Source organism: Haliotis rubra, unplaced genomic scaffold (assembly GCF_003918875.1).
Source record: "Haliotis rubra isolate DU_JTF1 unplaced genomic scaffold, ASM391887v1 Scf291, whole genome shotgun sequence".
In the NCBI taxonomy this organism is placed as follows: Eukaryota; Metazoa; Mollusca; class Gastropoda; order Lepetellida; family Haliotidae; genus Haliotis; species Haliotis rubra.
In genome coordinates this window covers 1-144,179 of record NW_025766959.1, presented here as the reverse complement: position 1 = coordinate 144,179, position 144,179 = coordinate 1, and the positions used below count along the sequence as shown (strand labels likewise).

Here is a 144,179-nt window from a genome sequence, read left to right as displayed (position 1 = left end):
TTGAGATACGAAACTGTTTTGTCCTCAATACAAGATATTTGTAGTTCATAACTTAATGAAACAGAGATACATCCATAGTTGTAATATTGTTCAACCATGTAGTAACTTCTTTGACGTATAGGAGTTAGTGCGATGAACAACGGGGAAAGTTTTACGGATATCAAATATGAATAAAGATATGCCCGTATATCCATAAAGCCTTCACCCTGGTTCAACCATATTACAGTATATAACCGGTGAGAACGAGACTAATTACTTTCCACGTTTACTGACTTCCTACATGAAACTGTTCGAGATGGCAAAAATACAATCGCTCATCAGACAATAAGAATAACAAGCAATAATATACTGCATATAAATTATTTCGTTTATAAACCAGGTTACCTTCGAGGATATCTTGGCTGAGCCAGAGGGCATCCACAGCTTAGACTGTGTGTGGGTCAACTCCTTCAGGTGTTTCAACTGCTGGAAGAGCTGCGTCTACAACCTTCTCACGTTTTTCTACGGAATCTACATAGCTGCTCGATGGGGTTGTGAATTTGCTGTGGTCGCATTCGCCCACATCTGGATCGTCACGCCAATGTACAAGTTCCTGGAACTGAACTGTGGCTGCATCAAGAAGTTCTACGGAATGTGTGTCCACTGTCTGTTGGATCCCTGCTGTGAAGGTTGTGGCCTGCTCTTCCAAGCATTTCAGAAACATTAGACCATAGGGGAAACCTCACATAGATCCTTTATACATGATCGTCTCTGCTGTGGTTAGATGGTATTTGAACATTGTCAGAATTCATGTGGAACACGTACACTTCCTATAGTTTCGAAACCACGAATTACACAGAGAAACGTTATCGTTTTCTGCTCTGAGGTGGGCTATTAATGAATTTTAAGAGAACTGAAGACAGTTATGATTACTGAAAACGGCATTAGTAATCCACACACTTTTCTACAATATATATTCATAAAGGTAATTTCAGTTGCCATGATAATAAAACGTGAAGACAAATCTTGAAAACGTACCTTTTATGTTTGTTTTCTATTTAAAGAATTTCTCAAAGTGAATTTGAGAAGTGAGTTGTGTGGGTTTTCATCTGTGTTGACCATTACTTCAGGTATATGACGGGGTGTCAGTAGTTTGAGCGACATACAATTAACCAGTTCTGGGTAACCAGTCCTTGATATATTGCTTCCTCAGGTGAACAATTCACTGGTTAATGTCCATAATGACAGTTTTGCAGCACAGTTTTGTTACGAAAATCTTTAAGCTCACTCTAGATGAGGATGCGTTACCTTCTTGCAGTACCAACAAATCCGAATTAAACATTAATAGTCACCAAATATAAGTGATACGTAGATAGGGTACTGTAGCTCAGTGGTTAAATCAAGCCGAACACCGTTTCGTTTCGTTTCACCGTTTCGGAAATCTGTTTTTTTGTATGCTTTGATATTACTGTAGGAAAGTATGCTCACTGCCTTGCCCAAAGATATGAGTGAGTGAGTGTTACATAAACAATGCTTCTTTAGTCAGCAGCAGCAGCAGTGAAGTATTGTGAAGCTAAGATTCACGCATGACAATATAAAAAAAAAGAAAGGAAAAGAAAAACGATCGTGACACGTTTCACGGCTGACAGTTAGAGAAGGACTCAGACGACACAGCTGATGGATTACGTTACTACCACCTAGGTAGAAGGGCCATGGACACTGCCAACTTGGAATCATTTTGAAAATGATGGACACAGAACTAACAATAATTTGGAAGGTTGGCACAACAAAATCAACAATTCTGCCATGAAGACACATCCGAATGTATTTTAGGTTGTGCGAATGGTACAAAAAGAACAGTCATCTACTGAAGTAAAAATTCAGCAGATCCAAGGACAGCAGAGAGATCGACGCTAGGATTCGATCCTTGAAGGCCGACCTTCTTGTAGACAGACTTACTGACTTGCATTACACAGACCATGTGTCAGAGTTGCTTCATCTTGGCTGAACATTTATATTACTTTAGAGCAGATATAAAGGAGTTTTGGCAAGAAGAAATAGCTGGACTCATCTTTTATATATTTATTACTTACACACCTGCAGAAATCACTTATTTATATAAAACACACACACAAATATATTGTGTGAGCTTTATGAAATATATATACAAATATGTTATATTGTGTGACATATGATACATGCATGATACATGCATGTTGTTATATTGACTGAATAAATATATTGTCTACTATATATATCACACTCTGTTTTAATTGGTTTGTTAATTTCGATGACACTGGGAGTGAAGTCACTCATGTAGAACATCACCTCCCTTTTCCCGGACTGTCGACAAGTAATTTGGACGGATTATTTCTTGTTGTCGACAGTCCGGGCATAAACCCACCCGGACATCGGACAGCTTGTTAGTCGACAAAAAGTGTGGACCCTACCGTGGAATGTCAACTCAACACCAGCGTGTAAAATTGATTGAGATTGAGATGGGACAGCATGATGAGCAGTTGGCAAATTTGGAGGATGAGATGCAATCACTGATCAGAGCGGGGTTGGCTGCTGGTAGCTGATATAAAGTTGGCATCGTATGTGAACACGAAGGTGAAAGTTCAAGCGTATGAAAGAGGAACTGTCAGTGTAGTGGGGGTGGTGTGATGACCATCAGGATTCAAATTAGACAATCAAACGCATGACACCTTCGATGCAGCAATGTTTTGTTGGCGTATCCGGTATTTGTCGCTGGACAGATGCGTTGACAGCAAAAATGTGCATTTTTACATTGTGACATCATCTGCCTTTGTATCACTGCTACGCGAACGGTTTCTGCTTTCACTGAATAGATGTAATGATTTTTGAAAATCGATCTCTCTTAACCGGGTTCTCGGAGGATTGGTTTACTTTATAGTCATAGAAATAAGGTTGACTTTGTGTCTTCAAAATGGTTTGTAAGGCAGTAACAAAGCTTTTAGATTTAGGAAACATCCCAAGTGATGACTGATCTACCCTGATATATGGCTGAATGAGATGCCTGAAATACAACACAACAATGGACAGGGTTTCCGTATTACCATGATATTGCAGTAGTAACCAACAAGGCAACATCGATATCCATGCAGTCCAGCACGAATAAAACCAATATCGTTTCAACGCAGAGCTTTGAGAAAAAATAATAAAATCTGTTTGAAATTTTGTTACAACAATGAATGGGATACCCTATATATTCAACAGCGCTAATTCCACGGGGCCCAAAGGTGTAAATGAGTAGGGACGGTAACCGATTGTGGCCGGAATTCGCTACTACCCTCCTACTTTTGTCTTTTGTTGTTAAACGCACTCACCCGTTGTCGCCTCCATCCTCCTCGACCATCTTAGTGAATCGGCGGATATATATTTAGTTTCCATAGAAATGTCCAAAGTTAATCGGAAAACTTCAGATATTTAGGCACCTCAAGTTTTGTTCGTCTGCAGATGTGCAGTACATAAAGAATGAAGTACTATTTTCAGTGTTTTCCTTTAAGGAATGAGTATAGCCAACAATGGAAGCAAGCAGACATTGTTTTGAAATATTGAACCCACTATATGCACGTCTTGGTTTTATCTGATCAATATTGACTCATAATACACATAATATGTCGCAAAGAATACGGTAGCACAATCAAACAAAAATGTAAGTATTGAATATTTTCAACAATCAAACGAAAGTCCGTATTTCCAGACAGTATTCCCCAACTTCATGGCTAAGAGCAAACAAGGGAGATAATCTAGATTTGTCTTCACATATAAGCAGACACATGCATATACTTTCATCCAGTCCATCTGGACCCCTCTTCATCAACATTTAAATTAAAACATCAAATTAAAGCACCCAGGTTCCTGCCTTACATTCGATCATGTTTGTTTGTTGCTTAACGGCACACTTGGTCACAACCAAGCAATACGATGGCGGTTTACATATAATCGATACCTGTGAAAATCCGGGTTAACCTGTGCTTGACGGAACAGACGACTAACAGGATCGGGAGTTCAGGCTCGCTGAGTTGGTTGAAACATGTCATCGTATCTCAGTTGGGTAGATCGATCCTCATGCTGTTGATCACTTGATTGGTCTGGTCCAGGCTGGACTATTTACAGACTGCCGCGATATAGCTGGAATACTGCTGTGTGCGGCGTTAAAGAACAAACAACAATCAAACAATACAATCGAGTATGGACCAGACAACCCAGTGAATTACCTCATGAGCATTGATCTACGTATGACATACACCAGTCAGTTAGGCTGACTCCATGCGTGCATGAAATCGTGTAGACATGCTCGACTTCCAGTTATGAAACATTATGAAATACTGTAATCCAAGAGCCACAAGTAGGTAAGTAAAACTAGCTCAGCTTGTCCCCATTACTCGTCTAATTCCCAAGAAGAGACATAAATGCAATTTTACTGGAGAATTTGTGTGATGTTAACACAATATGTGACTCGTGCATAACTAATGGTGGATGTTTATTATTTATGGCATTTGAATAAATTCCTTGATCGACCAAATTTTGTATTTTGGTTACAATTTATAATGAATGATTACCAATATAAGCGATATAGCCTATTTGCATTCAGGCATTCTCGTGAAGATCCGATTTAGAAATGGTCTTCAGCAACCCATGCTTGTTGTAAGAGGCGACAAATTCTCATTATTGGGTGGGCAGGCTCGGTGCCTTGGGTTTCTCAAGGATTCAGTAATTACCATGGATTTATAGCAGAATTTAAACAGCGTATCTATAACATTTACTCTCAGATGTGCAAAAAGGATTTAAATTCCTTGAGTGAAACTAGATTATATTTGCAAATTAAAGATCGTTTAAATTTTGAAAAGTATCTAGTACATATTGATTTAAGGAAATATAGAATTGCTCTTACACGGTTCAGATTGAGTTCACATACACTGATGATTGAAAAGGGCAGATGGACTACGCCTTAAAACACCATTACAGGACCGACTGTGTCCTATTTGTGTGAACGATCTTGAAGATGAATACCATATCCTGCTCATTTGTCCAAAATATTTAAGTATAAGGAATCGTTATCTACCAAAGCATGCTATTGCCAGACCTAGTATGGTAAAGTTTGTGAACATGGTACAAACTACTAAATGTGTTTATCATATCTTTAAAATGAAAAGTATGATGAACATGTTATACTTATTTACTCTTGGGTTACCATCCATCGTTTCTCTGTTAAATTATTGTATATCAAACTGTGCAACTATCGACTGTGCAATTATGAATTGTGTAACCGTTGTTTTTGGTCCATGGCCTGAATAAACCTGTCTGTCTGTCTGTAATCATATCCCGAATGTATACATTGAGGCTCATGTCAATCACTGGATTGCCTGGTTCAGACGCGACTGTTTACAGACCGCCGTCATATAGCTGGACAATGCGGCGTTAAACAACGGGCAAACAAAACAAATATCGGCATTAAACGCTCCCCCAAGAGCACAATGCTCGGATTATCTGTTATGAAATGTTCCTTTGTTCATTTACAAAGTGTTATTTGTAACTGGGCAGGGATTTCAGTTGTGTATGTAGATACAGTAACTAACATGGACGTATATAAAGTCTGTGGTCACAAATGAAGGACATCAGCTGACCATACACCTTCGGAGTTGATCACATACCTAGCTCAGCCATGGACATTGATTTGACCAACAGGGATCCCAACAACATCAACGACCACATCCAGGTGAATAACTATAAACGTATCAATAACCTAGTCAACAGATTTAACTCGTGGGAATGCAAAAGAATTAATAGGTGATGATTGAAGCTGTTTTTGTGTAAAACACAAATAAGAAAAAGAGGTACTTTGATTGAGGTATAATTTATGACGATAGGATAGCTAGGGTAATCACCATTGCCATCGCTCTTTGTGTTTCTTGGTTGTTATGTATATGGGCGAGTATACTTGAACAATAATTATAGTGCTATACCATACATGCATGACACGTGATTGACAACCGTAGAGTTTGAATTGATGAAGTTAATTACGTAGTAATGTACAGTTAGCAATACGATACATTATCCATACCCAGTTAAGGACAATTTCCTTAATCATGTAGACCTCATGACTATGTGTTTATTCATTGTTGGTAGCTTGTGTCAAAAGCAGGTTTGAATAAATAGAGGATATTTATAATTTATTCTATTAATTATATTCTGACCATAGTCTGCATTTTATTACGCAACCCAACTACAGTAGTTGGGTTCCAGTAGTTCCAGGCAAAAATGATATTCTACTCAGTAAAATAACATGCTATTCTACTCAGTGAAAATACCATTTTTATTTTCACCAATATTTACAGTGTTTCACCCTGAAGAATATAATTCTTATGACCATAATGTGTATAAATGCTGATAAAATATGTGTACTTTGTTGTATTTTTATGGGACAGATGTAGAGATGTTAATGTATATGAACTGCTTGTAAATGAAATATGTGAAAGACATACCTGGTATGTCCATTACTAATAGCTAGGGATTTGCCACAAGACGAAAAGAACTCAGACAAGAGATGTTTGTTAAATACTTTTTATCTCACGACAGGTCACCTTCGAGGATATCTTGGCTGAGCCAGAGGGCATCCACAGCTTGGACTGTGTGTGGGTCAACTCCTTCAGGTGTTTCAACTGCTGGAAGAGCTGCGTCTACAACCTTCTCACGTTTTTCTACGGAATCTACATAGCTGCTCGATGGGGTTGTGAATTTGCTGTGGTCGCATTCGCCCACATCTGGATCGTCACGCCAATGTACAAGTTCCTAGAACTGAACTGTGGCTGCATCAAGAAGTTCTACGGAATGTGTGTCCACTGTCTGTTGGACCCCTGCTGTGAAGGTTGTGGTCTGCTCTTCCAAGCATTTCAGAAACATTAGACCATAGGGGAAACCTTAAAAAGAACCAGATCCTATGCGCACGATCGTCTCGGCTGTTCGAATGTGGTTAGATGGTATTTTTGACATGGTCAGAATTAGGCATATGGAACACGTAGAATTACAACATGTATATTTTCGAAATCATGAATTAACCAGAGAATCGTTGTAGTTTTCTGTTGTCACGGGATGCTATCCATGGATTTTATAAAGAACTGAAGATTTGAAATGACTGACAATTCTGAACACTGAACGGTATCAGTAATCATCACTTTTTTTAACTAATATACATATTCATAAAGATAATTACAGTTGACATGATACTAAAACTTGAAAATAAATCCTCAAAACGCATCTGTGTCTGTTATGTTTGCATTCTATTTAAAGAGTGAGTGAGTTGGGGTTTTCGATGCTTTTAGCAATGGTCCAGCAATATCACGGCAGGGGCCACCAGAAATGGGCTTCGGTTTGACGATTTCTTGACAGGGTAAAAACAGAAAAATTTGAGAAAGTGAGTTACGTGGGTTTTCATCTGTGTTGACCATTATTTCAGTTATGTCACGGCCGGGCACCTGTTTGAATGACTTACAGTAAATCAGGTCTGGGCACACAGTCCATGACAGATACTTTCTTCAGGTGGACAAATCACTCTCTGATGTCCACAATGACAGTTGAGCAGGCTAACCTTGTTGGGTCAATCTGTAATCCACGTGCACGTTGTTCATCTCAGTTACAGCATCATCCAGGCCACGACATTTGCATCGACGGCACTAGGAAACGGTGTAGGTCGACAAACAGTGTCCATTGCGGGGACATACTAGTTTCAACTCAACACCGGGGTGAAAGGTTGACTGAGGATGGACAGCAGGATTAGCAGTTAACACGTTTGGGGATGAGGTGTAATCTCCGATAGCAGCAGGTTTGTCTGCTTGTAGCTGATATATAGTCAACGTCTGTGATCAGTTGTTGGACAGATGTTTTGATATAGAAATGGTGCATTTTCACATTGTGACACCATATGCCTTTGGATCACTGTTACTCTAACGTTTTCTTATATCATGGAGTAGATTTCTTAGTGTATTATTTGATCTTTCGTAACCGGGTTCTCGGAGGATTGGTGTAGTTTATAGTCATATACATAATGTTGACTTCGTACATATCTTCAAAATCGTTTGTTAGGAAGTAAGATTCGATTTATGAAATATACAAAGCTATGAATGATCTAACCTGCTATGGCAACCAATGTTTTCAGTACAACTTGAACAAGATCATCAAAAGGAGCTTTGAGAAAATTTACAAAATCCTTTACAACAATGAATGGGAGACCCTATAAAATCTACTGCACTAATTCCACAGGGTTACAAAGATGTAAATGAACTCATTAGGGGAGATAACCGAATGTGGCCTGAATTGTCTACTCCCCTCATTTACTTTAGTTTCTTTGTTTGTGAGCATGAGCAACAATCTACTCAATGGACACACGATGGCATGTGTTAACCAAGTCAGCGAGCCTGACAACCCGATCCCGTTAGTCGCCTCTTACGGCAAGCAAGGGTTGATTACGACCACTTCTAATCCGCATCTTCACAGGTAAACATCATTTCCTGTAGAGATCGATGTAGAGTTGCCTGCAGAGTTTTTCAAATTCATTATGTAAAAGGGTATAATTGCTTAGTTGTCAAAAAAACCCCAAAAAACCAAACCAAACAAAACAAAACAAAAAATAAACCAGGGTGTAAAACATGTTCATATTGTATCACAAATATTACATATTGCACATTGAATGTGTTTGCTGTTGTAATGAAGACCGCCTTGTTGTTTTCTCGCCTTCTTGTTTTTCTTATGTTGAGCATATACTCTGTCTGTGGCGACCTTCTGTGTTCTCGGGAGTTGGTTTCCTTGAATGGGACCCTTGGCCAGAGGTTTCAACTGGGACACGTTGTCGTGTGTCTCTGCTGCGCCTACCGCCTCATCCTCCTCATCTTGAGTATTGTCAACATACATGTATAGAACCAACGTCGTAGACGTGCTCGCTAGCTGGTTCGGGGCGATGGGGTAGCCTAGTGGTTAAAGCGTTATGCTAAACACCCAGGTTCGATTCCCCACATGAATGCAATGTGTGTAGCCCATATCTGGTGTCCCCCATTTCTGCTGGAATATTGCAAAAAGTGGCATAAAACCACACTCACTCACCCGTTAACGAATCCATCCTCCATCTTAGTGATTCGGCTAAGATAGTTTCCATTAGAAATGTCCATTTAATGATAAAAACACCAAAGTTGGTCGTCATATGTAAGAACATGTGTGAAATAATATGTTCGTAGCTGGACGGACCTTAATTTGTGTTCGTCTGCAGATGTGCAGTACTTGGAGAATGACGTATTAGTTTCACTTAAGGAATCAGTATAACCGTCCATTACACACCAGTAGTTTCACAATTAACCATTTACATGTACATGCAGAGAGAGGAAATATATAACTTGACATAATAGATTTCAAAATAATAATGGCTCCCTCTATCCAAAATGGCGGTTAGCAGACAGCGTTTTGGAACATGGAACTCTCTGTATGCACGTCTTGGTTTTATGTAAGAAATATTAACTGAACACGTGCATAACATGTGGCAAAGAATACTGTAACACAATCAAAATCAAAGTCATTATTCCCCTACTTCATGGCGGCAAAGCAAGCAAGGGAGATAATCCAGATTTGTCTTCACGACAGTTTATTTGATCCCTTCTATTAAAACATTTTAATCACTGATAAATATAGAAAAGTATCTTACTCCCTGTCACTGAACACCTAAGACTATGCATGAGTCGTTTCAGATGTGGTAGATTTAAACCTGCAGTCGATGTTTGGAGATACAGAAGTGTCCCATACACTGAAGGACTTTGTAAATATTGTATAGGAAGGGGAAGATCTTTTGTTGAAGATAAATTTCATATATTGCTTGTATGTGAGCATCATTCAGCCCTAAGAAATATGTATCTTCAACAATTATACATCACGTTCCACACTGTAACATCTTTTATCGTATCGATGCTCATGCTGTTGATCCCCGGATTTTCCTGGTCCAGACTCGATTATTTACAGACCTCCGCATATAGCTGGTATAATGCTGAGTGCAGCGTTAGACAACAAACTCACCTACCAACCAAAATCTTTTAACGAAATTCTTTCATTTGAAAACTTTGATGCTGTATAGAACTCATGTCTACATTTGTATGAAGTAAGACAGCTAAGGGAAACTTAATTAATTACTTCACTGGCACGTGTGTTCCGTGCAATCAAACATTGTCTTTATTATGGGCCTATGTCCTTTTTACTGAAAAAAACTGGCTGACTGTCTCTTGTGATTTTAATGCCAACAGGTCCCACACCCCACTCCAAACACAGATATAGCTACATTTTTTTATGTCATAGGAAAACGGACACATTATGAAATATTAATAACTGTGTTCTACTAAACATTTCTTACCAAACTTAAGCATTATCAATAGTTCATAATGTGTGCGTTTTCCAATTACATAAAAAAAACTGGAGCTGTATCTGAGGTTGGAGTGGGGTAGGGAATATTCATTATATGGTCTCAGATCATAGTCATGTGATTTTTCCATATCCAGTAGATAACAGGCCAATAACACTTCTCGGTAGCATCACGCACATGTTGCCATGGATGTTGTTGTACTTTTTAAGATCAATGGCTATTGCATCACCATGATCAATCCGACGCAAAATGGAAGAAGAGACATGGATATTATATTGAAATGATATACATGTATGCCAAATGAATAAAACTAATAAATAAATTCTTCTTTATCATCATTCCATTTCTGAAAACATACGTTGTTAAAAATAGATAGTTGAATTAATCAGTTATGTGTTTCAAATGTATCAGATCTATTCATAATTATATATATATATATATATATATATATATATATATATATATATATATATATATATATATATATGAATACTGAACGCACGTGTAAGGAATTGATATTTTTTATATTTTTTGAGTGGATAATAACAGATGGACGACTGACAAAAACATAGAAAAGACGCTCATTCATTGAAATGTTCCACAGTCAGAAAGGATCAAACACACGTGGGGTCAATCAAAAAGTCAATATCGCGTGTGACCGCCATTTGCATTGACACATGCAGTTCAACGTCTCCTCATTGAGTCAATAAGCGTCCGAATAGAGTTCTTGAGGATGGCATTCCACTTCTGCAGTAGTGCAGCCTCGAGTTCCCGGATGTTTCGCATCTGTTGTCGCCGCGAATGAATTTGACCAATTTCGTCCCACAAGTGCTCCATGGGGGATACATCTGGCGACTGTGCTGGCCAATGAATAACCTGGATGTGTTGCTGGGCCATATACTGCATGGGAAGTCTTGTTGTGTGTGCCCGTGCGTTGTCCTGTTGAAAAGTATTGACATCTTGGTGGTGATTGAAGACAGATACGATGTGATTCTGAAGAATCTGCTTAGGGTAATAAAGGGCATAAACTCTCCATTGACAGACACGAAGGCAGTCCTGTGATTGTAATTTATTCCACCCCAGACCATGACACTCCCACCACCCAAAGGTCTGTCTGAACCACACACTCATCAGCATAACGTTCACCAGGTCTACGCCAAACACGTAATCGGCAGTCAGCGATACGTAGATGAAGACGTAACTCGTCAGTGACTACCACACCATGCCACGTCGAGCATGGAGCCCTGTAGCGTGTAGACGGCGTCGCATGGAGTCAGCGCTGATGACCCCCACGTCAACCTTGAACTAGTGCAGCAGTGCTGGCAGTCGGCAATGTTCAATCACTGAAATGGACAAGGTCAATTTAGCGATCCTGATGGAGCGTCGTAACACGTTGTTGCCAAGGTCATTGAAGGTCACGGGTGCTGCCTGTCTACTGATGTCGTCTATGAAGCCTAACGGTGGTGGAGTGGCCAAGTCCAAGTTGTCGAGCAATATCCCTGCTGCTGGTGCCAACCTGAATCATGCCTAGTGCACGTTCTCTTTCGTGAGCTGTTAACCTCGCAATTTCTGTCCTCGTTTCACAATCGTTAGTGAAGCAATGAGAATCGGTTCTCAGACACCTGCTTTTAATGTCACAGTCAGTATGATTTCAGAATGAAATTCGTGCTTTATTTATGGCGTGGCTGCTTGTTGATGCATTTTGGAATTAAGAGTCATACTGTCGACAGGAATTTGTTTCTAAAGCCTTTTTTTCAACTGGACATGCCCTTCGACTTCATGTTAGTTATATTCATTGATCATCGTCATGCTGAAATCCATCTTGATGAAAATATGGACAATTTTACACTGGTGCGTTTTCAATTAGGTTCAGTATATATATATATGGTAAGAACCATTTTCTAGTTCGGATTATTTCCAGCACACAAGAGGGGTAAATGGGTCCAAATCATCGAAATATATGTCATCAAATTTGTTAAAATAAAGATGCCAACTATATTCAATGAGTGTGGTCGTTCATGTTTTATGTGTACGATTTCGTGACAAAAGCGAGCTGACACGAAATATCAACGCATATGTCGGTGCTGAAAATGAGGTGTGTGTTATTGTTTACATTTCGCCCTTGTCACGACGATTTTCGTGTTTCGAAACTACTTAAATAACGTTTTCGTGGGCTAAAGGTAACGATGGGCGTTGTTCTGGTGACGTATAATTTGCCATAGTATCGATGAAGATGCTATGAAAAAATTCTAACCTCCCGTTCTCGAATTATTCCAGTAAATGTATCAAGTGTTGCCCAACACATAAGTGGCCGCCTTGCAGTAATGGTTGCCGGGGTCAGTGTCTGAGCATTAGCGCAACAGACACTGGGAACCAGGCTGGTGGTCAGACTGACTTGGTTGACACATGTCATCGTATCACAATTGCATAGACCGGTGCCCATGATGTTGATCACTGGATTGTTTGGTCCAGACTCGACTATTTACAGATCGCCGCCATGTTGCTGGAATATTAAACCACAAACACCAATCAGACAATCCAGTGAATGCCCTCATGAGGATCGATCTACGATATCACATGCATCAACCAGTCAGTGAGGCTGACACCCCATACTGGATCTTCACGTGTATGAAATGGTGTAGAAATGCTCTACTTCCAGATATGAAACACTATGAAAGACAGCTTTAATACAAGATCCATAATTAGGTTATTAGTATAACTAGCTCTGCTTGTTACCAGATTCCCCGTTACTCGTCTAATTCTCAATAAAACACATGCATACACTTTTACTGGAGAATCTGTGTGATCTAATTACAATATGTGACTTGTTCTTCCTTAAGAACGCCAACCCAACTCGACCTAATGTATAGCATTTGAACACATTCCTTGATCAATCAAAATATACTTTTGTATTGTGGTTACAATTCAACAAATTCAACCGTAAGTGATATCGCATGTTTGCAATCAGGCTTTCCCGAGATGTGGTCTTCAGCAACCCCTGCTTGTTGTAAGAGGCTAGTAATTAACGTTATCGGGTGGGCCCTCTTGGCTGACTGGGTTAAAACATCTAACTGTATCCCAAATCACTGGATCATTAGATTGCCTGGTTCAGACTCGTTTATTTACAGGCTGGCATATAGTTGAAAATTGCCGAGTGGGGCGTTGAACAACAGGCAAACAGACATTAAACGCTCCGCCGAGAACACAATACTCGGATTATCTGTTATGAAATGGTCCTTTGTTCATTTACAAGGTCTTCATTTGTAACTGGGCAGGGATTACAGTTGCGTCCATGGATACAATCACTAACATGGACGTATATAAAGTCTGTGGTCACAAATGAAGGACATCAGCTGACCATACACCTTCGGAGTTGATCACATACCTAGCTCAGCCATGGACATTGATTTGACCAACAGGGATCCCAACAACATCAACGACCACATCCAGGTAAATAACTATAAACGTATCATTAACCTTGTCAACAGATTTAACTCGGTGATGATTGAAGCCGTTTTTGAGTACGGACTGCAAAACGCATCTAAGAAAAGGATCACTTTGCTTGAGTTATATTTAATGGTGATACAACAGCTAGGGTGGTCACCATTGAAGGCTGGTACTTAATGACTAGCGCTCTTTGTGTTACTTGGTTGAAACATACGGGCAAGTACACTTGAACAATAATGTATGTGATGTATCATATACATGACAACTGATTGACATTTGAATTCCATAAAGAAATCACCTGCAACATGTACAGTTAGCAATAGGATACATTGTCCTTAGCACGTTAAGGACAGTTTCAATACGAAACACTTACATTCAAGAAGATCAGGTATATCTGATGGTACAAGTTAGGTGTTTATTCATTGTTGGAAGCTTGCGTCAAAACAGGTTTGAATAAACAGAGTTCGTTTGACCATGATATTAAATGCTTACAATAATATTTGTGATTTGCTGCATTTTTATGGTACAGATTTAAAGTTGTTAATACACATGCAACTGTTTGTAAGTGATCGTTGAAACGTATTGTGAAAGAAATATCCTATATGTCTGCTAATAGCCATGGTTACAAGGTGATTTGCCACAAGACGAAATGAAAACAGAGAAGAGATGTTTGTTAAATATTCTTATCTCACTACAGGTCACCTTCGAGGATATCTTGGCTGAGCCAGAGGGCATCCACAGCTTGGACTGTGTGTGGGTCAACTCCTTCAGGTGTTTCAACTGCTGGAAGAGCTGTGTCTACAACCTTCTCACGTTTTTCTACGGAATCTACATAGCTGCTCGATGGGGTTGTGAATTTGCTGTGGTCGCATTCGCCCACATCTGGATCATCACGCCAATGTACAAGTTCTTGGAACTGAACTGTGGCTGCATCAAGAAGTTCTACGGGATGTGTGTCCACTGTCTGTTGGACCCCTGCTGTGAAGGTTGTGGCCTGCTCTTCCAAGCCTTTCAAAAACATTAAACTAGAGTAGGTGCCTCGAAAACAGTGGTATCCTTCAACCATCATGATCTCTGACATTCCAATATGACTACGAGCTGATCTTTCCACCTTGCTGGACTACACTTGAAATTATTCCACTGTTTTCGAATACATCTAGTACATAAAGAAACATAATAGTTTTCTTCTCTGTGTATTGATGCATGCTGTTCAATGCATTTACAAAGACAACTGAAGACAAGATATTGTCAAACAAATTACTGATTACTGAGCAACATCAGTAATTATCACATTTCCTACCGGCCTTTCTCAAAATTTGTTCGTACATAACGTATTCTAACAACCGGTAACATGACACCAATACTGATAAATGAAAATAAATCATGAAAACGTACTCTTTTTCTCTGTTATATTTTGTTTGAATACGGTAATAAAGAAGACATTTCCTATAAGTGCCAAGTGTGGTACGTTCAAAGATTTGGGGGGCGGTGGGGTAGCCTAGTGGTTAAAGCGTTCGCTCGTCACGCCCACATGGGTACAATGTGTGAAGCCCATTTCTGGTGTCCCCCGCCGTGATATTGCTGGAATATTGCTAAAAGCGGCGTTAAACTAAACTCACTCACTCACTCACTCAAAGATTTGGCTTGTTGGGTGGTTGGCGTGTGGGTGCGTGAGCGAGATGTGTTTTGATCTACATTGAATTTTTTGGGCATTATATCACAGCGCGTTTACTGTATAAGTAGACTTGGCCTGAAGTGACCACGAAGCAGTCCCTTATATAATGCATTGTTTTCTTGGACACATCATTGCCTGATACCCACAACGACAGTTAAGCAGGACAAGCCTGTCATGAAATTTAGCTTGGTTTGTGTTTTGTTGTTTAACGCTGCACTCAGCAATATTCCAGCTATAGGCGGCATTCAGTTAGCCCCAGATGAGAATGTTATATATTCTTGCAATACATACAAAACCGAATTTAACATTACTGTTTACACAACTATATACGATACATATGGCGGTTAGGAGGCCCAGTGTGTGAAAATTTACTATTCCCGTTGAAAGACGGCTTTATTTATCTGCGACGTCAACCACAAAAAATTATACTTTCACATATAAGAGAATGGAAAGAGTACGAGTGTTTGCTGCCGGGAAACAGATCTTCTGGCACCATGGGTAATACAGAAGGCTGTGGTATTTGGGAGTCTCAGTTGTATTTCCTTGAAGGTTACTGGTGGGTTCGACTTGGAATCCCCTCACTGGAGAAGTCCCGTGCATCCGGGATGCTTGTAGATATCAAAATTTGATATACCAGGTTCACAAAAATGACATTTAATGCTATATGTTTTGGAGATAAAATAGCAATGTTGTCTATGATATTTGCCGACTGATACGTTACAACGAAATGTATCACTTGACAAAAACAGCGTATGCGTGAATTACTTATAAAATCTATTACTGTATCCCCCCAGAAAATATTAATGTTGATTGATGGGGGAAAGTAGATCATGATTTGAGGCAACCTTAATACTCGGTGGTATCAAGATGCAGATTTTGCGTGCGTATGCGTGTGCATGTGCGTGTCTCTCAATAATAACTCTCTGTTTAAATATTGACAAAAATATGATATCATCGCCAGCACCCTGGAAAAATCAGATTTCAGAGAAACAACATGAAAAAAAGCAAATATCTGACATACGAAAAATGTTTATCATCGTGTTAACCATAACGAGTTGTGGCGTACATTAGTGCATGAGGCGTTCTAACACCCCCCTCCCCGAACCCTAATGCTTGTACATCCAAGTGCCAAAGACCAGGGCAGAACAGGCGCCGTGACAATTGCTCCTAATATCAACCTCTAATTTGTCTACTGAAGACATTTATTGGCCGCCGTTATAAGTAGGGAAAACACAACTAGTAAACAAACATGACCCCGGCTATTTGTATTTGTGACATAAGGGCATCATGCTCTATTGTATAGGTCTAACATAATTTCCATATAAACATCATTCTTGAGGGTTTCACCAAAGTTGTCACCATGATATCTTCATCACTAGGATTTCTTCCTATTAGCTGATATAAAGTGATGTAATTATTAAACATGTTGTTCAAAATTGCGTAAAATCAAACCAACATGACGAGATTGTAATAAAACCAAGCTATAAAAGAAATGTGATTTTTCTTTTGCATATACACCTAGGTATAAAACATATTACCAAATGAAACTTTCTAACATATATGGTAAGATATGGAAGCGTACCAGTGCCTCAGTTTATATCACCTACGTAAGCAATGCCTACATCTACTTAGAGGATACTTTTATCTACGTAAACGATACACTCAGGTATTGTAATCGTTACTGTGACGGTGATGTTATATTGTGAAGTTGACTTACACTGGTTATACACTCTGCAAATAGAACAGGAAAGGTGTTTTTCAGATGTATACTTTAAATAATTTTTAATTACAATAAATTGTTCAAATTTGTCACAAGTCGCTGCCACTGACAGAGGTAAGCGAGGACCCACGTGAAATAATCGAATGTCAAGGAGAAGGTCAGCTGTTCCCAATACCTTCTGTGGTCAAGAACTGCCTGGCATCGAAGCCCCACGGAACCAATCAGATGAAGAAGTATGGCCTGGGGAATGTTCAGCCACTCTTCCTGTGAGTTCAGTGGCTGTTGCTGATCTTGATAAAATGCACCCCACAAATGTTAGATGGGGTTTAAATTTGGAGGCCTTAAAGGCAGTACTTGGATTTTTTTAAAGGACTTGTGGCCGAAAAATTCCACCTGTGTAACGTCGTGACGTTAAAATGCCATGGACGTGTACTAAGTCTGTTCTACCGGTGTGGGAGATGGCAGCCCACACTGTGACACTTTCACTATCAAATCTGCCCACTTCCTGCATGCACGTTTCGAACGTAACGTTCCCCATGACGTATGTATACATGTCTTTTGTACTCGTCACTAAACCAAATTGTCCTGACACCATTGATGCCGCAGCCGGCGACGCTGATCAGTCAGAATGGCCATCTTCGTCGAATACCAGTGGCGCGTAGATGGTTCATCACTGTCTGGGCTGAAATCCTAGTATTGGTGTAACTGTAGAGGTACAGTGGTGAGTCTATCGAAGGCTGTACGAAACGTATGAACCTGTCCTGTTCCATAGTAATGATTGCTTTTGTTTTGCGTTTTCACTACTTTTTCGTATTTGTCTACACGTATACACCACCCCGATGCATACAGACATGGGGAATTCATATTTAGCATTCATGTTGTATTAATGTCAGCAAAACTCCATCCGATATTTCCAAATGTTCAAACAAACAGCACATTTGGCCTTACTTACTGAGGTCATTTCAAAGTTTCATCGTTAAGTTTAAATACATCCATATAACTTCGACACATTGAACGAAGTGTTACTTTATTGACTATTTTGATCCTACCCAATAAAGACACATCAAGGCAAACAAAATAAATTATCAATCAATCGAGAGAGAGATTACATAGAACAGAGGCGGAACAACTGTCGAATATTCGAGAAAATACAGTGATACCTTCTAATAAGCTGATTATAATATTATATACGTACATATACGTATCAACTACGTAGACGAATGTGATAAAAAAATTAGAAGGTGGCACTGATAGCTTCCATATGAGGTAGTAGTTATTATGTGTGTCATTGTAGTTTTAAGATTTAGTGACAATGTTCAATTCATATCTAACTGCATATATTTACATACCTTTCGAACATATTACTGATGAAATGTAAAGTTTTTTTCACACTGTTGATACTGTTTCTTCAACGCTAACATAGCGTAAAACTCATTCCCGAAAAAGCCACGTTTTCAATATGGGGCTTATCCTCACTCTCTATAATAATTCATTACATGCTTCTGTCAGAATCCTGATTGTTGAGACCGTACCCGACCGGACCTAGGGCTGCACATATTCTATCTGTGTGAAGTTCAGTCTTCAGGGCATTGTGATCCTTAACGTCAACACTAAGGTGCCCCGAGCCAACCGTCCTCCCCGCTCCCCATATACGGCCCTCCCCGTCGGTAGGAATATTTAAAAAAGATTATACTGATAATCATGAAAATAGAAAGTCAAAGTCAGGAATAAACAACAGTCTCGAGTATTTGTCAAAACAGACGGCGCATATGTGATGAACATATTATGAATGCAAAATTAGTGGAAGTGCAACCGATACTGAGGTGACCATATGGAAGTCGTGAAGGTGTGAGTTATCTATTTCCACAAACACATACATGTTAAAACCTGCCAAATGGTGTGAAACCAGTTTCTTTGTGTAATCCTGAATTCATTCATGCCACTTAGTACCAGCATTGAAAACATCAACCGGCCTGTTACGCAAGAGCTAATCCTTTACAACAATTAGCCAACTCCAAGAGAGGTAATCACTAAGAGACGCGATTTTGTTCCTCGTATCCATGGACGCTGTTGATAAATAGGTCAGAATACATCAGTGGTCAGTTGTCAGATATCTTAGTGCACGGACTGTTTCCAGACCATTCGGACATAAAACATGGCAGATATGATAGACTTGGTAGATCGTGATCCCAATGGGATCAATAACCACATCACGGTAAGACAGGACATTCTGGCTAAATTATCATAATATTGTGATGAATTATCGTATCATCCAGTGAGGTATAGGGTATAGCGGTTGTCAGGAGCGCGTAAGGTCGTGTGTTCGATACCTTGCTGCATCATGCATCAAACGATGGTACCTTTTGTTACCTTGCCTGAAGTTCGGCATTGAGGGGTTACACGTGGATGGTCAGATCGAGCTTGGATTCAGTATACTTTTTGGTAATTATACTGCGGCATTTTATCCCAGTGTTTTCGTCGAAATCATACAATCGATTCTGGTCTTGGAAAAGATTCTTATGGATCTGGAAAGGGTTCGTCGCTTATATTTATCAGGACGTCATAATCAAATGCCACCACTAGGATTTTGGACGGTTGATTTTTGGGTGATGAATGAGGTGTAACCCTCGCGGTTATGAAATATATAAAACCTCATTGATAAGGGTTATTAAACTTTCACCTACTCCAGCTGATAGATGCTATATCGAAGACAGAAAGGTCTCTTTACACAGTTTGATATTTGCTTTTTTTCAAAACTTTTGATAGGTTGTCAAAATTGCGGGCGAATTAAAAGCTGCACGTGGATTGAACAGTAATACCCGATATACAGAGTTTCTTACTTAAAACAACAACATTTTCATACTTTTATCAACAAAACACGTTGTGAGTGAGTGAGTGAGTTATTATTTAACGTCAGATCGGCAATATTGCAGCCATATCGTGACGAAAACACGTTGTGAGTGAGAGACACTATATAAAAATACCATGTAAGAAAATATGGACTATAGTAAAGGTTGGATCAGTAAATGTGTGAAAACTTCTACATCGACTGCTGTATGATAAATACTCCAACTTGGGGCGGTGGGGGTAGCCTAGTGGTTAAATCCTTCGCCTGTAACGCCAAAGACCCGGGTTCCATTCACCGCATGGGTACAATGTGTAAAGACTGTTTCTGGGGGGACCCCGCTGAAATATCTTAAGTTTAATTTTTTCTTATTTTAATGTTTTTAATTTCCCGCTGAAATATTGTTGAAATAGGTGTACCTACATACTGACTCACATGTTGTTTTCAGGTCACCTTCGAGGATATCTTGGCTGAGCCAGAGGGCATCCACAGCTTGGACTGTGTGTGGGTCAACTCCTTCAGGTGTTTCAACTGCTGGAAGAGCTGTGTCTACAACTTTCTCACGTTTTTCTACGGAATCTACATAGCTGCTCGATGGGGTTGTGAATTTGCTGTGGTTGCATTCGCCCACGTCTGGATCATCACGCCAATGTACAAGTTCCTGGAACTGAACTGTGGCTGCATCAAGAAGTTCTACGGGTTGTGTGTCCACTGTTTGTTGGACCCCTGCTGTGAAGGTTGTGGTCTGCTCTTCCATGCATTTCAGAAACATTAGACCCAGTCGGTAACATTAGTGAGTGAGTGAGTTTAGTTTTACGCCGCACTCAGCAATATTCCAGCTATATGGCGGCGGTCTGTAAATAATCGAGTCTGGACCAGACAATCCAGTGATCAACAGCATGAGCATCGATCTGCGCAATTGGGAACCGATGACATTTGTCAACCAAGTCAGCGAAACTGACCACCCGATCCCGTTAGTCGCCTCTTACGACAAGATAGTCGCCTTGTTATGGCAAGCACATGGGTTGCTGAAGACCTATTCTACCCCGGATCTTCACGGGTCCGGTAACATTAAAACAACGAGATCCTATATACAGGACTCAGCTACTTGAACTCGACAAGGTAATGTTGTGTCCGACATGGTCACTCTGATGCATGCAATATGTTCACCACTCTGATGCAGGCAATATGTTCACCACTCTGATGCAGGCAATATGTTCACCACTCTGATGCAGGCAATATGTTCACCACTCCATGTCATCTTCGGCTACAGCAATAATTTCATGTCAGGCATACAGTCCAGCTCACTGGAATTTACACGTTAACGTAAAACATTTTTTATATCAATGCATGTTAGTGTCACCTGTTTCTTACTGCGTCTATTGTTATATTTATGTTTATTTTACACGCCCAAATGTGAAATAAAGTTATATTAAACAAACAGTAATTGCTATTTTCTGTTGGTATTCTGTTTGTCGGAGTTTCGAAAGGTAGCATTTGAAACTACTATTGATATTGGAACAAAATCTGAACTGATTATAGATGATGTTTGATCACGTATTGGTAATGAACAGACACATACACAGACTGAGATAGACGGGGTTTGTTCAGGAGGACTTGGCCAATCAGTTCCTCGTACTAATAGAGCATAATACTAAGTGGTTTTAGCAGTCACACTTTAGTCTTTTTGCTTTAACTTTGTTGTTTAACGCCACACTCAGCAATACTCCAGCTATATGATTACGGCCTGTGAAGAGTCGAGCCTGGCTCAGACAAACCATTATTTGTTATGATTATCATCAGTCTACAGAAATCGGATACTATGACATGCATCAACTACGTCATCGAGCCTGACCGCCCAATCTCGTTAGTGGCTTATTACAGATTGTATAATCACCTCTGAAGCACACGAACCGTAGCTGAACACCCAGCGCTTCCCAATAGCATGCAGTATTAGATGGTATGAGGGAACATGTATGTATAATAATAAACTTGCATACATCCTTAAATCTTAATACCTTCGTCTCATGTTGGAAATAAGTGGTAAGAGACGATATGCGTGAACTCCTTGTGTATTCTGTGTAATGAAGGCTCTGATGCTTTAACGACAAATATGACAACGTGTAGCATCCCTATCGTTGATTGTTTTTATGGCATGATAGATTCTAATTACCATTTTCAGCCCCCACATCGACGTATCAGTAAGTAGTGCCACCGAGCGTTCACTCTTAAAAACCCTGCACACTTGATCACTGTTCTCTGTTTTGAAAGTATATTTCTTTCAAATTTACCAAAATATCTGTATAGAATAAAACTATATAATGTTGATAATGTGATATGCAACGGGATAACATAATTTACAATTTTTCTTTTATATCTATCTATCCGATGTTTGTTAAAACATATTACTGACTTAGACATAGCCTTGCTACAAGACTGTATTGAATGCTAAGCCCATGGATGTATAGTAATTCCATCCTTTAAAGAGGCAAGTCCAGATAAGCGGACAGAACGCTATTCTGTTATTTATGGGTTTTTTTAGAAAGTGTAATCAAAACTATTAATGATTACCTTAAAGGCTTAGACATTGACAGCTATGTTTGGAAGCGCCCGTAAAATAATCACTTGTCATCTGTTAACACAAATTTCAAATTCCACGAAGTCGTGAATTCTTCCTGGAGATGGTTACAGGAGGCTAAGGTTTTTTTATCGGTCCCCGAGCATTTTGACAGTTTATTGTCAGATTTGTCTTTCTGATTTTCACTTCACAGCATTGGAACTCAGACATGTAGGTAAAGGTGGCAAGGACTTCCCTGCCATTAGTCAAGCATCGTTATGACAATATACATTTTTGGTTGTAGAATAGTCTGCACATATGTATACAGAGACTGTTATCAGTATCAATTGCATTCACTGATTGGCAAACTATTGGGAGTTCATGAACACGCGTGAGAGGAGGTTGGGTTGAATGTCGCCAATCACCTTCAGAATCCAGTCCTGATTGTAAGAGACCATTGTCCGATAGAAAGGGGGAGGATACATACTTAATACGCCTCTATGGGGTTATTTGAAATCCGTAGAAGAAGGGATCAATGATAACAAAATATAAATGATACCTTGTGTGGTTTCATTTCAATGCGGGGCGGTGGGGTTGCCTAGTGTTTAAAGCATTCGCTCGTCACACCGAAGACCCGGGTTCGATTCCCCACATAGGTACAATGTGTGGAGCCCATTTCTGGTGTCCACCGCAGAGATATGATGGAATATTGCTAAAAGCGGCGTAAAACTAAACTCACTCACACACTCACTTACGCACTTACTCATTTAAAATGCTTTAATGTTCCAATCGAACAGGCCTCTGATAGAACTGTGTCGTCATTGTTTTCACGTGCTGGACCGACGCTTAATCAATTTTGCACGTGCAAACAAAGTATATGATCGAATGCTCGCATGTGTTTCTTTTTAGCATTACGGACGACACTGCCGTCTTAGCGACGCAGTTGAATGTTCGCAGAAGATAGTGCGGTCTCGATCGTGACCGCTGGTTGATCAGCACCATTGTTTGGGGGTTTCACAGAGGCGAACGTATAGACAAGCATTAGTTCTGTGTTACCGTAAACATTGCGATCGTACACTATCACTAACAGTACACGATGCTCATGAAGTCATTCACTGGATTGTTTGGACCAGACTCGATAATTTACAAAACACCGTCACATAGCTGGAATATTGCTGAGTGCGTCGTTAAACAACAAACAAACAAATCCCCATCATGACGACTTGAATAAGAGGAACGTAATACGATGTATATTTTTGTAGCCCAATAAACAAAAACAAACAAACAACAACAAGCCGTGTTTATGGCAAATGTAGAGCCGCGCTATTGATCACACAGACAGAGGCGGGTGGGGAAGTGGGGCTGACACTCAGGCAGCTGCAGGGATGGACGGTCAAAACAACTATGGCAATCTAAGTACGGAATTCTTGGAGGGCTATAGAGGTGGAAGTTATTCATTACCTATTTTCCGGAATATTCCTGGATTGGTTAAAATATTTCCAGAGCATGACTAGACAGTATGTCATCTGTGGGACAACGTGCGCTTACCTGGTATCTTCACTATGTGTTAGTGATTCAAAACCAATCATGCTATAGACCACAGATTTCTGGTGACTATAAAATGCTTTTGTCGCTTTGTGTAAATTTCACATCGTGTGACGTATGTTTCCCTCTGGTTAACTGACAGACACCCAGTTGACAGACAGTCGATTGACAGACACTGAACTAGAAGGTTAATTAGGGAAACACCCACGGGTATAATGGAATAGTCCACTGTGTAGTGAGTAGAGCAGGGTGAGCCTGAAACAGGTTCGTTACTGAGAAGTTTGATTGTGTGTAAATTGAACTTTGTTGTGATTAAATGATAATCTGTCTTCTCTTCTCAAAATTGTTTTTACTATCAAATACTACTGAATGTAAAAACAGGTTTGTCACTGAGAGGTTTGATTGTGATAATTGATTGAAACATATTTTGATCATATACATATCTAGATATAGATATGTATATATTTGAAAACATTCGGATTTTCAGAGACCTGCATTGCCATGTAAGATAAGATTAATACAATCAGTGTCCTATTTTTTAACAATACTTTCTAAAGATTTTAACAGCTTATGTCTTTGAATAGTATACAATGGATATTCAAGGAAGTAATGAAAAATATTCTCACATCCATGGCCACATCGGAGTTTCTTATGGAATCCGGGTAGAACATGACCGAACTGTTTCCATGAAAGCTAAGCCACGTACGGCAGGAAAGGATACACATTCATTTGAGATAATTCATCAGAGGAGTCTGCGAAAAATAATTCCTTCATCGTTTATTAAACTATAAACTTTACCCAGTATTGAACCGTGAACAAAAGACTTTACCCAGTATTGAACTGTGTACTATAGACTTTACTCAGTATTGAACTGTGTACTATAGACATTACCCAGTATTGAACTGTGTACTATAGACTTTACCCAGTATTGAACTGTGTACTATAGACTTTACCCAGTATTGAACTGTGTACTATAGACTTTGCCCAGTATTGAACTGTGTACTATAGACTTTACCCAGTATTGAACTGTGTACTATAGACTTAACCCAGTATTGAACTGTGTACTATATACTTTACCCAGTATTGAACTGTGTACTATAGACTTTACCCAGTATTGAACTGTGTACTATAGACTTTACCAGTATTGAACTGTGTACTATAGACTTTACCCAGTATTGAACTGTGTACTATAGACTTTACCCAGTATTGAACTGTGTACTATAAACTTTACCCAGTATTGAACTGTGTACTATAGACTTTACCCCGTATTGAACTGTGTACTATAGACTTTACCCAGTATTGAACTGTGTACTATATACTTTACCCAGTATTGAACTGTGTACTATATACTTTACCCAGTATTGAACTTTGTACTATAGACTTTACCAGTATTGAACTGTGTACTATAGACGTTACCAGTATTGAACTGTGTACTATAGACTTTACCCAGTATTGAACTGTGTACTATAGACTTTACCAGTATTGAACTGTGTACTATAGACTTTACCCAGTATTGAACTGTGTAATATAGACTTAGAACGGTGATCTGCCTTCAGTTGTTGGCAAAATGTTTGGATTTTAATACTAGTTTTACAGTTATATCTCTGATATTCTCGATATTTTACTGTATTTTGCAGACAGGTAAGTATATTGACTAAGTTTGTTTTTATTCATTAATACATTAACATCTTTCATCGTCACGATATGGCTGAAATACTGCCAATGTGACTTAAGATTTTAACTAACTCACTCTCTCATTCAACTTACATTTTAATCAAACACAGTAGATTTATCTCATATATCAGACGCATTTAAGATGAAATCAGTTTATCGCCAAAGAGAACCACTTTGACAGCAATGATACTTTGGTGTCATAATAAGACTGTCAGTTACGTTTAAAAAATATAAGCCTGTCCTTGAGAAATATCTTCCTAAAGCAGAGTCGATTTATTTGTTTTGAATACACAATACCAATTAGAAAGTGTTTAGATATCACATTATATTTGGGATTACATTTTTTAGGAAAAGTACATATTCTAGTGCATTACGGGGGTTAAGTCCCGGAATTGAAACTTACGCTGTCTTAGTGAGGCAGCTAATCGCCAGCACACAAATTCACCGATCTAACCCACAGGGACATCAGCTTCCACAAAATGAAAGTCAGACAACTGGTAGTCTAGATTTAGTAGATTACGTACTTTGCTTACCCCTCTGCCAAGTGCAAATTGACTTGTCTCCTACAGCAGATAGCTTTGAATACACAATGACATTTAGAATGTGGCCGCTTGTAACTATCGTATGCTATTTTTGGAATTACACTTTCTGGTTAGGGACCGTTCATAATTTATGGCGAGGGGGTTGGGGTGATGATGATGATTTTAGGGGAGGAAGGGTTCCATCAATTTTGTTCTGGGGAGGTAGGGGGTCAGCAATTTTGTACACATATACTGGAGGGGGCAGCAAATTTGTACATGAGTGAAAATATGGGGAGGGGGTTATTGATTTTGTACATGACATGCAGGGAGGGAGGGTCACTTACTTTGTACATAAATTTTAGGGGGTCATTCACATTGTACATGCTGCTACATAAAAATCATCATCACCCCCACCCCCACCCCCAAAAATCAATAAAAAAAATCGAGAAAGTGGAGCGACCTCCGAAGCCGGGGAAAGCGGCCTGTGTGACCAGGGAATACGGCCTGTGTGACCAGGGAATACGGCCAACATAGTTGCACCAAGATCCAAGGAGATTATATGATATAGATTTACTTCATTGCGGATATGCTTTTAAACATTGATTGATTGTTTTGTTAGTTTCGAAATCCATAGCGATTTAACCTTTGAAGATTGAGTAGTATAAACAATCACAGAACGGGACCATTGAACATTATCAAACCCTTTCACCCCAGACTTGACAGAACGGGAACATTGAACATTATCAAACCCTTTCACCGCAGACTGGATTATTTTGTACAATTGAGTGCAGCGTTTTTTTGTACACAGGTAAGGAAACAAAATGTTACAATAGTTTCAAGGTGTCCACTACGTGTGAAGATCCGGTTGAGAATGAATCTTCAACAACCCATGCTTGTCGCAAGAGGCGACTAAAGGGATCGGATGCTGAGGCTCGCTGACTTGGTTGACACATGTATCCCAGTTCCGTAGATCGATGCTCATGCTGTTGATCACTGGGTTGTCTGGCTCGATTACTTAGAGACCGCCGCCATATAGCTGGAATATTGCTGTGTGTGGCGTAAAACTAAACTCACTCAAATCAAGGTGTCCGCTATGATACAGAAAATCGTGCATCGCACTGGACGAAAAGACATGCTTACAGAGATGACTTTACTAATGATAGATTTGATAAAACTGTTTGCTTTGTGATTACTATAGATAAGAACCGTTTGTTGAAATTCGGTGTTGCACTTCAGGTATGTCGTCAAGTGATTTGCTTTAATCCAATCAGGAAGTTCACAAAACTCAGGATAGCGTTTCTCAGGACAGATCTGATTCAACGCAATGCCAGTTACCATCCCAAGAACGAAAAGCGTCCCACGTTCATGAATAAGACATGCCGTTACTATTGATAGCATCGCACTACGTTCAATGTTAACAAGCCTGACTGTCCGGCCGTCAGGACATAGCGCTACCCACAGCACACAACACAGGTACCACTGAAGAACATTCCTCTGTCAGTGATAAATACTGATCCGTGTGTTTTTCAACAATCATACACGCGACATCCTGAACCTTGAATAGTGAAGCAGATCCTTATCTCACAATGCAATGTCGTATCTTGCAATTGCCTATGCATACATTATAAAACGTCATATCGTTGTTGATTAAGAAATATGGAAACAGGTGCGGCTTTGGGACTATTGTTTTTAAGCTTTACGGCTTTGTTGCAAATTACCCGTCATTGAGTGGGTGAGTTGGGTTTCACGCCGCTTTTGGCAATGATCCAGCCTTAACATTGCGTGCTACTCTAAGATTGTAAGTTTCAGATTTACCACCAACTTCAAAAGACGAAACAGCAATCTCCGAAGACAATATCTGTCACTAACCTCGTTCATTGTCAATGGCTGTATGGAATTAATGAAACCAGTCACCTGCAATATACTGTATTTGAACAGATCGCGTACACCATACAGTGAGACGAAATTCCAAATCCACGGGTTGTTTTCAGCGAAAAAACCCAGTTGTGATTTTAGCGAGTAGTAAATTGTGAAATCACTTAAACCGAAACCTGGTCTTATATTTAATCAAGAATAAAACCACCATTCATATTTTAAAGCTGACGTGTTTTATGTTGTCTTTATACTTACAATCACCTAGAAAAGACATAGAGCTACACGGCAGTGAACGCGAAGAAATTTCACAAAAAGGGCCATGTCTACGTACGACTCCTTGTCTTCATTAACTATAGGTCGGTGGGGTAGCCCAGTGGTTAAAGCGTTCACTCTTCACATCGAAGATCCGGGTTCGATTCCCCACATGGGTACAATGTGCGAAGCCCATTTCTGGTGTTCCCCGAAATTATATTGCTGGAATATTGGTAAAACGGCGTAAAACCGTACTCAGTCAGTCATAAGCTGTACATAAAACTACTTTCTTATCGTAAATGCAGCAAATATATCAAATACTGTTTGACAACATTCCAAGACTAACCATCTGGCAGAGGCGGACGGCATTAAAATAAGTCATAATATATTCATTGGGATAATTTCTCATCACTGTCAGACATTACGTTCATAATATACCGTTATTACAATGCTCTAGATATTATTGCTTTTAGTGGGAGAAATGTTAAAGCCGAAAGGCGTCACTAGTGTTATTATAGAATGTTAACACACCTTTGACAGCAATGACTTAGACCAAATCTTGGCTCAGCCACTTTGGTTAAATCATTTCTTTAAATCTTCATACATGATAAGAAATTGGTTTATTTGCGGTATACATACATTATGTCAGCGATATTTGTAATGAAAATGGATTTCTCAGTTTTGCAGATGTAAAACAGAGGTACAAAATAAGAGGAACCTTCTTAGATTATCATCATGTGTTAAATAACATTCCAGTGAACTGGAGACATCTTGTAGGAAACAGAGCTCTCTGCTTAAATCAATTAAACATTAATAGAGTTTACCAAGATATGATCTCAAATGTTAAAGGTTGAAAGATATTCTATGATAAATTGACTTAGAACAACAATACCCCTAAGGTACTAGAGTACTGGAATACTGTCTTTCAGCAGGATATAATGTGGAGTGATGTATTCAGATATTACAGGAAATGTACAAATGATTGTAAGCTGTTAGATTTTCAGAACAGATTTATTTACAGAATTATCTATACAAAGAAAGAACTATTGAGGATGAATCTAGTTGATAATGATACTTGTACAGTTTGTAAAAATACATCAGAAGACATATTGCATGTATTGTTTTACTGTGATTTAGTTAAAAACGTTTGGCAAAATGTAGAACAATTTCTAAATACCCACCTCCAGTGTAATGTCACATTTACAACATTCACTATCATGTTTGGAGTGTGCTCAAACAATAAAATACTAAATCATATTATACTTCTTGCCAAAAGATTCATTTATGTTTCAAGCATAAAACAAAAGCACTTTCCCTTGAGTGATTTCTTAAGTTAAAAGATATAGGTACAACTGAAAAGTATATAGCTAGAAAAAACAATAGCTTAGATCCCTTTATAAGGAAGTGGAAACATTTATATACCTTACTATGTGCTAAGCATTGAACTCTACTTATAATATAAGCTGTATTTCCAGACCCCACTCACTACAATCACCCTATTCAACCTTATCCCTCCAATTTTATATTTTATATGCCCTCTACAGAAACTTTAATGATATCTATATATTTGTTGTAACCTTACAAATCACCATTGATGTGTTATATATATATGTATATGTATATGTATGTATGTGTATATATATATATATATATATATGATATATATATATATATATATATATATATATGTTGTCTTTATGATATATAACCTATAGTATATATATACCTTTTATGTGATATGTATGATGTTATGGCTATATATATTGTCTTTTATGTGATATGTAACCTCACAAAATACCATTGATGTTATGTAACCTCACAAAATACCATTGATGTTATGGCTATATATATGTTGTCTTTTATGTCTTATGTATTTCATCCGAGACTTGAAATGGAATAAAAAAAAGAATTAAAAAATGTTAACACAAGTGAAACACCGTTTATCCCGATCCTGAGCGGATTCACAAATTTCCAGATAAACGAATAACTGAGTTTTGTCACATTTTGTACGCATTAACATTTTCAGGTGTAATCGTCCGGAATGTGGGTGTTTCCCTATCAACGGAGGTCGCATGAGCGAGGTCCCACACAATAATAAGTATTCTTCTAAATGATCAGTATGAGGGTCGTCTCTTGAAAAGCACACGTTATTTTCAGGGAAAGTCCAAAAGCAGTTTGAGAGAACTGAATTCAAGCAACGATGCAACGGGTCCATTCAGTGTCCATTATCACTTTGTCCCAACTGACAAACGTTTCATCGTCCGTGTTTGTAGGTAATAATGCATTTTATGAGAAACTCGTTCACTCGTACCTAAGTTCATGGGTGTAACTTGACACGTATGTGTAATATTCGCCCCCTGGGTATCAGCGTAGGTGTATATATGGATGTACTAATCTTCAGCGTGCTCGGCCATGTGGAAAACAGTTATCTGTGGTACATGTCAGGCACACAGCGGACAGGGCGGCTCGATTAAGAGGATAAACTTCTCAACAAGCTGTAGGTTTCCACAAAGAACGTAACATGAGTCTTCTATTAACTGCAGTAACCTGGGTCTTTGAGAGTGGCGCTGATTTTCTGGTTGTCTGGGGCAACATACTGTCATTTGAATACCTTAGCTTGCTGATTTGATGTGATCATTTATGAAATAGTTCGATGTTTTGAACGATGTCGCAAATACTTATTCATGACATTTATAACCCGTTTCATTTACGGTTTACTCATATGCATGAAATTTGTCGCTCAAATTAAACTCATTTAAATTTTTATCTCAGAAAGGCAGTTTGTTTTCATGTTCACACCTTTACATGAACTTTGTCGCTGAAAATAACCTCATATTAAATATTTATCGCAAAAAGGCAACAGTTTCGTTCAAAATACATCCATTTAAAATAGTTATCTCAGAAAGGTAGTTTCATGTTTCACACTTCCACGTTAGAGGACTTGAAACCGATTATAAGTCAGAATTGACCCGTCGTTAACAATTTGTAACGCTTATCTGTGTAAATCCATGTAAAATGTATTATTAGCTCTTTTGTTGTGGTTGCGTGGTACTAGCAGTTATTCATACCAATCAGTTAAACTCGTTAACGACACTGGCTTCATTGTACTATGTTATCATTCTGGGATCTGCTCTTTTGAAATAAAACTTAGAGTACTTTAAACAATAACTACACACTCAAATACGTTCTAAATGTTGCCGACACAATTACTTAGGTTATGTGAATATAACTTAAATGATTTATTATTCTCTGGAATGAGTTGCCACTTGTTGTAGACGAGATGAGCACGCGAGGTCGTCGCCATGGCGGCGTGTCATATCTATCCAATCAGGCAGCGTGTCATGCAAAGTTGTTTCTCTGCAGCTTAGATACCAACAAATATAAAAATTTGTACTACTGAAACAAACCTGCCATTCCGAGAACCTTCAGCCACAGTTCGGAACCTTTTTTGAGATCTCAAGGCTTCAACATGGCTGACTCACTTGATATGGACAATCGGGATCCTAACAACTTGAATGACCATGTTAAGGTAAGAAATGCTTCTGTATATGGTTATTTTCACATTTGCACGTAAGAATTTCAATATATATTTGTGTTCAGAGTAATGTGTGGTTATATTAAGCAACTGTTTTAATTTGAGGTGATGATAAATCTGACGAAACATTTATCGGCGAAGCAAGAATTCTTATCATAAACACTTTCTTTAACGATGTACACTAATTAATTTATCGTATGTTCGGTGTCATTTATCTAAAAAGAATACGATGTGAAATAATCAATAAATATGAGCGAAAATATGACAATTCATTTAATTATTATCATGAAATTTGTTTAACTAACAGCCTTCGTCTCATCGGTTAAATAAGTAATGACTGAAACATTAAGGGCATTGCGATAAAAAACGTTTTCTATGGAAATGAGTTGTGTTACAGCGCAGCAGATTCAATTGTTCACTAAAGACAAGGCAACAATCCATGTATTCATACGATTTCTCAGAGAAATTAAATAATTGTCTTTTCATACAAATTTGAAAAACTTATTAACCATATTAATACTTTTGAGACAATGTATGGTTTCCAGGATGTCCAGCAAACCTTAATTAGAAAAAACGCTTCAAGAAGTAAATAAATGATAAGGATCTTGCCGTTTGTGTGGGTAAAGCCATAGTGACGGCCCTCTGCTAAACACAAACGTTGAATCACCATGTAGATCTTGCACCTCTTGCGTGCAGGAGTGTATTAGGGTAGTTTTGCTGAATAATAAATACTGATGTTATACGTCCCCATAGAAGCCTATAAACAAAGCAGAGTCTTGGTCTGGTGACCCTGAGCTATCATAGACATGTATGTACTGTAATTTACCTCATACTGACAAAATGATAAACCTGAATACGCATTTTCTTTTTGAATACAATATTGAACCTTTTCTGAACTAATTGTTTTTAAACAAAACTTATGAATATATAAAAGGATTTATTTGAAAGTTGTATATCATTCAAAAGGCAACGATAGGTTAAGAATTAGTGAATGACTATGGCTTTGTGCCGCTTTTAGCAATATTCCAGCCATATCACGTCGGGGGGCACAAGAAATTGGTACCAAACTTTATACCAATGTGGGGAATCAAGGCCTGTACTTCGATGTGCAGAGCGAACCCTTTAACCACTAGGCTACCCCACCGCTCCCATAGATAATACAATGACAGTAGATTTGTAGACTAATGGCATGACGTATATGGTTAACGCATCTTCGTCTGTGGACATCAGAAAACACCTTGCACAAGACTTAACCTAATGATTGCATGTGTATCCTGAAGTGTATGTAAGTGTATATATATTTCAACAATTTCTAAAGCCAAATACTTACAATATTATATTATCTATTATCTGTCATCCTTGACCACATGCATACGTCAGTACCATAAACAACCACATCCTATTATGAAACTAGCTCTTATGTATATCAGCTCTGTTGATGTACAATGACATATTGGTTTGCCAGTTTAGATTCTTTGTACTTCTCACTCGCATGTTCCACGAACTCTGACACCTCTACCTGTAGGACTGTCATTAGTATGAAATCCCCAAGACATTAAGTTGGTCGTTAATTCAAGGTTTCTACGTTTCAGGTGTTGTTTGAGGATGTGATTGCCGAACCGGAAGGCGCCCATAGTATTGACTGCGTCTGGAAGTTATCCTACACATGCTTCAACATGTGGAAGGGCTGTTGCTACAACATCCTCTCAATTTTCTGTGGCTGCCCCTTGGCCATGTGTTGGGGATGCGAGTTCGCCTTCATCACGTTCCAGCATGTGTGGCAGATTACCCCCTGCATGAGGATCTGGATGATCAACCTTGGCTGTGCCCAGAAGTTCTTCGGAACATGCGTGAACTGTTGCATCTCACCTATCTGTGAGGCATGTGGCATGTTCTTCAGTAACATCCAAGTCAAAAATGGCTAAACAGACGCAGAACCACTGAAATAACTCTCTGTCTCGACATCTCTTTGGACTTTCGTAAACTCTCCTCGTCGCTGTGATCTTGACACTGTACTGTTTCGTGGATTCTGTGATAACTGTATCTGCAGTGTATATAATATATACATATTTTCTTTACCTGTTTCCTTTTGTGTTATGTAAAGATGGGGATCTGCAGGTATTTCCTGCCAAACGAAGACGAGATGAACTAAAGGAACTGGTACCCTACCTTTGTGTGATGAAAAACATCACCATCAATTATTACGTAAATTTGCAAATCTACCATTTGTTATCCACGACATCTACATAATTAAATTATATTTATATTTTCATAAGGTTCGTACTGTTGTAAAAGGTCAAAAAGGTAATCAATTGAAATGAAACAAGGACTTCATATATCATGTAATAACAACAAATAATCTATGCAAACGTGTACAGCTCATTGTATAAATACATGATACCTGAATAAAATCTGAAAATTCTTCCATGGTATTTCAACATGAGCATATGAAACTACCTTAGAGGAGAAGAGCCCGACTGTGTCAAACAAATGAGTCTAATCAGCGGGACTTATGCTTAGGAGATGGTTAACCTGATTATTCAATCATACATTTTCAATTTTCAATAACGTAGGATTTCCCGTGATGTAAGTTGGTTAATCTTATAGAATCATATGAAAAGTCTACAAACACTCGAGTAAACATGACATCACACGGCTCCTTAACAATGCATGGTTTCTAATTACACTTTAAGTGACATGGTATCACTTCTTATATTGAACTGAACATAGTCTTGAAAAACATCGGTAGTAATTAATCGAATGGTAACTGCGATTACACAGATCTTTCTCAATGGAAAAAAACAACGAATCGGACAAAGTTTGTATTCGTGTTGGTGCAGGAACATCGGTTTTATATGTTGACGTGTATGAACATACTCGTGCCTCTACAGTTACACCGTTCTTGTTTGGATCTCCTACAATATATGTTGTAAGGCCACTGAAATATGTTCCTTTCTTCCAATACAAACCCAATATGTTTGCAGATTAAAAGTCTTCTTGGGAATATATTTTGTATGCTACGGTTGTGTTCTAGGTTTGTGTTCAAGATGTTGTTGCTGAAGCAGAATGCACACAATGTAGGCTGTGGGTGGAGTCTATCCCCACAGCTGCTTCACCTGCTGAAAGAACTTCTGCTGTGGCTTATATACCTGCCTCTGTAGCTGGCCTTTAGCTATATGCTGGGGATGTGAGTTTAGGGAACTCACCTTCCAGCACGTGTGGAAGTATACTCCTTGCTTGCGAGTCTGGATGATCAACCATGGCTGTGGCCAGAAGTTCTTCGGACCATGAGTGAACTGTTGCTTCTCACCTATTTGTGAGGCTTGTGTTTCAGCAACGTCAGAGTTAAGAACATCTGAAGCAACCTACACATATCGCATCTTATGCTTGGGTTGTTGTGACACTTGTACTACACCTGTGAAGACTAGAATCAACCGTGTCTCTGAACACCTCACACAGGAAGACTAATCTACCAGAAGCATTATTTTGTGAAATAGAAATTTGTCACTGAGTTCCTCTTTCATAGTGTGTATTTACATGTTTTCAAACTAATGCAAATGGTTGGGAGTATCTGTCTCAAATGTATATATCAAACTTGCAGTGAAGGTTCATACCAGAATAAATAAAATATTCAACACTGGGACTGCTGTCTCCTCGGCTATGGGTTTCTACTACAAGTCCTCAACATGGCATACGACGATGTAACCTCAACGTAGACCTAAACATTGCGAGTCAATATAACGACACTATGGTCCTGAACATGGTTACAAAATAACGACACAGTGCTCAACATGGCACACAATGTAACGACACCATAGTCCACAACATGACATTATAATGACAAGGTTGTCCTCACTGAAAGAATGTTCATATAGCGCACATATCCACGCAACTAGTACATGCTCAAGGCGCCTGAGTGTTCCCTTGATCAACGGATGTCTTTTTTCTGGCATTCTTTTAACTCAACTCCCTGGGAAGTATTTAACCCATGCGGCCTGTTAGGTGCAGCGAGTTAGCACACAGCCTCAACCTTGCAAGGTACCCATTTGCAGCTGGGTGGCCATGGACTGGGACACATAGTCACAGTATTTTGTCCATTGATACTGCACGTTACTATACCCGCAACTAGGTGTCTGCACGTGTTCGTGTGTCCACCACCTGGTCACCTACCATCGGATGAGTGGGTTCTTTTAAGTGCACAGGGTTGTGTACTGCACACTAGGGGTAGTGGCAACACTGAAAGAGTCTGCAAGTAATGTTAGCTCCAAGGTTTCTACACCCGGTCACATGTGGGGATCGATCCCGGCATCTTTCGCTCACTAGTGAACAATGTAACGACACCGTTGTCATCAGCATTGCGTACAGTGTAACGACACCCACAGTGCGGTTACAAATGACCTGATTCAATCGAATGACAGACTACATGACATGGTCTACTACCTTTCACTATGATTACAGATGACTGTTTAGGGTCACATGACAAAGTCTAATGAAACGGCAGTACAGTCATGTAATGAAGCAGTGTCGTGATATAACTTTAGATGACAGAGAAACGCTTGATATGACATTATAATATTACATGCGACAGTGCAACGTTACGTGATTCAGTGTAACATTATTAGGCGATATAACGTTGCATGGCGTTATAACTTTAAGTGATTAAGCATAACGTTATTGGGCGGAATAGCGTTAAGTGATTCAGTGTAACGTCATATCGCGGTATAACGGTAAGTGATACAGTGTAACGTCATATCGTGCGTGTTATAACATTTCGTGACTCAGTGTAACGTCATATCGTGGTATCACGGTAAGAGATATATAGAGATTCTAAACGAGTGTCTGTCAGATACCATTTATCTTACAACGAGTTGTTTCAAAACGTTTTCGTTTGGTGGTTGTCGTCATCGGAAGATTGTTTCGGATATCTCTTCGCATTGGGGATCAGTACTTGTGTACCAGTTTACGTTCAATGTTCTCTCATATTCGACCGGAGCCAAAACTATTGTGTGTGTTTAATTAGGTGTAGAGGTTACGTTCACTATCAATGGGGGACTTTCACACCCTTCCCGGTTTCCCCGAGCCAGAAACTGCCACTTGCAATGTTACGGAATTTGGAATTTACGGAGTTGTCAGTAGGAAATGTCAGTTGATTACATTCTGTATGTTATGAAGACATGAACTTTGCATTATCATGCATCGGAGGAATATCTTAAGCAATGACTTATGTGTAGATCAACCGTTCCTGTACATGTTCGATTGAATAGAAAGGGCGTGTGTCGCCATTTGCACTCATGAACCCTAGCAAACGTTCCATGTTGTACATTGTTTCAACGGGTGTGTTTTGGTTCTGATTGTCATGAGTGAATTTGATAACATTAGAATCACATAGTAGCTCGGAGCTTGAAGTGGATCTTTATCGGAAGAATCATCATGTTTATCAGTGAAAAATGTCATCTTCATCAATTCATCAAAGAAACAACGAGGCAAATCGATCTCACAATGGACAGGCACTGGCGTTATCGTGTCAGGTATTTTTGCAAGACGATACATAACACTTGTCGCATCTCTCCAGTAAAAGTACCAATGCTGTACATTTTGAATATTCGAAGGGAATCCCAGACTTTATCTCTAACGGCGATTTTCACATAGTTGTTTACACAGGTATCACTGATTGTTCGAGCCATTTTGAATTCATGACTGGAATCATGTTTCAATAAAAGGAATTAGAAAATAAGTAGATTGGTGTTATATTTATTCTAATTGTGTTACACTGTATAATTATACCTGTTTATGTTGCACTAGCGAAAATAACAGGTAGGTATAAAGTTTTTTTTGGCACGAGTAACAGGTTTCTGTTTGATTGAAGGACGAGTAACTTATCAATGAATTTTAATCAGGAAGGTAGTCCGTCATAACCTGACCCTAGGTCATCACCATGAGTAGCCAATCACGGGATTAGAAATCGATCTCACACATATGTTTGATACCAGTTTTCTCACATGCATGGGTTTCTCACCCATGGGCGTGTAAGAAAGTCTCACATCATATCGCGGGTTAACGTTACGTGATCTAGTGTAACGTCATATCGCGGTATAACGGTAAGTGATACAATGTAACGTCATATCGGGGTATAACGTTACGGGATTCAGTGTAACGTCATATCGCGGTATAACGGTGATACAATGTAACGTCATATCGGGGTATAACTTTACGTGATTCAGTGTAACGTCATATCGGGGGATTAAGTTACGTGATTCAGTGTAACGTATTGGGGTATAACGTTATTTGAGTCAGTGTAAGGTCATATCGCGGGATTAAGTTATGTGATTTAGTGTAACGTATCGACGTATAACGTTACGTGAGTCAGTGTAACGTCATATCGCGGCATAACGGTAAGTGATATAGTGTAACGGCACGTGGCGGCATAACGTAAAGTGATACAGTGTACTGGCATGTGACAGTATAAGGTTACACGATACAGCCCAACGTTATACCGCTAAAAAACGTTACACGAGACAGTGCTGTATCAACCTAAGAAAGTAGCGTTGCATTATGTTAATAAGGTATCAAGGGGGAAAAACATGACGACATAACGTAACATTACAAAGTGCAAGGTCACCAAGCTCGTTATCGCGCAGTGAAACAAGAGTATAAATATGTCTGTATGTTGAAATAAAAAAAGCATCCAACACGGAAATTGTATGTAGGAGGCGACTGCTTGCAAACCAGTATTACAATAATAGTAATAATAAACGTGTATTGAGCTTTTCCAGTATTACAATAATAGTAATAATAAATTTGTATTGCGCTTTTCCAGTATTACAATAACAGTAATAATAAATGTGTATTGCGCTTTTCCAGTATTACAATAATAGTAATAATAAATTTGTATTGCGCTTTTCCAGTATTACAATAATAGTAATAATAAATTTGTATTGCGCTTTTCCATGCTTAGCTATCAAAGCGCCGTCAAGGGAGAAAGCCAGTCGAAAGCTTGATGGAAGAGATAGAGAAGTTCGAAAGATGAATGGGCTGGAGAGGAATGGAGTTCAAGGTGAAGTTGGTTGGTTCGCGAAACATATACTGGGACACTGAGCAAAGAGATCTGGATGGAACATAAGATTGGAGAAGATCTCACAAATATGGTAGAGCTCTTATAAGCAAAACAGAGGTGTTTTCATAGCAGATTCAATGCTGCACAGGAAGCCAGTGAAGCTCCTTCAGGATGGGAGTGATCTGTGTGAATCAGGGCTTAGAGAAACAATGTGGGCTGTTTTGTTCTGGGTGGCTTATAGTCTGTTAAGGAGCGCTTGGGGAGAACCAATGAGCAGGCCGTTACAGTAATCTATCCTCGAGATACTTAAATGCACAGTCTGGGTTGCATCCAAAAGGAGGCACGATCTGATTTTGCTGTAGATATTGTAAACACTTGGCCTATTTGGTTCTCAAGATTGACAATTATATAATTGGTATTTTATATTTGATATCTCGCCAGAGTGTTTTTTAATGGCAAATATCATACCACGGGAAAGAATATTGTACATGGCAAGACAAGTGCGAAAATTGGAGACGTTGGGATCCGAGGCGATTGAAATAGGTGGTATATCTATTTTAAAACATTTGAGAAGGGCATGGGAATTCCTCTTTTGATAACTTGTGAAGGGGTCTTTTACACAATGTGAAAGGAAACAGAACATGTTTTGCCCTCCACAGCTCCACTTTATGACCTCCAATTATGAACGCTTGAAAGGTGAGGGTTCTCCAATCTGTATCCCTTGTAATGAAATAATCACGGTCAAACATGTCCTGCTTGACTGCATTGATTTTCCATCACAAGGGATCACTATTTCAGTGTGAAAACAATGAAGGATATTTTAACCAGGTCAATTATCATTCCTTTTTAAAGAAATTGAATTGTTTCAAACGTCTTGATAAATATGTTTTGTAAATATATTAATAGCACTCCAGCGGCTGAAGTGATGATGAAAATCCAGGTAGGGTCCATGCAGGAAGCAAACGTATCTTAAAACCTCGTGGTCCTTAATATGGTAATCTAAAGTTCAGTTGTTAACGATTTGCAGCTTGTTTTATATGTTGCATTGTCTATGGTTTTAGATTTACGTGCTGGTTTTACACCTTTAAATGTGATTTTCTGGTTGTTTGTAATGTAGTTCTTCCACATGTTTTTATATTCTTGATTTATGTGTCATGAATGTTTAACTTGTTTTGGTCACTTTATGGCTGACATACTGCCGATCTGGCTAGAAATCTTCACTCACTAACGCACTCTCATTGCTGACAAGACGTTTCATCAAGACGATTACATCAATTAAATTCAGTTTTTCGTTTATTTCGTAAAGATGCTGATGATCTACACTTTGAGTTTGTGTTTTTGTTAATGCATCAACAAATGGTGTAATTAAAAGGGAAACGAGTCTGTATCTAGTGACGCAAATTCCAGTTTGAATTATATGTAATTTAACCATCATGAGGATGTTACATTGGTGCACTATCTCGAAGAGTACAACAAGTAGGACTAAATCGGTACTCTTACAGATAGTGGTATCCTAAAAGGCTTCACATTAAAAAAGTCCACTCGTAAAAGATCATATTATTTTCAAAATAAGTCAAGGTAACTGCAAATCGTTCCCACACAGTAATTGCCTTTGTGTGTATCTTGTCTTGAGGGTGTAGTTTCAATGTTTCATAGAAAATAGTAAACCTGTTCCGATGAAGATCGCGAGTACCTTTGAACTTGTATGTCTTTCATCAAACCATGACATATCCCTCAAACCCTCTTCACTCAGCGAGAGGATACCCAAGTCTGAAATACTAAGTATTATGAAATACTCAAAGTCAGAAACGCGCGAGAAGTTAACGCATGAAATCGCATATTATATATGATGAAAAACGCAATGTACAACGCATGTGACGTTAAGTGCTGACGTTGAGGAAAGCCTGCCTATGGCTGTACGGCAGACGTTGAGATGTTGTCCCCAAACACGTTCAACAGACGTTAAAATATGTACTAAATATATAGATATGCCCATTCGTGTTTGAAAGAAATTATATTTTTAGCTTTTTTTACACATCTAATAAACGTAACTGCATAACAACACATGCCTTAAATATACTCTTAAGAAAGTAGGGGATCTCCATTTTTAATTTACGCTTGAAAAAATGGGAGATATATCGCAGTCAAACAATGTTGATATAATAGTAATGAATGTTTTGAGAATGCATCACCACTTGCACTTTCCTTATGACCATAGTTGTTTGTACAGTAATCGCTCTTGAAAGATGACTGGTGTATGGCGTGAAATTTGCATGTGTACGATTTTCATTTAAATAAACAAAAAAACAAAAAAACAAAAACAAAACAAACTGGCCAGAAAAAACACTAACAACTCTGTGATGAAAAATGATTGTCAAAATTGGCTTACAGTGATTTATCGACCTTCTTGACAACCGTCAGGATCAAGAATGACACCCCATGCACGTGGATGGGACTACTGCGTTGTGTTTAGGGGAGGTGATAAAGAGAAATGGTGGTGCCATCATAAGTTGTCTGTCTTTGAAAAGTTGGTTAACGCTTATAGGTTCCCCAACTTTTTAACGAGTATATAAGAAAAGGGGGTTTCATGGCTTGACACAAAGCAGTTTGGACTTCAATCATAATTTCAATTGGATATATTTTGCAAATGACAATTCAGCGAACCCTAGGTTAAAAATGAACGAGTATTTTGTTAAAAAACTCAATTTAAGTCAAACATTCACAATTCGTCAGGTGAACTACAGTACCTAAACAAAGGTAGAATGAGATTATCGCACTGTGATCTGGGCCGTGGACTTGAAACAGAATATATGTTTTATAATAATTATACCTGAAGGTGTGTTGTGAGATATGTTTATCCGAGTTGCTATTGACAACACTGTAAACAAATGCTGCCTTGGCACCATATCGCGATGGTTTTGCTAAGGTGTCAACTTGAAACACGCAACACGGACATTTGACCTTGCGAACACTTGGGCTGAGCATTACAGGCGGTATATGCATGACGGGGTGCAATATGTCGGTCCTGTATGTCTAACATTAAGTCTCTGAAAATAAATGATTTTGGGAGAAAAAAAGCCAGTGTTGAAAAGGAGCCCCAGTGAATTTGGACATTGGCAACCTTCGGGAAATCTAGACATACATTAAATAGGTCTTTTGCATTGTAGAAATGGTCGGTATGGAAATATAGCTAGGAGATATGGTTCAGGTATCTGGAAGTAATTCAAAGTATCTCTGTCGGAAATGGTTGCCCGAAATATGTGAAAAAGCCGTTTACACTTATAAAATACAAATACAGGTGCGTTCAGTTATTACATACATTTCAATCTAAACGATCCGACTTACCTAACGTGCGTTCTGCCCACATACACTGGCAACTTTATATCAAATTCTATTTTTTGCCTATGAATTAACGAGCATCATATCATGAAGCTACAAATATTAATATCAATACTAAAGTAATCTGATAACGTTTAGTAATGTGAGAGTATGGGTTTTTACTACAGTAATATTTCAGCTTTATCACAGTGACATGTATACCTGACACACACATAGACAAACAAAACCGGACTTTCTTCGGGCACTTTAACCACTATGTACCCGATTACACCGTGAATGAAATGAGAATGGCGATGGTAGATCACCCTGACGCTCTCCCTATTCTTACTGTGTCTCCAGCCCAACCTGAGTTTTGATCCGACACGACGCGACTGTGGAAATGTATGCAATGTCGTGATAAACGAAATACTCTTGCACACGCACACAAACAGGGCAGGTAGATTTTTCTTCATCTACATTTGTTAAAAACAAGCGACTCGATCTAGTTTATAAATCAATTTAAAAACTATTTCCAAGTTACCTACATTTTAAAACTTAATAAAATAGATCTCACATATAAAACACTTAAAAAGGACAAGGCCTTAAAAGAAGAGGGAACGACGTTTGTTTGTTTTCATATAATTTAAAGAAAAATCATATTCAAGTTTATTTATTGTTATTAATCACTGTTGTTTTTACGACATTTACAGTGAAAATAGTATATGATTGTATATATTTGCAGTAGCCCGGCAACAACCTAAACAGTGCAATACCCTGGTGTATTTCTGGAAACATGTAATCCCCTGATCAGTTGACCTAATTGTTCCTGTACACCCTGTGAATAGCATGAATAGCGCCACGGTTTGTTCTTGACAACCTTGAATGGATAGATTAGTGGCGTTAATCCATGTAAGGGTGTAACAGCCCTCCCCCGTGGGAACCTAGCAACAAGAAAACATGCTGTCTACAAGCCAGGTGGGAGTAAGGGGGTCTGGGTAATCAGAAAGACAATATAATGTAAATGATGTCTGCCCTTGTATGGCTCTGATAGTATAGTCTTCTTCTGTTGAAATATAACATGTGTGTTTCGGATCCTTAAACTGTCAATAATGAGTATAATGTTAAGAAATAGTATGCGTTGTCTTCATATACATATGCAGGCCTTAGAAGTATAGTATATAATATGACAGTCGATTAAGTTAGTTCCGACATACAACGGAATATTTCTTCTTTTTGTGGTCAGACAATCGAAATCGGAGCATTGTATGACATTCATCACTGGCGTTCTTTCATTACGTTCCGTTTTGAAACGCTGTAGGTTTTTGCATTTTTTGCAGTTTCTTGTGAGTTGTTTCAGCTGATGCCAGATACAGGTACTAGATACCAGATACAGGTATGCATAATGATGAATTGTCTTACTAAGTTGGAACCTTGTTATAAATGACACCTATGCTTGTTTTAGTTTTTGGTGTGTAACACAAGGCAGTTTTTCAGACTCTAGGGTTATTATTCTTATTTAATAGGAATGTTTTACTGAAGTAGCCATTCCATGTGATACCGAAAACACATCTTTGTTTGTTACCTAGTTGTTTAACGCCACACTCATCTGTCTTCCAACCTTTTGACGGTGGTCAGTACATAATGACCAGACAACCCAGTAAATAACATCATGAGCATCGATCTACGCAACCGGGACACAATGACAACTCGGTCCTGTCAGTCGCATCTTACAACAGTTGCCGAAGAACAATTCCAAATGGTCAGTTACGTTATGAAGAAAGAGTTTACTGCTGCTGCTGCTACTACTACTACTACCACCATTACTACTACTACTACTACTACTACTACTACTACTACTACTACTACTACTACTACGTCTGTGCCTATCCACAGTCCACCTAACCCCAACCAAAATCGACATTTGTTACATGAATTCATACTGTTAAACAATATTTTAAAAAGCTCCTTGTGTTGTACTGATGGAGTCAATGGAGGTTTGTTGCACCTACTAACCCAGCTGAAAACAAGTATCTCCCGGCAACCAGACAGTGAATTATTAATATTTTAATCAGGATAAACAAATATTGCGTGTGAGACGTTGCTCTTACTTTACCTCCGTTAACATCATAGATTCTTACTGTTTTCACTTTAGAAATAATCAAAACAGAATGTTATTGTACATTACGTGAACACAACTTTTCATTGCATAAGTGGCGAGATAGATGACCAAATCACCTCGTGAGTTTGAAACCCAGATTTATTTTGATTGTAGATTTGTCATGTTCATCTCGTATTCATGGGTTACATCACAAAAGTGAATTTCTGAGACTTGCGTCACTTCGGGCCTTTCCTCAATGCATTCTCTTTCCATGGGTATATATAAATATGTTTAATTGTAATTAGAAATTCGAATAAAACAATTGTGCCCTGAAAACGCTTTGCATAATAATTCTTATTATTATTTCTACTTTTTGGTTTTTGAGAAAGCACAGAATAACATGCAACCGATTTAGATAGAACAATCGTATCCCAATTGCGTAGATCCATGCTCATGATGTTGATCACTGGATTGAATCGATTATTTACAGAGCGGCGTTAAACAACAACAACAAAAAAGATAGCGTGTGATCGGGTCAGGTTAAGGCAGAGACCAGTGTTTACAGTTCAGTGTTATGACTACCGGCCTGTAACCGTCAGTTGGGGACACACGGCAGTGTTATGTTACATACATAGGCTCAAGTTTTGTTCTACATGGCTCCTTGACTAGTCACGGGTCACTTGATGGCATACTGAGGTCCGGTATCATTGTATGTCAAAGGCTGACTATAACAACCGCTTTGGCCCCGATCTGTTACTGGAACTGTTTGGTTAAAGAATAACACTCAATGAGTTTGACCTGTCATGGCAGACTGATTACTAGTTCTTTGATTTGTGGACTTTGCGAAATCAATAAAAATTAAAACACAAAATGCGGTTGATACTTTAGTTGACTGTGAATGGCCCCTAAGAAAGTTTCACAACAAGGAAAAGAACTCAACAATTTACATATATGTTTATATGTTGCATGTGGGTTCCGATTCTCCACATGGGTACAATGGGTGAAGCCCATTTCTGGTGTCCCCCGCCGTGATATTGCTGGGATATTGCTAAAAGCGGCGTAAGACTAAACTCACTCACTCTCACTCTGAAATCTTTAGAGAACAGTGTTGGCATTCAAAATTATACTCTCTCAATAAAGAAACGCACGAGTGAATTGTAATTTGTCAACGCACTTTAATCCAAGTCAAATTAAAAATATTTGTTTTGACAGCAAACTATATTGAATGCAGGTTTAAACGCGTACACAGTCGCCAAAAAACATCACTTGATAAAAATCATAACCCTAAACACGTCATTTTCCGAAATTCATGGACCTTTCACGTGGAAATGGACCCCAATGCGTGATGCACGTGCAAATTGGTGAAACTGTGTTCTGAGGTGAGGTTTATAAAGGAATGACACAATTGTGTTTCTAGTTGCATTTTTGACTGTCGAAATGCCAAGATTGGGAGCTGCAGATCCAAATATTGCAGTTGGTCACATCCGTTGCGCGTCACTTCCATGTCCACCATAGCACTATTTGACGACTTTGGGGTCGTTAGCAACAACTGGGATCCACCCGGGACCGTCCGCGAAGCGGAAGGCCAAGGGTCACCACTGAGGCACAGGATCGTCACATCCGGTTGTTCCATCTGCGTGACAGGACAGTAGCAGCAACTGAAACCGCAAGAAATGTCCCAGGACTACAGAATGTTTCTGCGCAGACTATTAGAAATCGCCTACGACAGAGTGGACTTCGTGCAATAAGACCTTACGTTGGATGTGTACTACGACGCCATCACCGCCTTCCTCGTGTTCGTTGGTGCAGGAACGTTCAAAGATGGAATTGGAGACACTGGCAAAGAATTTGGTTCAGTGACGAGTCCCGTTTAATGCTGCAACGTCATGACGGTAGAAGCAGAGTGTACCGACGTCTAAATGAGCGTTACGACCATAACTGTGTCGCACAGGTTGACAGATTTGGAGGAGGAAGTGTGATGATATGGGCGGTGTTTCTTATAACCAAAGAACTGACTTAGTGCATGTAGAGGGGAATCTAATCGCCATTCGTTACAGAGATGAAATCCTGCAACCTCACCTCCTTCCCTTTTTCGACCCACAGAGACATGTGTTCCAGCAGGATAACGCCAGACCCCATACAGCACGAATCACAATGAACTACTTCATTAACCAGAACATTACAGTGCTTCCCCAGATTTAAACCCAATCGAACACCTAAGGGATTATCTCGATCGACGGCTCCGACGACGTCATCCACGACCCCAGACGCTTCACCAACTACGGCAAGCATTGCAGGATGAATGGGCTAGAATACCCAGGGCTTGCATCCGAACACGTATTTTGTCTATGCCCAGGAGATGCCAAGCAGTGCTCCAAGCAAACGGAGGTCACAACCGGTACTGACGTTAAAGCCGGCGTCCAGTGCAGCGTTGACGTTGTGGTGACTTAAACTTAAATTCATTTGGTGCAGCTTCCCAATGACCCTCATCATGCAAAGTTTGATATCTCTGTGGATTATATTTCCTTTGTTGTTGTCTTTCAAAATACAGAAATTTTCTTCCTAGATTTACCTCCGTGCGTTTCTTTTTTGAGAGAGTGTACATTAATTAAGCTGCAATCACCTCACAAGATTAACCACATAAATGGAGATGATTATTTTTAAACTAAAATATAGCAATATTGTAAGAAGGTAAATGAATGACCTTTACTGCAACGGACACTGCTGAGAGTTGAAGTTATTACAGGGCACATTACTAAGCATGGTAATGTTAAACGTCCAAATACACTGGGCACTGTTCCATCCAGATAAACGACAAAAATGTTTTTAAAAGATCAGGATAACTGATTTCCCAGTGAAATACTACGGAATAGCAACTTTTCGGATTAACAAAATATGCACATTTATGTCAGTGAGTGAGTATGGTTTTACGCTGCATTTAGCAATATTCCAGCAATATGACCGTAGGGGTCACCAGAAATGGGCTTCACACATTATACCCATGTGAGGAATCGAACCCGTACCTTCGGCGTGACGAGCGAACGCATTAACCACTAGGCTACCTCACCGCTCCTTATGTTTTTTTTATCTCCAGGGGCAACGGGGTAGTCTTGTGGTTAAAGTATTTGCTCGTCACGCCAAAGGCACGGGTTCGATTCCTCACATGGGTATAATGTGTGAAGCCGATTTCTGGTGTCCCCTGTTTTGTTATTGCTGGAATCTAAAACGCCGCAGAACCACACTCCCCCATATCTACTTCCCAGATAATTATTGTCCAAAGTGCAGTGATTTGGAACTAACAGGGTCTGGATTAATGAGGTTTCAGTGTACTGCAACATCAGCAGTGTAGGATTACATTACATGACCTTCTGTACACTCGCAACACGCGATCTGATCTTGTGCAACCTAAGCAATATTCTTTGTTCGTTACATGACTTGGTATAGCTCAAGGACGACTTAATAGAATAACGTGATTCAGAACCTGATTCTTATTGAACATGGAGGTAGCCCAGATTTCTGAATTTACCACTTTGGTGAAAGCAGCGAACACGGGTATGTGGCTGACAATACAAGAAATGATACGAGAAAATGAAGTATTAGAACCTGCGATTACAGCATCCTGGGACAACCAAGCAGCGTAACTCTGCACATCGTCAAGACAACAATATATCATACATCATTAATCTGTATATGTATGTAGGTTTCCCGAAATGCTCTGGCCTGTTCGTAAGTTATGTAGTGGTCGTCGTAAGACGTGACAGGTGTGAGTGAGTGAGTGGGTATGGTTTTACGCAGCTTTTAGCAATGTTCCAGCAATATCGCGGGGGACACCAGAAATGGGCTTCACACATTGTACCCATGTGGGAAATCGAACCCAGGTCTTCGGTGTGACAAGCGAACGCTTTAACCACTAGGCTACTCCACCGCCCCATTGACAGGTGTGATTCAGTCTGCAAGTAAAGAGATAATCTTTTGAATCCGGAAATTGAATCAACAAATGCCTATGATACAACGTTTCTGTAAACTTTAGAAAAATGTCCCATGGCTGCATTAGTTGTAAAAATGCACTTTCAGACTGAATTCTTGGTTGTGAATGAACCGATAGCGTGACGTCATCATAATGGTTCAGTCAATGGAATTCTGAATTTAAACGTTGTATTAGTTTATTTAAAAATGTCTTTAATATACGCTGATATATATTTTGTTTTTTGACGCCTCAGTGTGCGATATGCTCTTCATTGCTGGCGCCGTTTCAATTAACTGGTGAAAAGGTATAAAAACATTACTTATACGTATTATAAGATACAAATGGAAGGTTGGTTTGTATTTACATTCTCATATATTTTACCCGTGAAGATCCGGGTTAGAATTGGCAACCCATGCTTGTCGTAGGAGGCGACTAACAGGTGGTCAGGCTCGCTGACTTGGTTGACACATGTCATCGTATGCCGTAGATCGATGGACATGCTGTTGATCACAAGATTGTCTGGCCAAGACTCGATTATTTACAGACCGCCGCCATAACGCTGGAATATTGCTGAGGGAGGCCTAAAACAAAACTCACTCACTCTAATATATCTCCTCTTTGAAGACGTGATATTATTCAAACGATACAGTTTGATTTGAACCTGAAATCTGCAGATTCTCACATGGGTAAAGGACGCAGTTCTTCGGCCAATGACACCGTTTTAATTGTGAATTTTCATCATGATATTTACTGTTACTCTTACTGTTGACACTTCCAGGCACAAGGAGACGTGTACATCATGTCTACTGGGTGGATGGAATCGGTGAGTCGGCAGTTGAAACTGGGTCGATGACAGCATGATTGATGAAGATCAATATAGATACAGGGATGTTGCAAATTGGAGGGCAGTAGTTAAAATTGTTTCTCATTTTCTGATAAGATAGTTTTACTGAACACAATAGTCTTATTTTTCTGAAATAAAAACGAACAAATACGTCATGTGACCCATTTCGTAATATCGTAGGGAAGTAAATATATGGAATGTTATCAATGATTTATGTCATCTTGAATGCACTTCCGTGGAGTGATCAATAGCTGATTAACCCAGATCTTCATTCAGAGATCTCGTGTTGTCTGCTTATGCATATTTAATGATTGTTATCAACCCTGGTTCGACTTGGAAGTACATGTTATGTATGGTAGGAACAGGGGGTAAAGGGAAGAAGTCCCTGACAACTACTCACGGCCATGTCTGGACCTCAGTGATAATCAAAACACGACCGTATTTAAATATGCCAGCCATGACTGGACCTGCGGCCGTGTGACCGAGTGTTCATCCGTTGCAGCGCTTATCCGGGTTCTTGTCCCGGTATTCGCAAGTCGTCTATGAGGCTCATAGTGGGTGTCTCTTTGTAAGTATCCTTTTATGTTTAACGCCGCACTCAGCACTATTCAAGCTGTATGGCTGCGGTCTGTAAATAATGGACCAGACAATCCAGTGATCAATTGGGATACAATGACATGTGTCAACCAAGTCAGCGAGCCTGACCACCCGATCCCGTTAGTCGCCTCTTACGACAAGCATGGGTTGCCGAAAACCAGTTCCAACCCGAAACTTCATGGGTACATTTTTGCGGAACATGTTGAAAGCTGGTTAAAATGCTTTATCTACTCCAAAAACAATTATATCAAATTATGGAGAGCTTCTGGATGCTTACAGTATTGTGTCCCTCAAGATGGCCCTATGTAGCTGTATCTAGGAAGACTATAAGCGGATTTCGGCTCCGGTAAGTCGGGTTCGAATCCACTGCTGCAATATAGAACACTATCGGTTGTAATATGTATCTAGTCTGTATGCTGCCCTTTACTGTGGAGAATAGGCTAACTTGCAACCACAGTAAACTACGTTTACAGCTTATAACGAACTGACGGATTTATCGAACTGTCTTGTATTTGTCCCGGTCGCTTTAGTCGAAATGCGTGTAACGAACAATGGTAATGTCGAACTAAAATTAGTGTTCCCTTTGAGTTCGTCATAACAGTAGTGTACTGCAGTGAGTTACAGTCCTATATAACAGACCCCGTATGATAAACACTATCAAATATACTCATGCCAATAATGGTTGTCACCCCCATCCCCACCCAAACCCCCACACTTCACTTTCCCCACCCTCTCCAATTAAAAAATTGAAGGGGGTGACAACCATTATTGGCATGAGTATATATTAAGTGATAATATCAACACGATCACACACACGCACGCACGCACACGCACGCACGCACGCACGCACGCACACACACACACACACACACACACACTCACATTTGTATGGCGCCAATAGGCGCTTTGTTTTTCCCTCGATCATTCGATGTCAATCTCAACGGCACATCGTATTTTCAGTCTCAACTCGGGGCGGTTTGGTAGCCTAGTGGTTAAAGCGTTCGCTCCTCACGCTGAAGACCCGGGTTCGATTCCCTACATGGGCACAATATGTGAAGCCTATTGCTGGAATATTGCTAAAGGCGGCGTAAAAACCAAACTCACTCACTCACTCACTCAATCTCAACTCCCTGGGGATCATAGAATTCTTGCCATTTAGGCACACGAAAGTTAATTCATTTAACCAGCCAGTACAGTAGCCACACCCGTATCGTCCAGACGTGTTTAATACACTGTGGGAAAGTCGATATTTTAACTACCATAATACACTATGTGTATGTCCAGGGAGGTGACTACACGCCAGGACTTTACTATGACTGACTGACTGAATTTGGTTTTACGCCGCTTTTAGCAATATTCCAGCAACATCACGGCGGGGGACACCAGAAATGGGCTTCACACATTGTGCCCATGTGGGGATTCGAACCCGGGTCTTCTGCGTGACGAGCCAACGCTTTAACCATTAGGCTACCCCACCGCCCGACTTTACTATGAACACAGGTCGTCAAGACATCATGTACCTACATGTCACCAACAAACAAAGGAATGTGTCCGTTCAGCTCCTTCATTGCTCAAGAGACGGGTCAGAGGTGTAACAAATACCCTGGACAAATGGCCGGCCTATCACTATTCAGAGGGGATAAATCATTAAGTTAATACAAACTTGACTGGCATTTCGACCAAGAAATATAGATATCGTATAAAAAATGCATACCTCAAAACACGCACACCAAAAACATTCTTATTTTCAGAGATTCGAGATTGACCGAGTTTTTAATCTTGTCTCTGGTGGGTGTATGGGAGGCGGGCTGGATACAAAGTAAAGCCTGTTATAGTTGCGTGTCGTTAATGATGTTAGATCTTCAAAGAAATCACTCGTTTATCGGAGTCCTGATTTCATGGACGTCATCATAGAACGGAGCGGAACTGTCTGAACAGACATCAGTTGGGTCATTGAAACTGTCTGGTGCATGTTAAATATTTTACTCACGTGCGTTGTTAAAGACATGCAAACCAATCATTTGATAACAATTCAGTTACATTCGAAAACTCATTCGTCGATCTCATGTATGGTATAAGGTTTTTCTTTGCTCTCAATGTTACTCGCGGTAATAATAATACTGACAAGACTATCTATTAAATGTCTAGGCACCGACTCCGAAATATAAATACATGTTGGAATTCACACATTCGAGTCCACATTGTCCACTAAACAATTTAAAACCGAAACATGAAATATATGTACGACAATAAAATGTTGTTTTAACAATCAGGGCCAGGGCCATGTTAATGCAGTGACACTGCAAGAAAGTGGTTGATGAAAGAAGGCCATTTGATTGTCAGTGCGACCTTTAATTATTTTACAGACGCTTCACTTAGCAATCATTTCCTCCCAGTTATGAATCGATGTGAGACATATTAGTTTAACTCTTCGCAAAATTGCTGATACTACGACGTAAAGCTATGACGTAAAGATCACCAACTATGATAAAAATGACCTGTCATGATCAAATCACAACGTTTATACTCCAGTTCAATATAGAACGTCAGTGCAAAAGAATAGCCAGTATTGACTATCCTAAGAAACAAATAACCTTTGGTGTAAAGGGAAAATAGCTGTGACAATGATATGAATTGATGACAAATGGGTGATATTGTCCTGCCCTACCGGTAGCAATCGCCATTCACAAAAATTGCTTCATAATGTAAGTGTGTTTCGTCTGATGAAACCCTGGCCAAGCAGCCTGTAAACAAAACAGATTGCCAGATGGACCAGATTGCGAATTACGACTGCAGATCGGACTGTAGATTCTGATCCTTATAAGTTAAGAAAAAAACATTTCGGATATAGATTTGTTTACAACACATTAGGGTTATTAAACCCTAAGCAAACGAAATTTTTCAAACATACAAGGGGTCAAAAGCTGGGTTAATCTGGAATCCGAACCTAATGCTCGGTGCTGGTACTCAGTGTTTCACTACAAGGTGCCAGACATCGATCTCAAGATCACGTATGGTCCAGGAATTAATACGACCATTAATATTTACATGATTGTTCATATATTTACAAACAATAATGGGAGCAAGGACAAGTGTTTTCTCAATCCTGTTCGGCGGTGTGTAAATTATATCAGGGTGATAGAGGTGTTTACACCAGCCGGACATTCATCGACCGCATTGTTATGTTAGTAGATGAGGGCTATTCGTGTCCTAGAATGACCAGCTATAATCAGAGGCAATCGATGACAGGTGGTAAGCATCTGTGATCGGCTGATGTACCAAATATGATCATCGCAGCAATAAACATAATAATCATCAGTACGTGCCATATCCTATATACTTATCATATGAAACGCGATGTGCTAGTCACTCTTAATTTTTATATGTATTTATATATGTAAACAATCGAGACACTGAAGGTTTTATTTAACTTTGGAAAATATATTCAATCTTTTAATAAATGACCTTGTCAAAATATGAATAAAGGGAAGTAACTCTTGACAGTGCAGTTACCGATTTAACCTTACATCAGTGTGTATTATGTGTGGCGCTATTGATCGAAACTCAGACTGATAGAAACGTGATCTCCGTGTACAGTAGCAAGTATGTCTGTATATACAGCGTGTTAACCTTTTCTCGTGAAGCTCTGTTCCATGAACTGATTATAAGAGTACAGCTCCTACAAACTCATCGTCCAGAAGGATGGTTGAATGAGTGAGTGAGTGAAATGGTTTTACGCCGCTTTTAACAATATTAAAGCAATATCACGACTGGGGACACCAGAAATGGGCTTCACGCATTGTATCTATGTGGGGAATCGAACCCGGGACTTCGGCGTGACGAGGAACGCTTTACCCACTGAGCTAGCCCACCACTCCCAGAAGTGTGAAGTTGGTGGTCTACGTTTCGAGCATGGAGAAAAACTAGTATCTCAGGAGGACACCTTGAGGCATGAGGTATGAACAAAGGCGTGTTTACTATGAGCGAGTGTGATTTTACGCCACCAAAACAATATTCCTGTATAATTAGGGACATCTGGATGTGATACTAAAGTGCAGGGTAACATATTCAAACTAGTTAACAATCAGTAATAACTTAACAAAAGGCGATGCTATTCATTGAATAAATAACTTCTGGGGTACTTTTGAAATAATCGGGACAAATTAAATCCTAGGATCCCCCAAAATTTACAGATGTCCTGTTGCGTACACGTGCACGTTCCTCGCAGTAAAAATGGGTTACGGTTTCCACACTGAATAGTGTCCACATGAACAGCTTCACTGCTGATATTCAACATAGAATGTGCACAATGTTGAACGTAGGGGTAGGGGTAGCCTAGTTGTTAAAGCGTTCGCTCGTCACGCCGATGACCCGGGTTCGATTGGTGAAATGGGTACAATGTATGAAGCCCATTTCTGGTGTCCCCCGCCGTGATATTGCTGGAATATTGCGAACAGCGGCGCAAACCCATACTGACTCACTTCAGTGTTTTCTGAAAGAATGGATTATAAACGATGCGTATTTTTCGGAAAGCATATTGATCACCATTGTATATGCCTGACAACTAATTATATCATGTGTGTAATTGTGGTTATACCCTACTTACAGCATGCACCACGCCAGGACGATTGACAAATACAACTGATGCTTGTCATGAGTGAAATCCGTTCTCGTATGAATGATCGGCCTTCACTGTCACGATCACTGTTACAATATCAATGAAACTTTGCAAAATAGATCTTTTAATAATGCAGATTCAATTCAGTGCAGTTATGATATCATGCTCAATTATTCCGTTGGAGCATAGAGTGGAGGTACTTTGATGTTGGAACCAATTATCTAAATGCTAATAATAACAACAATTAGGAAATTAATTACAAGAAATGAGAACTGTATTGGCGAATGACGATAATGATACGGCAGTGCTGTAATGATGTGGCTATGTGTCAACGATTTTCTGTCTTCATCTTGAACACAGGGTAAGACTAGACATCATGAGTGGGTGTGTCACTCAGTCAGTAAAGGTTGCCTTAATCATTATCAGCAATTTCGCAGCTACTCGCAGCTCGAATGACAAATAACGTTTTCTGTAATTTGGCATCATGTGTTAGCATTCGAGAAGCATGTGTTAGCATATCAAACAGTTCATTCACGTAGTGAGGCTGTGTTAAGTTAGACATTCACGTGCTGAAGCGGTCTGAGGTTAGACATTCACGTGTTAAGACTGTGTAAGATTAGACATGTACGTACTGAGACGGTAAGATTAGACATTCGCGTGCTGAGGCGATCTGACGTTAGACATTCACGTGTTAAGACTGTATAAGATTAGACATTCAGGTGCTGAAGCGTTCTGAGATTAGACATCCACGTGTTAAGACTGTGTAAGATTAGACATGCACGTACTGAGACTGTAAGATTAGACATTCACGTGCTGAGGCGATCTGAGGTTAGACATTCACGTGTTAAGACTGTATAAGATTACACATTCACGTACTGAGGCGATCTGAGGTTAGACATTTTCTTGTTAAGATTGTGTAAGATTAGACATTCAGGTGCTGAAGCGTTCTGAGATTAGACATCCACGAGTTAAGACTGTGTAAAATTAGACATGCACGTACTGAGACTGTAAGATTAGACATTCACGTGCTGAAGCGGTCTGAGGTTAGACATTCACGTGTTAAGACTGTATAAGATTAGACATTCACGTACTGAGGCGATCTGAGGTTAGACATTTTCTTGTTAAGATTGTGTAAGATTAGACATTCAGGTGCTGAAGCGTTCTGAGATTAGACATCCACGAGTTAAGACTGTGTAAAATTAGACATGCACGTACTGAGACTGTAAGATTAGACATTCACGTGCTGAAGCGGTCTGAGGTTAAACATTCACGTGTTAAGACTGTGTAAGATTAGACATGCACGTACTCAGACTGTAAGATTACACATTCACGTGCTGAGGCGATCTGAGTTTAGACATTCACGAGTTAAACTGTGTAAGAGTAGACATTCACATGCTGAGGCGATCTGAGGTTAGACATTCACGTGTTAAGACTGTATAAGATTAGACATTCACGTACTGGGACGTTCTGAGATTCGACATCCACGTGTTAAGACCGTAAAATTAGACATTCACGTGTTTAAACTGTGTAAGATTAGACATTCAGGTGCTGATGCGGTCTGAGATTAGACATTCACGTGTTAAAACTGTGTAAGATTAGACATTCACGTGCTGAAGCGTTCTGAGATTCGACATCCACGTGTTAAGACTGTAAGATTAGACATTCACGTGCTGATGTACTGTGTAAGAAAACATTGACGTGCACTGTGTAAGATAATACTGTGATGTGGCTGTGAATATCAAGCATGTAATTAAAGAATCACTGCACGTAATTGAAGATTTAAAAGCAACAGATTAAAAACATTTAGTTGCAACAAATCAGTAAATTAGCTACGATAGCTACACGAACACGTGCAGACACCTAGTTACGGGTATAGTAACGTGCAATATCACTGGACAAAATACTGTGACTATGTGTCCCAGTTCACCCTGCTGCAAATGGCTACCTTGTGAGGATGAGGCTGTGTGATAACTCGCTGCGCTTAACAGGATGCATGAGCTGAACACTCCCCAGGGAGTTGAGTGGGTTAAAAGAATGCCAGAAAAAAAGGTGATCAAGGGAACACTTAAGCGCCTTGAGCATGTACTAGTTGCGTGAATATGTGCTCTATATAAATATCCTATAGGAATAAAAAATAAATAATAAGAACTAAATTCTTACAGGATTACCGCTTCAGTAATGGATTGTTTACATGCAGGATCACTGTTGTGGGCGTCAGGCTGCACATCTTTTTCTCTGGGGCAGACTTTGTGATAGGTTATCCCATCATCTAATGTGTAGGTGAATGTGGTCAGAATGTCAGTGAAACGTTCATGGTCTTTCCAAACTGATACCCATCCCGTTACATTATTGTTGTAAATTCAAGACAATGGATTGCCATCGATGTTCCTGATGTTGATCAATGGATTTTCTGGTCCAGACCCGATTATCTACAGACCACCCTCATATACCTGGGATATTGCTGAGGGCGACAACAAATAAAACATAATAAATCTTATGTGACAGATCCATGTCATGGATCATGGATCGCCTGATACTCGAACCTCTTTATTTCATGAGGCAGTACAGTGTATGTATATTGCAAAATTCTTTGATTCAAAACATTTTTATTGACCAAAATACTGTGAATGAATCACACAGTACAATACCATGGACCAAGAGGAGAGCAGTTACACGTGGCAGTTCGTGGAATAAAAGTCGTGATGTTATATAAAGGCACAGTAGGCACCACGAGGAATACTGTACACTTACACACTACGGCACAGGAATGCAATTTCATTTAAAGTACAAACTGCTTCAAACTTCCTTTGATTGTCATACCATCTAAAGTGTTTCAGAAAAATCATGGTGCGGTCCTGAACCAGTTAGGTTTCATTTTCTTATAAAGTTAAACTCTTCCTCGATGTATAGTAAGTTCAAAGTATACAAGAAACGTACATGTGTTACTTATGTAAATCACATGTCAAATCATTAAACCTTGAATCCTCGATAACCAGGACTGTACTGCCCCTAGTAAAACAACGTGTATTAACAAATGTCCAGATTACTAAGCATGGACTGTTGGCAATGTCCTTGTCTTACTGGCCTCCAGGGTTTCGGTCTACAAAGGTTCAGAATGCCGAGATGCCACTGTAATACGAATCCCACTTCCTCACAGGATGAACGATGAATGAAAGTTGACACCTGGTATCTTCACTGGTTGCATTGAGTGATACACAGAGGATGTTGTGAACGCGTGACGCTGGACCGAAGCAAGTTTTGGGAAACGTAACACCAGTTTTCTTAGATCATTCTTACTCAGTACACTTCCATAAGTCCATGAAAGCCCTTATCAAATACTAGTAATGTTCACTGGTTGAGTGTATTCTCCTTGATGTGGTTGAAGTTGTGTAAAATCTCAATATATTGTAATATTTACACTACATATTGTTCGTATACATCAATCGGGCACGTCTTGGATTGGTCATTAAAGAACATTATACTAGAATTCTACATTTTTACACAAAATGAGAATAAGACAATTCATACTTGCGTTCTAGAACCCTTCAGGTAATATTGTTCTTTCAGGAAAGTAAACGTGAAGGCTGGAACAACCCTTTGGGGCCTAGAGGAAAGACGATAAGACATACAGATAGGAAGTTATTGCACATTTCGAACAGAGACAAAAATACAATGAAATATTCGTGTGAAGATATCGGAAAATAGTCTCTGTTGCAGTCTCTGACAATAGAAAGTGTACAGTACAAATGAACATACATTACTTACAGATTTACCTATTTTGTTATGTCATCCTTGTTAAGTTCTCGACTTTCACCAACCTGTTTTGCTCATATCTAATGATGTGTTGGAGCCAGTTACTATCGTTGTTACGTTTATCAGACACAAACAAAACCAGCCCGTTCGATAGTATGCCATGCAAATGTAGAATCGATTGTTGTAATTCCATTGGTACAGGGTAATTCAGATTTGTACAGGAACCTTTGCCCGATATGCTGGATAATACCAGCTAAATCTGAAGCAACTAACAGTCACATTGGTAGAAAAGTCTTTCAGTCAGTTTCATGAGCGTAATGACATGATGATGTATGATGTCCAATAGCCGATGTTGAATATGATGAATGATACTGGAAAAAGGAATCTTGAAATCTTCTCTAATCTCCTGCCGTAATCTTGCCGACACATGAATGGTAACCTGACTCTGTCCCTAGACGTGGGGGATTCATCGGAGGATTCCTTGTCAGCATCCGTTTTAATGACACTGACGCCATTTTCTTTCACATCTGAGGATCTTGTTCTGCTAGATATTGTACTCACTTTCGGCTCAGTCTGAAACAAACATTAGAATACTTCCATCTCAATATACGTGTGCTCGGGGTTTTCGCTACAATATCTGAACAATTATCTTAAATCAACACATGTTTCATTTGGGATTACACTTCTACAGATTTCTAGTTTTTTTATTGGGTTGAGTCTCATCCGTGATTCGAACCCACACCCTCAGAGTCAGGAACCTAATCGCCAGCACACAAATTCAACCGCCTAACCCGTTCAGCCACCGCGACTTCCACCAATGGAAGGCGGACAACTGGTAGTCTAGACCACGGACTTTGTGTACCACTCTGATGAGTGTGGCATTGTGTATTCATATTTTAAATCAGATATTTTTTTCAGAATATTCAGCATGCCCAGCGAATAATTATTTGGTTATTTATATTCAAAAGTATGTGTTAAAAATCATGCTGTTAAAAACAAACTGATATCTCATTAGATGACATTGTATCTTGTTATTGGGGTACTAAGATTTATCAATGTCACAAATAATCAATACAGTTTTAATCACAACCCTCTAATCCGTTGTTGTTGGCACGCGATTCACATTTGATTAATTCTGCCGTCATCATTGTAATACAAAAACTTTTCATGAATGGCTAAATCGAACGTCTTGTCGTGCAATCAAGGTGAGAAGAAAATCAATTTCTCTCAGTAGATATAAACCAAAGCCCAGTTCACAGGAATTGACGCTTTGCAGACATATCTCTCCCATCGGTAGGTCAGCCTTCACCTGTGTTAGATATAGTTGATTTCTTGCTATGGCTATAGACCAATTGTCCAAATCTCTGTAGTGATCATCAATCGAAATGTTCTTTGAGTGACATATTTAGAAGTTGGAGAATCAGATAAGGAGAAGCTTTATGGATATACGATTTCTTTATTTAGGTGATGTGACGTTTCGATACAGATTCTTGTATCGTTGTCTTGCTTAACGATACACGAATCTCTATCGAAACGTCGGATGGCTTGAATAAAGAGGTTGGTTAGACATGAAGTTTCACCTTACAATCAATATGGCAAGTTCATGACTGAAAATTCCAGTGTATTTCATAAAAACTGTACCACCAGTACATCTGTCATCTCCCACAGTTAAATGCGTATTTGCAAGTCATGGATCATAACCTTTTAATAATGTCAACAAAGTGCGAATAGGTAATCCATAACTCGTAGATTTATTCCTTCACAATATTTAACCTGACGGGGCGCGCGTATAATAGCATATGTCCTGTATATAGATTACTTATAAGGATTCGGATAAGTTGCCATCAGATATTACTTGTACGGCAGACATTACACAAGAAAAGCAAGATTTATGGATGTCAACTTCGTTATTGTGAATAACACGACGTTTTGGAGTGTATGCTTGTTTCACCACACGATGAAGGGACGCAAGCATACACTCCAAAACGTCGTGTAATTCACAATAACGAAGTTGACATCCATAAATCTTGCTTTTATTATGTATCCCACTTCTAAATGCCCTTCAAAGATTAGACATTACACAGTCCGTGAACACGTTATCAGCCCAATATTTGAGGTACGCCATTGGTGACGAGGGTTTGAACGTGCTCCACTTCGGTGACTATGGTGCTGACAAACCAAGATTAAAAAATGGGATTCGAACCACGACCGTAGGAATATGAGGACCCAATTGAATATAGAATACAACACATATCAGACAGTACAAGCAGTGCAGTATTGTGCAGGTGTAGGACAGACGGGCCTTGTCGCAAACACTTTATGTCTTCACTGTTGAAATTATTAATATATATTGAAGGGGAACACTTTTCATAATAATTTGCTTGACACGTCGCATCAGTTGCAATAAAGACGTCTATCCATAAAAAGTGTTCCTCTTCATCATAGCAGCTTCTAAATGCCACTTAAAAATATATATTTATATATTATTATCAATATTATTATGATATGTGTATTAGGTTTCACGCCTATTTCCTTTACGGTCTTATTCCTGATTAACGTTTTAGTTTCAACTTAGGAATCAACACGCAACAACAATAATCACGAAGGGATTGTACGATGGAAAACATTTACGTACTGATTTATGGCTTTGCAAGAGTATCATGGCTTTCTTGTATCTCCGTGTGAGGACGGCTGCCACTGCGTACTCCATGTATGACGCGAACACAAATATGAGGCACGTGGACATCCATACGTCGATGGACTTGACGTATGGAACTTTAGGGAGCTGTGAGAGGGCCCCGGAACTCTGCGTAGTGATCGTAAGTACAGTGAGTAGGCCGACAGAGATGCGCGCCGGAACTGCTTCATGGTCGATCCAAAACGAGGCCCACGATAACATGACGATAAGCATCGTAGGTATATACGTTTGGATCATATAAAAGCCGATCTCCCTCCTCAAAGTAAGTTCTGCGTAGATGCAAGGGAACGCACCTGAAACATTATTTATATGAAATGAGTGAGTGAGTGAGTGAGTTTTACACCGCCTTTAGCTATATTTTAGTAATGTCACGTAGGACTATCTATATATGATATGGTAGCTGAAATAATTAATACTACTACGACGACGACAACGACGACGACTACTACTACAAGTTTCGCGAAAAGGTGAACATATCCTGTCCCACTTCAAAACAATTTCTAGTCATTTAATTTTTAGCGCATTTGAAGGAAATTAAAAAATATGATAAATTGTAGATTTAAATTCTGAATGTCAGTTTTTACTGTTTTCTGTGATGGTTTACTGAAGTTTTATTGATCTTCGTCATCACGTTTATTCTATATTCGTTTCTATAGGAAAATATCTGTTGTTCTAGCCGCGAATAGCGAATATTGCTGATGCGGCATAAAACAACATTAATTCACTGACTCACTCACTCACTCCTGTCCCACTAGTGGCACTCGTCACAAACACATACAGAGGCAAGGCGGTTTCACTTCAAGAATCACAGGAACATAATGGTCGTCATGGGGAATTGCATGATCAGGCGCGTATCAAGCCAATTTTTTCGTGTAAGCCAGAGAGGTTACAAAGCTTTGTATTTAAATAGTATTGAGGGCTTGCCCAACTTTCATGGTGATCTTTAGCAAAAATAAGCCCGTGCTTTTTATATAATGGCAGCTACGCCCCTGATGATGTTTAATGTTGTCACTGAAGATTCAGATTTGGAATCATGTAGGTTCCTTTGATACCTTTTGAAAATTGTTGGGGCAGTGGTGTAGCCTACGTGTTAAACAGTTCGAGGTCACGCCGAAGGCCTAGGTTCGATTCCCCAAATGTGCTCAGCCCATTTAAAGCCCATTAAAAGCCGTTATATTGCTAGAATATTGCTAACAGCGGCGTAGAAATAAGCTCACTCACTCACACACTCATTGATGTTGTAACTAAAGCATGTCCCCAATACCTGTAGCGTATCCCGTGCTGCAGGAAGTGGTGTTGACCCCGACAACTTGGAAGTCTGGGAGATAGGCTTCCGGAAGTACGTCAACCGTCGCACGTGACGTGGACCACTCGAGCTGCAAATCCTCCAGCGTGTGTCCGTCTGAGGGTAGTGAAAACAAACTCGTTTACACGTTCGAAATATATACCCGCTTCACTTATGTTATTTATATGCAACGGCTATTATAGAGTCGAAATTATATACCCGCATCACTTACGCTATTTTTCATTCAGCCGCCAATATAGAGAAAGACGCTTACGTCTGATAATAAAAAAACCCACATCTGATTGATTTTATTGTCTTCATGAGACGCACCTTTGGTGCGTCATGCTTTTGATGTATTTTGTTCGTCTACTTCAACGGACAACAGCGACACAATACAACCACAGAACATGAAGATCAGCGTATGTAAGAGGCAAGAAGTGATAAGGTGAATATCGATTCACAGTTATGACTGGATGCGACGAGTTTATCTTTAACCGGCGTTCTAATGGTTTACCAATATTGTCTTAACTCTTTCGGATTTATGAAAAATAGTTTCAGGGGATCAATTCTGCCTGGTTTGTGTGAGGACTGTTAGTTAATGTTATGGACATTTTGTATAACATGCAAACTATCATGATACTATACAATCAATGATATTTGAAAATATCTACTTCAAGTATATGGAAATGGTATTATACAGTTTCTTTTTAACTTAAACACGGTTTAGATTCCGCGTTAAAACAGGTACATAGCAACCAGATAGCATGTCGATGACGTAAACCCGGAACATTTGCTGCGTGTGGTGTAAAATAACGATAGACAAACAAACACTGTAACTAACACATCTATTACAAATCTGAATTATTTCGAGAGGAAGTCATTTCATTATTATAATCGGTTTATAATCATTTTTTATATTCCCCACATGGACACAAGGTGTGAAACCCATTTCTGGTGTTCCCCGCCGTGATGTTGCCGGAATATAAGCGGCGTAAAACTAAAGTCACTTACTCACTTAGAGATAAGGCCCTTCAAGTGGAGTTACCGTGAAGGCATTTTCAATCAAACAGCTACGCGCAAGTGCAGGTTACGTTAGCTCCACACTGCCAGCACACTGAGATACGATGTCGCACTTGACTCAGACACATAATACCAACTCCGACCCGACAAGTCCTGGCTTTGCCCCTTATGCAATTCGCCTAACAAGTACAATCGTGTAACGTGTTTTGGTATGACGTGACTAGGTAACTGATCGACCGACCTCCCAAGTTCTCAGTGACGGTATGACCTTAAACCTAAAATGCGGGCTAGCTCTCATTATATGAGCAAGTTTGGTCTTTTGCGCATCGAACATAGCTTCAGTTATATCTCTAAGTATTAATGGGACTGGTAAACATTAAGTGAGATAGGCCAGACACCCTCACCACAAATCTTTTGAAAAAATGAACACGGGTATGACGTCCTCACACCATGCCCAATATATGCTGAACACTTGAACCAACGCTAGAGTATCCTGGCACGTCGGGGGTATGCAACTCTGCACAGAGCCCGACGCTGATTACATCATATACAGCAATTGGAGGCTTGAAACTCTAGATCACAACTTACAGGATCACAACTTACAACTTTCAATCTGTATCTTACACCTCTGCACGTCAAGAGGGAAGTTTTCCAGAGCCATTAAACATCGAAGTCGGAGGGTGAGCCTGCAAGTACAACCATACAAACATGACGAGGAACCGTCGCCTGTACACAACACTGGGTGGTGTCTGGGCTGGGCATGTGACATATCTGTGATACAGTTGTCTTCTTTACTGACCATAAAAGCAACTAACGACACAAACATTCGGTAATATTACGTATAGAACTGATTTCACTTCAACATCAGTTGGTGTCTATGAAGGTTTCCCAAAACTAGAGGAACCTTCGTTACCGAACAACCTCTCAGTGGAGTATTGCCCGCTAGCTGATGCACAGTAAGTGCAAAGTTGTGGGTGCTGGGTTAATATTGTTCTCTCTCCTGAGGGGCGACTTATGCAATGACGGTCGCAGTAGGGCGCGGTGTAGACGAGGCTTCCCGTGGTTCCTTTAAATGTCCTTCGTTACATGTAACTTAAACGTTGCTAGAAATTGCCTGTTTATAAACAGTAAGATATTAGGGACAAAATCCATTTTTCATATCCATAAGAAGCAGGGGAGCAGGGTTTGTGGAATATAAAAGACAGCTAATTATTAGGGCTGTAACGATGCATCGAACTATCGATGGATTGCAATTGTTGAGTCTCTCTCCGATAGCAATTAATCGAAGGAAGAAAAACTATCGACGCATCAATAGTATGGGTGACTATCGATAGTTTTGTAATTGACTTCCGTTGATAAATGCGCAGCGCAAAATACAGAAAGTACCAGAGCTGGGTTTCAAGTTTTTTGTCGGTTATTAGAGAGGTTGAGCAGTGCTACGTGTACATGCATATGTACACCTACGTGTGGTCAGGGGATTCCCCTAAATACCTGTGTATTACGTCATCACTATTTGCTGACCTGTCACGATACAAGTTCCCGCTGTCGCCTACTTCGAAGGATACACGTAAGTGAAAACTTGTGAGCTTGTTTTAAAAACCATCTGAATAGACTGTTGTATTGTTAAGATAGTGTGTTAAAATAAGTATGAAGGTATCATCCAGTAATAAATTAGTGACCAGTTTCTGTGAAATATAACGCGTTTTTTGCCGTATTCTAGACTCGAGATTTAACCTATCGCTAAAGGAAGGTCATCATTAGAATCGTTGATATTAAATATTTATCATGAGAGTATGTTCCAGACATGTGTCTTCATGAATACTTTCGTATTTCAGTATGGCACACCGCAAAACGCAAGTCAGGTTTTCTGAAAAAGACGATGTCAAATTGCTGAGGGAAGTCTTGGCTGCCAACCCGTTCAAAGACGGCAATAAATGATATTTAACATCAGATTCTAATCATCATATGCATTTACTCTATAGCCTATAGTATGGCTATGAAATTTGAATTAAAACGTAGATCAGTTAAAATCCGCCGCTAATATAACAAAAACCGTCCAAATCTATTTACTTATATTAATATTATTTTTTTCTAAATCTACGCATCGACGCAATACACTTTGAAAAATGCAAAAGAAGCGGTTGTAAAAAGAGTACTGCAAGTTTTCACTAGGACATTTATGATTAAAACTTTACATTAAATTTGAAATAACTAATTAATTCAAGTTAAATTAAATAGGAAATCTTAGAGTAATCATTTTTCGATATTTAAAGTTTAGTTGATCATTACAATATCACACCTCTGATAATAATTATTGTTTTCCAGCTCTGGCAACACTGAGGAATATGATGAAAAGATTGCTCTCTTGGACGAAATAACAGAACTCAAGGAGGAAGAGGATAGGAATCGTGAGGAGGAAAAGTCTAAGAAAATTGCGATTGAGAATAAAGGGAAAGAAATCAGAAAGTGGGCTATGGAGGGTATGAGTAAAGGTTGGTGATTCTTTCCTGAATATAAAATATAAAATCTGAAACATCTGAATTAAGGTGAAATTACGCAAAGAAACAATGGTTTATCGATGTTTTTGTTCTTGTAGGGTCTTAAATATGTATTTGTGTTCTATAACTCCAGATCACTCGGATGAGACAACCCCTACTAAGAGGAGGAGTAGTACCAGCGGACTAGACTACCTCAATACTAAGTGAGAGCAGGAGGCAGAGCTGAGAAGACAAGAACTGGATATGAGGAAGGAGGAACTGAAACTTGAGAGAGAAAGATATGAGGAGGAGAGAGAAGACAGAGAATGGAGCTGGAGAGCAAAGAAAAGACAGCGTTGTTTGAACTCTTACAAAATGTATTAACAAATAATTATTAAGAACAAAATGTACTACACATTCAGGAGAATGAATGTGTAACTTGAACTATACATGTAACAGATTTGCATTGAATAAGTATACAAGACATTGGAATACAGTTATCTTTACAATCAATATTTCACTACCAGGGGCATAGCTAGCGTATTCGCAAAAGGAAATTGCCTACACATAATTGCTGTAACATTGAAATCACTCTGTCTTAATATCTGGTGTCTCCCGCCGTGATATTGCTGGAATATTGCTTAAAGCAGTGTAAAACCATACTCACTCACTCTACATGGAAGCACAGGTCTCAAACAGTTATAATCTAGTTTAGGTGTGTATGTATTCTTGAAGTGATGGTGGATCGAGCTGAAGGAAAGAGCTAGTTTCACTTCCATACAGGCAGGTGTGGCAGTTTGTAATGATAACAGTAACTTTGTAGTATTTACCAACTGGCTGCAAATACAGTTTTTGGTTCTTCTTGAAATCTAGAAATGCAAATAGTGTGAGCAACTTGCCAAAAGTCCACTCAACACAGACTCTGACGGCTGACATCTTCTTGTTGAATAGAGCTTGATTAGCTGTTATCACGCCTCCTCTGTATGGCGCTATTATGGAAGGTGAAATTGGATACGCTGGGTCACCATATACACAAAACACATCATTGTTTCGAAGTGTCATATTCTCTGACATGTCCTTTTCAACCTCGCTTTCTCTCAACATACCAGCATCATGGCGTCGGCCTTCAATGGGGCCATAAAAATGGGCTATCATTCCATTTGGTGTTACTATACTCTGGTACTTCAAACCATGTACACGTTTATGTCCATTGAAAACGAATTTTTGGTTTTGTTGAGGCCGGCATATCGGTCGACAGTACCATCAATAAACCCCCAGCAGTTAGTGAGAGGTGAACCTTGGTTATGAATGGATCGAGACATATCTTCCAGATGATCATGTGATAGCCAAGGTTTGTCCAGATTGTCTAGTAAATGACTGTGCATGTCATAAATGTAATTTAAAACAGTATTAAAAATGTGTGACAATTCTGAAGTCGATCTGCCAAAAAGTGCTTCAAGTCTTCAAGCCGATTTGGATAAGAGAGCTCGAGTCTTCTAAGGAGAATACACAGACCATCAATGCCTGAACAAGTTGTACGATTCGAGCAGTGGAATTGGTCAGGTAGCAGTAGGGTTTCTTTAAGTGTGAATATATCTTCTCTAGTAAATCTGAAGCACTTACGGCACTGATCGTCATTGAGTTCATGTAATTTGATATATCTGTCAGATAAAGTATCATCTTCTTTCAAAGCAGAAAGCAACAAAAGATCATCGTTATCTTCCACGGCAGCCAAGAGATTTATATTTGCCGCCATTACTAACTTAATTCACACGATTGTAAGCGTGTTACAGACTTGTTTAAGTCGGACAATTTGACCAATCAAGAGTCGTTTTACATATACCAGCACATGTACCCGTACACGTAAGATTTACTCACGGTCACTAAAGTTTGGTAGCGTGTACGCGTTCGTGTACGTGTAAAGTACACGTAGGCGTACATGTACACGTAGCGCTGCTCGACCTCCCTATTAAAAGCTGAAACTACTTCAGCTTGTTTTTATTTCATATAAACTATACATTCATTTGGGAAATGACTTCAAAACGAGACAATTCAAGGAGAAAAACAACTTTTGCAATAGTATTGCAATAATGGGTCGCAATAGTCTATCGCCATCACCATAGTATGTTGCAATAGACTATCGCTATCGCAATAGTTGTTTTCCCCTCAATAGTCACCCCTACTAATCATGTTCCTTCACGCGATAGATACGTTTACTCATACTGCTGTACGAGGCTCGTTCAAAAAGTAGTGAGCCTTACTATATTCTGTTTGAATGTTTGAAAAACATCCACATTATTATGAAGGAATCATTAGCAAAGCCATATCCAAAATCATACATATGTGCGTAATGTGATTAACGAGATATTAGTCATCACAACACATTCGGTTATAATCGGTCTTTAAAAATAGCAGAAAATTAAAAAACGATCTGTCATTTGGTACCTCTTGGGTAATTGTATGTTCTCAGATAATAACATATAAAATATGCTCAGTACAGTATTGGATGACTTCCGGTCATAATCGACATTCAAAGATTTGGATTGCTTGATTTATATTTAGACGGGGGCCCCCGTGTAATCTTTCAAAAACATTGTGTCCAGATATTCGAATTCAAGCTGGCACTGTTTACAATATATTGAGAGTTGACACTTGTGTGACCATTCAGTAATTCCTTTGAACCCTTGGCATCATGTATGAATAAGTGAAAACATTAGAATAAGTTATGTCCTTATGATTACGTCATCTGAGAGGGGGTGGGTAGTGTCTCCAAACAAACTCTTTCAGTAAACATGGGTGGGGGTGTGGGTGTGGGGGTGTGGGTGTCACTTTAACAAGCGGTTGTAATTTCAAATTGCTTATTTATGCACTTTAATATCTAAGTTTGATTCTAGCGAATGTCTGCCTATCTCAAACACAAAAATGTTTCTTCTATATTTCCTGAAGTTTGTGATGCATATATTGCAGATTTTGCGTTTTTCGGAGGTACCAAAATAATAAGTCAAATAAAATGGGGACCGTGAGGCTGGATCATAGCAAAACCAATTTGTGTAAGGTTGACAGATAATATGTAGAAAACAAAAACATAAAAACAGCTGCATTTGTATGCATTTTCTATGAGAGGCTGACTACTATTTGAACGCCCCTCGTACTGCTGACGTTAGCGGAAAGGGAGTTCCGCTGTGACATATAACCGGCCACCCGTTAGAGCAGATCTTCCAACCTTCGGCTGGTAATGTTTAACATAACACAGTTCTAGTGTACTGCCAATCTGATCTCTGTCTGATATACACTCCACTTGTCTCGAAATACGGATAAGTCGATAAGTATCAGCACTCTGATAGTCTGATAGTGTACCTGTGACTGTAGAGTATGCTGCCATCAGGAGACAGGCGTATGAGGACGTTGGGCGTCGTTAGGTCGTGACTGCGTTCCTCCTTGGCTTGAGGAAAGAAGAGGTCTGGCACCCACAACTGTGAAAGACGTTTGTGACTGACAACGATGCTGGTGTTGAAACTGTCAAAGGAGAGACGCGGGTCCCTCCACTCTTGGCGCAGAAATAACGTGGTGTAGAAATCCTGAAATAAACATAGAATTGGTCAACATCACGCCCCTTTCGGAATTGAATTTTCAGTTTTATCGCTGGATTTTTTAATAGAAGCGACAAAACCCGTTCCTCATTCATAAGAAATCTCTGCCAAAAGCAGAGTCGATTGTACAATTGTGACTATACCATGAGCAGATATTTGTTTCAGCAGTATTACAGCTGTACGATGTTGTTTGTAAACAAATCGGGACACTCCAGTGATTGTCGCCATTCGATACGATGACAGAGCATGTGTTTATGAATCACTATGAAATAGTGATGATACCGGGTCTTCGCGAAAAGGTGAGCGTATCCTGCCCCACCGGTGGCACCCGTCATAAACATATGCAAAGTCTTGTCAGTTGTTCATCTGAAATAATTCGGGAACGTATGGTACAAGTCAAAATAGGAATTTGCATCGGACATCATTTTTGTCACTGGTGCATGAAAATTGGACAAGGAAGGTATCGAGAAAGGTTGGGTTGGATGGGGTAAGGGGTGAGGACGGGGAGGGGTTAAATATGGAGTAGGTATCAGTGGTACAGGGTACTCTATCATGCAGACAGGCCAGTATGGTTGATAGATCGATTCTCATGGTGTCAATCAATGGATTGTCTGGCCTACATTTGATTATTTAGCTTATAGCTGGAACACTGTGCGGCGTTAAACAACACACAAACAAATGAACGGAACACAAACAATACTATGATATCTATACAATATGTCTGAGTCTTCAACATGAATGCATTATGTAGGAAATGTGTCTCAGAGATGATTGAAAACAAGAGCAGACATGCATGATTACGGTCATAGATGTGCTTGTCACGATATCATATCATTCGTATAATTCATACTCATATATAAATATATTCATAATTATCAAGAGCAATCTTGTATGACAATAATTCATGACAGGTCCGCCGCCACATAGCTGGAAATAAATGTTGCTGAGTGCGGCATTAAACAACATAGAAACTCTACCAAGAAGGTATGTTTTCAATAGTAAAGGTATCGTATGGAATGACTGCAACAATAAAAGGTTCCATTTGAATAAGCATAAATATCTCGATAGTCTCAGTTGTTCAGTACACAGTATATCTATCTATCTATCTATCTATATCTATCTACCTACCTACCTATCTATCTATCTATCTATCTATCTATATCTATCTATCTATCTACCTACCTATCTATCTATCTATCTATCTATCTCTATCTATCTAATCTATCTATCTATCTATCTATCTATCTATCTATCTATATTATACATTCTTTTGTGGATTAATTGCAAACTAAAGCTTCATGAGATTTAAAGGTAATCTTAGGTCGTGTAAGGAAAATACTTCCACTGGCCTCACTGAATATATCCAGTACATTTGTAAGGAAAATACTTCCACTGGCCTCACTGAATATATCCAGTACATTTGTAAGGAAAATACTTCCACTGGCCTCACTGAATATATCCAGTACATTTGTTGTGCCTTCTTCTCGATGAGTATGTTAATTATATGTTCTAGCACTGCGCACAATAGCGATATAAATCTTCACTAATGGTCTGTCAGTATTATGCAGCTGTGCGACAAAGCTGATTTAGATCCGTTAAACGCATAGTGTTCACTGAGTCGATATGACTGAGTCAGGTCATTTCACATCCATGGAAGTAATCACTCGTGCCTACCATGTCAGAGTCATTTAGCGGCCCCAGTGACGTCATCAGCACGTCGATGTCCACCTTTGTCGGTGACCCTGTAAGTAAATGAACAGTGGTGGAACACAACGTCACACAGGTATATCAAGTATATACATATCAGCCTGACTGACTGACTGAGTTTGGTTTTACGCCGCTTTTAGCAATATTCCAGCAACATCACGGCGGGGGACACCAGAAATGGGCTTCACACATTGTGCCCATGTGGGGATTCGAACCCGGGTCTTCGGCGTGATGAGCCAACGCTTTAACCATTAGCTAGGCTACCCAACCGCCCCATATACATATCAGAGTGACAACAGTGACTGTAGAATGAATGTTCACCCCCTGTCGGCTATTTACAGTGTATGTTAACTGTGCTTAACTTACATTAACTTTTCCACTTATCTCAAAGATAAAAGACCTACAGTATATTGGGTTTATAGAACAGGCACGATACACTAGAAGTTTTCTTTTAGCCTTCTTCGCGATAAAATGATCAAACAATCAATATAATTTGAAAAATTATCCCCATGTCACACAGAGTGAACACTGATGAGGCCTTAAAGGCACAATGTCACACATTTTCGACAATAGTTTGGCCTATATGGTATATATTGGGGCATATGCACTCACTTGAGTCCATGGATGCAATAAAAGATTTATTATCCCTCACGACTGGCCTGGAATCGATAATTGAAACTTCGAGGCGAACAGCTTGCCATATATGGAATGTAAACAATTCTCCGTACATCGAAAACTGTCGCATGCGGTGTTGCCTATTTGAATCACAAGCCGTGCTGGGATATTCGTAAAAAGCGCTCCAGAGGACATAACTCTATGGGGGTTCGCTTGAAATAATGTTCGGCCGGTAGAGGGCGCGAGAGTCGATTTAATGTAACGTTGTTATAATTCATTCGAGTTTTTATTTTTAATATTGTAATCTAAATACGTATATTTTTTGGAATAAATTATATGGAAGCTTCCCTCAGGACTGATAGTATTATTGAGATAAATGCATTGTATGTTTTTGGAGAAGTGTGGTGTGAAATAGTACCTTTAAAGACTGACTGCACGTAATTAAAGATTTAACACCGTTTTTAGTTGGAACGAAACAGAAAATTAGCTATCGTGTTACAGGATTTCTGCTTCATTGAAGGATTGTCTTGTTTGTTCACAGGCAGCCTTCACACGCATGATTACTGTTGTGGAGCATTGTTTATTTTTGGAGAAGTGTGGTGTGTTATAGTGCCTTTGATGACATACGTTTGTTCACAGTAATGTAAGACGCCACCATACAACGTTCACTCGGTAATTCGAAGTCAACATCACTCATAGGAGTTTAATGATAACCGACCGGGTGTTGATAATCCCACCAGTCAGTTAAGGACTGGAACTGTCCACTGACCTGGGGTCACTTGTGGTCTGATGGTCGGATCATACACGGAGGCATCAAGCAGGCGAGTCAGCAGATACCGAACCGAGGTGTCGTTGGTTGAATAGGTTACTCTGAAACATTGGAAATAAAAGTATTTATTGTTTACCAGTGCTTGGGTCAACACTGATCATCACCCACTCACTGACTCTAATAAGGTGAATCGTCTCTTCTTTCCAGTATCTGTACAGGAAGGTACCTAGTTCAGATGAGATTTTCTTAAATTCTAAATTGAAACAGAACGACATGCAGGAATGGGTCAGCAAGAAATTATATGCAAAATTTGTACGACCTAATCCTTGGTCCCGTCTACCGTATTACCGTGAAATACACAATGCCATTTTAGAAAGTGATCAAATGTAACATATGTTGTATTTGGGATTACACTTTCTTAGTAAAGTACACACAGAAGCCGCAGTGGCTGAGCGGTCTTGTCGTCTGACTTTGTGTGCTGGCGATTAGGTGCCTGACTCTGAGGGTGTGGGTTCGAATCCCGGATGGGACTCAACCCAAAAAAGTACTAGAATCTGTACTTTACTAAGAAAGTGTAATCCCAAATATAACATATATTATACCGTAATACCGACCAATTGTATCCTTCTAAATGAGTCCAAACATATAAGTGATGTTGGTCACTGGATTGTCTGGTCCAGACTCGATTATTTACAGATCGCCGCCATATATTGCTGAAATATTGCTGAGTGGGGCGTTAAACACCAACTAACGAACCTAACATGTAACAAATTTATGATTGATTGAACTCATATACTGTCATACACAGTTGACATTATGAACGCGTGCCTATTGATCTTTATCGCCACTCCGATTTGAAAACGAGGCTTGGGATGCCTAAGGCGCAGGCTGTTAGAAAATGGCACACCTCTCGATGTCAACAAAGCAGGCAAGCAGGACAAACGGTGATGATGTCGCTGTCCCGAAATTATGTAATAATTGACGTTTATTAATGCTGTAACTTTAATGTCATTCCGTGGTAGCGTCAAAACAACTTACAGCATGACAGTAATTATATGGATAATGAAATATAGCTCGGGGTGTACTGTGTTTTGTAGGTTATCCCTGAAGTGAACTAACAATGTCGTGACCTGAACAAGCAGCCACATACATGTACATGAATGACATAATGTAAAACGTGACGTGATAGCCACCATCATATCACCTCACTAGTAGACAGATGAACATATCACGTAAACATCAGCTTTGGCGTTGTATATTGGACATTCTTTGCTACTACGCATCTGTCAACGACGATGTGATGAATTTATCAAGACATATAATTAAGAGGGGGACATCGCCCACGCCCCAAAACCAGACTTAGCACTTCATGACTCACTTAAAGCACTCACTACATGTATATATATATTGCATAGATAAATAAACACAGAATGCCGCTACAAAGTTCCAATTGTGAAAACTAAGAGAGCCCGTACATCCTTTATTCCAAGTACCATATCTCTCTTAAACAAATGTGAAGAAATCTAAATCAAAGAATTTATGTAAATATGTTTGGTATCTCTCTAATGTGTCAGTGGATCTGCTGATGTAACACAAATTCCTGAAAAGGCATTAAAGTATTATTCTATTCTATTCTATCTTTGGTGGTAAACGTCTTATATTCAATCTCGTATGACACATGGATAAACCGCAACTGCATATGAACGTCTGTATAATTTGGTTGGTTGGTTGTTTAACGCCACACTCAGCAATGTACCAGTTATATAGCGGCGGTCGGTAAAACATCGAGCTTTGAGCATCGATCTATACAGTTGGGGTACGATGACATGTGTCAACAATGTCAGCGAGCCTGACCACCCTTTCCCGTTAGTCGCCCTTTACGATATGCATGGGGCGCTGAAGATCAATTCTAACCCGGATCATCACGGGTGAACGTCTATATAACGCTCCTGAAAGAGAGGTTCACATATCTTGAGTATGTCAGAAACCTTTTATTGTGCGTTCGGTTTGCCCTATATATATATTTGTAGGTTTATCTGTACATTACACGTCCTCATAGACTGTACTGAAACATAACGGAAGTTCCCCACACTGAAATCTTCAATGTTAGGATTTCTAGCTCGTTGAAATATTCACATTGCTTATAATAATGATTTTTAGTATGGTGCATATACTTTGTTAAAACACAGGTTAGACAAAGAGCGTTGTTTATCAGGTAGTGCAGTAGAATTGGATTGGACCTCATAAAGTTTACGTGTATTGTATACACTTTATCAAAATAGACATTTTAAATATGTCTCAACGGCAAATTATTTGATACAAAGACCATAACATACGCATTCCCCATTACTTATTAAAGAGTGTAAAAACCCTTGTTGCTGTATGCTGCAGGGAAGCAAGGAGGCGATCATGGCGAGTACAGTATGGCGTCATAGACAGCGAACGGGGGAGACGTACTTCCACTAGATTGTTGTTATCACCCTGACTACAACAATAATATACTATTCCAAAAAAGAAACGCATAACCCAGAAATCTGTTGTATTTTCAAACATGTATAACTCGTCCACAAAAAGACTTTAGTACATGAAGTTTTACATCAGTTTAGAAGAAGGTAATGTCTATACAACCAAGTGAATACTTTTAGATAACGGAGACGTTAAGCGCGATGGTGACCACGTAGCATGGTCCCATCGTCGGGTCTCCTGGCTCTCAATCCAATCTCTCTCAATCTGTTCCGACCTGGCTGCTGGGCTCTCACCCAAGGCAGTACGATCACGCAAATATAGTACCCGGATGTAAAGATCTTGGGCTGCAGCGGTGACTCGATGTCAGCCTGTATAGGGGCAGGTATTTGTTACATCCGTTTGGTTGAAACGATCTGCAAGCATTGACATCGTGCTGGGGCTAACATTCAGACGCCTGGCAACAGAAAATTGGTAATATCCAGCGTGAATCTTTCAATGGCGATGTTCCGTGTCGCAGCGTCAAGACGTGGCGTAGTGGTTTGACCTTGAAACTCCTTCAAAACGAATGCCCATTTCCGAAAGTAATCTGGAGTTTTATAGCCAGACAGTGCATGCTCTTTGCTGCACAATTTCAACTGGAAGGTGATTTCTGTTACGTTGTGGCGATACTTTTTAAAATTCTTGTAAGAAATCTAATCAAAATCAACTTGAGTGTAAAATCATGTTATCAACAGTTTTGTTACATATTTGACGATTGTTTGAACACAAATGGTAATTGATAGATTTTAAAAAATACAAAACGCCTAAGCGTTTCTTTTTTGGGATAGTATACTTGGGAATGCACGGAGGAAAATATTTTTTTCATTTATACTATGTTTCGCCAAATGTTAGACGTTATTCTTAACTACGCGTGTCGCCTTTTGTAACACAGCCGTATACTACTCTGAGAAATTCGGGATCCTTCTAAACGCACGACTCCACATCATGGGACAGGTTTGGGAATGTTGATAGACCGACACATGTAGAGATATTTGATATTTAGATCGGAATTATCTTGGCCTCCAAAATATAGCGTGCCACTGATTCCGAATTATTGTCGCACAAAATTGCGCTTTTATATTATGAATATATGATTTATGATGCATGGTTTTGATAATGTGACTATCATCACTATGACCATAATCATACATGTCTGCTCTTGTTGTACATTCATAGCTGAGTGAGTGAGTGAGTGAATGAGTTTAGTTTTACGCCGCTATTAGCAATAGTACAGCAATATCACGGCTTGTGACTCCAGAAATGGGCCTCAACATTGTTCCATATGGGAAATTGGGTCTTCGGCCTGACGAGCGAACGCTTCAACCGCCTGCTACCCCACCGCCCCTCATAGCTGCTGTAACAGATAGCAATGATGCCTGTGACATATTACACAGATTCATGGTTGTATCAGGAACTGATCAGCATCGTTGGAGTCTATCCTGCAGGTAGATTTTCTGGGGGAAATATAAAAAGATACGGATGATTCAGTCTTTATCCAATACTACAAGACAAAATTAGATCTGCATCAATAATGGCGAAGAAGTATATTGTTATCATTCCACTTGTAACAGCAATAAGAATACATTTACCACATATAGCATTACAAAGCATACAACACTTCTATTTGGTCTGAGTCAGTAGATCTATCAATATATTATTCACCATTGTTCTCGCATCCGCATCCGTACTGTCTCTGGTCGTGATGTTAGATTTAGGAGTCAGTCGGTTTAAATACACATATTGTTTATGAATTTCCTACTTGAAACAAACCATTTTGGGGGATTTTCACACTCAGGCGTGTAAGACTTTATTGTGACATGGAAATATTGGTATTCAGTTTGTGAACAGACTTTGATTTGAACTGGAGAAAGAGTGTGTTAAAATGGTTGAAGAAATGCAACCAATCAGTTGCTGCTTGATTTGTACGAAATGCAAGACGAATGACATTTTCCAGAAAAAAACAGACAGCAATGCTCACTTGTTATTTCCCCTTAGTGCAGTGTTAAGAAGCGCAGAAGTTGGACAAACACCTCTAGTCATCGTTCTGGTACAGGTTCGACATACCACGCGTGTCAGACAGCGAGCTATAGGTATGCTGCAGTCAGGTACCTCGCAGTGTGACGTGGCTCGAGATTCAACGTCCATAGAGACACCATTGGGCACTTATAGTGGCGTTTTCAGCAAAACATTCCAATCATAGACCGCCCCTGCACTGACCGCCCATCAGTAACAACCCCACGATGGATTGGAAGCACGCACCTCCGATACACTTTCAAGCCAGCAGCCCTTACAGCAGCGGACCTGTACCTCAGAGAACAGTTCGGTGACGTCCACGCGTCCACGGCATCCGTGTTAGACGCCCAGCACGACGGCCGATTCTGACGCCAGAACATCGAGTCTCCTGATATCACCGGGGAGCACGCAAGTGGAGAAGAGAACTCTTTACAGATACGTCACGTTTCCTTCTTCACGTGTCTAGTTCTAAATGGGGGATCGTTTTGGAGGTTGTGTTAGGATCTGGGGTGAGATAACAGAGGCAGCAGGGACGCCAATGATTGCCATCAAGGGGCACTTGAATGCTGTGAGGTACCAAGACGCGATTTTGAAAATGGCAGCTTTACCGTGTTTGAAACGAACGGCCCTGGAGTGAGGATAAAAATGTTTACGAATCATTGATTAATATTCCAAGCTAATGTCAACCTTGTTTACTGGACGAAATCGTAACATGGCTATGAGTAATTCAGCAATTCGACCATAAAAATTGCTCATTCTCTTGACTCGGTTACCGTGCCATGCATAACAATTACCACAGAGGAAAGAGCATTCTTTAAGCAACTCGCCGGGGCCTGCGGTAAAGAGAAACATGATCGTAATGGTTTATGACTGAGAGTTAATGTGTGTGAATGATGTTTTAAACACAATTACTATTGTAGTGTTTAGGGACCTTGCTGTCCTGGCAATGACCCTGACAAATACTACCCGTAATTTACACAGTGTTTTTATTTGTTCTTTTCCTCGGTTGTTTGGCTCCGGAGTGAGCAGTGGTTCAGACATATCACTGATTGTAACCTTTGTGTGAAAAGAAAGTTACGTAAAAATAACCCAGAGCTGTCTCTCTTTGGTGACTATGGCTATCAATCCGCCTTCAATTAAAGCCGTGGTCCATTGGGACGAAAATCATTTGGTTGTTTGCAAAAGTTTGACCATGAGAATAATTACAGATTGTTCAAGAAAACGCTTATTATCCTCTCTGTCTCAATAGCCCTGGTGTCAGAACATTTACGTCCCATGTGTTGCCATTAAGGTAAGAGGTGGTTCTTAATGCCACACAGAAAATCAATAACGTTTCTGGCAACATGTGCTGCTATCCATTATTGACAGAGGTGTTTCATACATACATACATACATACATACATACATACATACATACATACATACATACATACATACATACATACATACATACATACATACATACATACATACATACATACATACATACATACATACATACATACATACATACATACATACATACATACATACATACATACATACATACATACATACGGTTTTAAGAAAAAGAAATAAGGAACTCCCTTAATGCCTGTACATGGGTTAACTCAATACTCAAACGCACACGTGTTGTAAATTATATATGGATTTTCAAACAAAACTGCCATTTACCCTTGCTCCAAGACTGTACTGAAGGCTACGCACGTGGATGTATAGTAATTCTATCCTTTAAAGTCATCAATAAAACTATAGGAGTAACGGTTTTAAGAAAAAGAAATAAGGAACTCAGATCGCAGGAAGTATTTCAGAGTTCGGTCAGTTATACACATGTATACGTGAATTTCTACTGGGCAATTATGATCTAAAAAAATGCATATACTGTAAATTGGATAGTTCATACCGGACTGCTCCATATTGATCTATGTTCAAAACACCAGTCACAAATTGAAGCCTTTTATCTGTGATGGGATAGTTCGTATTTTCCGTTGTATTGCTTTTCGGATGAACATTTGACTCCTTACATGTGCAATGGGACTGGATGCGTTTACCTTTCGCGACCATTTGGTATCAATGTTTCATAGTTATAAAACATATGTCAGATGTACTCGGAATAGATCGTGCAATGGATACTGCTTTCAGCAGAGATTTTTTTGTGATTATTGAAACAGGTGTGCCATTCTTATTTAAAGAAACATAATATTTTCGTTTGATAAACAATATGTGGAACAGCCTGTCTTGAATGTAACAGGAAAACCACCATTGAAGATCAACACGTTCTTGTATACACTTGTTCCCCTTTAGATTGTTTTGCAAGCATGTATTCCCCAGTCGTCCATTAACTTGTCGTACATGGCATTTGATTACGCTGAAAACGGCGCGAGATGATTTACTACGGAAGCCTGCAATGACCACTTCAAAGGGAGTGAAACATGCCCATCTGGCAAGCAATCACCATTTCACCGGGCTAACAAGATCGCTACAGTAACTGGAGGTTATGATGTTACGTGTGGGTAGACTAAACAGTCCTGTCGTAATGGATTCATTCTGGAATTGGTATGATGGGTAGTAGTTAAATCGTTCGCTCGTCAGGTGTCCTCCCATTACGCAGACAGCCAGTTCGCAGACACCTTAAAACAACAGCATTTACGGTTCAGTGAACAGATTATCTACTACCTGTTACCTACACATTATAATGGAATAGTCCAAATAAAAACACAGGAACAAACTGAAGCTATATTATTTATTTGAAAGATGGATGAAAAGACATAAACATTTCTAGTCTAACGGGAGTTGGCATCATCATATTGAAAACATTAGCTTATCTATTAGAAATTGCGACACTGTTGTATCATATAAATCAAATAAAGACAAATGTGAACCTAAATATTATTCATATGGAATAAAGAAGTTATATGTTTTGCACACAATATTAAGATATATGACGAGTGCACTTAATTACGATTTATTTAGAATACATATTTAAAAATATGACGCATCATGTCAATGTGGCCATGGGTGTGAGAATGTTTTTCATTACTTCCTTGAATGTCCATTGTATACTACTCAAAGACATAAACTGTTACAATCTTTAGAAAGTATTGTTAAAATTAGAACACTGATTGGTATTAATCGTATCTTACATGGCAATGCAGATGTTTTCAAATATGTACATATCTATATCTCTCCAACAAAACGTTTTCTCAATTAACTTCTGTTGTACATATGCTATTATTGGGAGGGGTCTTTTCTATCACTAAACACAATCAAACCTCTAAGTGACAAACCTGTTTTTATATTAGATAGTAATTGAAAGTAAAATCAATTTTGAGAAGAGATATCATTTATCATTTAATCACAACAAAGTTCTATTTTCCCACAATCAAACTTCTCAGTAACAAGCCTGCTTCAGGCTCACCCTGCTCTACTCACTGGACAGTGGACTGTTCCATTATACCTGTAGGTGTTACCCTGATTAACCTTCTAGTTCAGTGTCTGCCAATTGGGTGTCTGTCAAATGGGTGTCTGTCAAATGGGAGATAACCGCTCGTCACGCCGAAGACCCGCGTTCGATTCCCCACATGGGTACTCTGTGCGAAGCTCATTTCTGGTGTCCCCTGTCTTTATATTGCTGTACTATTGCTAAAAGCGGCGTAAATCTAAACTCACTCACTCATTCTGGAAGTATATTAAGGAATTGTCTTCCATATAGTTTGGCATTTACGGATGCAAGATGTGAAAACCGTTTACACACTGTGTTTAACCACTTACCGTAGATAATTTTGGAAACGTGTGCACGCCGGTTTTACTGTATACATCCACAAACACGAAAACATAATTTTGTTTAAATTTGTTTAATTTAAGCTGGCACAACTATACGTAATCCTGTTTCATCATTGGATTTTAACTCACTTACTCATAAAAACAACAAGAGCTTACTTGATCATCAACATAAAAGGCAATCATTAACATCAGAAAACATGATATAAGTGAGATCGTCGAGCGCAATAATGCAACACAAGCCCCTCCCAATAGAGGCCAGTTAGGTCAATGGAGCATAAACGAAAAGAAAAAGATTGCTTAATTCGCCAATTAGTCAGTGACCGTCATACACCCGAGAAGATCCGGGTTAGAATTGGTCTTCAGTAACCCATGCTTGTCGTAAGAGGCGAGTAACGGGATCGGTTGGTCAGGCTCGCTGACTTGGTTGACATATGTCATCGTACCCCAATTGTGTAGATCGATGTTCATGCTGTAGATCACTAAGATTGTCTGGTCCAGACTCGATTATGTACAACCCGCCGTCATATAGTTGTAATATTGCGGTGTAGATTCTTTCACTGTTATCAATCAAGTGATACACCCAAAAGTCAACATCGTAAGTAAAGAAGTTGTTCACCCATATATTTTATCCTTACTTAGTAATCGACATGAGATCACAAAATTTCTTAAATGATGTGAAACTAACCTCCTTAAATTGAATGTTAAGAAAACAAAAGAGATGGTTGTTGATTTCGGAACAGTAAAAGTGAGCTGTTGCCAATTGCCATTGACAACGAAACCATAGATAGAGTTGAGGAATGTAAATATCTTGCCACAATGACAGATTCTAAGCTCACCTGGAAAAGTAATACTGATTACGTCTACAAGAAAGGACTAAAGCAGCTGTACTTTTTACGTCGTCTTCGTTATTTTAAGATTGAAACAACCATAGTATCGTTATTCTAAAAGTCTTTTATTCAAAGTGTTTTTAGTTTTCAATGTGCATTGTTGGTATAGGGGTCTGTCTGTTCAAAATCGATGTAAACTTTCCAAAATTGTTAACACAGCAAGTAAAAGTTTTGGACTAAAAATGCAAGATATCGGCACTATTTACAAGCAGCAAATTGAAAAGAAAGCACATAAACTTTTAAATGACAACAATCTTGTCCTATTTCATGATTTCAACCTCTTCCTTGTGGCCGACTAACAAAAATATTCAGAACAAACAGGGCTCGAAATTATTTCATCCCAGTAAACATCAGTGTTTTAAATGAATTATTTTAATGTTTGTTATTCATTTATCAATTGTTTCAAACTGTTATCTTAATATACATTTAGTGCTAATGTTCATCAGAATAATTTTAATGCCGCCACGATAGCTTTAAATTTTAAATATATTATTATTTATTCATCACTTATCTTTACGACATATATTGGGCGTTGTTACCAGCTATTTTAGGAATATCTAACATATGTACGGGTGTTTTTGTGGTCTTATGTATATGTATCTCTTCTTGCATGTGGAATACTAATAAAGCATTATCATCTTATTATGCCTCTCAGAGAGGTTAGGCAGGTTGTTTGTAGAGTGATGTCTGGAGACCTGGCAATATGTCTTTCGACGAGCCCACCTCATACTGTATTTCCGATGCTTGTCTTGTTTTTAACATATTTTCTTATTCAAAAAGGCAATGAGATTGGGCATAAGTGCACCACTTGTGTTTGCTTAATCCCTATTTGACAACCTATTTGAATTAAAGATAACATAATGGGACTGACAGAATGGAAGCTTGACATTGTGGGAACGTAGTGCTAAGTAAATATTAAGTGTTGATGCACGGGATATGTACAATTTGCTGGAAAGGGAAAAGGTGTACATCTCATCCATTTGTATGTAGCATACAGTTTACTATATACATATTGATTATACTATATAAATGATTAACAGTTTGGAGACAATGATGTTATGAAAGCTACTGAATCTGTTGTCGTTTGAATATATTTGTGGACAGACAAGAATATATTTGTGTTCAGTAAACTTCAGTTAGAAGCTGCCAGAATAGAGACGGCTCTTCCTAGATATACCTCAAGACAAAGTCTATATCATGAGACAAGATGGGAAACACTGGATGGACGAAGAAAAAGAAGGCAAATTATTTAGTTCCTGTAAACATAAAAGATTTAACTCCAGATAATGAAGAATCAAGATCTACTTATAACTTTCGGAACGTTAACAATATGATCTTACCTTATGCAATGTTGAGACATTCGTATGATTCCCTTTTTCCATCAACAATAAGATTATAGAATAAGATTTCTGATACCGAAAGAAATCGGCCTTCATTACAAAGCTTCAAGTCATACTTGTGTGAGCAGCCTATAGCTCCATCATATTACTGGTTTGGAATTAGAAAATTCAATGTTATACACAGAAAGTTAAGATATATGACTAGTCAGCTAAACTATGACCTGTATCGTTTCAACATGAAAAATTCTGCTTCTTGTTATTGCAGCAATGCTTGTGAAAATGTACATCACTTCCTATTTAAATGTAAACTGTATAACATAAAGAGAGTCATTCATGTTAAATTTGAAACAATACTGTAAACCGTGACTATCCAATCACATTGCCATTAATGATACTTTGAAGTCCAGATATGATTATTCAATGTTTTCAGATGTGTACAAACTTTTATTTATCAGTCAAAACGTTTCTGGTCCGGGTTAGAATTGGTCTGCAGCAGCCAATGCTTGTCATAAGAGGTGACTAACGGGATCGGGTGGTCAGGCATTTAAACAAGCAACCAACCAACCGGAGTTGTATATAGGTGGTATTGAAAACTGCTCCGATCCGACAGCTTTAAAGGGAGATATTGGCGGACTGTTCCATACTCCTGACGGTTGTATATTCCCTTGGTCTGATGGATCTTTATCTTAAGACCTTTAAAACGTAGATGCCCTTCTTACAGCAAACATGTCAACCCCAAGGCAGTATTCCCTGATAGTGGAATGACATTTAAACAGCCTCAATCCTTTGTTTGCAATGATAAAAGGCAGTACCATATTACCTTCTATATAAACAAGTAAAGGAAGTGTAGTATTTGATGACTGGTTATTATCATGTAAACCTGCGTATTTTGATCAGCACTCGTCATATACAATCAAGATTAGTTACCTAGCCTCGGGTGCTCACTCGCATTCAACGTAAACCATGTATGCTAAAAGATATATGTTACTATGGCAGCGAGCTATAAGAATGCCATGCTGATGGTACTGAAATTCGAGGCGAGATCGTCATAAGACTGGCGGCTGTACACATGATGTATTGGTAAAACAAGTAGTTTCAGTTCGGAGGACGTGGGTAGTGACGGAGGTCTGTCTTTCCAATCTCAGGTCCGCCCTGAATTTTCATTCTGATGTGAAATAATAAAAAGATTTCTCATCTCAGTTTCCCCACCGCTGTGGCTATTAATGCCCTGAGGTTGTAAAATAGGTCCTGGTCGCCTTGGTTGCACAATCATCTTTCTGTCTGAGTTCAAAACACCAATCACAAACTGAAACCTTAAACTGTGATAGGACAAATTGTTCGTGTGCCTGTTACGGGTGCAACCTATTGGGCAGGATACACCTCCCTTCGCGAACATCTCGCTCTCACTATTTGATAGCCATTCATTCAACTGACTCCGTTCTTATTAGGAATGTTGTGCGGTAATTGAAAGTAATGTGTGTCATTTACTAAAAGAAATGGAGTACTGTGTTGTAAAAGAAATGTAAACTTAATTTTCCAAACGTTTTTTCACTTGTAAGTGTGCGGGTAGCCTAGTGGTTAAAGAGTTCGCCCTCACGCCGAAGACCCGGGTTCAATTCCTCACATGAGTACAATGTGTGAAGCCCATTTCTGGTCTCCCCTACCGTGATATTGCTGGAATATCGCTAAAAGTGGCGTAAAACTAAACTCACTTACTGTCTGAGTTATGCTTAAAGTCACATGTCAGTTTAACAAAATGTAGTCGAACGACGGCCTGTTTTTGTTTATAAACTAAAAAAGTTGAAAGAATGATGATCGATGAAAACAAATCTGACCTGTATGTCTGATGATATCAGCACTCTGATATACACAATGCCATTTTTGAAAGTGGTCAAATGTAACATATGTTATATCAGCACTCGTTGATAAAAAAAAATGACGCTGTTAATTTTAGAATTATATCGACTGGTTTTGACATAACTGAGATAAAAACACGCATGTTAGAATCTCCATGTGTATTCTCCATGTGTGTTAATCGATAATTCGCTTAATTAACGACAAGACAGTTTGTAGAACAATAAGGAGGAGCAAATGGTGGACGAACCAAACCATCCCGAGGCCCGCTCCATGTCGCACCAACCGACACACGCCCAAACAGCACAAAATAACCTAAAACGGCAACCAACTTCAAACCCTAATTGATGCACAGCAAACAAATGCACCAAATAAGCAACATAACGGCAGGGCGTGCAGACAATCGACCCTGTCATTAACTATACCATCCTAATGTTCGCGTACCATCGAGCGTATTCTATATATGAAAGATTGCCTCATGAACTTTACTTACACAAAGAGTTCTCCCATACCCCTTAGTCTGATGCATGTTGAACATAACAGATTATTGCCAAAACATGTACACTTGTTAAGGTGGGTATTGCTCTCTTGGGTATATGCTAAACAACAATTGAATTGTTTCTATGGAAACAAATTGGCTTCGCATGTCGATTGTTTATCTTGATGTTCTGTAGATGACACCATCACTTAATGATACATTTAACATGCATCTCTTGGCACAATTGCCAGAATGGCAAGGCAGAATTACTGATGTAATAAAACATGAACTTAATTATATTAAGAAACTGGATGGTATTGGTTGCGATACAACCTTTGAAATGTATACGGTGTATCAAAGCGACTGATCCAGGACAGCCATTGTCCAATAAACATTTAATTCCAAAGGCCATCTATGATGTCGCCAAAACCTGTAAAACTTGATTGCAATTACTTAATTGATGCTGATTTCAATTCTTAATCCTCATCACCATTGTATTGTATATTGACCCGTCAGCCAGCGCGTCATTTCGTTAATTACTGGGTTTTTTTTATATAATGACTTTAATAACCTTAATTGGTCATCGCCTTGACCATGTCTGTCGTGACATCAACAAGAGCAGGATGTGCCACTCGTTGGAACGCTTTAAAGGCCCAATGTCACACATTTTCGACAATAGTTTGGCCTAAATGATATATACTGTCCAAAAAAAACAACGCATAGGCATTTTTTATTTTAAGAAATCTATTAATTACCTATTGTGTTCCAACAATCGTCAAAAGATGTAACAAAAGTGTTGATAACATGATTTTAAACAATTGCACAAGTAGAAAATCGACTTTACCTGAAAATGTTGATTTTGATGAGATTTCTTATGCCATCGCCACAACGCAACAAATATCACCTTCCAGTTGAAATTGTCTGACTATTAAAATCCAGATTACTTTCGGAAATCAGCATTCGTTTTGAAGGAGTTTCAAGGTCAAATCACTACGCCACGTCTTGACGCTGCGACACAGAACATCGTCATTGAAAGAATGATCGCTGGATATTACCGTCTGAATGTTAGTCTGAGCACGATATCACTGCTTGCAGCTCGTTACAACCGAACAGGTATAACAAATGACCGTCCCCGTACAGGCAGACCTCGAGTCACCACTGCAGCCCAAGATCGGTACATCCGGGTACTACATTTGCGTGATCGTACTGCCACGGGTGAGAGCACAGCAGCCAGGGTGCACGGACTTCGGAGGATATCCGGTCAAACTCCACGGAACAGGTTGAGAGAGATTGGACTGAGAGCCGGGAGCCCCGACGTCGGGGCCGTGCAACGTCGTCACCATCGCACTTAGTATCTCCATGATCTAAAATTATCCACTTGGTTGTATAGACATTTCCTTCTTCTAAACTGATGTAAAATTTCATGCACTAAAGTCTATTTGTGGACGAGTTATACATGTTTGAAAATACAACATTTTCGCAACAGATTTCTGGCCTATGCATTTCGTTTTGGGGATAGTATATATTGGGGCATATGCACTCACTTTAGCTTCCAATTGATGCAATAAAAGACTTATTATCCCTTACGACTAGCCTGAAATCGATAATTGAAACTTCGAGGCGAACAGCTTCAAACCAGATAACACTTGCCATATACGGAATGTAACCAATTGCTCCATACATCAAAAATTGTCGCACGCAGTGCTGCCTGTTTCAATCAAAGTTGTGCGTAGAATATTCGTAAAGAGCGCTCCAAGGGACATAACTCTATGAGGTACGCTTGAAATAATGTTTGGCTGGTAAAGGGCGCGAGAGTCGATTTACTGCAAAGTTGATTTAATTCTTTTGAACTTTTCAATTCAATATTGAAATCTAAATACGTTATCTTTTGGAATAAATTATATAGTAGCTTCCCTGAAGGCTGATAATTATTATTATTGAGAGAAATGCATATTATATTAAGTGTGGTGTGACAAAGTGCCTTTAAGGTTGAGCTGTAACTCCGCTCACCTCATTTATGCTTGCGCCGGATAATCCGCTTATTGCTGCCTTGTGTATTTGCTTATGATGTATGATTTATGTGAAGAAGTATATATATTCCCCATCAACAGTTTAGACTCACTAGTGTAAATGCAGCCATTTACTTAAGTCAACTGTTCTCAACTAAATTTTCCAAAATTTTCCATACTGTTTAAAGGTACTGTTACACATGAACTGATGTATTGTAAAACAAATTTGTAACTTTGAAAATATTATTGTCATGAGTTCAACAAATGATGAAACTCAGTGAAAATTGACGAATTCGTAACAAAACTTTACACCAAAACGCAGCTGTTCACATGCATGATATTTTCACATGCTTTACAGCAATTTGATGCATAATCCTCGTGCAATTCATCTGCATAAGATTTGCAGTTGGTTCCCCAACTTAGTGGAGAAATTCATCTTCGATGTAACCATACATATATACTCTCTCAAAAAAGAAACGCATATAGGAATTTCAACTGTATTTTTATGTTTATTTTGAAACATCTTGTAGGCTTTATGAGTCAATGCAATATAGCGAAATTGCACACTGGGAATGCAGACTTATCCGTCTTTGGCACCAACTCGAGGAAAGTCAGTTTGAGTGTCACATGGAGACGTGTGGTGGCGCTGAAGTCTCGAACGAATAAGTCTCAGAATCTCGTGTTGCCCAATCGCAGCCCACTCTGCCTGTAGTGCCTGTGCGAGTTGCTGAAGTGTCTGGGGCTGAGGGTAACGGCCCCGGCCGAATCTGTCCACCTGGGGAACGCAAGCGTCGGCGAAACGTTCACGTCGACGTCTGTACACCCGCATTCTTCCATCGCGTCGTTCAAATAGAAATCGTGATTCATCACTGAACCAGTTTCTACGCCAATTCGGTAGGTTCCAGGCCTGAACGTTGGTGCACCATTGAACTCGATGTCGACGATGTTGTTGTCGAAGCACAGGGCCAAAATAAGGTCTTCTGGCACGTAAACCAGCCTCTCGCAACCTGTTCCTGACAGTCTGTGCAGAAAGCCTCCTCAATCCGGGTATTTGTCGAGCGGTACTGGTCGCCGTAGCTGTTCGATGACGCAGGTGAGGTACCCGGATGTAGCGATCCTGCGCCGCAGTGGTCGCTCGAGATCGCCCACTACGAGGGGTATCTGCTGGCGATATCTCTCCCAGAGCCGTGAAATGGTGCTTTGGTGAACATTCATGCGTCGGCCAACTGCACGTTGAGACTGCCCAGCTTTAAGCAAACCAATGGCGATATGACGGTTGGCTTCACTTAGACGTGGCATTTTGCGTTCGTCAACAATATTCTAAATACAGTGAATAATCGACAGACAGCGATCAACCTTTTATACCCATCATTGAGACTATCTGATCCCCAACTTCCACGTGCATTGCATGTGAATTGTGTATTCTGTGACACTACACGCCGAAATTGAACATCATGCTGTTAAATACGGGTATTTTACGGATGGTGCGTTTTGTTGTGATGTTTCAAAACATAAACACCATAGGACTCATAAACAGAGCAAAACCTTTTGTAAAATGAATCACGTTTTAATTCATTGCTACATGAAATTACTATTTTCATGATGAGTTTCTTTTTTGGGAGAGTATATATACATAACATATAGTGAGTGCTTTAAGTGAGTCTAAACTTTTGATGGGTAGTATATATGAAGAAGTGGCCATGAGCGAGATGTTTGATATGCCATTCACATTTAACACACATATATTTGCTAGTTTCACAGTACAGTATTTTTAATCAAGCTACCCAGACCAAATATTCAGTCATGTACCATTCACAGGTGGCATAAGGACTTATTTGAATCTGGTTTATCATCCATCACTATTGAAATGGTCTTTCAAATATAGGAAATGAATGATTGATAGAACTTATATACCATGATAGTCGACTTTATCAACACGTGCCTCGTGACCTCGTGACCTCTCCAGCCACGTCCGGTCTGAAGTGACGTGCATGAAGTTGGTTGGTTGGTTAAATGACACTCAGCAATATTTCAGCTATATGGCGCTGGTCTGTAAATAATCGAGTCTGGACCAGACAATCCAATGATAGACAGCATGAGCATCGATCTAGGCAATTGGGGTACGATGACATGTATCAACCAAGTCAGTGAGCCTGGCCTCCCGATCCCGTTAGTGGCCTTTTACGATAAGCATGGGTTGCTGAAGGCCAATTCTAACCCGGATCTTCATGGGTATGAAGTGAAATCTGGAAAGCAAATGGCATTCATCTTGATGCCAACAAACCAGGCAGACGGGACACCGGTGATGATGTGGCCGTCCCCAACTATCAGATGCCACAGATTGGAATCATATTATTACTAAACATTCGTTTGTCCTTACTGTAATAATTTAGCAAATAATAAACTCTGTCAAAAAAGAAACGCAACCCCTGTCCTCAGATATGAAAAATTCGTTTGAATGAAGTTATTGCTTCCAAACTAAATGTTATTCGAATGTATTGAAATTATACACGTAATTAATGAAGATTACCATCCAAACAACTGCATTTGTACGCATAAGTGTATTTTATTGCTTATTCCGTCACAACGCATGAAATGACCCTCATGGTGACTTCGCACAAAAAAAAAACACATGCAAATCATGAAAATGGCAGTTAATGTAGGGGTGTATAAAAGCCCATGTGCTTTCGTATTATATTCATTCATTTGTCGCATGAAAAGCTGTGTGAAAAAATGCCACGATTGAGTGCTGCCGACCGAAATATCGCCATTGGTCGTGTTCAAGCCGGAGAAAGTTTTGGAACTGTTGCACGGCACCTAAATGTTCACAAAACAACGATATCCCGACTTTGGAGCCGCTACAACAACTTCAATTTGACCAACGATCGCCCGAGAAGTGGAAGGCCAAGAATCACGACCCCCTTCAAGATCGGTACATCCGGGTCCATCACCTGCGTAATCGGCATGCCCTACCAACCGTGACTGCCACACAAATACCAGGTTTGAGGAGAGTGTCAGCTCAAACGATTAGGAACCGTCTGAAAGAAGCGGGTTTACGTGCCTGTAGACCAGTTGTTGGACCTGTACTACGCCCCTACATCTCCACCGACGACTCAGGTGGTGCAACAACGTAAGGATATGGACTTTACAAAACTGGAGGCGCATCTGGTTTTCTGATGAATCCCGTTTCTTTTGCAACATCACGACGGAAGAAAACGTGTGTATAGGAGACGTCATGAACGTTTTGCGCCCATCTGCGTCCGACAGGGGACAGATTTGGCGGAGAAAGCGTTATGGTTTGGGGATCCATCTCATACAACCAGAAATCAGACTTGGTGATCGTTGAAGGAACCTGACAGCCCAACGTTACATCAACCACGTATTACAGCCTCACCTTCTCCCGATTATTGACCAACAGACACAGATTTTTCAACCAGACAACGCCCGGCCTCATACTGCACGTGCAACAATGAACTTTCTGCAGAATTCCAACGTCAATGTCTTGCCATAGCCCTCTAAATCACCAGACCTCAACCCTATTGAACACCTGTGGGATACTCTGGGTCGACGCGTACGTCAACGTCAGCCGCCGCCACAGACGCTGCAACAGCTCGGCGTTGCACTGCAGGAGGAGTGGAGAGCCATTCCCCAGGAAAGAATCCGGCGTCTTATCCGTTCTTGTCCAAGGAGATGCCGTGCAGTGATTGCAGCTCGTGGTGCTCATACGAGATACTGAGAAAGACGCCCCCCCTGGTGACAAACTGGTGTCTGTGAGATGACTTTTGAAATGACAATTTTAAACATGCCCATCTTGGTTATTATTCCGCCAAATTTCAGACTTCTGTCTTAAATAATAAAAATGCTGTGTCGTCTTAAAACTTCAGATCAAAATCTCTAAAATACAGGGGTTGCGTTTCTTTTTTTTGACAGAGTTTATAACGGTTTTGTAATTTAAAATTCAAGTGTCTGCGACCACAAGATAGTGACGCATAATTGATAATACAGTAGCAAGCCACTTATTAAGCGGCCTTAATCATGTATGACTTGGTATTGTATCAAGTTGCATTTGCTATTTGAAATTCGTGACATTTGGCTACATCTAGACAGATGTAAGGAGTCAAGTCATATGTTGACTGTATTTGATATCACACATTAAGAATGAAGAATCATATACAAATAAGAATTTGCATTTCATGTGAAATGTAGTGCACTCAAACCCCTTCAAATAAATATTGAACATATACGCCCCGGACCTCACCCCTCACCCCCACCATGCCATAAACCTATCACTGTGTTCGAATGTGGCTGTAACCTGATTATAGTCTTAGGTTTGTGTGTCAATTACACGAGCACGTGAAACTTGCTGAAACATTCTATATACATGAAGGTAAACATCGTGTGATATTCTAGAATTCTGATGTTTAAGAATTTTTGATGGTGCATTTACTTTGGTAAAAACATAATTCCTTATTCATGACGTAGAATATCCTTTGTTGCTGTGTGCAACAGGGAAGCTGACACGGTAGGCCCTGTATGGCGTTATACACAGAGAACGGAGGAAAACATGTACTTTCACTAGTGTTGTTATTACCATGACTACAACAATAATACTTGGGACTGTAATGAGGAAACTTGTTTTTTCCTTCAAAGAGTTCATTGCAATGTGTTAGACGTTAAGATGTGTATACCCCTTAGTCTGATGCATGTTGAAAGTAACACATTATTGCCAAAACACTTGTTAAAGTGGATATTGCTATCTTGGGTATATACTAAACAACAATTTAATTGTTTCTATGGAAACAAATTGGCTTCGCATGTCGATTGTTTATCTTGATGTTCTGTAGATGCATCACTTAATGACAGATTTAGCAATTGCCAGAATAGAAAGGCAGAATTATTGATGGAATAAAACATGAACTTAATTTTATTAAGAAACTGGATGCTATTGAGATACAGAATCTTGAATTTATACGGTGTATCATAGTGATTGATCCAGGACAGCCATTGTCCAGTAAACATTTCATTCCAAAGGCCATCTACTATGTCGCCATAACCTGCATAACGTGATTGCAATTAATTGATGCTGATCTCAATTCTTAATCCTCATCACCATTGCATTGTATACTGACTTGTCATCCAGCACGCCATTGCATTAATTACTGGGTTTTTACCTTTATTGGTCATCCCCTTGACCATGTATGTCGTCACATCAATAGATGCAAGGCCATTGTCCGTTTAACTGCACCTGTCCATTGTAACATCTCTTATATTTGGGATTAAACTTTCTCAGAAAAGTATAGATTCTAATACTTTTGTTTGGTTGAGTACCATCCTTGATTGGAACTCACGCTCTCAGAGTCAGGCACTAATCACCAGCACACAAAGTCAGCCGCCGAACCCGCTCGGCCACCGCGGCTTCAACAAGGCTTCTTTACAGAGAAAGTGTAATCTCAAATATAACATATGTTGGATTTGCCCCCTTTGTAAATGACACTGTGTATTTCCCGCTGCCCATTGTTGTCTTGCACACAATAATGACGCAACACGAATCCCCCTCCTACGCCTATTTAAATTTGTGTTGTGTCATTATTTTGTGCATTTCTTTATATATACTACTGTATACTGCTGAACTTCACGGGGGCGACCACGAGTAGGATGTGCCGCTTGGAACGCTTTGAGGTTGAGCTGTAGCTCTGCTCACCTCATTTATGTTTGCGCCGGATAATCCGCTCATTGCTGCCTTGTGTTAATTTGCTTACGGTGTATGATTTATGTGAAGAAGTTGTCGAATAGCAAAACTGTCAGTACAAATAGTTATACAATTTAGTGTACAATTTTTAAGTGAGCATAGGGCGGGATGTACGATATACCATTTACATTTAACGCAAATATAATCGCTAGTTTCACATTATTTTAATCAAGCTACCCAGACCAAGTATTCAGTCGTGTACCACTCACAGGTGGCATTAGGATTTATTGGAATATTTATCATCCATCACTACTGAAATGGTCTTCAGATATAGGAAATTAATGATTGATAGAACTCATATGCCATGATAGTCGACTTTATTAACACGTGCCTCGTGACCTCGTGACCTCTTAGCCTTAGTGAAGGCGGGAAGCAAATTGCACTCATCTTGATGCCAAGAAACCATGCAGACGGAACAACGGTGATAAAGTGGCCGCCCCTCAACTTTGACATATCTCGGCTATGAATCGTATTGTTACCAAATATTAATTGTCCCTCTCATTACTTAAATAATTTAGCAAATAGTATGTCGGTTTTGCAGCTATTTAAAATTCAGATGTCTGTGACCACATGATAGTTCAAGACAATACAGTATCAGCTGAACACCGACTTAACACAGATGGCATTGTGCGATGAGTCACTATGTACATACCCTTCAGACAAGCTATGTGTCAAGAAGTCGAGTCAAGTGGAACTTGGTATTGATTGTATCAAGTTGCAATTGCAGTTTGAAATTCTTGACATTTGGATACATCTAGACAGATGTAAGTAGTCAACTAAATTATATGTTGATTGTATTTGAGTGAGTGATTGAGTTACAGTTTACAGTCACATCGGCATACCATGACCACAAACGTTTGGCATACACAGTAAATACATGTTGGTATTCAAAATCCAGCAATCAAAGGACTGTAAAATAACTAGACTATCACAGGTGTTGTTTGAAAACTAGTATGTAACCATAAATATATCATCACATGTAACAGTACAATATAAACACAGGCTATGTAGATCACCTGGTTGTCTTTAATATAGCATATTAAGAATGAAGATTCATAACAAACAAGAATTTGTATTTTGTGTGAATTGTAGGGGTGGGTATTGCATAAAATTTTCATATTGCGATATATTGTGATGCGAAAGCATATATTGCGATATGTATTTCAATATATTGCAAGAAGGTTTTTTTTAACAAAAACAACTTATTATCAAGTTAACGCTTGATTTATAGAGCAAAAACAGAACAAAATCACTATGGTTGACTAGTCTTTGATAAACTTTTAATGATGGCAAAATACAAATGTAAATAATGTTTGGCACAAATGAAACAAGGAAAGGAACGATTTAAAAAACGGAAATATCCGAAGATTTCCTGGTGTTACGAAGTTATCCGAATGCATGTCAAAATACCGGTTTTCGATCAGCATAACGCAATACGTATCGTGTTCATGTCTGAACCGGTAAATACCGGTAAACCGGTTATATTGCACAGCTCTAGTGAATTGTAGTGCACTCGAACTCCTTCCAATAAATATTGAGCCTCAACGACACTGCACCTCACCCTCACCCCTCACCCTCACCCTCACCCCTCACCCTTCACCCTTCACCCCTCACCCTCACCCTTCACCCCTCACCCTTCACCCCTCGGCCTTCACCCCTCACCCTTCACCCTCACCCTCACCCTCACCCTTCACCCTCACCCCTCACCCCTCACCCTCACCCCTCACCCCTCACCCCTCACCCTTCACCCTTCACCCCTCACCCCTCACCCCTCACCCTTCACCCCTCACCCCTCACCCCTCACCCCTCACCCTTCACCCCTCACCCTTCACCCCTCACCATAAACCAGAGATGCCAACCCCAAAGTGTTGCAAATAGAAGTTTCAAGGATCAACATTAGTAGATTGACCATATAATTAGTAGTCAACTAAATACGTAAAATCATAATGGATTCTGAGAAAGATAATATGCCACTAATCAGGAGTGAAGCTTTAATTTCACAAACCTCCAACAGCAGATTACCAAATTATCAGCATTACATTTCTTCTTGTTCTCATTTTTGGGAAAATGTATGTAATCAACGAAAATATATGTTTCTGTCTATATATCCAATTTCAGTGAATTTTCTTCAAATTTCGTAGAATTTCTAGTGCAATCGTATTGGCGTAGTTTGAGGTTAAAATTCGTAGCGACTACGATAAAATCGTAGAGGTTGGCATCTCTGCATAAACCTATCACTGTGTTCGAATCTGGGCATACCCTGATCGTATTGTTAGGTTTGTGTGTCTATTATACGTTCATTTGAAACTTACTGAAACATTCTGTATGCGTGAAGGTAAACATCGTTTGATAGTCTAGAATTCTGTTGTTTATGAATTCTTGATGGTGCATTTACTTTGGTAAAGACATCTCGTATATAATTCCTTATTCAGGACGTAGAATATCCTTTGTTGCTGTATGCGACAGGGAAGCAAGGAGGCGACCATGGCGAGTACAGTACAGCGTTATACACAGCAAATGGAGGAGAACACGTACTTTCACCCCAGTGTTGGTTTCACCCTGACTACAACAATAATACCCGGGACTGCATTGAGGAAACTTCTTGTTTTTTCCTTCACAGAATTCTTTTCAATTTGTTAGACGTTAAGATGTTTGTACTTTTAGAGTATCACTATTCGAAACACTGTCGTATGCTGCTCTCAGCAATACGTTCTCAATGTACAACTCTTCACAAGAGGGACCTGGAATGTTGACAGACCTTCATATATAGACGTGTACTGTCTGTTTGGATCTGAATTGTCCGAGCCTCCTTCATGATTGTGGCTGGTGCCATAAATGTTTGAAGCATCATTGATTTGATAATATGACTATATGTCTATAACTATGATCATATATGCCTACCTTTGTACATTCATCTCTCATACACTTTGTCCATACCAGTGGTACATTGTGTACAGGATATTTATGCCTGAGACTCACAGCTATTGTGTACTTTGTACATTCACAGACTCAGACATGTATTTATGTGGGAGACTAACACACATTGTGTAAATAATGCAGTCATGGTTCAGGTACTAAAAACAGTTTTTATTTCAGTTACTTTTTAATAGAAAAGAGAACAATAAAGATGATACAGTAGATTAGTTTACTACATGCATGCTACAAGATATAATAGATTCAATGCGAAGATATTTACCAGATGTAGCATTACGAAGCATACTCCTTTTTTTGTTGAGTCATTCAATCTATCAATATATTGTTCTCCATTGTTCTCGCGTCTATATTGGTCTTCTGTCAACAAAGATGAGTTTCAGATGTATGAGTCAGATCCTTTAAATACGCGAGGTTCAATACATACATTATATTAGGTATACCTTTCCCATTTGAAAGAAAAGTATTTTACTGACATATATATATATATATATATGGCATGTATATGTATATATATATATTCTCCCAAAAAAGAAACGCATATAGGAATTTCAACTGTATTTTTATGTTTATTTTGAAACATCTTGTAGGCTTTATGAGTCAATGCAATATAGCGAAAATGCACACTAGGAATGCAGACTTATTCGTCTTTGGCATCAACTCAAGGAAAGTCAGTTTGAGTGTCACATGGAGACGTGTGGTGGCTGAAGTCAATACCTCGTGTGACCACCGTGGGCATCCAAAACTGCACGGCATCGCCTCGGCATCGAACGAATAATTCTCAGAATCTCGTGGTGCCCAATCGCAGCCCACTCTGCCTGTAGTGCCTGTGCGAGTTGCTGAAGTGTCTGGGGCTGAGGGTTACGGCGTCGCACCCGTCTGTCCAGGGCATCCCACAGATGTTCGATCGGGTTTAAGTCCGGTGATCTTGAGGGCCAGGGGAGCACATTGATGTTGTGGTTCTGGAGGAAGTCTCTAGTGTGACGTGCTGTGGGGTCCTGGCATTGTCCTGTTGAAACAACTCCCTCTGGCGATCAATGATTGGAAGGAGGTATGGGCGTAGGATTTCGTCACAGTACCGTTGAGCTGTCAGGTTGCACTGGATCATCACCAAATCACTTCTCCTACGGCAGGTGATCTCTCCCCACATCATAACATTGCCCCGGCAGAATCTGTGCACCTGGGGAACGCAAGCGTCGGCGAAACGTTCACGTCTACGTCTGTACTCCCGCATTCTTCCATCGCGTCGTTCAAATAGAAATCGTGATTCATCACTGAACCAGATTCTACGCCAATTCGGTAGGTTCCAGGCCTGAACGTTGGTGCACCATTGAACTCGATGTCGACGATGTTGTTGTCGAAGCACAGGGCCAAAATAAGGTCTGTGCAGAAAGCCTCCTCAATCCGGGTATTTGTCGAGCGGTACTGGTCGCCGTAGCTGTTCGATGACGCAGGTGAGGTACCCGGATGTAGCGATCCTGCGCCGCAGTGGTCGCTCGAGATCGCCCACTACGAGGGGCATCTGCTACCGCATTCTGCCGGCGATATCTCTCCCAGAGCCGTGAAATGGTGCTTTGGTGAACATTCATGCGTCGGGCAACTGCACGTTGAGACTGCCCAGCTTCAAGCAAACCAATGGCGATATGACGGTTGGCTTCACTTAGACGTGGCATTTTGCGTTCGTCAACAATATTCTAAATACAGTGAATAATCGACAGACAGCGATCAACCTTTTATACCCATCATTGAGACTATCTGATCCCCAACTTTCACGTGCATTACATGTGAATTGTGTATTCTGTGACACTACACGCCGAAATTGAACATCATGCTGTTAAATACGGGTATTTTACGGATGGTGCGTTTTGGGACTTATAAACAGAGCAAAACCTTTTGTAAAATGAATCACGTTTTAATTCATTGCTACATGAAATTGCTATTTTCATGATGCGTTTCTTTTTTTGGAGAATATATATATATATACACACACATACATATATATAAAAATAATTATGAATGATAAATATTTTATGTAAATGTCAACATAAGCAAAATGTTAACATGGTAATGAGAAATTTTACATTTTAATTCGAAATCCAGTCTAAGATGAATTAAAGCAATTCCACAGAAAACGTGTTCATTTTCTTGACTGAAATATCACTAAATCTCGAAGAAATGACCCTGACCTTATACATTGTTTTCTTTCGATTTACCGTGTAATGCATTAGTTATCAAAGAGGAATGAACATACTTCAAGAAGCTCGCCGGGATGCTTTAAAGCGAGAAGATAGTAATGATTTATGACTGAAATCACATTCAAAGTTAATGCCTGTAAATGGGGTAATTCAATACTCAAATGCACACGTGTTGTGAATTATATATAGATTTTCAAACAAAACTGTTTACTGCCCTTGTCAACGTAGTGTCTTTGAATCATTTGCCAAGTCTCCATCCTTCTGACCTGACAATGACCCTGACAAACATTTCCCCTAAATTAGTAATGAACTTCCTCTACAAATCACTATCTGCAGCGGATACACAGTCTTTGTATGTGATTTTCTCCCGAGTGAGAGGTTTAGTACCGCTGTGAGCAGGTTGTCAGACATATCACTGGATGTGAGGTTTGTGTGTTAAGAAAGTACACAGGGCGCTGATCGTACCAAGTAGGGTAGGAACTAGACTTGCACAAGTCTATAAGATATAATTGATTGTTTAAATGAATGGGATCCAATATCTAGACTTGCCTCTGTAAAAGATAAATTCACTATACATGTATGAGCTTAGCAATCGGTACAGCCTTGGAGCAAGGCAAGGCAGGAACCACAACGCTGTAAAGACTTGGGCCATCCAACTAGTAATATCGATCAGAAAGTCAATAAACATGACTGTGAACGGTCCAACGATCAGTTCAACAAGTAACAGGTTGTTTTTATCCCAGATGCAAGTTTGTATGTAAAAATCCCAGGTGTCAAAACATTTCCGTCTCACGTGTTGCCATTAATATAACGAAGCCGATGGTTGATAATGCAACAATGTAAATCAGTAATGTTTCTGGCAACATCTGCTGATTCCCATCACTGCTAGAGGAATTGATGTCATTCAAAAAAGGCAAGTATGAATTTTATTACCAATGCAATTACTGGAACAACCATTTCCATCTGAAAAGTAATGCAATGCTGGAACAGGTCCAAGCAAGTGTTATAGGGTTTGGGAAAATGAAACAACCCCTGTACACAAATGTTTACATGTGAATGATGGGTATTTTCAGTGAATTATCATAATCCGGAATAATTATAATCCGTTTGAACTGAAATGGGGGAAGATGAAACCGGGCCACACTTTATAGATCATATGTCAAAACATATCAGATCAAAACACCAATCACAAACTGAAACCTTAAACTGTTACAGGGCAAATTGTTCGTGTGCCTGTTACGGGTGCAACCTATTGGGCAGGATACACCTCCTCTTGGTGAACATCTGGCTCTCACTATTTGATAGCGATTCATTCAATTGACTCCGTTCTTAGCAGCAATGCTGTGCGGTTATTGAAAGTAATGTGTGTCATTTACTTAAAGAAATGGAGCACTGTGTTGTAAAAGAAATGTAAAATTAATTTTTCAAACGTTTTTTCACTTGTAAATGGGCGGTGGAGTAGCCTAGTGGTTAAAGCGTCCGCTCGTCACGCTAAAGACCCGGGTTCCTTCCTCCACAAGGGTACGATTTGTTAAGCCCATTTCTGGTGTTCTCCGCCGTGATATTGCTGGAAAATTGCTAAAAGCGACGTGAAACCGTACTCACTCACTTGTACAAGTATGTTGAGGAATCTGCGCTTTTACGCAGCAGTCGTAATTTAAAGTGAAAAAACACCCTTTGTTTTCCGGTTCTTCGATCACTTGATTGTCTGGTTTGTTTACACGCCTCTGTCACGCGACAGGAGTACATCTGTGCTGTGTCGGTCTGAATTTATACCTTCATTTAAGGGGCAATTTGTGTGTGTAGGGGGCACATGACATGCTTACTCTGTCCGTGTCATCACTAATTTCCAGTCATAATAATTTACACCGCTATTATAATTACCCTGTACACCAAAGGAAATCTGTGTCTCAGGATAGGTCCGACTGGGTATTCTTTTCACTGGCGTCGAATGAATGACTGACGGAATGACGGAATGACTGAATGAATGAATGAATTTGGTGAAGAATAAGTCGAATTTATCAGGAACACCACTATCGATTATGTTCTCGTGATATGATCAACCCGTACTTGTATGCACTCGTTCCTGTTTAGATGGCTCGTCCATTAACTGGTCGTACATGGCATTTGATTACGCTACACATGGCGCGCGATGATTTACTACGGAAGCCTGCAATGGCCACTTCAAAGGGAGCGAAACATGTCATTTGGGAAACGCTCGAATAACACTGTATCTACAAGTAGTTACTGTGGATGGTGATGTTACACTTAGGTAGACTATAAGTACGGCCTTGTCTTAAAAAGTTTAAATTGCCAGTATAATGAAGAATTGACTTCAATATTATATTGCGTTCATTGGGGTAAAGCGTAAAGTCCACTTTGCATAGCACAGCAGGATCGCCTATACTGCATACCCTAGCGGTATTACGAGCATTATGCACATCCGTCTTACCTACATAAACACCAAACACATTTCATTTCCAACACACATTAAATGTTCATAATCAAATCGGCAAAAATAATGCTGAGGCGACGTTACATTTTAACCCACCCACTCACACATGTACTGAAGAATGAACGAACGAAAGGAAAACGTCACAAAAATAACGTCAATGCCATTAGACAACAATACGAAATCAACGTAGTCCAACGCAAACTTTCGAAACCCAAATCCTACTCACTCTGCACCCAGAACTGCTCGATCAGTGGTTGAGGTATTTATTTACATAAACGAAACAAATTGATATCTTACTACGCCAATCAGATCAAAGCACTAGTAATTTGTTTCATCATCACCTTCAGAAACCCTGTAGTTCCGATGCCCTCCCAGACCCACCATGTCAAAGCCAAAGCAATATATCCCCTGATAATTGAATGACTTTGAAACAGCCTTAGTATTTCCTGGTATTAATAGAAGAGAGAACTATGTTACCTTCTGTATAAATAACTAAAGGAAGTTTATCGTTCTCTAATCACAGACAGGGAGGCTGCAGAAAAACAGGTATCATTTCTTGCTTCTCTTGTGTATATTAGAATCTGTATCTATAGAAATTTCCTAAGCTAGTAATGAACAGTTAGGACGGATTCTAAATTTAGTAATGGGCACCATTTCAGCCACCTGATATACTGTGTCACTGTGGGCTGTGTGTGGACAGCTACCAGCTGTGTGACCCAAGTGATATACTGTGTCACTGTGTTTTGACAGCAACCAGATATGTGACACAAGTGATATACTGTGTCATTGTGTGTGGACAGCTACCAGATATGTGACTCAAGTGATATACTGTGTCACTGTGTGTGGACAGCTACCAGATATGTGACCCAAGTGATATACTGTGTCACTGTGTGCGGAAAGCTACCAGATATGTGACTCAAGTGATATACTTTGTCACTGTGTGTGGACAGCTACCAGATGTTTGACTCAAGTGATATACTGAGTCACTGTGTGTGGACAGCTACCAGATATGTGACTCAAGTGATATACTCTGTCACTGTGTGCGGAAAGCTACCAGATATGTGACCCAAGTGATATACTTTGTCACTGTGTGTGGACAGCTACCAGATGTTTGACTCAAGTGATATACTGAGTCACTGTGTGTGGACAGCTACCAGATGTTTGACTCAAGTGATATACTGTGTCACTGTGTGTGGACAGCTACCAGATGTGTGACTCAAGTGATATACTGTGTCACTGTATGTGGACAGCTACCCGATGTTTGACTTAGGTGATATACTGTGTCACCCTGTATGGACGACTACCAGATGTTTGACTAAAGTGATATACTGTGTCACTGTGGGCTGTGTGCGGACGTCTACCAGATGTGTGACTCAAGTGATATACTGTGTCACTGTGGGCTGTGTGTGGACGTCAACCAGATGTGTGACTTAAGTGATATACTGTGTCACTGTGTATGGGCCTCTACCAGATGTGTGACTCAAGTGATATACTGTGTCACTGTGTGTGGGCATCTACCAGATCTGTGACTCAAGTGATATACATGTACAGTGTCACTGTGTGTGGACGTCTACCTGATGAGTGACTCAAGTGATATACTTTGTCACTGTATGTGGACGTCTGCCAGATGTGTGACTCAAGTGATATACTGTGTCACTGTGTGTGGACGTCAACCAGATGTGTGACTCAAGTGATATACTGTGTCACTGTGTGTGGACGTCTACCAGATGTGTGACTCAAGTGATATACTGTGTCACTGTGTGTGGACGTCTACCAGATGTATGACTCAATTGATATACTGTTTTAATGTGGGCTGTGTGTGGACGTCTGCCAGATGTGTGACTCAAGTGATATACTGTATCACTATGTGTGGACGTCTACCAGATGTGTGACTCAAGTGATATACATGTACTGTGTCACTTTGTGTGGACGTCAACCAGATGTGTGACTTAAGTGATATACTGTGTCACTGTGTGTGGACGTCTACCAGATGTGTGACTCAAGTGATATACTGTGTCACTGTGGGCTGTGTGTGGACGTCTTCCAGATGAGTGACTCAAGTGATATACTGTGTCACTGTGGGCTGTGTGCGGACAAACATACTCTATGAATGACATACCATATTAGAAGATGTCGAGCAAATTTAAGCTTTCGAAATTTAAGAAATTAATATTGATCAACACTGGTAACAACCCAACGTCTTGTGCGTACTCTTATAAAACCTAAACGATGTCTGCTAAAATATATGTTACTATGGCAACGAGCTGCAAGAATGTCATACTGATGGTACTGAAATTCTAGACGACATTGCTACCAGACTGGCGGCTATACACATTGCTGGAATGGGGGCTGCACAAAGGATGTGTGGGTAATACGGGTAGTTTCAGTACGGAAGACATGGGTAGTAACTTAAATTGCCCCTTGTAATTCTCCTTCTTTCCAATCTCACGCCCGCATTGAATTCTCACCACGTCGTGAAATAATAAAACAGGTTTCTATTTTCCAATATTTCAATTTATCAACCAAAACTGTGTTCCACCCGAGATATTGCTTATGTGAGATCAAATGGTATCTCCTGGGAGATATCATTTTGACAGCAGATTTTGTACAATGCCCTGAGAATGCTATGACGTCATGAACTTGGTAACGTCACAATGCTATGACATCGCTGCACTGCAAGTCTAATGGCAGTACTGTGTTCGGAGAAGTACTCAACCCATAAAGAGTGATTTTTGATGATACATAGAATCTCACCTTCGTGTCTCCTGATATCAAATATATCAACGCTCGTTCATAAAAGTAAACATATCCTCTGCAAGCCTCGTATATTATAACTTTGTCAACTCGTTTTGATATAAATGATATCATCTATTTGGTTAGATTCTCTATATATTTTCCTGGGATATGCTTACAGCACGAATTTATCAGATTTAAGGGGTCCTATTAATATCCTCTTCTAGCAGTATAGGAATTAAAACACGACGTGGTTTATCTAGTACCTGAAATATATTTATTGTATATCGACCCCAAACTTCGTGATAACCCCAGTTAAAAGAGACAATGTCTCATACATATACTTCAATTTTGCCAGTGGCTTGACTTGAAATTCGTATTAGAGATTCACATCACTTTGGGAGTTCAGACAGACGTTTATGTTTAGATGTGTGCTCAAATTGAAAAGGGTTGCTTAAATATTTAATGTTGTTAATGTAGGGCTTGTACCGTGTTCAATGTCCATAAGTAAGGGTAGCTTCTGAGCTGTTCTACTTGCTAGCGATCAGGAGATGCGTGTGAATAATGCAATCACGGAATACGAACATAAGGGCTAATACTGTCTTATATCGGCATTAACATATAACAGAAATATGACAGTTCCCTGGAAACTGCTTATAGACAGACCAGTGACTCAGAAGCATCACTTACCATCAGGAACGATATACGCCTGGTTACACATCAGTGTGTTGGGTAGTACGTGTCTTACAGCACTATCACGGTGTTACACACAAGAAATGAACTTGTCTTATTCAGACCATTTCTTCAGCATGATGACCGAACGTACCAACCAATGTGCTACATTATGACCGAATCTCATCAGACTGACTTCTAAATAGATACCCGTGAAAGACAGCGGAACGTTTCCGGCTCCACGGCGGATGATTCCAGCGAATGATGGACGCCGGAATGACACATCATTCTCATTCTACAGGTATTTAACAACCTGAAGACTGTTCTTTTCTTAAAATTATATTTCCAGTTTTCCGCTCCAGCCTAAATAGGGCGGTGGGGTAGCCCAGTGGTTAAAGCGTTCGCTTGTCACTCCGAAGACCAAAGTTCGATACCCAACATGGGTACAATGTGTGAAGCCCATTTCTGGCATCCCCTACCGTGATATTGCTGAAATATTGCTAAAAGCGGCGTAAAACTAAACTCACCCACGTACTCAAACCTAATTAAAACAGTTTTCGCCATGTAGATATGACTCAATCACTTATTAATGCATTTAACATGCATCTCTAGGCAGTTACCTGAAGTAATAAGGCAGAATTATTGATCTAGTAAAACATGAAGTAATTTTATGAAGATACTGTATGCTCTTTTTTGTAGTCATTTCGATACAATAGTGGGTCCCCAGAGGATGAATGATAAAGCTGATTGATCTTAAACACAAATATCACTATTTTCACCGAGCAAACAGCTGCAAGAAGTTAGATTTAGAGTCGATAAATGTGGTTTTGATATTGATGGGACATATCGGAAAAAGGTACTTGGATGCAACGGAAATGTTTTACTTATAACCTCTTTGTCTTCTTGTTACTTTCTTAATCGTGTTTTAAAGTCGATTTTTTTAAGAAGTCAGTCAGCAAAAATATCAGATTATTTTGTAATACAGTGTACAATGTTCACATGAGTACTGGGCGGACCGTAAGACATGCCACCTACAGAGACTGCACAATTGACGCAATCAAAATACGTAGTTTCATGTTACAAAAAACCCAAGTATTCAGTAATGTGCAATTCGCAGGTGGCATGAGGATTTAGTTGAACTCGTTTTGCAGTACAACTAGGTCATCTTTTGAAGAAGGGATTATAATGAATGCTTCAATAGTTTGTGAAATGATACCCCATGTTATTCCGACCTTCTACAGGCTTCAGCATGCTATCTCCCCTTTGTACCCCTCCCTTTGTAACACACAAAACTGTCATTCATGTGACCAATAACCCGTTCCCGCTATCGAATTCGTAATCAACACAGCCCCAGATGTTGTCAATACCACAATTACAAGCATAACCTAGATAGTCATAGCTGGAGGTTTATGTAATCAACACCCCTTTGGGAGCTGTTGATTTCAAGGATGACTTACTATAAACCCATTAATACTCCACAATGTGATTACGGCTGTCGGTCAAACGGTGTATTACAGTAACTTTGGAGCGGGAATTATGATAAACCTGTGCTTGTTTATGGCTCAAGGCAACAACGCGCGTAGTAACAATGTTTATGTAAAGGGTCACACGTGTTGTAAAAGCAAAACATACACCCATGTGATTGGCTGGTTGTTGTTTAACGCCGCACCCAGCAGCATTCCAGCTATATGGGGGCGGTTTATTAATATTCGAGTCTGAACCAGACAACCCCGTGATAGACAGCATGACCATCGTTCTACGCAATTGGGATACGATGACATGTGTCAACCAAGTCAGCGAGCCTGACCAACCAATCCCGTTAGTCGCATCTTACGACAAACATGGGTTCCTGAACACCAATTCTACCCGGATCTTCGAGGGTCAAATCTCGATAAACAGGGTCCGTACTATAAGGGTTCCAGTGTGTAATATAGGATCATGGAAAATCAGTTTTCGATTCTTCCATTTAGTTTGATTCTTGATTTGCTTAAGTTAGCTACCAGCTAAGACATTATCTTTCATGTGAAGCACAATGTGGTCATTCGTGTTGATGTTTTAAACTAACATGTGCAGTGTGTAACCTGACACAAAGTCTATATATGGGATGAAAGGATTCAATAAAATCAATGATTCTTCTCTATTTGGATTAGACTGAGATTCCCATGCGATGTGTTCACCCTGGGGAGTGGGGTGGCTGGCAGTGTGAGGGGATGGGGTGGGGGTGTCTGTGGGGTGGGGGACTCTGGTAGTGAAGTAACTTTGCAAATGTTGATGAAACTATCGGGCGGGCAAATTGAGTGCTTCTGTATAATGATAAACAAAAAACCCTGGGAGTACAAATACTAACAGTGCTTCAGATCTACGTGCGTCATCAGTTGTTATGATAACACAGTCACCACTATCAATCTGTAACATACGATGCCATTCCAAGCAAAACAGAACAGGCCATTAGTTACACTCAAGGCTACTTTCATAACATATTGAGTTTAACACAGGACAGTGATACTGATAGCGGTGCACTGATATACAGATGTACAAGCTTTTAAATTTTTCCAATATCGATTTTCGAAACCTTGCGAATTTCCTCACAGTAAAGACAGGCTAGTAAATAACTGTTATTCATCAAGGGATATTAGTGTACAGGTTTCGGTGATTGTTAAATTGGTTTGGTTTGCTGTTTTATGCCGCACTCAGCAATATTCCAGCTATATGGCGGCGACCTGTAAATGCTCGAGTTTGGACCAGACAATCCAGTGATCAACAGCGTGAGCATCAATCCACGCAATTTCGATACGGTCAACCACCTCAGCGAGTCTGACTACCCGATCCCGTTGGTCGCCGCTTACGCTTACGACAAACCTGGGTTACCGAAGACCAATTCTAACCCGGATCTTCACTGGTGGTGGTTGGTGGTGGTTGTTAAAGTACATACATAAGAAAGTAAGAATATTTATGGATAACAACTTCTTTATTATATATGATGCGACGTTTCGGTATGGATTCTTATACCGTTGTCAAGCAAGAGTGAAGTACTACAGCACAGAACAGGCTTATATACATGAACAGGGATTAAGTAATAACAACATGTAGGACTGAATGAGGGGGGTTAACAATAACAACAAGGCACGGTGGCAATAATGTAGTGACAATAGGAAGCCAATGGTGGTGGATGTAAAAAACAAAATATACATGCTGATGAGATTAATTAACAATGATGGCTGAGGTGCTCTAATCTGTTGTTTTATGAGATCATTGTATGCAGAAGGGATGAGATATCCCTGGTCTCTGTTGATTGAGGGCTTGTGTCTCCGGATTTGAACTGCTTCTGCAAGTTTCCTTTTAATTGTGAAGTCCTGGTGGTTTTGGATAATATGTCCACATTGTCCCAAATTATGTTGTGATTGGGGCAGTTGATGATGTGGTCTGATAATGCCGATTTTCTATCAGATTTGTGGTAGATGATAAGTGTTCTTTGATTCGGATATTTATGGGCCGGGAGGTTTCGCCTACATAGGCCTCGCCCACAGTCACAGTTGATTTTATAGACAACACCTTTGGGTTGATGTTGTCGTTTAGAGGTGTTCCTGCCATTCGCTTTCAGTAGGGTTTTAGTGGTGTAGAGCTGGTAAAGTAGGTTTCGATGCCTGCTTCTCGCTTGAGGAGACGGCTGATGTGGTGAGAGGTTTTCCCTATGAAGGGAGGGAGATACGAATAGGTGCTGGTTCAGGTTTGTTGGAGGCCGGTTTTCTTGTTGGGTGGAGTGTGGTGCTGATAATTTTATCGACTAGTTTCGACGGGTAGTGGTTGAACTTGGTGAAAACATGGCGGAGGTGCTGTATTTCTGTAGTGGGACTGGTGGAGGAAAGGTTGATGGCTCGTCTGGTGAGGGTGGAGATAGTGCCAGTTTTGGTTCTCAAAGGGTGGTTGGAGTCAAAATGAATGTATTGGTCGGAGTGGGTTGGCTTTCTATAGACACTGGTACGGATCTTGTTGGCTGGAGTTCTGGTTACAAGGACATCTAGAAAGGGAAGTTGACCACTGGATTCTGTTTCTAAGGTGAATTGGACCCGGGGGTGCTGTTGGTTGAGGTGTTGCAGGAGGGCTGCTGGGTCTTGGTCTTGTCCAAAGGTGTTGTCTATAAAATCAACTGTGACTGTGGCGAGGCCTATGTAGGCGAAACCTCCCGGCCCATAAATATCCGAATCAAAGAACACTTATCATCTACCACCAAATCTGATAGAAAATCGGCATTATCAGACCACATCATCAACTGCCCCAATCACAACATAATTTGGGACAATGTGGACATATTATCCAAAAACCACCAGGACTTCACCAAAAGGAAACTTGCAGAAGCAGTTCAAATCCGGAGACACAAGCCCTCAATCAACAGAGACCAGGGATATCTCATCCCTTCTGCATACAATGATCTCATAAAAACAACAGATTAGAGCACCTCAGCCATCATTGTTAATTAATCTCATCAGCATGTATATTTTGTTTTTTACATCCACCACCATTGGCTTCCTATTGTCACTACATTATTGCCACCGTGCCTTGTTGTTATTGTTAACCCCCCTCATTCAGTCCTACATGTTGTTATTACTTAATCCCTGTTCATGTATATAAGCCTGTTCTGTGCTGTAGTACTTCACTCTTGCTTGACAACGGTATAAGAATCCATACCGAAACGTCGCATCATATATAATAAAGAAGTTGTTATCCATAAATATTCTTACTTTCTTATTAGTCACCAACTTCTAAATGCCAATCAAACAGATCAAAGTACATACATGTAAATATATAGCGGTATTCATTACCGATATCATTATTATTACAAAATGTGCCTTTCATGCCACTGAATGGGACATTCAACCATCTTCTCCATCCAATAGGAAGGTGATGACATGACACATGGGAATGGTTTAAGCTTAATATTAAAAGTTTCCATGGAAGATTAAGTAAAATATATTATCCAAGTGTAGTGTAACAATACTTGGACAAGTAACTACAGTCATATATTTGTGCCAAGAAAACTGGACTTGCAATAAATACAGGGTCGGCTGCAGTTAAACGTGATGTTCTAAGCGATAGCTAACGACAGGTTATATCCAGCATACACCAATACAACCTTTATCCAGTATATGAAAACCTGACTATATCACATCCGAACATTAACGATAACTCCTTGATCGGATGGTAACTTATTTAAGAAGGTAATTGATCTGGTACAAACGACAATTGTATCAATGTTTATATTTTTCAAATGTCTTTTCTCGATGTTTTGAAAGGGAACAAAGTTTGATACGAGTAAATAAAATATACTGTGCCTCCAAGTTTAACATGAAACCTTTTTATGTAATTGTACTGTTATGAATATTTACAAAGTATTCCACAACAACACTAGCGTGTTGACGTTGCTTGTCAACACACTACTAGTACAGACATGTAACCTCAGTACACAATGTTACATTACCAATCTGCCATAGATCTGTAAACACATACAAATGATATTTGTACGAGAAAACCGCATGTCCTGATTTGTCCTGATCATTTATAGTAACACGTGAAAAACGCGACACACAAATGAACGCTACAAGCTAACGCTCAGTGGTTGTTCGTGTTGGACTTGGTGGGGAACCGCTCGGCGATCATACAGCTAAGAATAGCTAAAGAAACCCCTTCTATTTACAGTTTATTGCCTGTGTAGTTACATAGGTTTGGTGTATGATCCCACGATGTATATAGTAACAGTACTTAGCGCCCAATGTGACCGAAGCCATACCTTGCGGGTCACCACAAAGGTATTGTACGACCCAGAGCTTATTATGTATTTTATAAATCCCACATGAAAAGACCTAAGGTTGGCTTTTGTGTTCCCAAACATGTTGACCCCGTTGGATGAATTGAGCACAAGCACATGTTTCCTTACTAAAATATCATCAGGTTACACGGCTTTGTTGTAGCATTACTAGAAATATTAACATATATAATTCATAGGGAATGTACGAATCCACCTGCGTCTTGTTCAGACCGTCATGGATCGTTTTACTGAGATTTGTAGCTCTTGTCTGTGATCATGAAACTTTCCGATATTCATCTAACGCACTGTATGCAAAACATGGTTTATAAACAGTTGATAATTGTGCAGCAATTAAGATTTATCAAGTTTTAATAAAATTCTGTGATTGATGTACGTTTGTACATTTTGAGAAAGATGAAGACATTTGTTGGCTTTATCGAGACTAACAAAGATTACACTTACCTTGCGACAGAGAGAACGATGAACGGTACTATCCTAAACATTGTCAGGTAGGTTATGACGAAGAGCCGTCTCTCGCTTCCTCGTCGCACCTGCACTGTGGGAGACAGGTGATCGATCGCCTTTACCGCGGTATGTTTAGAAGAGACGGAGCTAATTGGCTGCCAGCCTGTGATCACTGGCCGGTAGATACAAGTACATACATATCTACATCGGTAGTTTGAAATGAACACATGCATGTTATTAACAGGGCATGTTCTATTGTATTGATGTTGTATCCTTTATGTACTAAGCGACCTTTATCGTGTCTATTTTCACGGTGAGAGGGTTTACTTCATTCTGATTTACTCAGTTAAGAAATACATCAGTTCGAACGTCGCTAATGATGAAATGGACACATGTCAATTTCAAGGTAACACATACGGCTTTTACACAAGAAATGGGACAGGTGGGCCAATATGCTTATCGATTACACTAGCATGGGCATCGAGCCTTGCTCAATAATGATCAGATTGCTTGGCTGGTGGAGTTAATACAGTGCATGCTCGTTACTGGACTATGGTGGACAAGTGTAGTAGATGTCGCACAGCTGTGTCGCCGATACCATAACGAGGTCGAGGCGGAAATGTTTGTGTTGCTTTGATGGTAATGTACCATGATACTGGCAATCACTGCCATGACTGGTGTCAGTTCAATAAGTCATTATCTCGACGCTTTGTTCTCTTCAATAGTTTATTATATAAAATAACACTGGAAACATGTATACAGGTATCATTTGCGTAGAACTATCTATACGGCTATTATATATATTTATATAAAACATTTACAGAGCTATTGTTTACACATATATATGCACACAGTTCTTGTTTATAAACACTCTTTAAAAAAGAGCAATTATTTAATGTCATTGAAATCGTAATAAGGTGAAAAAAAGTCACATGTTTATAGACAAAGAGTTCGCCAAAACAGCAATTATTGTTGTCTTTCTTTTTACTCGAGTCCACAAGATGGCGTCAAGGACAATACTGTATGGCCACCATTGGCAGCAATTAGTGCTCGGCTACGTCTCGGCACAGGCTGGATAAGTCGACGAAGTCGCTCTTGTGGAATTCTTCCCCTCTCTTCCTAGGCGTATTTTGACGATGACGTACACGTCGATCGAGTTCATCCCATAGGTGTTCTAGGTGGTTTAGATCTGGTTATCGGGAAGGCCATGGCAAGACACTGACGTTAGATTTGGAAAGGTGACGTAACGTGAAGCGTGTGAAGTAGCTTTGTCATGATGAAACAACTCCCTCTGTCAGTCCATAATCGGAAGCATGTGGCATGCAAGGACTTCGTTGATGTACCGATTTGCTGCCCTATCCCCTGAACCACCACTAAATCAGATCTTTGTGTGCTGGATATCTAACTCCACACCATGAAACTTCCACCACCGAATCTGTCGACATGTCGAATATCATGAGGGGCAAAACGTTCATTTCTCCGACGTCTTCCATCTCGCTGGTGAAGAATAAATCGTGATTCATCAATGAACCAGACTCGGCTCCAGTTTCTAAGGTGCCAGTTCCGAACTCTACGACACCACCGCAAGCGATTGTGTCGATGCGAAGTCTCTCAAAACAGGGGCGATAACTGGCCTTCTTGGTCGAATCCCCACTTCACGCAAAACAGTTTGGTCGGACATTATTCTCAAACCAGGGATGCGCTGTGCTGTCTCCATGCAAGTGATCAGCCGGGATGTAGCATCCTGGGCTTGGGTTGTAACTTTTAGACGGCCGCATCTCGGGCGATCTTGGGCGGAACTGGTCTGGAGGAAAGAATCCCAAAGAGGAGATATGGTACTCTGAGGAATGTTGAATTATCGGACAACTGCAGACTGCGACTACCCAGCTTCAAAGCGGCCAAAAGCGATGTTTCAATTGGCGGCACTCAGTCGTGGCATGATGACATCCTCTTTTCAAGGCAAAAACGAATGACAAAATTAAACACAACGTTGGCCTTGTTATAGTGATCGATACCGCATGCTTTTTCGCTTACTTGCGCGTGCATTTTGCTTTATATGTTTTCTTGGTGACGCTTTGGCACTGAAGCTGTTTACACAAAGATGACGTTTAGGAAAGAAATAGTATATTTGTATTGTTTTTGTCGCAGCTACATGAGTCCAATATTCTCAAAATCACCTATGCGTTTCCTTTATTTTTTAGAGTGTAGACACCCGAAAACAGAGATTGTTTATGGCAACATGTATAAAACTATTGTGTACAGAGAGACAATTATACAGCTATGGTTCATATAGAAACATTTAGAACCATGTATACAGCTATTGTTATTTTTGCAGAAACGTGTACAACTGGTGTATATATGATTATTATGAACATGCATACAATTATTGTTGCAACAGAACATATTACACATATGACCATTGTGATGACGTCAAAGAGCGAGGCTAGGCTCGGGCAAACTGGCAATACAAAGGGTTGAATTCAGTGTGGTTACTAGGATTTTCTGTATGACAACAAGCAGTAAACTAGCACCTAAGTACACAGAGACGATGTAATTCATAATTCATGTTTTTATTTTGATCAACAATATAACAGTAGTTACAGTCTAGACAATAGACTAATGCCCATATAAAACTATATATAAAACTTTGATAGTAACAAATAAACCCATTTAAATTGAATAGGAGCCTCAGCTTCATTTAGGGCTTTAACATTGAAGGGAGGGCTAGTCACTAGGGAAAATAATGTGGTTCAGGGACTGTGAGACAGACTATCTAGACAAAGAGTGGTACACTAGTAACAGGGTCGTAAAGCCATACTATCTCACTAACTCACCATATGTCTGTCTTGGGATAGGCACGGGACAGACAGGACGCATGACTATGATGTAATTTCCGTTTCACAAGTTTAGGTAACAACTATTTACGAAACAAAGGTAGAGGATTAATATTCGGAAAAATAGAAAGGTTTTAACGTGGTATTGATTTTGAGATCTGATCTCGACGTCTGACAAAACTATCATTGGTTTGCCCAAAATCGGAAACCGCCATATCGCTGGAATATTGCCGATTGCTGCGTTAAACAGCACGAAATCCCCAAATCATGTTCTGCAAAAGTCAAGTATTTCATCAACGCTGCGTTTCCACAGCAACATCCGACAACAAAATGTAGCCGACGTGACCCCGAGGTCACCGCAATTTGTCAGCTTGTGTTGGTGCTGACAACTGGCAGATTACACCCTGTAATTACTGTGTACAGTCTCGCAGACAACACAAAGATGGCGTTATGGAGAGAAGAGACGAAGACTGTTGGCACGGACGTCCTTGTGGGCGATCTTTTCCTGTGCTTAGAAACAGGTTTTCTAGAAAAATACTGACGGACATTCGTTATATAGTGCATGTTTTTCAACTCATGTTCAGGTTTAAGTAGAATTTCCTGGCGAGAGAAAATAAATAATAAAATACCGTTTTGGCTTGAAATACAGTTATGTCAGTTATTTAACTCAGCACTCAGCAATGTTCTAAAGTACTCACGGAAATAAAAATAAAATGGTTTGGGGTTTTTATTTCATAGTTTTGAACACAACTAAAGTTTGATTCTTAATATTCTATGACTATCGTTTTCCCAACTTTTGTTTTTGACACTTTTTACAAAATACCCCTTGAAATTTCATCAGTCAAAATGTAAGTTTTGGATACAAGCTATAGTATGCAAATGAGAAGTACTCTCCATAGGGTCGCGTACATAATATATTTCATGAAACACGTCATGTACTAGTCATCCTTTCTTTCTGTTATCCTAACTGATATACAAAATAATTGATTTAGGGATTTTCTCAGTACACTTTTCATGTCTGTACTGGGGAGGTGGGGAAGCCTAGTGGTTAAAGCGTTGGCTCGTCACGCCGAAGACCCGGGTTCGATTCCCCACATGGGCACAATGTGTTCAGCCCATTTCTGGTGTCCCTCGCCGTGATATTGCTGGAATATTGCTAAAAGCGGCGGAAAACTAAACTCAGTCAGTCAGTCATGTCTGTACTCTTGTTGAAAGTTTATTATTTTTTTCATTACACAATAGCTATGGCAACGCACGTGCAAATGCACCTTACAGTCTTAACAGTGCTGCAGACAGTTGAAGGTCAATTCTGACCCACATCTTCAATGGCAGATGTCTGTTGTATCACAATATGTGTTGCATATGTGAACACAACTGTGCATGTGCTTCACAATTTAAAGTCTTGTTTTAAGTATTTGGAAATATGTTCCTTCGTATTAATAGAAGATACGAAACAGAACTGTTGCGTGGGAAAGACACACGTCTAAACAGGACATATGTTGCCTTATTATCGTCTGGTAATGGAAGGATATGCTATACGATACAGAATTTTAAAGCATGAAGATATATTTAGCCGTTACATTTTTGTATGACGATACATGAAGCATTATTCTATAATTACTGGATAGTTCTGGAAATAAGCGCACCGGTCAGTGATGTCAATTGTATGTATAGATATCGATTTAGACCACGAACACCACGATGCAATTGTTAAATGTGGACATTACGATAATAAGTTACAAAAGAAACAACTGTGACGACTGTCAGCGTGAATGTAATTTGCCTGGATTTTTCAATATTCTCCTTAATAACAAGCGGACTGAATACAACAGGGCAATTTATTCGTGTAATGTTCGCTGGAAGTACCGTACATTATTGTGTTCATGTGAGTAGTTACACAATCGTAGTACTTCCATAGGTGATAATGGTATTGCCTGTAATGGCGAGGTCGCCATATTGATGCCGTGGAGAATGCATCCAATACGTGCGAAGTACACGTTGTGCAAAAAGCATGCCCAGGGCAATGTGGAACATCAACACCTTCCATGAAACCAGTAACAGGCGACACGTGGACCTAATGCAGCGCACACATGACACGAAGTATCAACGTGAGGTGTATCTCAACATCTATACAGCCTTCTGACTCTCACCATTCACACACGTCATCGATATCACCAGTGTCTCACATCACAATTACACAGCAGATCAACGTTACATTCCGTCTTACATAGACGTATCTATATATGGCCTCCTGTCCCACACCACGGAAATGCATCAGCATGACCTCGTCTCAAATCACTGATACACCACATCAACATGACCTCCTGTCTCACTACACTGACACACACCAACACAACCTCTCGTCACACACCACTGACACACACCAACACGACCTTCTGTCTCACTACACTGACACAAACCAACATGACCTCCTGTCTCACACCACTGACACACACAAACATGACCTGTCTCACAACACTGACACAAACCAACATGACCTCCTGCCTCCCTACACTGACACAGACCAACATAACCTCTCGTCACACACCACTGACACACACCAACATGACCTCCTGTCTCACTACACTGACACACACCAACATGACCTCCTGTCTCACTACACTGACACACACATACATGACCTCCTGTCACACACCACTGACACACACACATACATGACCTCCTGTCTCACACCACTGACACACACCAACAAGACCTCCTGTCTCACTACACTGACAAATACCAACATGACCGCCTGTCTCACACCACTGACACACACATACATGACCTCCTGTCTCACAACACTGACACATACCAACATGACCTCCTTCTCACACAACTGACACACGCCAACATGACCTCCTGTCTCACTACGCAGACACACACCAACATGACCTCCTGTCTCACACCACTCACACACACCAACATGACCTCCTGTCTCACTAGAATGACGCACACCAACATGACCTCCTGTCTCACTAGAATGACGCACATCAACATGACCTCCTGTCTCACACTACTGACACACATATACATGACCTCCCGTCACACAACACTGACACACACACATACATGACATCCTGTATCACTACACTGACACAAACCAACATGACCTCCTGTCTCACACCACTGACACACACATCAACATGACCTCCTGTCTCACACCACTGACACACACATACATGACCTCCTGTCTCACACCACTGACACACACATACATGACCTCTTGTCTCACACCCCTGACACACACATACATGACCTACTGTCTGACTACACTGACACACACATACATGACCTCCTGTCTCACTACACTGACACACACATACATGACATCCTGTCTCACTACACTGACACACACATACATGACCTCCTCTATCACTACACTGACACACACATACATGAACTCCTGTCTCACTACACTGACACACACCAACATGACCTCGTGTCTCACTACACTGACACATACCAAAATGACCTCCTGTCTCACTACACTGACACACACACACTGACACACACACATACATGACCTCCTGCCTCACTACACTGACACACACCAACATAACCTCCTGTCTCACTACACTGACACACACCAACATGATCTCCCGTCACAGACCACTGACACATACCAACATGACATCCTGTCTCACTACACTGACACATACCAACATGACCACCTTTCTCACAACACTGACACAAACCAACATGAAATCCTGTCTCACTACACTGACACATACCAGCATGACCTGCTTTATCACTTCACTGACACAAACCAACATGACCTCCTGTCTCACTACACTGACACAAACCAGCATGACCTCCTCTCTCACTACACTGACACACACATACATGACCTCCTGTCTCACAACACTGACAAATACCAACATGACCTCCTTTCTCACAACACTGACACAAACCAACATGATCTCCTGTCTCACTACACTGACACACACCAACATGACCTCCTGTCTCACTACACTGACACACACCAACATGACCTCCTGTCTCACACCACTGACACACACACTGATCAACATGACCTCCTGTCTCACAACACTGACACATACCAACATGACCTCCTGTCTCACACACATGACTGACACACGACCAACATGACCTCCTGTCTCACTACACTGACACACATCAACATGACCTCCTGTCTCACACCACTGACACACCTGACCAACATGACCTCCTGTCTCACTACACTGACGCACACCAACATGACCTCCTGTCTCACTACACATGACGCACATCAACATGACCTCCTGTCTCACACTACTGACACACACATACATGACCTCCCGTCACACAACACTGACACACACACATACATGACATCCTGTATCACTACACTGACACAAACCAACATGACCTCCTGTCTCACACCACTGACACACACATACATGACCTCCTGTCTCACACCACTGACACACACATACATGACCTCTTGTCTCACACCCCTGACACACACATACATGACCTACTGTCTGACTACACTGACACACACATACATGACCTCTTGTCTCACTACACTGACACACACATACATGACATCCTGTCTCACTACACTGACACACACATACATGACCTCCTCTATCACTACACTGACACACACATACATGACCTCCTGTCTGACTACACTGACACACACCAACATGACCTCGTGTCTCACTACACTGACACATACCAAAATGACCTCCTGTCTCACTACACTGACACACACTACACTGACACACACCAACATGACCTCCTGTCTCACTACACTGACACACACCAACATAACCTCCTGTCTCACTACACTGACACACACCAACATGATCTCCCGTCACAGACCACTGACACATACCAACATGACATCCTGTCTCACTACACTGACACATACCAACATGACCACCTTTCTCACAACACTGACACAAACCAACATGAAATCCTGTCTCACTACACTGACACATACCAGCATGACCTGCTTTATCACTTCACTGACACAAACCAACATGACCTCCTGTCTCACTACACAGACACAAACCAGCATGACCTCCTCTCTCACTACACTGACACACACTACATACATGACCTCCTGTCTCACAAACACTGACAAAAATACCAACATGACCTCCTTTTCTCACAACCACACTGACACAAACCAACTAACAGATCTCCTGTCTCTGACACATAAATTTCTTCACACACACACATACTGACACATACCAAGACCTCTTGTCTCACACCCCCTGACACACACATTACTGTTATCAACACACACATACATGACATCCTGACTACACTGGACCTTTCTCTCACAACACTACATGACACTGACACAAACCAACATGACCTCCTTGTCTCACTACTGACATGACACACACCAAAATGACCTCCTGCCTCACTACACTGACACACACCAAGATGACTCTCCTTTCTCACAACACTGACACAAACCACTACATGAACTCCTGTCTCACTACACTGACACACACCAACATGACCTCCTGTCTCCTACTGACACTGGACACAAACCAACATGAACTCCTCACTACGCACACCACCTGTCACACTACACTGACCAACATGACCTCCTCTCTCACTACACTAGACACACACACCAACATGACCTCCTGTCTCACACCACTGACACACACCAACATGACTTGCTGTCTCACTCAGAATGACGCACACCAACATGACCTCCCTGTCTCACACCACAGACACACACATACATGACCTCCTGTCACACATCACTGACACACATATACATGACCTCCTGTCTCACTACACTGACACACACCAACATGACCCTCTTGTCTCAGTCACACCACTGACACACACACATACATGACCTCCTGTCTCTGTCTCCACTGACACACACATACATGACCTCCTGTCTCACTACACTGACACACACCAACATGACCTCCTGTCTCACTACACTGACACACACACACCAACATGACCTCCTTTCTCTCACTACACTGACACACACCAACATGACCTCCTCCTGTCTCACTACACTGACACACACCAACATAACCTCCTGTCTCACTACACTGACACACACCAACATGACCTCCTCTCACTACACTGACACACACCAACATGATCTACTCCTGTCTCACTACACTGACACACACCAACATGACCTCCTGTCTCACACCACTGACACAAAACCAACATGACCTCCCTGTCACACACAACTGACACACACATACATGACCTCCTGTCTCACTACACTGACACACACCAACAAAACATCCTGTCGCACACAGCTGATACACATCAACATGACCTCCTGTCTCACTACACTGACACTCCTGACCAACATGACCTCCTGTCTCACTGCACTGACACCCCTGATCAACATGACCTCCTGTCTTACTGCACTGACACCCCTTGATCAACATGACCTCCTGTCTCACTAAACTGACACTCCTGATCAACATGACCTCCTGTTTCACTAAACTGACACCCCTGATCAACATGACCTCCTGTCTCACTGCCCTGGCACCCCTGGATCAACATGACCTCCTGTCTCACTGCACTGACAAACCTGATCAACATGACCTCCTGTTTCACTACACTGACGCTCCTGACCAACATGACCTCCTGTTTCACTAAACTGACACCCCTGATCAACATGACCTCCTGTCTCAGTACACTGGACACCCCTGACCAACATGACCTCCTGTCTCACTGCACTGACACCCTGATCAAGGATGATCTCCCCGTCACACACCACTGACACACACATCAACATGACCTCCTGTATCACTACACTGACATCCCTGACCAACATGACCTCCTGTCTCACTACACTGACACCCCTGATCAAGATGATCTCCCGTCACACACCACTGACACACATCAACATGACCTCCTGTCTCACTACACTGACGCTCCTGACCAACATGACCTCCTGTCTCACTACACTGACACCTGATCAACATGACCTCCTGTCTCACTACACTGACACCCCTGATCAAGATGATCTCCCCCGTCACACACCACTGACACACATCAACATGACCTCCTGTCATATGTGACTTCTGTTTCACACCAGTGACATACAAACTGAGGCCTAAAAATATTTGGTTCTTTTTTAATTTCATTGTGAGAAAACCCGTAACCCAAGCTTGAAATGTATTCTGTTTTATTAGGATTATTTCGACTGGGTGGGGCTTAGGTTAGGGTTAGGTTTTATGAAAATCATAGGCCTATATTCCTGAAGTCAGGCGGGAAGCTCGTGAGCAAGCGGCCTCAGCCAGGTTACCAAACTCAGACCAACGATAGGACGGACAGGCAGACGAAAGTCTTGGTATGTAGTGGAATGTTTGACAAGTAATTATCGAATTTGATTGCCCGAGGTCGCAAATCACAGTGAGAATTGGCATACCATTTCCTTCGTTCTGGACTTTGCGTCGTGGAAAATGGCAGCTTTAGAAAAATTGCTACTTTGTTCCAGTATTTTCTGCAAACCTTAGTCTTTTTACGGCGCCGTAGTGTTGCCCTCCTCAGGCGTGTCAGAACTGTATGACTGTCAGTTTCACACCATACTAGAGATGGCGTGAAGCAGATTAATAACGGATTTTAATTTAAGTCTTTGAAAGGCATATAGACATGACATACATAAAAGGTGAGAATTTATGGATGTCTACTTCTTCATCATAAGGAACACGGTGTTTCGGAGTTTATTTATGAGTAAGGAGTAAGAATATTCATGTTTCGCATGATTTTAATTAAGTATAGTATGGTAACCTTGTACTGGAGCATTGGCAGCCCAGAGACTCTCAGATCAGATGTCACGGTTGAAGGAAGGAGCATCTTAACTCGCCGCCACAGAAACCTCTCGTCTGTGGCAAAAGAATTGTAAATAGAATAAAACACTGCTGCTTCTATAAATTCACCCTCCTTCAGCAGCAGTTAATGGATCTATGCATGCATGTATTTTCGTCTCAACTAGGTATTCGTTGAGATACGGGAATTATAATAATTATAAAACACAACACTTGCTTCGTCAAACATCCGTGTTTGTTGGTAGTTGGCAACAGTCAACAGTAATAATAGAGGCGGTTTGGCATGAAACCAACTGGTCGCGTTCACGATTACTGCACGACCATACATCTCTCGGGAGGTCGGGTGGACAGGCTCGCTAATTTGGTTGACACATACATTGTATCCCAACTGGTGTAGATCGATGCTCATTATGTTGATCACTGATTGTCTGGTCCAGACTCCCATTATTAGATCGCCGCCATATAGCTGGAATATTACCGCGTGTGGCGTTAAACTAAACTCTCACTCACTGTGTGTGTGTGAGTGTGCGTGAACGAACACTAATCCAGACTGTTTTATAAAAGCTAACTCCATTGAGATACCATGAAACAGTTTTATCATGGGTATTCCACTCCACTGGGGTGTACACGAAGAGGTCGTAGTTCAGTTGTGGCACTCATTTCCCAGACAAACATAACTCACGAGAACAAAGCCCATGAAACCCGGCAACTGCACCCCGCCGCCTTCGCCATCTGCCCATTCCACTACCACGTCCAGCCTGTCGCTACAAGCAATCACTACCCGCCTCTTTTGTACACACAAATTCATCGAAGTCATTCTCTGTTGAAAAGGTGCCAGAATTACAATTTGACGAATTTGGATCTTCTAATTAAACACTAATTGGCTCATAGTTTCACTAAAGATTTACCTGGTATCACTAATCGCCTGGAAACAACGAGAAGGCACTAATTAAAAATTCTGGATCAGGACTTCCGGTGATTGATGGACGTCCTCCTCATTACCTGCGTGTTTAAATTGCCGCAACATTAATTAAACTTTGCGAACGTCAGACTCGCTGTCATTGAGAAAATACGTTGTGACTGTGCTGAGGCTCTTTCTTCCAAATCAGCTTGAGCGATCATCCTCTATGTCTGATAAGACGATTAATTATAATGTCCAGGTGGAGAAATGGACAGACATATTTATCTTGTCTCGCCTTTTGTCACAACTACAATATATAACTACTGAATTAATTTGCAGTACACAAGCGATTCCCTTTATATCATGTAGGGAAACTGTTCTGTGTAACACTAGATAAAACTGTCTGGCCAAACAAGTATTACTAAAAGTGAAACAAACAAGACATGTTGTTTTAATCGGAGGTTTGTTTGTTGTTTCCCGTTGCACACAAGAATATTTCCGTAATGGTTACAATTTAAGCAGCTGGGATACTGTGGCAGTTGCCGACACCCTTCTGAAACAATACACTGACTATAAGCCAGGGTGACCGGACAAAATCCACCGGACAAAATCCACCCCAAATTGCCACCCCGGACAAAATCCACCTCTTCTTAACAAAAAATGGACAAAATCCACCCATCTCACATTGCTATTGCTAAAAAGTTTTATTGTGTCCTGATCTTTGATCAAGTTGTTTTCTCAAGCATTGCAAGCATTGTTTTGATAGTATTTACGTTTTCCCTAATTGGCTGTTGTTCCTAGATGTTGTTTCAAACATTAAAGGTTTCTCCATTTGTCACATTTTGATCACTACATAATCCTCTTTCAGGTATCATTAAGTAGTCTCACAGACAGACAGAGAGACAGACAGAGACGTTTTCTCAACCAACCAACCTCCGAATTTCCATTTTCGTGACAGGCGAGGATACTGACCACTATACTACCGAGGATTGGCTGAAAGCAAGACGGCAAAATAGCAGGCTGTACAGTGGAGGGCATACTCCAGCTATCATCCAAAGTTGAAACATACACACGCTAAAACGTGACCACTTGGCATGCCCTTTTCTGTGAGAGACACAGAGCTGTCACTGTACATTTCCATACATATTCAAATTCCCAACAGAAATGGAGAGAGCAATATACTACCAAGAACATCCAATCATACATACATACAGGCATTGGTGTCATTGACGAACATGTGTACAGGAACGTGAAGAAGGAGGGCAGTAAAGAGTTCTTTTAAAATTTACAGTAAAAAAGTAATCCTCCCCGGCCGAATTGAACCCGGGTCTCCCACCTGACAGGCGGGGGGATACTGACCACTATACTACCGAGGATTGGCTGAAAGCAAGACGGCAAAATAACAGGCTGTACAGGTAGAGGGGCATACTCCAGCTATCATCCGTTGAAACATACACACGCTAAAACGTGACCACTTGGTATGCCCTTTTCTGTGAGAGACACAGAGCTGTCACTTTGTAGATTTCCATACATATTCAAATTCCCTTACTGAAGAAATGGAGAGCAATATACTCACCAAGAACATCCGTCATACATACAGGCATTGGTGTCATTGACGAAAACATGTGTGCAGGAACGTGAAGAAGGAGGGCAGTAAAAGAGTTCTTTAAAACTTTACAGTCAAAAGTATCTCCTCCCCGGCCGGGGAATAGACCGGGATCCAGTCTGTCAATCAAACTGGCGCATGCGTCAAATTTGGCCAATCAGCAGGCCGGGCGCGCTGTGTGGGATTTGTCGTGACTTATTTCCGGGTCAAACGATGCCTCCGAAGCGATGTGCTTCGAATTATGCCATATACACTCGCTATATTTATTACATATTGCTGCAATTTGATGTGTACCTTTAACAAAACCATTACGGTCAAGACAACAAAAATGGAGCCGGACCAAGAAAACGCGATAGGCCTAACGATCAGTTAAATGTCTGCACCATCGTTCAGGAAACCACAAGGTTTGCCTCACATGATGATGAGAATTTGCACGAATCTGCACTTTTGCACAAGTGCAAAATCATTACCAACTGATGACAACAAAATAGCAGTTTAAAGACTTTTGCAAAGTGTTATAAACACGGACAATTCTGGCAACTACAAAATTGTTTTTGCTTAACGTTTTTATTCACTACTAGGCATTGAGTTGGTACGCCATAAAGCCTTAAAATGAGACAGGCGAGAAAGCCGTGGCACAATGTAAATAACTCTCCATTTTCGGTTACGATCAACCGAAATAGCAAAAATCGCTTTGTTACATGAAAGAACAATGTGGCGGATATTGTCCCTTCGCTCTTAGATATTCTTCAATTTGTCACACATTTTAGGATGTTTCATAAGCACAATCTGAAGGCCTACAGTATCTTGTTAACAGAGCAAAATATTCGAGGAGTAATATTTTAATTCAAAACGGAAATATTGTCAGTGTCAGCAGTTGCCAATCATGCAATGTCCAAGTATCAAAATTAATTCATATGAGTGCCTTATAAACCCATAAATTTCAAATATTTCAGATTTTTTATAGAGTTGCATGGGACTTTGAATTGAATTCCATCTTCCTCCATAAGTTGATCCAATACGAAAACTATGTCAGAAGAATATTGATCGACTTTCTGGAGTATTGGACGGAGTTGAAATAAAGTGTATATCTCAATTATGAGAACATTATTTGAAGTTTTTGTTACCCACATAAATTTAATTCACATATATTGGTACATTTTAGGAGTAATATTACAACTGTAATTTTGATTAATTCACTGGAAATGATAGCAAGGTATGTTTAAGAATCTTGCTTTTTTAGTAAACGTGGAAGGGCTAATATAAATTAATGATAATCTAATCAATAATAAATAATTATTTCAATTGATTGACATATCAGATTCTTATGATTTTAAGGCAGAACTAGGCAAACAAACACCATACATATCATGGCAGGACAATCACTTGGTATTAACTTAGTTTCTTCTGCTCCTGCTTTTAGATATTTTTTAAAAACTACATTTACTAATAAGATAATTCTGAAAAGTGATTGCTGAGTATCATAACTCATTAAAGTTATTTCAACATCCAGAGAATTTGAAAAAGCAAAGGCTACGTTTTGGTCAAACCCTGGTCAGAACATTATCCAGTCCTGGAACAGAATAACTTACAAAAATCTCAGTTGACTTTTTCATGTAAGGGAATAAATATTGAAACATATATTTAACCCATATTTGATGTAATTCTTCTGATAAATCATCAGTTGTTAGGAGGTTATCAATATTTGAAAGACTGAGCTAAAGCTAGTGTTTTATTAAGATGATGGATTTGGACAAACTGTTCAAGGTTTGTTGATGGTTATTTGGAAAATGAGCTTCATATTAAATTGCACACTGGTTTGTAGGAGGTGAAAGCTTCAGGACATTTTCATGTCTGTTTTTCCTAAACCTTTGTTATGACTTTAACCAAATTTTTGAATCAACTTTACTATAATTTTTATGACACCAGTAAAGTATCTCAGAAAAGGACATAGATCAAAATCAGTGTTATGTCCTCTAGGGATATGGTCTCAGATCAAATAGATAAAAGATTATCATTGTTTAATTAAGAAGCAAATAATGTCAATATGTAATTGTATTGACAAAAAAAGCTTTGAACATAGGATATATTCTTTGCACCTTATTTACACTAGTAGTTTGGCAGTTAAACATCTCTGATGAAAAACAATAGATCTACATTTGTATTTTGTGTAACATTCTATTTCAATGCTAGTTAATTGTTCAGATAACTGTGGATCCTCTGTTCCAAGATTCTGCATCACATGTTTCCTATTTCTGAAGATGGCTCAGCTAGTGTACAGGTGCAGACTGTATCTTGGATCTTTTTGTGTTTTGGTGCTGTGACATATCTGTTCTTACATAAACGCTGGCAGTTCATGAAGTCCAGTATTGTGGAAGTTTGTATGTAAATTAGGATTCCACAACAAAGTACATATAGAAAAGTAAAATGGAAATGATAAAAATGATTTCCTTATATTCAGTGTCATTTTATCACGGTGTACAGATTTTGAAGAGAGAAACTTTACTGAGAATTGCTGCAGATCAGCTGTTGAATATTTGCTTCTACTGGGTATGTCCAGATACGTCCATCGAACCATACTGTTCGCGAGCCCACATTACCTTTTCCAGATTTCCAAATCAGATCAAATACGTTGTGCTGTGATTGATTTGTTTACATTAATTATATACTGACAAATAAGAATTACATGAAGTAGTACACGGGAAATATTTTCTGCTTTTTATTTACCATTCTCTTTAATTCATTAAAAGATAGAAACCCATGTTTTCAGATTATTGAACTAAATTTGAACAACACCAACGGATAGGTAAAGGCGCCACGCGCAGTGTTGATAATCTATTTATAGATACCGAAACGATCTGCAACATAAGACATGTGGTGGGTGTTCACGAGTATAAAATTATAATTGAACCCGGGTCTCCCGCGTGACAGGCGGGGATACTGACCACTATACTACCGAGGATTGGCTGAAAGCAACACGGCAAAATAGCAGGCTGTACAGTGGAGGGCATACTCCAGCTATCATCCAAGTTGAAACATACACACGCTAAAACGTGACCACTTGGCATGCCCTTTCTGTGAGAGACACAGAGCTGTCACTGTACATTTCCATACATATTCAAATTCCCAACAGAAATGGAGAGCAATATACTACCAAGAACATCCGTCATACATACAGGCATTGGTGGCATTGACGAACATGTGTACAGGAACGTGAAGAAGGAGGGCAGTAAAACAGTTCTTTTAAAATTTACAGTCAAAAAGTATCTCTCCCCGGCCGGGAATTGAACCCGGGTCTCCCGCGTGACAGGCGGGGATACTGACCACTATACTACCGAGGATTGGCTGAAAGCAACACGGCAAAATAGCAGGCTGTACAGTGGAGGGCATACTCCAGCTATCATCAAAGTTGAAACATACACACGCTAAAACGTGACCACTTGGCATGCCCTTTTCTGTGAGACACAGAGCTGTCACTGTACATTTCCATACATATTCAAATTCCCAACAGAAATGGAGAGCAATATACTACCAAGAACATCCGTCATACATACAGGCATTGGTGGCATTGACGAACATGTGTACAGGAACGTGAAGAAGGAGGGCAGTAAAACAGTTCTTTCAAAAATTTACAGTCAAAAAAGTATCTCTCCCCGGCCGGGAATTGAACCCGGGTCTCCCGCGTGACAGGCGGGGATACTGACCACTATACTACCGAGGATTGGCTGAAAGCAACACGGCAAAATAGCAGGCTGTACAGTGGAGGGCATACTCCAGCTATCATCCAAGTTGAAACATACACACGCTAAAACGTGACCACTTGGCATGCCCTTTTCTGTGAGAGACACAGAGCTGTCACTGTACATTTCCATACATATTCAAATTCCCAACAGAAATGGAGAGCAATATACTACCAAGAACATCCGTCATACATACAGGCATTGGTGGCATTGACGAACATGTGTACAGGAACGTGAAGAAGGAGGGCAGTAAAACAGTTCTTTTAAAATTTACAGTCAAAAAGTATCTCTCCCCGGCCGGAATTGAACCCGGGTCTCCCGCGTGACAGGCGGGGATACTGACCACTATACTACCGAGGATTGGCTGAAAGCAACACGGCAAAATAGCAGGCTGTACAGTGGAGGGCATACTCCAGCTATCATCCAAGTTGAAACATACACACGCTAAAACGTGACCACTTGGCATGCCCTTTTCTGTGAGAGACACAGAGCTGTCACTGTACATTTCCATACATATTCAAATTCCCAACAGAAATGGAGAGCAATATACTACCAAGAACATCCGTCATACATACAGGCATTGGTGGCATTGACGAACATGTGTACAGGAACGTGAAGAAGGAGGGCAGTAAAACAGTTCTTTTAAAATTTACAGTCAAAAAGTATCTCTCCCCGGCCGGGAATTGAACCCGGTCTCCCGCGTGACAGGCGGGGATACTGACCACTATACTACCGAGGATTGGCTGAAAGCAACACGGCAAAATAGCAGGCTGTACAGTGGAGGGCATACTCCAGCTATCATCCAAGTTGAAACATACACACGCTAAAACGTGACCACTTGGCATGCCCTTTTCTGTGAGAGACACAGAGCTGTCACTGTACATTTCCATACATATTCAAATTCCCAACAGAAATGGAGAGCAATATACTACCAAGAACATCCGTCATACATACAGGCATTGGTGGCATTGACGAACATGTGTACAGGAACGTGAAGAAGGAGGGCAGTAAAACAGTTCTTTTAAAAATTTACAGTCAAAAAAGTATCTCTCCCCGGCCGGGAATTGAACCCGGGTCTCCCGCGTGACAGGCGGGGATACTGACCACTATACTACCGAGGATTGGCTGAAAGCAACACGGCAAAATAGCAGGCTGTACAGTGGAGGGCATACTCCAGCTATCATCCAAGTTGAAACATACACACGCTAAAACGTGACCACTTGGCATGCCCTTTTCTGTGAGAGACACAGAGCTGTCACTGTACATTTCCATACATATTCAAATTCCCAACAGAAATGGAGAGCAATATACTACCAAGAACATCCGTCATACATACAGGCATTGGTGGCATTGACGAACATGTGTACAGGAACGTGAAGAAGGAGGGCAGTAAAACAGTTCTTTTAAAAATTTACAGTCAAAAAGTATCTCTCCCCGGCCGGGAATTGAACCCGGGTCTCCCGCGTGACAGGCGGGGATACTGACCACTATACTACCGAGGATTGGCTGAAAGCAACACGGCAAAATAGCAGGCTGTACAGTGGAGGGCATACTCCAGCTATCATCCAAGTTGAAACATACACACGCTAAAACGTGACCACTTGGCATGCCCTTTTCTGTGAGAGACACAGAGCTGTCACTGTACATTTCCATACATATTCAAATTCCCAACAGAAATGGAGAGCAATATACTACCAAGAACATCCGTCATACATACAGGCATTGGTGGCATTGACGAACATGTGTACAGGAACGTGAAGAAGGAGGGCAGTAAAACAGTTCTTTTAAAATTTACAGTCAAAAAGTATCTCTCCCCGGCCGGGAATTGAACCCGGGTCTCCCGCGTGACAGGCGGGGATACTGACCACTATACTACCGAGGATTGGCTGAAAGCAACACGGCAAAATAGCAGGCTGTACAGTGGAGGGCATACTCCAGCTATCATCCAAGTTGAAACATACACACGCTAAAACGTGACCACTTGGCATGCCCTTTTCTGTGAGAGACACAGAGCTGTCACTGTACATTTCCATACATATTCAAATTCCCAACAGAAATGGAGAGCAATATACTACCAAGAACATCCGTCATACATACAGGCATTGGTGGCATTGACGAACATGTGTACAGGAACGTGAAGAAGGAGGGCAGTAAAACAGTTCTTTAAAATTTACAGTCAAAAAGTATCTCTCCCCGGCCGGGAATTGAACCCGGGTCTCCCGCGTGACAGGCGGGGATACTGACCACTATACTACCGAGGATTGGCTGAAAGCAACACGGCAAAATAGCAGGCTGTACAGTGGAGGGCATACTCCAGCTATCATCCAAGTTGAAACATACACACGCTAAAACGTGACCACTTGGCATGCCCTTTTCTGTGAGAGACACAGAGCTGTCACTGTACATTTCCATACATATTCAAATTCCCAACAGAAATGGAGAGCAATATACTACCAAGAACATCCGTCATACATACAGGCATTGGTGGCATTGACGAACATGTGTACAGGAACGTGAAGAAGGAGGGCAGTAAAACAGTTCTTTTAAAAATTTACAGTCAAAAAAGTATCTCTCCCCGGCCGGGAATTGAACCCGGGTCTCCCGCGTGACAGGCGGGGATACTGACCACTATACTACCGAGGATTGGCTGAAAGCAACACGGCAAAATAGCAGGCTGTACAGTGGAGGGCATACTCCAGCTATCATCCAAGTTGAAACATACACACGCTAAAACGTGACCACTTGGCATGCCCTTTTCTGTGAGAGACACAGAGCTGTCACTGTACATTTCCATACATATTCAAATTCCCAACAGAAATGGAGAGCAATATACTACCAAGAACATCCGTCATACATACAGGCATTGGTGGCATTGACGAACATGTGTACAGGAACGTGAAGAAGGAGGGCAGTAAAACAGTTCTTTTAAAATTTACAGTCAAAAAGTATCTCTCCCCGGCCGGGAATTGAACCCGGGTCTCCCGCGTGACAGGCGGGGATACTGACCACTATACTACCGAGGATTGGCTGAAAGCAACACGGCAAAATAGCAGGCTGTACAGTGGAGGGCATACTCCAGCTATCATCCAAGTTGAAACATACACACGCTAAAACGTGACCACTTGGCATGCCCTTTTCTGTGAGAGACACAGAGCTGTCACTGTACATTTCCATACATATTCAAATTCCCAACAGAAATGGAGAGCAATATACTACCAAGAACATCCGTCATACATACAGGCATTGGTGGCATTGACGAACATGTGTACAGGAACGTGAAGAAGGAGGGCAGTAAAACAGTTCTTTTAAAAATTTACAGTCAAAAAAGTATCTCTCCCCGGCCGGGAATTGAACCCGGGTCTCCCGCGTGACAGGCGGGGATACTGACCACTATACTACCGAGGATTGGCTGAAAGCAACACGGCAAAATAGCAGGCTGTACAGTGGAGGGCATACTCCAGCTATCATCCAAGTTGAAACATACACACGCTAAAACGTGACCACTTGGCATGCCCTTTTCTGTGAGAGACACAGAGCTGTCACTGTACATTTCCATACATATTCAAATTCCCAACAGAAATGGAGAGCAATATACTACCAAGAACATCCGTCATACATACAGGCATTGGTGGCATTGACGAACATGTGTACAGGAACGTGAAGAAGGAGGGCAGTAAAACAGTTCTTTTAAAATTTACAGTCAAAAAGTATCTCTCCCCGGCCGGGAATTGAACCCAGGTCTCCCGCGTGACAGGCGGGGATACTGACCACTATACTACCGAGGATTGGCTGAAAGCAACACGGCAAAATAGCAGGCTGTACAGTGGAGGGCATACTCCAGCTATCATCCAAGTTGAAACATACACACGCTAAAACGTGACCACTTGGCATGCCCTTTTCTGTGAGAGACACAGAGCTGTCACTGTACATTTCCATACATATTCAAATTCCCAACAGAAATGGAGAGCAATATACTACCAAGAACATCCGTCATACATACAGGCATTGGTGGCATTGACGAACATGTGTACAGGAACGTGAAGAAGGAGGGCAGTAAAACAGTTCTTTTAAAATTTACAGTCAAAAGTATCTCTCCCCGGCCGGGAATTGAACCCGGGTCTCCCGCGTGACAGGCGGGGATACTGACCACTATACTACCGAGGATTGGCTGAAAGCAACACGGCAAAATAGCAGGCTGTACAGTGGAGGGCATACTCCAGCTATCATCCAAGTTGAAACATACACACGCTAAAACGTGACCACTTGGCATGCCCTTTTCTGTGAGAGACACAGAGCTGTCACTGTACATTTCCATACATATTCAAATTCCCAACAGAAATGGAGAGCAATATACTACCAAGAACATCCGTCATACATACAGGCATTGGTGGCATTGACGAACATGTGTACAGGAACGTGAAGAAGGAGGGCAGTAAAACAGTTCTTTTAAAAATTTACAGTCAAAAAGTATCTCTCCCCGGCCGGGAATTGAACCCGGGTCTCCCGCGTGACAGGCGGGGATACTGACCACTATACTACCGAGGATTGGCTGAAAGCAACACGGCAAAATAGCAGGCTGTACAGTGGAGGGCATACTCCAGCTATCATCCAAGTTGAAACATACACACGCTAAAACGTGACCACTTGGCATGCCCTTTTCTGTGAGAGACACAGAGCTGTCACTGTACATTTCCATACATATTCAAATTCCCAACAGAAATGGAGAGCAATATACTACCAAGAACATCCGTCATACATACAGGCATTGGTGGCATTGACGAACATGTGTACAGGAACGTGAAGAAGGAGGGCAGTAAAACAGTTCTTTTAAAATTTACAGTCAAAAAGTATCTCTCCCCGGCCGGGAATTGAACCCGGGTCTCCCGCGTGACAGGCGGGGATACTGACCACTATACTACCGAGGATTGGCTGAAAGCAACACGGCAAAATAGCAGGCTGTACAGTGGAGGGCATACTCCAGCTATCATCCAAGTTGAAACATACACACGCTAAAACGTGACCACTTGGCATGCCCTTTTCTGTGAGAGACACAGAGCTGTCACTGTACATTTCCATACATATTCAAATTCCCAACAGAAATGGAGAGCAATATACTACCAAGAACATCCGTCATACATACAGGCATTGGTGGCATTGACGAACATGTGTACAGGAACGTGAAGAAGGAGGGCAGTAAAACAGTTCTTTTAAAATTTACAGTCAAAAAGTATCTCTCCCCGGCCGGGAATTGAACCCGGGTCTCCCGCGTGACAGGCGGGGATACTGACCACTATACTACCGAGGATTGGCTGAAAGCAACACGGCAAAATAGCAGGCTGTACAGTGGAGGGCATACTCCAGCTATCATCCAAGTTGAAACACACACGCTAAAACGTGACCACTTGGCATGCCCTTTTCTGTGAGAGACACAGAGCTGTCACTGTACATTTCCATACATATTCAAATTCCCAACAGAAATGGAGAGCAATATACTACCAAGAACATCCGTCATACATACAGGCATTGGTGGCATTGACGAACATGTGTACAGGAACGTGAAGAAGGAGGGCAGTAAAACAGTTCTTTAAAAATTTACAGTCAAAAAGTATCTCTCCCCGGCCGGGAATTGAACCCGGGTCTCCCGCGTGACAGGCGGGGATACTGACCACTATACTACCGAGGATTGGCTGAAAGCAACACGGCAAAATAGCAGGCTGTACAGTGGAGGGCATACTCCAGCTATCATCCAAGTTGAAACATACACACGCTAAAACGTGACCACTTGGCATGCCCTTTTCTGTGAGAGACACAGAGCTGTCACTGTACATTTCCATACATATTCAAATTCCCAACAGAAATGGAGAGCAATATACTACCAAGAACATCCGTCATACATACAGGCATTGGTGGCATTGACGAACATGTGTACAGGAACGTGAAGAAGGAGGGCAGTAAAACAGTTCTTTTAAAAATTTACAGTCAAAAAAAGTATCTCTCCCCGGCCGGGAATTGAACCCGGGTCTCCCGCGTGACAGGCGGGGATACTTTTTTTTTTTTTAAAACATTTATTCACATGATGAGATTATTACAGATGCAGACAGTGCTGACACTACCACCCAAAATTTAAAAGAGTTATCACAGAGTTTAGGTGGCAGCGACTAACAGTTCATTTCTAAAGGCAGGAAAGATATTCAATAGTTTTGTACAGTTTTATAACAATATGCATTTATGACTATACAACACATTTCAAGTGAAAACAGTTTTACTCCTTAGAAATATATACTTAACGGTGAAAAGCATCTTAATCTAACGGATCGTTTAGAACAACCTCATTTCCGTTCAACTCCATGTATGTGTTGGTCATAATGTATTTTTGAATGAAGATGTGTGATTGATTTACTTTCGAATATTTAAACAGCAAATATCTAAAATGGCGCCTTATCATAGTCTTGAATAATGCCCTCACATCAAATGAGATGGTGTTGTGACTTGTCATTATAACTCTCCTTTTAAATACAGACAGACGATATATTGACAATACAATATCTATGAATGGTTTACATGATAATTTCTTTTCTGGTAGGAATCCGAACAGTAACCAGAGTGACAGCTGTCCAAAGGTAAACCCTGAATCATGGCACACATCTGTCAACATTTCAATTACTATTGTTTGCAAGGAAGATAACTCTTTGCAATAGATGAAGAGATGTAAAATGTCTTCTGTTTCACTTAGACACACTGGGCAAACATCTGTGTTTGACAGTCCAATTTTCGAGAGTTTTTCATATGTAAAGACAATATTATGAGCAATTTTGAAATCTAACTCTACAGAATCTGATGATTTATCTGTTTGCCATACATTTAGCCAAATATCTTTCCAATTAATATCTAAGGCAATGTTATCCCACCAGCAGATAGCTACTGGTTCCTTGAAATATTTTTTCCTGAAAATTTCATAACAATATTTAGCTGTAAATACTTCAACAGATACATCCTGTTCAGCAATTGTGCAGATAATGTCCCTTGAGGGAAGTTTTTGCCAACAACAGATAAAATGATCCTTTTCCACTCTGACGGAAGCGCATATAAAATAATCCTATAACATTGTTGTATTGTACTTGTGTCTATCTCAGGTAAGGTGTCATGGACTATTTTCTCAATAATTTGTTCAGACATGAATTTGGGAATGACTTCCAAGCAAATATGTTTAATACAAATAATCCCACTTGAAATGAACGATTGAAACATGAGAGTTTTTCCATTAAATGTAATCAGTGGATTTTTAAACAGTGGTTGATTCATTATATCCATTATATTGCGAAGTAATGGTCTTTTTCCTTCATTAATTTCATTCCATGCAGCGAAAAGCTCAGCATAAAAAGGGCTTATATTCTGTAAGTAAGACTTATCATATTCAAGAGATAAGGCATGAACTCCCAAGTTCATTGTCAGGAGATGAGACATAAAATATTCCATGGTTTGTTTCCAAATACAGCTGAGCTGGCTATTGACGAAAGCTCTCAACAATTTTAGCCTCAATGCATATTTTTTTAAACGTAAGCTTGGAAGATTTAAACCTCCATCAACACAAACACCAATGCAAGTATCAAATGCTATTTTGGCAGTCTTATTGTGCCACAAAAACTTCCTAAACATCTGAGCAAATTTATTTTCAACCCACTGTGGAACAGGTATTACAGTAAACATATACCACAAGCGAGAGCTCATAAGTACATTTATTACAATGGCTCTGCCTTGTAAAGTCAGTTGTCTTCGAAGCCAAGAATTTAATAGCATTTGTATTTTTAGTATTTTCTTTTCCCAATTTAGTGTTTCACACAGTGTTTTATCCGTACCAAAGTAAATGCCTAGTATTTCTATACAATCTCTCTTAACTTTAACCGGGAGTTGGATTAAAAAATCACGAAACCTATTTTTGCCCAATAACAAAATTTCAGATTTTTCAATGTTGATTTTGGCACCCGTTGCCTGACAATATAGGTTGACTGTGCGAAAAGATTCAGCAGCAGAGCTCACATTTGAGACAGTGATTGTGGTGTCATCAGCATGTTGATAGATTAAAGATGAAATGTTTTTGATTTTGATACCTTGAATGAGAGGGTTGTGTTTTATCAACAAATTTAATGGTTCTGATATAAGAACAAATAACATCGAGCTCATCGGATCTCCCTGCCTTACTCCACGTGATAATTTGAAATATGGACTTAAATGTCCATTACACTTGACAGAACTTTTAATGTCTGTATATAAAATTTTTACCCAAGTTATAAAATGATCCCCAAAATTGAATTTCTGTAAAATATCTAACATGTAACTGTGTGAAACTCTGTCAAAAGCTTTCTCTTGATCTATTTTGATCAAAAACGCATCCTCATCTTCATGATCAACAATATCAACTATATCTCTCAAAGAATGTAAATTGTGCGCAATGTCTCTCCCAGGTACACAACATGTTTGTTCAGGGGAGATAATATCTGACAATACAGACTTTAGTCTTAATGACAATGTGCGTGATATTAATTTACAATCAACATTAATTAGTGAAATAGGTCTGTAACATTTTATATCCTTTTTATCACCTTTTTTTTTTATAGAACAAACTAATGACGCTAGCTTTCATAGAACGAGATAATTCCTTCTCTTCAAAAATACTCTTAGTGACATGATGAAAAAGAGGACATAAAATCTCCCAAAACCTCAGGTAAAATTCAACAGTCAGACCATCAGGACCTGGAGTTTTGTTACGTTTCATTCCTTTCAGTGCATCTGTCATTTGTTCTACAGAAATAGGAAGATCACAATATTCTTTCTGTTCATCATTGATAGATTTGTGTATCATATTTACAACTTCCTGTTCCTTATAATAATCAAGTGCTTCATTTGTGTATAACTTTTCATAGAAAGATTGTGCAGCGTTTACAATGTCTTCCGTCGTTCGCAACAATGTTCCATCTTCAGCAATGAGCTCTTTGATCGAGTTAGCTTGTTGCTTGGATTTTTCAAATTCAAAAATATGAAGTGCATCGATCTGACTCAAGAGTCAATTGTGCTTTTGATCTTAAAATAGCACCCTTGCAAGTAATATTGTCATAATCTTCCATTTTCTTTTCTAAATCACACAGTTGTGTAGATTCATAACCAGGTATAGTAGCTAATTTGTGATATTCATTTCGAAGTTTATTTTGAGTTTTGTAATAATCAGTCTTTGCCAACTTACTTCGTTTACTAGAATAATATTTTGAGAACTTTTTCATTTGATATTTCAAGTTGTCCCACCAGATGAGTGGTTCTGTTTCAAAAAGTGGACAAGTTTGAGCTTCCTCAACAATGCTATGAATTTTATAAAAAAATATACCATCTTCCAAAAGCTCATTATTAAAAATCCAAATTCCAGGACCTCTTTCGATATCACTCAAATCAAGTTTAAGTGACACAATGTTGTGATCACTTATCTTGCAGTATTTAATATAACAATTTATGGTATTGTTTAAAAGATGTCTAGACAAAAGAAAAAAATCAATTCTGGATTGTTTTAAAACACCATTTACACTTTGGATTCTGGAGAATTCCTTTTTATCATAATTTTTGTGTCTCCAAACGTCAACCATGCTATGCTGTTGAATGATAGAAGTCAGAGCATCACTGCTTTTAAGATTAAATGTTTTGTTGTTTATGCCCTTGTCCAACGTAGGATTTAGTATATCATTAAAATCTCCTCCCACAATCATATTATTTGGTTCTATCCACTTTTCCAGTTCTTTATAAAATGTTAACCTTTCATCGAGGCCATTAGGAGCATATACATTCAATAAGTAATATGTTTTACCATCCACATCAACTTCTGCTTTTAATAGTCTGCCCTCAGAATCTCTCGTTACCATGTTAATTTGGTATTGACAGTTTTGCGATACCAAAATAGCTACACCCCTGCGATTTACACTTGTTGAATTGCAAAATAAGATTTTTCCGGGGAACATATGTTTATAGTTATTGACAAAATTTTCATCCCAGAACGTCTCCTGTAGAAATGCTATGTCTACATGTGACGTGTTGATAAGTGCTAATACTTGTTCAAACTTTCTCACATCTCTTAGACCATTTACATTCCATGACCATATGTTCAACATGATGAGAAGTAATAAATACATATGAAGCATCAAGATTTGTTTTAACGTGATCTTTTTCCCTTTCTGGATTTTATCACATCCTTCTTTTTTTTCTAGGAGGCCTTCCCCACACATGAGCCTTAATAACATCCTCACTAGGTTTCAAGACATTCCATTTGCCTCTCACACTTCCTGGAGCACCATCTCCTCGATAAGGCTGTGCCAGAACATTGTGATTGTCTTCTGTGGGAACTACCATCACATCACGATCATCAACATGTATATAATTGTCATTTGTTTCATGCTCAACTAGTCTTATCATGTTTAACAGTGTGCTTGTGACATCGTCTATGATACTGTTATCACAAGGAGATACACGTTGTTTGGTATCACTCCTGCACTTACCAACATGAATGCTTCTATCAATTGTTTCTAGTAAAATGTCAAAGACAAAGTCATGTGTTTCTTTGTCCAACTGTGACACAGAAACATCTTCTACCAATTCTTCAATGTCCTGCTCAGTGGTTGTCACAATCCTTTCTTCCTCTTCTTCTTCTTCGCCTTCTTCTTCCAGCTCCTGAAGAACTGGCCACTTGGCTAGTGTCGCATCCGCCTCCATGTCACTCATGTCATCCTCATTTTCATAATCACCACCTTGACAATTATCATCATTTTCTTCAGACATATCATCATAGCCAAAGCAGTTGCAGTCCTTAGGTTTACGTTTGCACCTGTGGCATTTGGGAACACGGCAATTGTATTGAACATGTCCTGCGGATCCACAGTTTCTGCACACAATGTTCGGGCAGTTCCTTTTCTCATGCTGATCAGAAAGACAATGATGACATACTTTCACCTGATCATTATGGAGAACTCTGAAGAAGTCAAATCCTCCATGCGTTTTAAATTTAATGCTGTATGGAAGACTATGAATTCCTGTGGGAAACTTTACCTGTGTGTACCTGGTTCCATCTTCCCAGTTAGTACCAGGAATTTTTCGTCTGCGGATGGTGTCAACTTCATATACTCCAAACGAATGTAGAACTTCCGTTATTTCTCCATCTGTTGTGTAGCTGGGCAAGTTCATGAATGACACAACAACTTTGTCATTTACTAAAGGTGTGATATCATACACCTCATTGTTGACAATTAGCCCATCACCCAGTGATTTTACGAGCGAATTCTCCGCTAAGGTAATTTCATAATAATTGTGTCTTGGTGTGCAACAATAAACAGTGTTGTCCCCCAATTCAAGTTCAAGAGCATTGCATACGTCAAACGCTTTCGGGCGAACATGACTCCCAAACTGCACTCGAATAACGTTCTCTTTCTGATAGACACGAGGTCGGCCATTTTCCTTGTTTACCTGACTAGGGGGTGGCCTTTGCCCCCCAGCCTGGTGGCTCATAGTCTACTTTTTCAATAAACAAACGTTTCCGACTAACCATAAACCATAATGTACCATTTGTTCAAGAGATGAGACAGGAATCTTCACAACCGATGAAGTACTTACTGAAAATATCAGAGCACTGCAAATCACCGTGTTCACACCACCTCACCACCAGGGAGGTAAAACGTGACCACTTGGCATGCCCTTTTCTGTGAGAGACACAGAGCTGTCACTGTACATTTCCATACATATTCAAATTCCCAACAGAAATGGAGAGCAATATACTACCAAGAACATCCGTCATACATACAGGCATTGGTGGCATTGACGAACATGTGTACAGGAACGTGAAGAAGGAGGGCAGTAAAACAGTTCTTTTAAAACTTTACAGTCAAAAAGTATCTCTCCCCGGCCGGGAATTGAACCCGGGTCTCCCGCGTGACAGGCGGGGATACTGACCACTATACTACCGAGGATTGGCTGAAAGCAAGACGGCAAAATAGCAGGCTGTACAGTGGAGGGCATACTCCAGCTATCATCCAAGTTGAAACATACACACGCTAAAACGTGACCACTTGGCATGCCCTTTTCTGTGAGAGACACAGAGCTGTCACTGTACATTTCCATACATATTCAAATTCCCAACAGAAATGGAGAGCAATATACTACCAAGAACATCCGTCATACATACAGGCATTGGTGGCATTGACGAACATGTGTACAGGAACGTGAAGAAGGAGGGCAGTAAAACAGTTCTTTTAAAATTTACAGTCAAAAAGTATCTCTCCCGGCCGGGAATTGAACCCGGGTCTCCCGCGTGACAGGCGGGGATACTGACCACTATACTACCGAGGATTGGCTGAAAGCAACACGGCAAAATAGCAGGCTGTACAGTGGAGGGCATACTCCAGCTATCATCCAAGTTGAAACATACACACGCTAAAACGTGACCACTTGGCATGCCCTTTTCTGTGAGAGACACAGAGCTGTCACTGTACATTTCCATACATATTCAAATTCCCAACAGAAATGGAGAGCAATATACTACCAAGAACATCCGTCATACATACAGGCATTGGTGGCATTGACGAACATGTGTACAGGAACGTGAAGAAGGAGGGCAGTAAAACAGTTCTTTTAAAAATTTACAGTCAAAAAGTATCTCTCCCCGGCCGGGAATTGAACCCGGGTCCTCCCGCGTGACAGGCGGGGATACTGACCACTATACTACCGAGGATTGGCTGAAAGCAACACGGCAAAATAGCAGGCTGTACAGTGGAGGGCATACTCCAGCTATCATCCAAGTTGAAACATACACACGCTAAAACGTGACCACTTGGCATGCCCTTTTCTGTGAGAGACACAGAGCTGTCACTGTACATTTCCATACATATTCAAATTCCCAACAGAAATGGAGAGCAATATACTACCAAGAACATCCGTCATACATACAGGCATTGGTGGCATTGACGAACATGTGTACAGGAACGTGAAGAAGGAGGGCAGTAAAACAGTTCTTTTAAAAATTTACAGTCAAAAAGTATCTCTCCCCGGCCGGGAATTGAACCCGGGTCTCCCGCGTGACAGGCGGGGATACTGACCACTATACTACCGAGGATTGGCTGAAAGCAACACGGCAAAATAGCAGGCTGTACAGTGGAGGGCATACTCCAGCTATCATCCAAGTTGAAACATACACACGCTAAAACGTGACCACTTGGCATGCCCTTTTCTGTGAGAGACACAGAGCTGTCACTGTACATTTCCATACATATTCAAATTCCCAACAGAAATGGAGAGCAATATACTACCAAGAACATCCGTCATACATACAGGCATTGGTGGCATTGACGAACATGTGTACAGGAACGTGAAGAAGGAGGGCAGTAAAACAGTTCTTTTAAAATTTACAGTCAAAAAGTATCTCTCCCCGGCCGGGAATTGAACCCGGGTCTCCCGCGTGACAGGCGGGGATACTGACCACTATACTACCGAGGATTGGCTGAAAGCAACACGGCAAAATAGCAGGCTGTACAGTGGAGGGCATACTCCAGCTATCATCAAGTTGAAACATACACACGCTAAAACGTGACCACTTGGCATGCCCTTTTCTGTGAGAGACACAGAGCTGTCACTGTACATTTCCATACATATTCAAATTCCCAACAGAAATGGAGAGCAATATACTACCAAGAACATCCGTCATACATACAGGCATTGGTGGCATTGACGAACATGTGTACAGGAACGTGAAGAAGGAGGGCAGTAAAACAGTTCTTTTAAAATTTACAGTCAAAAAGTATCTCTCCCCGGCCGGGAATTGAACCCGGGTCTCCCGCGTGACAGGCGGGGATACTGACCACTATACTACCGAGGATTGGCTGAAAGCAACACGGCAAAATAGCAGGCTGTACAGTGGAGGGCATACTCCAGCTATCATCCAAGTTGAAACATACACACGCTAAAACGTGACCACTTGGCATGCCCTTTTCTGTGAGAGACACAGAGCTGTCACTGTACATTTCCATACATATTCAAATTCCCAACAGAAATGGAGAGCAATATACTACCAAGAACATCCGTCATACATACAGGCATTGGTGGCATTGACGAACATGTGTACAGGAACGTGAAGAAGGAGGGCAGTAAAACAGTTCTTTTAAAATTTACAGTCAAAAAGTATCTCTCCCCGGCCGGGAATTGAACCCGGGTCTCCCGCGTGACAGGCGGGGATACTGACCACTATACTACCGAGGATTGGCTGAAAGCAACACGGCAAAATAGCAGGCTGTACAGTGGAGGGCATACTCCAGCTATCATCCAAGTTGAAACATACACACGCTAAAACGTGACCACTTGGCATGCCCTTTTCTGTGAGAGACACAGAGCTGTCACTGTACATTTCCATACATATTCAAATTCCCAACAGAAATGGAGAGCAATATACTACCAAGAACATCCGTCATACATACAGGCATTGGTGGCATTGACGAACATGTGTACAGGAACGTGAAGAAGGAGGGCAGTAAAACAGTTCTTTTAAAATTTACAGTCAAAAAGTATCTCTCCCCGGCCGGGAATTGAACCCGGGTCTCCCGCGTGACAGGCGGGGATACTGACCACTATACTACCGAGGATTGGCTGAAAGCAACACGGCAAAATAGCAGGCTGTACAGTGGAGGGCATACTCCAGCTATCATCCAAGTTGAAACATACACACGCTAAAACGTGACCACTTGGCATGCCCTTTTCTGTGAGAGACACAGAGCTGTCACTGTACATTTCCATACATATTCAAATTCCCAACAGAAATGGAGAGCAATATACTACCAAGAACATCCGTCATACATACAGGCATTGGTGGCATTGACGAACATGTGTACAGGAACGTGAAGAAGGAGGGCAGTAAAACAGTTCTTTTAAAATTTACAGTCAAAAAGTATCTCTCCCCGGCCGGGAATTGAACCCGGGTCTCCCGCGTGACAGGCGGGGATACTGACCACTATACTACCGAGGATTGGCTGAAAGCAACACGGCAAAATAGCAGGCTGTACAGTGGAGGGCATACTCCAGCTATCATCAAGTTGAAACATACACACGCTAAAACGTGACCACTTGGCATGCCCTTTTCTGTGAGAGACACAGAGCTGTCACTGTACATTTCCATACATATTCAAATTCCCAACAGAAATGGAGAGCAATATACTACCAAGAACATCCGTCATACATACAGGCATTGGTGGCATTGACGAACATGTGTACAGGAACGTGAAGAAGGAGGGCAGTAAAACAGTTCTTTTAAAAATTTACAGTCAAAAAAAAGTATCTCTCCCCGGCCGGGAATTGAACCCGGGTCTCCCGCGTGACAGGCGGGGATACTGACCACTATACTACCGAGGATTGGCTGAAAGCAACACGGCAAAATAGCAGGCTGTACAGTGGAGGGCATACTCCAGCTATCATCCAAGTTGAAACATACACACGCTAAAACGTGACCACTTGGCATGCCCTTTTCTGTGAGAGACACAGAGCTGTCACTGTACATTTCCATACATATTCAAATTCCCAACAGAAATGGAGAGCAATATACTACCAAGAACATCCGTCATACATACAGGCATTGGTGGCATTGACGAACATGTGTACAGGAACGTGAAGAAGGAGGGCAGTAAAACAGTTCTTTTAAAATTTACAGTCAAAAAAGTATCTCTCCCCGGCCGGGAATTGAACCCGGGTCTCCCGCGTGACAGGCGGGGATACTGACCACTATACTACCGAGGATTGGCTGAAAGCAACACGGCAAAATAGCAGGCTGTACAGTGGAGGGCATACTCCAGCTATCATCCAAGTTGAAACATACACACGCTAAAACGTGACCACTAAATGGCATGCCCTTTTCTGTGAGAGACACAGAGCTGTCACTGTACATTTCCATACATATTCAAATTCCCAACAGAAATGGAGAGCAATATACTACCAAGAACATCCGTCATACATACAGGCATTGGTGGCATTGACGAACATGTGTACAGGAACGTGAAGAAGGAGGGCAGTAAAACAGTTCTTTTAAAATTTACAGTCAAAAAGTATCTCTCCCCGGCCGGGAATTGAACCCGGGTCTCCCGCGTGACAGGCGGGGATACTGACCACTATACTACCGAGGATTGGCTGAAAGCAACACGGCAAAATAGCAGGCTGTACAGTGGAGGGCATACTCCAGCTATCATCCAAGTTGAAACATACACACGCTAAAACGTGACCACTTGGCATGCCCTTTTCTGTGAGAGACACAGAGCTGTCACTGTACATTTCCATACATATTCAAATTCCCAACAGAAATGGAGAGCAATATACTACCAAGAACATCCGTCATACATACAGGCATTGGTGGCATTGACGAACATGTGTACAGGAACGTGAAGAAGGAGGGCAGTAAAACAGTTCTTTTAAAATTTACAGTCAAAAAGTATCTCTCCCCGGCCGGGAATTGAACCCGGGTCTCCCGCGTGACAGGCGGGGATACTGACCACTATACTACCGAGGATTGGCTGAAAGCAACACGGCAAAATAGCAGGCTGTACAGTGGAGGGCATACTCCAGCTATCATCCAAGTTGAAACATACACACGCTAAAACGTGACCACTTGGCATGCCCTTTTCTGTGAGAGACACAGAGCTGTCACTGTACATTTCCATACATATTCAAATTCCCAACAGAAATGGAGAGCAATATACTACCAAGAACATCCGTCATACATACAGGCATTGGTGGCATTGACGAACATGTGTACAGGAACGTGAAGAAGGAGGGCAGTAAAGGCAGTTCTTTTAAAATTTACAGTCAAAAAGTATCTCTCCCCGGCCGGGAATTGAACCTGGGTCTCCCGCGTGACAGGCGGGGATACTGACCACTATACTACCGAGGATTGGCTGAAAGCAACACGGCAAAATAGCAGGCTGTACAGTGG

The 144,179-nt window shown here is 40.3% G+C and overlaps 6 protein-coding genes and 30 non-coding genes across 36 annotated transcripts in view; 5 read left to right on the top strand and 31 right to left on the bottom strand.

Annotated features, from left to right (window-relative positions):
- The window catches only part of LOC124282001 (caveolin-1-like), a 1,150-nt gene extending 439 nt beyond the window's left edge, over window positions 1-711 (top strand). The window contains exon 2 of the mRNA XM_046718006.1: window positions 380-711. Within this exon, the coding sequence (XP_046573962.1) occupies window positions 380-706 (327 nt within the window). The 3' untranslated portion in view covers window positions 707-711. The remainder of the gene's footprint in view (window positions 1-379) is intronic.
- A 4,960-nt stretch (window positions 712-5,671) lies between these two features.
- Window positions 5,672-6,912, top strand: LOC124282000 (caveolin-1-like). Its single transcript, XM_046718005.1, has 2 exons — window positions 5,672-5,725; window positions 6,586-6,912. Exons 1-2 carry the CDS (start codon window positions 5,672-5,674, stop codon window positions 6,910-6,912), a joined length of 381 nt encoding a protein of 126 aa, XP_046573961.1.
- A 6,883-nt stretch (window positions 6,913-13,795) lies between these two features.
- LOC124281999 (caveolin-1-like) lies at window positions 13,796-14,950 on the top strand. The gene is made up of 2 exons (XM_046718004.1): window positions 13,796-13,849; window positions 14,544-14,950. Exons 1-2 carry the CDS (start codon window positions 13,796-13,798, stop codon window positions 14,868-14,870), a joined length of 381 nt encoding a protein of 126 aa, XP_046573960.1. The 3' UTR covers window positions 14,871-14,950.
- Window positions 14,951-19,396: 4,446 nt separating this feature from the next.
- On the top strand, window positions 19,397-20,861 carry LOC124281954 (caveolin-1-like). The gene is made up of 2 exons (XM_046717959.1): window positions 19,397-19,456; window positions 20,535-20,861. Exons 1-2 carry the CDS (start codon window positions 19,397-19,399, stop codon window positions 20,859-20,861), a joined length of 387 nt encoding a protein of 128 aa, XP_046573915.1.
- An 11,061-nt stretch (window positions 20,862-31,922) lies between these two features.
- Window positions 31,923-34,467, top strand: LOC124281955 (caveolin-1-like). The gene is made up of 2 exons (XM_046717960.1): window positions 31,923-32,039; window positions 33,638-34,467. The coding sequence occupies exons 1-2, from the start codon at window positions 31,980-31,982 to the stop codon at window positions 33,968-33,970; spliced, it is 393 nt and encodes a 130-aa protein (XP_046573916.1). The 5' UTR covers window positions 31,923-31,979; the 3' UTR covers window positions 33,971-34,467.
- Window positions 34,468-57,136: 22,669 nt separating this feature from the next.
- On the bottom strand, window positions 57,137-138,409 carry LOC124281998 (glycine receptor subunit alpha-2-like). The gene is made up of 12 exons (XM_046718003.1): window positions 138,285-138,409; window positions 137,728-138,053; window positions 119,706-119,893; window positions 112,020-112,131; window positions 110,325-110,499; window positions 72,456-72,556; window positions 71,039-71,106; window positions 69,132-69,352; window positions 63,901-63,983; window positions 62,257-62,394; window positions 60,930-61,285; window positions 57,137-58,867 (listed from the first exon to the last, which is right to left on the bottom strand). Exons 1-12 carry the CDS (start codon window positions 138,407-138,409, stop codon window positions 58,601-58,603), a joined length of 2,160 nt encoding a protein of 719 aa, XP_046573959.1. The 3' UTR covers window positions 57,137-58,600.
- On the bottom strand, window positions 126,725-126,796 carry Trnad-guc. The gene has a single exon. It is a non-coding gene; the product is annotated as a tRNA-Asp (tRNA).
- Trnad-guc lies at window positions 127,105-127,176 on the bottom strand. The gene has a single exon. It is a non-coding gene; the product is annotated as a tRNA-Asp (tRNA).
- Trnad-guc lies at window positions 127,864-127,934 on the bottom strand. The gene has a single exon. It is a non-coding gene; the product is annotated as a tRNA-Asp (tRNA).
- On the bottom strand, window positions 128,245-128,316 carry Trnad-guc. The gene has a single exon. It is a non-coding gene; the product is annotated as a tRNA-Asp (tRNA).
- Window positions 128,626-128,697, bottom strand: Trnad-guc. Its single transcript has one exon. It is a non-coding gene; the product is annotated as a tRNA-Asp (tRNA).
- Trnad-guc lies at window positions 129,006-129,077 on the bottom strand. The gene has a single exon. It is a non-coding gene; the product is annotated as a tRNA-Asp (tRNA).
- Trnad-guc lies at window positions 129,385-129,456 on the bottom strand. The gene has a single exon. It is a non-coding gene; the product is annotated as a tRNA-Asp (tRNA).
- On the bottom strand, window positions 129,767-129,838 carry Trnad-guc. Its single transcript has one exon. It is a non-coding gene; the product is annotated as a tRNA-Asp (tRNA).
- On the bottom strand, window positions 130,147-130,218 carry Trnad-guc. Its single transcript has one exon. It is a non-coding gene; the product is annotated as a tRNA-Asp (tRNA).
- Window positions 130,529-130,600, bottom strand: Trnad-guc. The gene has a single exon. It is a non-coding gene; the product is annotated as a tRNA-Asp (tRNA).
- Window positions 130,909-130,980, bottom strand: Trnad-guc. The gene has a single exon. It is a non-coding gene; the product is annotated as a tRNA-Asp (tRNA).
- On the bottom strand, window positions 131,288-131,359 carry Trnad-guc. The gene has a single exon. It is a non-coding gene; the product is annotated as a tRNA-Asp (tRNA).
- Window positions 131,669-131,740, bottom strand: Trnad-guc. The gene has a single exon. It is a non-coding gene; the product is annotated as a tRNA-Asp (tRNA).
- Trnad-guc lies at window positions 132,049-132,120 on the bottom strand. Its single transcript has one exon. It is a non-coding gene; the product is annotated as a tRNA-Asp (tRNA).
- Trnad-guc lies at window positions 132,429-132,500 on the bottom strand. Its single transcript has one exon. It is a non-coding gene; the product is annotated as a tRNA-Asp (tRNA).
- On the bottom strand, window positions 132,807-132,878 carry Trnad-guc. The gene has a single exon. It is a non-coding gene; the product is annotated as a tRNA-Asp (tRNA).
- A 707-nt stretch (window positions 138,410-139,116) lies between the features above and the next one.
- On the bottom strand, window positions 139,117-139,188 carry Trnad-guc. Its single transcript has one exon. It is a non-coding gene; the product is annotated as a tRNA-Asp (tRNA).
- Window positions 139,189-139,494: 306 nt separating this feature from the next.
- Trnad-guc lies at window positions 139,495-139,567 on the bottom strand. The gene has a single exon. It is a non-coding gene; the product is annotated as a tRNA-Asp (tRNA).
- A 309-nt stretch (window positions 139,568-139,876) lies between these two features.
- Trnad-guc lies at window positions 139,877-139,949 on the bottom strand. The gene has a single exon. It is a non-coding gene; the product is annotated as a tRNA-Asp (tRNA).
- Window positions 139,950-140,258: 309 nt separating this feature from the next.
- Trnad-guc lies at window positions 140,259-140,330 on the bottom strand. The gene has a single exon. It is a non-coding gene; the product is annotated as a tRNA-Asp (tRNA).
- Window positions 140,331-140,638: 308 nt separating this feature from the next.
- Trnad-guc lies at window positions 140,639-140,710 on the bottom strand. Its single transcript has one exon. It is a non-coding gene; the product is annotated as a tRNA-Asp (tRNA).
- Window positions 140,711-141,017: 307 nt separating this feature from the next.
- Window positions 141,018-141,089, bottom strand: Trnad-guc. The gene has a single exon. It is a non-coding gene; the product is annotated as a tRNA-Asp (tRNA).
- A 308-nt stretch (window positions 141,090-141,397) lies between these two features.
- Window positions 141,398-141,469, bottom strand: Trnad-guc. Its single transcript has one exon. It is a non-coding gene; the product is annotated as a tRNA-Asp (tRNA).
- A 308-nt stretch (window positions 141,470-141,777) lies between these two features.
- Window positions 141,778-141,849, bottom strand: Trnad-guc. The gene has a single exon. It is a non-coding gene; the product is annotated as a tRNA-Asp (tRNA).
- A 308-nt stretch (window positions 141,850-142,157) lies between these two features.
- On the bottom strand, window positions 142,158-142,229 carry Trnad-guc. The gene has a single exon. It is a non-coding gene; the product is annotated as a tRNA-Asp (tRNA).
- Window positions 142,230-142,540: 311 nt separating this feature from the next.
- Window positions 142,541-142,612, bottom strand: Trnad-guc. Its single transcript has one exon. It is a non-coding gene; the product is annotated as a tRNA-Asp (tRNA).
- A 309-nt stretch (window positions 142,613-142,921) lies between these two features.
- On the bottom strand, window positions 142,922-142,993 carry Trnad-guc. The gene has a single exon. It is a non-coding gene; the product is annotated as a tRNA-Asp (tRNA).
- Window positions 142,994-143,304: 311 nt separating this feature from the next.
- Window positions 143,305-143,376, bottom strand: Trnad-guc. Its single transcript has one exon. It is a non-coding gene; the product is annotated as a tRNA-Asp (tRNA).
- A 308-nt stretch (window positions 143,377-143,684) lies between these two features.
- Trnad-guc lies at window positions 143,685-143,756 on the bottom strand. Its single transcript has one exon. It is a non-coding gene; the product is annotated as a tRNA-Asp (tRNA).
- A 309-nt stretch (window positions 143,757-144,065) lies between these two features.
- On the bottom strand, window positions 144,066-144,137 carry Trnad-guc. Its single transcript has one exon. It is a non-coding gene; the product is annotated as a tRNA-Asp (tRNA).
- Between the last annotated feature and the right edge of the window lie 42 nt (window positions 144,138-144,179).

Excerpts from the sequence above, each read along its gene's own strand:
- LOC124281999 (XM_046718004.1), top strand. The coding sequence starts at position 13,796 with ATGGACATTGATTTGACCAACAGGGATCCCAACAACATCAACGACCAC. Across the intron at positions 13,850-14,543 it reads ACATCAACGACCACATCCAG|GTCACCTTCGAGGATATCTT; the intron begins GTAAATAACTAT and ends ATCTCACTACAG.
- LOC124282000 (XM_046718005.1), top strand. The coding sequence starts at position 5,672 with ATGGACATTGATTTGACCAACAGGGATCCCAACAACATCAACGACCAC. Across the intron at positions 5,726-6,585 it reads ACATCAACGACCACATCCAG|GTCACCTTCGAGGATATCTT; the intron begins GTGAATAACTAT and ends ATCTCACGACAG.
- LOC124281955 (XM_046717960.1), top strand. The coding sequence starts at position 31,980 with ATGGCTGACTCACTTGATATGGACAATCGGGATCCTAACAACTTGAAT. Across the intron at positions 32,040-33,637 it reads ACTTGAATGACCATGTTAAG|GTGTTGTTTGAGGATGTGAT; the intron begins GTAAGAAATGCT and ends TCTACGTTTCAG.
- LOC124281998 (XM_046718003.1), bottom strand. The coding sequence starts at position 138,409 with ATGAACTTGCCCAGCTACACAACAGATGGAGAAATAACGGAAGTTCTA. Across the intron at positions 110,500-112,019 it reads GACAGCACAGCGCATCCCTG|TGATCACAGGCTGGCAGCCA; the intron begins GTTTGAGAATAA and ends TCTACCGGCCAG. Across the intron at positions 63,984-69,131 it reads AGCATACTCTACAGTCACAG|GCTCACCCTCCGACTTCGAT; the intron begins GTACACTATCAG and ends TTGTACTTGCAG.
- LOC124281954 (XM_046717959.1), top strand. The coding sequence starts at position 19,397 with ATGGCAGATATGATAGACTTGGTAGATCGTGATCCCAATGGGATCAAT. Across the intron at positions 19,457-20,534 it reads GGATCAATAACCACATCACG|GTCACCTTCGAGGATATCTT; the intron begins GTAAGACAGGAC and ends TGTTGTTTTCAG.